Source organism: Oreochromis niloticus, linkage group LG5, assembly GCF_001858045.2.
Source record: "Oreochromis niloticus isolate F11D_XX linkage group LG5, O_niloticus_UMD_NMBU, whole genome shotgun sequence".
Lineage (NCBI taxonomy): Eukaryota > Metazoa > Chordata > Actinopteri > Cichliformes > Cichlidae > Oreochromis > Oreochromis niloticus.
Window position 1 is genome coordinate 22964872 of NC_031970.2, and position 127888 is coordinate 23092759.

At 39.9% G+C, this 127888-nt stretch overlaps 9 protein-coding genes across 19 annotated transcripts; 2 read left to right on the forward strand and 7 right to left on the reverse strand.

Annotated features, from left to right (window-relative positions):
* Positions 1-20430: 20430 nt before the first annotated feature.
* On the reverse strand, positions 20431-32719 carry eefsec (eukaryotic elongation factor, selenocysteine-tRNA-specific). Of its 2 annotated transcripts, XM_025907313.1 has the most exons (8): positions 32277-32712; positions 31957-32189; positions 29489-29696; positions 29118-29214; positions 27892-28056; positions 26065-26709; positions 24474-24630; positions 20431-21216 (listed from the first exon to the last, which is right to left on the reverse strand). In XM_025907313.1, the coding sequence occupies exons 3-8, from the start codon at positions 29674-29676 to the stop codon at positions 21035-21037; spliced, it is 1434 nt and encodes a 477-aa protein (XP_025763098.1). In that variant the 5' UTR covers positions 29677-29696; positions 31957-32189; positions 32277-32712; the 3' UTR covers positions 20431-21034. The 2 variants fall into 2 exon arrangements, with proteins under 2 accessions (XP_025763098.1, XP_003441341.1); XM_003441293.4 differs by having other exon boundaries at positions 31957-32719.
* A 300-nt stretch (positions 32720-33019) lies between these two features.
* ruvbl1 (RuvB-like AAA ATPase 1) lies at positions 33020-41256 on the forward strand. Its single transcript, XM_003441460.5, has 11 exons — positions 33020-33160; positions 37295-37381; positions 37487-37619; positions 38301-38452; positions 38811-38900; positions 39548-39697; positions 39815-39878; positions 39962-40160; positions 40258-40360; positions 40450-40541; positions 40904-41256. The coding sequence occupies exons 1-11, from the start codon at positions 33020-33022 to the stop codon at positions 41061-41063; spliced, it is 1371 nt and encodes a 456-aa protein (XP_003441508.1). The 3' UTR covers positions 41064-41256.
* Positions 41257-41348: 92 nt separating this feature from the next.
* On the reverse strand, positions 41349-42599 carry mustn1a (musculoskeletal, embryonic nuclear protein 1a). The gene is made up of 3 exons (XM_003441462.5): positions 42443-42599; positions 42214-42340; positions 41349-41856 (listed from the first exon to the last, which is right to left on the reverse strand). The coding sequence occupies exons 1-3, from the start codon at positions 42449-42451 to the stop codon at positions 41759-41761; spliced, it is 234 nt and encodes a 77-aa protein (XP_003441510.1). The 5' UTR covers positions 42452-42599; the 3' UTR covers positions 41349-41758.
* A 791-nt stretch (positions 42600-43390) lies between these two features.
* rft1 (RFT1 homolog) lies at positions 43391-47095 on the reverse strand. The gene is made up of 10 exons (XM_003441294.5): positions 46705-47095; positions 46530-46615; positions 46323-46445; positions 45955-46246; positions 45727-45861; positions 44842-45102; positions 44605-44749; positions 44408-44513; positions 44012-44261; positions 43391-43865 (listed from the first exon to the last, which is right to left on the reverse strand). Exons 1-10 carry the CDS (start codon positions 46765-46767, stop codon positions 43701-43703), a joined length of 1626 nt encoding a protein of 541 aa, XP_003441342.1. The 5' UTR covers positions 46768-47095; the 3' UTR covers positions 43391-43700.
* A 631-nt stretch (positions 47096-47726) lies between these two features.
* Positions 47727-63292, reverse strand: prkcda (protein kinase C, delta a). The gene is made up of 18 exons (XM_003441461.5): positions 63021-63292; positions 60397-60526; positions 60054-60253; positions 59906-59972; positions 59455-59611; positions 58471-58502; positions 57580-57665; positions 56857-56986; positions 56390-56490; positions 55305-55401; positions 55001-55131; positions 54529-54702; positions 54331-54422; positions 51190-51252; positions 50244-50382; positions 49936-50124; positions 48809-48937; positions 47727-48717 (listed from the first exon to the last, which is right to left on the reverse strand). Exons 2-18 carry the CDS (start codon positions 60503-60505, stop codon positions 48559-48561), a joined length of 2055 nt encoding a protein of 684 aa, XP_003441509.1. The 5' UTR covers positions 60506-60526; positions 63021-63292; the 3' UTR covers positions 47727-48558.
* Positions 63293-67760: 4468 nt separating this feature from the next.
* On the reverse strand, positions 67761-89664 carry fgd5b (FYVE, RhoGEF and PH domain containing 5b). Of its 2 annotated transcripts, none has more exons than XM_005469528.4 (21): positions 89387-89664; positions 85899-88458; positions 79594-79747; positions 79011-79069; positions 78873-78903; positions 78179-78330; positions 77825-77981; positions 76081-76171; positions 75920-75970; positions 75298-75356; positions 74293-74364; positions 73995-74063; positions 72289-72372; positions 72069-72148; positions 71766-71862; positions 71495-71632; positions 71205-71307; positions 69744-69880; positions 69544-69642; positions 69223-69377; positions 67761-68782 (listed from the first exon to the last, which is right to left on the reverse strand). In XM_005469528.4, exons 1-21 carry the CDS (start codon positions 89394-89396, stop codon positions 68746-68748), a joined length of 4395 nt encoding a protein of 1464 aa, XP_005469585.1. In that variant the 5' UTR covers positions 89397-89664; the 3' UTR covers positions 67761-68745. The 2 variants fall into 2 exon arrangements, with proteins under 2 accessions (XP_005469585.1, XP_003441343.2); XM_003441295.5 differs by having other exon boundaries at positions 69517-69642.
* Positions 89665-104984: 15320 nt separating this feature from the next.
* Positions 104985-111134, reverse strand: ccdc174 (coiled-coil domain containing 174). Its single transcript, XM_005469527.4, has 11 exons — positions 110982-111134; positions 110650-110757; positions 110455-110555; positions 110313-110371; positions 110079-110226; positions 108527-108622; positions 108272-108408; positions 107854-107948; positions 107319-107466; positions 107063-107215; positions 104985-105687 (listed from the first exon to the last, which is right to left on the reverse strand). Exons 1-11 carry the CDS (start codon positions 111021-111023, stop codon positions 105221-105223), a joined length of 1554 nt encoding a protein of 517 aa, XP_005469584.2. The 5' UTR covers positions 111024-111134; the 3' UTR covers positions 104985-105220.
* Positions 110113-114004, forward strand: ghrl (ghrelin/obestatin prepropeptide). 6 transcript variants are annotated; one of them, XM_025907316.1, is made up of 6 exons: positions 110113-110246; positions 110429-110590; positions 112672-112818; positions 113201-113278; positions 113364-113475; positions 113579-114004. In XM_025907316.1, the coding sequence occupies exons 3-6, from the start codon at positions 112705-112707 to the stop codon at positions 113596-113598; spliced, it is 324 nt and encodes a 107-aa protein (XP_025763101.1). In that variant the 5' UTR covers positions 110113-110246; positions 110429-110590; positions 112672-112704; the 3' UTR covers positions 113599-114004. The 6 variants fall into 6 exon arrangements, with proteins under 6 accessions (XP_025763101.1, XP_019214469.1, XP_003441511.1 ...); XM_019358924.2 differs by lacking the exon at positions 110429-110590 and having other exon boundaries at positions 110120-110246; XM_003441463.5 differs by lacking the exon at positions 110429-110590 and having other exon boundaries at positions 110137-110246; positions 112675-112818.
* A 675-nt stretch (positions 114005-114679) lies between these two features.
* Positions 114680-120320, reverse strand: tatdn2 (TatD DNase domain containing 2). 4 transcript variants are annotated; one of them, XM_019358926.2, is made up of 9 exons: positions 120063-120320; positions 119629-119683; positions 119427-119545; positions 118531-118840; positions 118001-118414; positions 116823-117818; positions 116572-116699; positions 116008-116191; positions 114680-115195 (listed from the first exon to the last, which is right to left on the reverse strand). In XM_019358926.2, the coding sequence occupies exons 4-9, from the start codon at positions 118828-118830 to the stop codon at positions 115055-115057; spliced, it is 2163 nt and encodes a 720-aa protein (XP_019214471.1). In that variant the 5' UTR covers positions 118831-118840; positions 119427-119545; positions 119629-119683; positions 120063-120320; the 3' UTR covers positions 114680-115054. The 4 variants fall into 4 exon arrangements, with proteins under 4 accessions (XP_019214471.1, XP_005469582.1, XP_003441345.1 ...); XM_005469525.4 differs by lacking the exon at positions 119427-119545 and having other exon boundaries at positions 120063-120319; XM_003441297.5 differs by lacking the exons at positions 119427-119545; positions 119629-119683 and having other exon boundaries at positions 120063-120317.
* Between the last annotated feature and the right edge of the window lie 7568 nt (positions 120321-127888).

Consider the following 127888-nt stretch of genomic DNA (forward strand, 5'->3'; position numbering starts at 1 on the left):
TGGAAAAACTGAAAAAGAGACCGTTCAGCTTCAAAGTTAAAGTTGCCCCTAAGGTGAAACCAACGTGTTTCAAAATGTGTAGCTTTTACTTTTAAGGTGAAAGTCTTTGCCTCCAGCTCGAATTGTACTCTTCACAATTTTAGTACCAGTTAGCCAGTAATTAGCAAGAGTTTGCAGACAAGTTGGTGTCTTTCATGTAAACTATGTGGCAACTGTGTCAATTTTCCAGTGGTTGCCAGGAGATCACTAAGTAGTTCTAGGTTAGTGATCAGAGATTACTGGGTTTTTAGGGTTGCGCAACTGGAGCCTGAGCTAGTCCTAGCCCCCCCCCCCTTCCCGTCCAGTCAGTTGCATTAAAACTTCAGTGCATCTGACAGAACAAAGAAATGTCAAGCACAATTAAAGAAACCTGTTGCTATTTGGTTGGTCACTTATTTTGTGTGATGTTTACAATAAATTACACATGTAGCTCAGAGAGACGTGACAAAGTTCAGTGAAGGCTTTTTTTTTTCAACAAAGATTTTCTTTTCAAGTGTCTGAAGTGAACGGGTGGAAGGTTGACAAACGGGGAGGAGGAGAGCATTTGCTAGACCTTCAAAAATCTCCTCTGAGGAAAATTAAAGCTGGGCCAGAAAGAGATCACAGGCTGCAATTACAACAGCGTGCTGCAGTGATGGAGGTGATAACGTGCACTCTGATGCAAACAGAAAGCTGGCAATTTGAACCTCAGCTCACCCCCGTCTCCCTTCACCTGGAGCCCAGAGCAGCTGAGCAGAAGACTTATTCAAAGGGAGTCTCCCCGAGGTCAGGCAAAGGTCATGTACAGGAAGGAGTTGGGAAGTGCACAGTGCAATCAGAACTTTTCATCTAAGACTAAGCCTGCTTCATTTTTTTTGTCTTTTCCATTTGTGTTGATTTTTCTGTATTTTTTGTGGCTGAGACTTCTTGGCAGAGGACTTTGGTGTAGTCGTGACCTGCACAGTAAGCCGACCCTGTTAAAAGAAAACTTTGCTGTATGAGGGCTACATCTGGGTGGCTTTACAACAAAATCAAAGAAGGCGGATTTAAACAATTTGAAAACACTTCTCTGGAAAATATAGACTTATTACTGGAGCCCCAAATCTGTGTGTAAAAAGATAAACAAAATTCAAAACTAATGAAACCTGAAGAGGGGAGGCAGACAGTCTGCTCTGCCGTCATGCTAACATTGCCTAGGGTTCATTTGCTCTCTGTGCTGCAAAACGTGCAACACTAAATGTAGATTAAATGTCTGATAAACATGTCATTTTTTAAAATGATTGCTATATATTTCAAATATATAACAATCATTTTAACATTTAAACATTTTTATAGCCTTCTTTTTATGTATCATGGGGTTTTTTTGTATTCTTTGTGTAGTTATTGGATATTATGTCTCCTTCTTTACTGCTGTTTTTTGCACATTTGCTCATTTACTCCACACCTTACAAATACCAGTATCATTGATCAGAATAAAGAGAAACTGCCAACATTAAAGTGTGCCACATACACATCCGTGATGAAAAGTACCCAGAAATCCACAAAGCATTGCTCCATAAATGGTCAAAAACACCACAGCCATGTATAAATACTATATACTATACCATTCATCAAAACACAATGCAAATGCAGCATGCATCCGTGTGCACATACATGCAAACACACATCCATGTGCACACAGTCACAATTTCACCTCCCTCTCACCCCTCTTCCCTGGGTGGGAGTCCATTTCCGTTTCTTGATACATAAATAAATAAAGGCGTGTATAGTGCCCCGGGACTGGAATGGAAAAGACAGTGTTAAAGCAAAAGAGCGAATGAAAAGAATAGCGGCAGACAGACAGTGGAGAAATTAGGAGGAGGGTGCGGAGGTATGGGGAAAGTTGTAATTGTTTCCCAGCTTAGGGAAGTTCAGTCCCGATGTGACTAGGCCAGACCAGGTCTCTCCCCACGGACCCCACCTCGCTTTTCTCCCAGACAGGAGAGGGAGGCCTCAATCAAACACATGAGCCACGGAACATGACCTGGCAAGTTCAGCAGGAAAAGAGGGGAGGAGGAGAGAGCTGGTGTGAATTGATTGAATTACACTTGGCCAAAAACACCATGTGCGGGGCTGAAAGTGGAGAGACTGACAGGCTGTGCTTAATAACAAGGGTATACACTGATGAAGAGTGCTGGTACGAATGCACCATTATGCACAAGTATCAGAGCCATTCTGCATATCTGTATGAATCCTGTGTACTAGCTGGAGTGTCTTAGAGAATTAAAGGGTACAAATGAGGTTAATTGAGTTTGTTTTGTTTGGTGCCAATCTCATGTAGAGTGAGAGAAATAAAGTTATGCCTATAGGCAACAGAATGAGAGGGACAGAAGGAAGTGAGCGAGATCTGCATTTTGTTTTGTAGGGATCACATATTCCTTCCCTTTGTCCCATCTCATCCCTCACTTTCCCATAGAGAAGAATAATAGCTCAGAGCAGCAAAAATAATTAAGCTCACAAATTTATTCATCTAATTTAAAATGGCCGTCTGCACTGAAGTAGGACGGGGTTTTCCTGCGCTAATTCTAGCTGTAAGTGTTTACTGTCATATCTCTCGCAGTCGTATCAGTGCAGGCAACAGAAACAAACTCCACCTGCCAATCATAAACAACCCGTGAGCTACAATAATTACACACTGAGCACCAGGAAAAAATGGTGTCCGTGTCACACAAAAAGACGGCACCACCAGCAGATCTAACACTAAAATTTAGGTTTGCCAAGAACATCGAAATTGCATTTAAATGTTTTGCTTTGAATTGTGGACACAAAAGAAAAAATTTAAAGTATTTTTCCACACTGTCAGTCCTGATCCACTTTACCAGATCTGGTATTTGTTGATACTAAATGATAGTGCTGTTGCCAAGATTTGATTGGTGCGGTATCTGTGTGAGTGGGAGCTAAAAATAGTTCCAGCAGATAAAAATTAAAGGAGGAACTTCTAGTCCCAGAACTTCCTGTGTCATAGGGTGTGACTGCAAAATAGCCCAGAATACAAAGGGCCCTGTGCTGTAGCCCCAAACTGTCATGCTTACAGATTTCCATTTTAGGGCCCAAGCCAATAGAAATAGTTCAGTTTTTAGATTTCATTTTGATTTCACACATCAATGTCACCTTCCCTGTGAGAAAAACCAAAACAACAATATATGTTCCTCAGTTCTGAAATATGATCAATGCTACATTTGCAAAAACTAAAATTAAAATAGCACTTTTTGTCTTGAAGTGCATGCAAATAATGATTTTAAAAATGTTGTTTGATTCCTTTTCATTGAGGAATTTTCAGGCAACAGCAATATTTTAAAAATACAAATGCAATCACGCAGCTCCAGAGCCACATGTGACTCTTTTTTAAATCTCCAGTGGCTTCAAAAAGAAAACTAGAATAATAGTTCTGAATAATAAAATGAAAATTGAATTTTTTCCTGCTTTTTTTATGCATGAATTTATATTGATCATTGCTTTAAGTGATTCTTAGCATTTTCCAACTGTAAAAATGTGCAGACAGTAATCTGAAATATTAAAAAACTGTTTTAATATAATAGCCTGGCACCTTATCCTCTCCATTTAAGTAAACCTATGCAGCATACTAGCATTTAGCATGGATGTATACACATAAATTGGTACACTGAGAATTTATCAGTGCCTGGACAGATTTACTGTCACCACCAATCCTGCTGGTTTGCTGATACTCTCCATCTGGGCTGAACACTGACCCTCATTCTCACAACTTTTAAATCTGTTATGGTGCTTTATGTTTTATTTATTATCAAATTTGGCTAAATTAAATAAAGAAGTATATAATTTAATTGTATCACTTCATAAAAACAACAAATAAAATGGTATTTGTTTTATAAAAATGCTAAATTAAAGCATCAACTAATCATAAATAGCCAAAGGAGAAGTTTGCACATTAATGAATAAAAGCTAATACTTAATAGGCTGTGTCACTTTCCCAGATAGGTTTTGTTGCTCCAAACAGACTGGATATTAAAGATTGCCAACCCTAGATTATGATGTTTGCAAATGTAATTGTCACTACCATCTAATATTAATATCACTGTTTGCACTTTTCTTTATATAGCTGCTTTGTTTCAGATTGTGTTTCCATGTGATTTGTGGAGTCACTCTATTTTCACTTTCATATTTTTGCATTTCTGGATTTTCCAGCGTGCTTTCTTTTTCCTTCTGCCCTCTTTGCAGTCTTTATCATGTGCGCTTTGTCGTTAGGAATGACCGTATGAAATGTTATCTCACATTTTTATGGTTGACAAGAGTATGCCGGTCAAGCTGCAAGTCCACCCGTCAGACCTGTTTCTACAGACAAGAGCCAACAGATAACATACTGACTTTTACACGTGGTGCATTTGATTATATTTGCATGGGGCCTGTTTTCATACTGGAACATCCAGACCACATGAAGCCTCCATTGTTTGCAACTAATGCGTAAAACACCTTAACATATTTTGTTGCAAAAGAGAAAGTCTACTCTATAGAGTTTTCCACTAGATAAGATCGCAGTGTAATAAGTTGCAAGTAAAATCCAAGATCCTCTAGGTTGACTGACCACTGAACGAAATATCTTGGCCTCAGAGTGTGTAATCAAGTGTGCAGAGAAACATTAAGAGACGGAGCGCACCAGCCTCATCTAAAACTGGGCCATTCAAGTATTTTTTGTCCTGTAATATTCTAGAAAATCCATTGAAGCAGTCATCTACAAAATCTCCAGCATCAGTGGGATATTGGGGTTTGAATGTAATTACTCTATGGCCACTTAGTTCAGGCTGTCACTGCTAAGGTCACATGAATAAGCCTCCATATTTGTCTCTAATCGAGCCACTAATCTGAAAGATCTAAGAGCCTGAATCAATCCTCCATTCTGCCTCTATTGATCTCATCTCCTCCGTCTACCAGTTTCACTCCAGCTTTTTCGTCTCCGTCTCCTTCCTCACTATGCTCTTTGCAGTAATGGATACTGAAAATGTCAGGCAGATTTAACATTTATTGCTTATTCAAAACGGCCACTAACCCACACACAATACCCTCCACCACATTTCTGCAAACATGCCAAGAGGGAAAAAAAAGGGGGGAGCAGTGCATCTCAGTGGGTGTAGTCATCGTTCAGGGGCTGTCACTCTTGCTGTTGCAGTAGCCATGAAATGATCTAGCTTAGCTAATGGCTGCCTCATCTGTCCAGCAGGCTTAATAATGGCTGTTCAAAGTCTGCTTCTCCAGGTGGGAGTTATGTCATTAATCCTTGATATTAGACATTAGACTAACCACAATAACCATATGGTCCGAACTAAGAGCAAGATACTGAAAGGTTTTCAAAGCCTTGAGGCCAGGGCCAATGGATCAAAGTAGCAGAAAACCTGATTGTAAATGTCTGCATGTGTCCGTCTTTCCTGTGTTAGCAATTACGTGCATGCCGATTTATGTGTGTACAGTCAGTTACTCTCATGTCCCTTCATACCTTGCCTGCAGTGTTTACACAGGCATCACAACTGAATAAAATTACCTGAGTGAAATGTTTCCATGTTATGACTAATGAAATTGTGTTTCTTCATTCATATTCATACAAATGAATGAGAAAGGTTTTTTTCCCCTAAGGGGGAAACACATCCATGGTACTCAGCAACATAAGGCAGCAGAAAGACACTGAACTGAGTAAGTGGAAACCAATTGCTGTAGTTTTGAGAAAGCTAATGTTTTCCCTTTTATACTGAGGGAGCGGTTCACAGACTCCTTTGCGAAAGCTTAGATCAGGTCGGTTTAGCCCCATTAAGCACCTTTACGTCTCTTGTAATACATTCAGAATGTAGTTTGGCACCTCATTGCTGAAACAAGCAGGCTCTTTCCAAATTTAAATAACAAAACCAAAAACACATCATCTAATCACAAAATTGACAGTTTACATATCATTGTGTTTATATATTATTAACCATTAAATTTGAATCTTCACAGATGCAAGTTACTCATGCCATGTGCACGAATCCACCCCCATTAATAAATGTTATAACCTGCTTGTTACAACTGCATGTGGCTAACAAGCCAGAGCCCATCCACTGATTTCCTCTGCAGAATCCTGTCATCCTTTAAAGCAGTACCTGTGGCTCGCAGTCATTCAATATTCATTTTCACCTTTGTCCTTCACATACAGTTTTCTCTGGATTCTCTGAACTTTCCCCAAATTATATGTGATTTTACATTAAAAACTTTTCTTCAGCTGTTGGATTGTTTGCTCTTTTTTAACCATTTTAGTAACCTGTTCCTAGATATCCTAATTAGCTGTGACATGTTCAGGTTTTTCTTTTCTTTTTAATAGCATTACCCAAATTTTCCAGTCTTTTTAGTCCATTTACCATGTTATCTCTGCTACATATATATATAGATAGATAGATAGATAGATAGATAGATAGATAGATAGATAGATAGATAGATAGATAGATAGATAGATAGATAGATAGATAGATAGATATAAATATACATATATATAAACAGAAAAAAGAAAAAGTGACAGCCACAACTTCTGTGAAGAGGTGGATTTCCCTTACGGTTGTTATGCAACTGTCATGTAAGTGAAATTATAGCTGTTGGACTATTAAAATATATGGCAAAAAAAGAAGAAGAAGAAAGAAAACCTGACCACTAAAAAGAGAGAGAAACAAAAATGATAAGAACATTTTGTCAAAACTGAGTCAAAACTGCATCCAGATGAGTTAACCAGCCAGATAACCTTTTCCATATGATATCATCCTGCCTCTAAATCCACAGAGGTTCTAAATGAGCCGCATATTTTGTTAAACAAACACTGGGATTACAGAGATTAATACACAAAGAGCAGACACTTACGATCACAGTTATGGGGAGCATTGGTATTTACATGAACTCAGGGGAGCTCATATCGCTGCTGCAAAAACATACACGGAAAAACAAAAGCGTACAGCGCGGCAGGGTAGGATGAATGTAGCGTCTAATCCCTAAAATACAAGACGAGGGCAGTGTTTCCAGGTTTTATTGCTCGTGCTTACTGAAAATACAGTCAGTAACAAACATTTGACAATAATGATTTTTTTTCAGCTTTTATTATTACATCAACAAACTTGGATGAGGGATTGTCAGATGATTTAAAGTTAAAACTGTTTGACATGTTGTGTTAAAAGTTTAGTTTTGCCTACAAACACCCGCTAACATTTTCATTCCTTATATAAAACTGTAGGCAATGCTAATGACAATTTTAAAGCTCCGGTTGCAATATAATGGGTTGTATGTTATACCTTCTGAATAACTTCTGAATATTAATTAAGGTAGTGTATGAGAACAGCAGTTTTCGAACCACAGCCCAAAAGTTTAAAACAATGGATATTTAAGAAAAGCAGAGCATCCTTAGTACCTAAAACTGGATTTATCTCTTTATTTATTGCATTAGGCTGAGCTTAACAACAAAGCAATTCCAGCAGGTTTCTGCTGAACAGGAGCAGAAAACATGTCCTCTTTGCTGTGGTTTGCTTTCGCTTTGTTTGAATGAGGGTCGAATTTGTTTTGGTGTCTCTGAGCTGCACATCAAAGTTGTGCACAGTGCATCAATGCTGGCCTTGTGCTGTGCTGATAAAACAGCCTAACTTCAACCACATCCCTCACTTGTCTACTATCGTCCTATCTCCTTAAAACCAGCCTGTACATGCACGCCGTGGCCTTGTTTTCAGGGGGGCAGAAGAACATGGCAGAGAAGGGATGGAAGTGGAAAACTACAGCTGAAAAGAAAAGACCCCTCTTAGACTGGTTATTAGCTGTAATGCCTTTGCTGTAACCCCTGTCTATGACTAGAAGACATCCTGTTACACATTTTAATTACTGTGAGAAAATCAGAAGCACTTTAGACACCAAACCCCTTTCAGATTTTGCTGAATAAATATTAAAACCCAATAATTGAGGCAGCATTTCCATTTATGAAATTTAACTCATGGGCCGGACTTCCAATGGGGGCGTTCCATCCTGTCCCCCACATCATTCCCAAACAGCCTGCCTGACTTTTGCACCCCATGCCAAATGCAGACAAGGAAAAGAGAAAGGAGAAAAATAAATAAATCTTCAGTTTTAATGGCTCATTTCCATGGGAAACTACCCTTAAGCCTTAGGCGTGACATCCACGAAGACACAACTTCAACCCCAACCCTTGTTAAATCTCACCATCCACAACCAGTCTGAACAGGAACAAGAGCCAGGAGTATGTCTAATCTGATTTTTCAGTTTGGTAGTGGCTGGGGAGGCAAAACCGCCAACCCAAACACGCTGAATACATGGTTACCAATGTGTTTGCGTGTGTTTGCGTGCTTGTTTGTTTGTGTGAATGGGCGCATCACCTGTGAGAATACACAAACTTAAGTCGTTGAAACATGCAAAACTCACAAATAAGAGGTAACAGTGGTGGTAAAATGTTGTATAACAATACAACGTCTAAATTACATTGTAAGTATATTTTAAATCTGTAATTAAATAATTTATAAACATCTTTTTCTTTTTTTAATTGCCCTGAAATTATTATAAATTATAAATATTTATTACAAAAACATATGAACATATATTGTGTTTTCCCTAAACCATTAATTAAATATTCTTATATTATTCTGTGATCTTTATCTGCAGAATGCTGTTGGTTATCTACTATCACTGAGCATCACTAGTACCTCTTATAGGAAACCAAGAGAGATGAAATTATATTTATACCAAAATCATGTGAGATGTACCATTAAATAAGAAACAAATTGTGGCGCATATTAAAAGTATAAAATGCAACAAATCTAAAATGTTAAAACACTGAACTAATATTGTTTAAAAGGACAAGTGTGGGTTCATCAGCAGCAGTATAGTATTGAACAGAGGATAAAATTATTGCATAAATTATTAACAAGATAACTTATGTATAAATGTATAGGATGTAAAAATGTAAGCTGAACATTAAAACACTACACCCTAATGGGTGATAAACTAAAATAAAATATAAAATACACACCCTGAATTCAAATTCTTTGCTGGATAATCAGCTTTTTTATGTTCTTCTTACTGTTGGTATTGCAGAATTTAATTGAAAAGCAGGCAGGGACTGGCCAACCTCCGCGTATGAAGAAAACTTTATTAGTAAATCATCATTTAAATGCATTTTGTAAACTACAACTTTATACTATAGTTGTATAGACGCTGTATAGACACTTATAGCAATCACAAATGCGAGTGCTATAGGTGTTACTGATTGTTACTTAATTACTTATAAGAATTAAAGATTCATTACTTATCAGAATGAATATTTATATAAGTATTTATTCTCCTGAGTTATTTAGTTATTTATTTAGTTACTTCACCTCAGTTATTTTTTTATGTAAATATCTAGTATTTCCTTTGGTAACGCTCACTAACTTTTCCTTAATACTTACGTCTCTTAGGGAGTTAATAAAGATTAATGAAAGTTTTAATGGTTAATCAATCAAAGAAAAAAGCAGGGAAATACATACAGTATCTACAACCGATAGATCACTTGCTAACTTGAATCTAGACTGATACTAATATATCTTAGAGAGTTGCAACACAGTAAATAGACCATTCGATCCTTCACGACACAGACGTGGAATCAGATGAAGAAACAAAAGAACGGGATATTTTGTTCTGCATTATCTGCCATATGTATCTCCCACTCACTGTCACCCTTGAATGGTCTGTGCCCCTGTCTGCATTGTCGCCACTGTGAAATGATGTTATGTACACACACCTGATGATTAATATGCAGCGATGAAGCATTGAAAAGAGCAACAGGGACAAAAAGAAACAGAGGAGAGAAAGGCCTGATGGGAATCTTTTCGGGACAGTAAACACTGCATAAATTAACCTATCAGTGCTCTCACAAGAAGAGATGTGAGCAGGAAACAAATGAACAAAGGGTTAGAATAAATTTACCACTATATACAGTTTTTCATACTATCAAGTTTCATCAAGGGACCATCAAGGGTCAAATCTGTCCTAAATTCATTCTGCAGCGTGACAATGGTGCCAAACATATAACTGGAGTGAAGCAGGAGTCCTGCAGCAGATGGTCATGATCCCACACAACCTCAATCTCAGTATCATGGGGATTACAAGAAGAGAGTCGCAGGAGTCTGAGACAGCCTAAATCCACAATGCCAAGTTCTCAAAGATTTACAGCAACAAGTAACTTGAAGGAAAAAAAAGCCACTGAAAACAAACTTTTTTCTTTTGCCAGCCATAAGTCAAAAGTTCAGTTTATTATCTCAAAATTAAAACTTTCTCAAACATCTGAGAAAATAACTCTTAGACTGAAATTTCAAATTATTATGTTGAAATTTAGAGACAAGAAGCCAAAAAATCATCTCAGCTCTGCCAGCCAAAAAGATTTTAGTTAAACCACAATAAGCTTCTCATAATGCACTGACTGTGTCTTCTTCACTCACCTCCTTTCTTATATTATGTGTTTATTCACCAATCTGCATTTAATCATTAGTTATTATTAATCTCTGGCTCTTTCCACAGTGTGTCTTTTGTCCTGTCATCCTCCCCTACCCCCAACAGGTCACGGCTTCTGCCCGAGGTTTCTTCCTGTTAAAAGGGACTTTTTTCCAGTCTACAAAGTCATTACGCATAAGGGGTCATCTGATAGTCTGGGTTTTCTCTGTATTATTGTAGGATCTTTACCTTACAATATAAAGCTCTTTGAGGTGACTGTTGATTTGGCTCTATATAAATGAACTGGTGTTTTTTGGGTTTTTTTCAAAGGACAATAACTAACAGTGTGGTGTGGCTTTTGGTTCTGCTGCAGGTGGTGAGGCAAAGTGATTCAGGGAGCAGTGCTAGTTGTTACTGCCACACCTGCTGTGAATTTGTTAACAAGTTTCTCTCTTTTTTATGCACTGAACTGAGGAGAGCTTCCTTGAATTACAGTTTGGACAAGCTCCAGTCTGTGTGTCTGTGGTGACCTAAACCCACAGGTAGCAAAGGTCTCTGCTACAGACAGATCACTCAAAATTTCCTTCTTCCTCTTCTGTTTCCACATTAAACTGTATTAAAAGGTTTTTGGATATATGTATTAAGATATATTGCTGCTGAGTCGTATGTGTATATTTTTTTGACAGTTTCAGTACCACAAGTCAAATATCCATGAGAAGACCGACACCTTTACTTCCAATATCATGAAAAAAGTAGGATAAGGGGCACTCTAAATATATGGGAACGTGATTTCAGGTTTAGCTGTACCTTTGAATGAAGAAGGTGATCACGTATATATGTGTATACGTGCGTAAGTGCTTGCTCAATGTCAATCAAGCTGGTTTCTAATTAAGAGTTGCTGTGCAAGGTGAGAGATAGTTGCTAGGGAAGGAAATCACTATCAGCCTCCAATTTTCATAAGAATGAGCTCATTTAATTAAACTGAACAGCTAATGAGAACCTATATCACAATAATAGACATTTTTACCAACTATGTAACAATTGAGCAGAAAAAGAAACCTCAGGGATGACATATAGGACAATAAAAAAAGAGCTGAAGCGAGACAAACAGAGTGAAAGGACGGGAGATTAACTGGTTCTGAGCAGAAAACAGATATCTGTTGTCTTTGAACCTGTAATGTTATTTTAATGCTGACAGAAGTTCAAAGAATCTGGAAGCTGAGATGTGAGTTAGACTTTGGAGCACAAAGGAACGAGGAGGAGAAAGAGAGTGAATAAATGTCGACTTGCATGTTGTCTGGTGTGTGTGTGTGTGTGTGTGTGTGTGTGTGTGTGTGTGAGAGAGAGAGAGAGAGAGAAGCATGGAGACAGATCTCAGATGAAAAGCAGAAAAAAGTCTCTTCCATTGTTGATTTTGTGATGGTGTGTGCATGTGCGTGTGTGCATGTGTGGTTCCTGAGTATGCACACACATACACACACACGTGCCTACAATAAATTCTCCATTTGAAGGTTAATTAACGCTTGGAGTGAAAGCTACAGTACTGCAAATCAAAGACAGTAAACAGTCTTCCAGCTGCCTTGGGGGATTATTAGAAAAATAAATGAAAGCTGCATAAAACAATTAAAATATTTGAAATGTGAACTTTGAGAGGCAGTTTTCTCTCGGCTTTCCTTTGATAACACAAAAATGATCAAGGACGAGTGAAATAAACTTAGATAGCCAGCGTATGAGTGTGCAGCTACACAAATCACACATACTGGAGGATACTATAGCCGCAAAGCAACAACAGTGGATAAAGAAATGTGTTTTGAGTAAAGTGGTTGTATAGAATATCATCTGTGAAGGTCAGTTCAAATGATCCTGAATAAACTACACGTCTCCTGCCCGCATCATAACAGAAAACAACAGGTAACTGCTACAGCTGGAGGAAAACACCAAAAAAAGGACGTAATGATATTATTTCTCCTTGAAAGAAGACGAAGAAGCAAAAAAAAGTTTGTGCACGTGATGCTCGGGAGCGGGAGGGCTGTATGTGTTTGATTTGGGGCTGTGCCGTGTGCATGTTAACGACCCCAATCTGGCAAACCAGAGGGATATGAGCTAATTAAGGAGGAAGACAACCGAAGGGGCATAACAGAGGGAAGAAATCAAATTAAAGGCAGGAGAGGATTAGTGAGAAAGGAAAAGTACTTTTTCTAGAGTTTAGCAAAAACATTTGGAAAGAGAGGGAATGAGAAAAACTGACAGAGGACGTAATAAAGACAGACAACGAGAGCATTGGGGAGTCATTTCTGACCACATTTGCATTAAATGAACCCCCCTGTCTGGTTTTTATATTTTCCATTTGTGTTACTGTCCATTTTTCTTGTCTTCTTGAACATTTCTCTCTATCTTTGTCTGTCTTTCTGTCTTTTCTGTGCTCTCGGAGGAGCCGACCCTGTCCCAGGCATGGAGCTTGTATCTGATGGGCAGAGAGCCACTGTTTTCATAAACACTGGTTTTGGAGGGCTAGCATACATACATAAACAGCAGCACCACAGGCTGCAGTGTCAGATCTCCTCTAAACTTCCGTCACTCACTCTGCTCTTCTAAAAGCCCCATCAGCCAGTGTTTGGGCCAGCCTGACAGTGTACTTTCAGATGGGTCCCAGACAGAACCAGAGCCATGTCTGGGTCCCCCTGAAGATACAAAACCCTTTTGCCCATCAGAACCCCAGAGTCAGTCCTGGATTAAGTCTATATACAAACTGGCGCATTATAGTACACACAGTATAGGCCTAAAGACCCAATAAATATTCTTTAATCTGATAACTTTGTGTTTGCCCAAGTAAGAAAGTCTTTTCGAGGTTTTTTTTCTTGGGTTTAAAGTAATGTTAATGTATTACTCTATGACGAACCACTAAATCTGTAAACAGCTTTTCACTGGCAGTTAAATAATGATTTGTGGTTTCCTTAAATTTAGATTTTGAGGTTCTTAAGTGTGTTTCTGGTTTTTCATTGCCTCCAAATCCCACGTAATGACAGTGCAGCAAAAGTCCACTTCAAATGCATTCAAATGGACAGTTTAAATACAAAAATATTTCATATTTGCTTTGTCCACAGTAGCAAGTACAGCAGTCCAGTAGAACTCTCCCTACTGCTGTTGTTGGAACACTTTCTCTCAATAAAGATTGTTTAAAGAGTAATTAAAGCTGCTACATAGTGTAATAAATCAAAAAGTATTTCCATGTGAAGCCAGAGACTGTACTCATGAAAAAACAGAAGAAGAAGAAGCTCCTACCTAACAGGCAGCTATGAGGGTTTTCTTTTTCAGTTTCTTTTTTTTTGCCATCCACTCTTTGCCAGAGCCTCATCAGAATTAGTCACAGTCAAAGGGCAGCTGTCAAAAAGCCATTTTTAAATATGGCAGACAGAGAGAAAAGGCTGGTGTATGCTACATTATACAAGAACTAAGCTGAAAATCAGTGGCAACAGATGTGCTGGAGTGATAAATCCAAATTTGAAATTTTTGCCAAATTATCGTCAATATGTTTGGAGGATTTCAGGAGACGTACAACAGTGAGTGTCGACAATCATCTGCAGAACATGGTGGAGGGTCTGTCATGGTTTTGAGCTGCGTTTCAGCTGGTGGTGTTGGAGATCTTTTCAAAGTTAATCGATGATCAAATTGACAATGTTCCCAACCACTACCAATATTAAAAGCATGCCAGTACAGAAAAATAAACATAATGCAACACTATCAGTCATGGATTGGCCTCCCCAGAGCCCGGACCTCAACATTATTGAAGCAACGTGGGATCATCTCGACAGGAAACAGGACAAAAGGCAGAAACATACAAAGAAGAGCTTTGAATGTCCTTCAAGAAGCCTGAAGAACCTTTCCCGAAGACTACTTAAAGAAATTACAAGATCTTGCCCGAGAGTTCAGTCCCTGTTGAAAAATGACGATGGCCAGATACTGATGTTCCAACAGGTTAAAACTGTACAAACTTATTTTTGCCTTATATACTTTATTTCCATGTCAGCACTACTACTTTCTGCATCTACTTTGCATTTTCCTATAAAATGTGAAGAAATTAGACATGACTCAAGACTCTTGCACACTACTTTATGTTGTTCCATATATGCAAATGTATTTATTTGCTTACCAGATACTTTGATGATAGATCCCTGAACATGAACAAGATACTGTTTGCCATTCACTAATGAATAAATTAGTTCAACATATTTTAGGCTCAGTGATTTCAGAAACAACATAAATTGCGTGACACATGAGGAATGAGTTAGGACTGGCTTCTTCTGCTTGGGACTATCATGTTTGGTGACTAATCGAAGCATAACATCTACCTCTGAGTTACATCAGGCCAGATGGACTCCCCTAAACTTCCCTGAAGACATTCCATTCAATTGTAAAACAAGCATGAAGATCCAAGAATAGCTGACATGTCTTTTACGTCTTTTACAAGGTTATGCAGAGTGCAAGTGACTTTTCACATGACCCTGCACATCACATGACCCCACCAGCAGCAATTTTACTGCTGGACCCCGAGTTTTAAACCTTCCTCCCTGCAGACCAAAGTCCCCTCGGCAGTAACAGAATGCTAGAATGGGAACAGCTTCAGGCTTTTCCTTCAGATTCATTACTATGTTGTTTTAACATAATTACTGGAAACCTACACAGGATCTCAAAGTAAAATCCTGCCAATAGTTACGATAGCTAAGGCTGTATACAGAGCTAACGGCATCACTGGTGACAATTATATGTTTTATGTTAGCATACATTTTTAAAAACGGAGGGTTAAGAGAGAAATGTATGATCAGTGATATTTAAGAAATAAAAGAAATTGTAATGATATTGTTACAGATGTCATTTTTCCATATTTAAAGACAACCTTTAGATTTTTGTTTACAAAGATCAATCAGCCAAACATGTGCTGTTAAAAATAGCAAATGCCCAGAAAAATCTAATTTAAATTTTATTGATCTTTTTGGTTTTTTTCTCCTTGTGAAGTACTGCACTCTTTCCTGGTCTGGCTACAGTTTGAATTCCTCTTTCCAACCACTTGCACATGCCCATTTGGATACAGACCAAACATTTAACTTTTAAGTGTAACTGATTGTACCCTCATGTCAGAGACCATGACTGGTCATCAAGTTAGCTCTTCGGATGGAACCCAAAGACCGAGCTGCTATTTTCAATTGAAGAACTTCTGAGTTGGTGGATCAGGTCAGAGGTGTGACCAGCAGGATCAGTAAGTGAGAGAAAATTTAGCAACTTAAATTGTGGCATGTGCCATTTTGCCACTGTTCACCCTCTTGTTCATATTTGCTTCTTTTGACGTTGTTATCCATAAAGTCAAATTTAAAGTTGAATGGTCTCCCTTTTTGACACAGTGGAGGAGCTCCAGCACTTGGCAGCTCGTCAGCAGTGGACTTCTAGATATACATCCTAAAATAACAGCCCACAGCAAGGTGCTGTGGTGGTTACCACTTTGAAGCCAGTCTGGGGCCTTTCTATGTGGAGCTTGCATATTCTCCCTGTGTCTGTGTGGGTTCTTTCTTGGTACTCTGGCTTCCATCCACAGACCAAAGACATGCATTTTAGGTTAATTGGTGATTCTAAACTGACCATGCGTGTGAATGTGAGCCTGAATGTTTGTCTGTCTCTCTGTGTTAGCATTGTGGACATTTGGCAACCTGCCCAAGATGTACACCCTGCCTCTCACCCTGTGCCAGCACACATGTGACCCTGAATTGGATAAGAAAAAGAAAATGCAACAACACTGAAAGAGATAGCAGTATTTCAAATCAGATTTAGCTTTTTTGGAGCAGGAATCACATCACACTTAATGTTTCCAAACATAAACTTTACAGAAATCCTTAATTAATAAACTACATAATGACAATGCTGTTTGTTAACTGCTTAAAGATTACCTGAGGCGTTTCTGAATTTCTTGTTACATGGTCCTTATTTACATGCATGCATTATCATTAAGCTAATACTGGCCATTGTACTGGATAGGGCAATTTATTAGTCTAGCAATAATTCTATGCATCCATGCTACGCTAATAAAAAATAAATAAACAGACCTGAAAACACTGCCTCTGCTCTTCACAGTAATCTCAATCAAAGCTGCAGGTATTTGTGTATATTTGTCTCTTGTCATTCCACTGTATGTGTGAAGGTGCATTGACATCTACAGACACACAGAAAGGTTCTTTTTCCCAAGGTGATGCTTCAGATGGCCTCTGACCTGGACTGCTGGACTCTGCTGAGCTCAGCTATAATGATCGACTGTTATTCTTCAGCCATCAGCCTCTGCCTTTCACTGACCGTCCCCTCATCCTGAGGTGAGATGAGGAAGGAGATGAGACGATGACAGCAGCGGTAAAAACAGACTGTGTGTGCATGTGTGTACGCCAGGGTGTGGAAACAGTACATCAATAGATTGCTTTATTGAGGTGCCAGCACTAATTTGCATGTTTTTTCTGTCTGTGTAAATGAGAGAGGAAGAGATATGCAAACAACTCGGTGATGATGGGAGAACAATGGTGGTTTTAAAAGCTTTTCTTTCATTATGGTGTTCTGCTTAGGCTTTAAAAAAGTTTTGTGGATAAATCAGCTAATGGGGCTCTTTAATGTGCAAAGGCTATAAAGAATTTGGTTTTAGAAGCTGGTTACATGAATAACAGCCTTTTTTAAAAACTTGCTGACACAATTAATGACTATAATGACTGTTAAAAACAAATTATGTGAAACAAACTTCTCTGGTAAAAAAAAACAAAACAAAAACTCAACACTACAAACTATTAATGAACATCACTGCAAATCCATGATGAAGGTTGTCCATAAGAAAAGAATGCTTTTATATTATACAATACCAGAATTGTAATCTCTCTATATGTTTATATGTATTTATATTATAACACATATGCAGTAGTCTGTATTTTACCTTTCCTTGACTCCTGAGACTAATACTACCAAAATGAATAAAACAGACGTGAAAGAGGAAAAGTGGAAAAAACAAAACAAACAAAACAGGGATGCCCAACTTTTATGAAAATTGAAAATAACTCTTTTTTGGGGGAGATGACATCCAAACTAATCCAGAGGTTAGCTGTAGCAGCAGCTCACAGCGCCAGTAGATTTATGACTGAAATGAAGGAGGCAGTCTGCACTCACCACTGCTGGTGCCTGCTGCTCCTCATATCTAAAGAACTGAGTCTTCAGGGAATTTTTATGTTTTATCTGTATTATTATAATTATTATTATATTATATATAATTTATCTGTATTAGTATTAGTTTTATGTTTGTTTTGTTGTTTTCTAAGTGGACACATCCCAAAAGTTCTTTTTTGCGAAGAAAAGCTGTCTGAGCTCTACTTCATTATTGTTTCGACACTCATCTGAGGGTGGGGCTGTAGACCAAATGTCAGTATCCCAAACCTTAGCACTTACTGTTTCTGGCTTCTAACCCTTACATTTTTACTTTTTATTTATTGAAAAGGCATTCAATATATCACATGTGCTAAAAGTAAATAAATAAATAAGCCATTATTATATTTCCACAGTTTGCATCATTTAAATATCTCTTTTGCCCATAAATCTAACCACAACTAAATTAGCTTTGAGATTAAGTGGCCACCATTTTGGTAACTTAAGTGAATTTCAGTCATGTTAAATTAATACTTGTGCAAGAGTACATGAACATCAAATAAAGTCAGATAAGGTATGTGTATTTGTGATTTTGGCATTGTTGAAGTCAGAAACATTTTTAAAATGAATTGCATTTTCACATTGTGCTCATCTGGTTACTGCAGACGTGCTTCAAACTGTTTTGGAAGTGAAAGAAACCTTGTGACTTTATATAGGTCTAATGTGCTTCTCTGATCACATCCATATTTTCCAAAAGCACGTGTCAAGAACAAAACACCTAGAAAGACTTACACAGCTGATGGGAGGATCGGAGATAAGCGGCGCAGGAAATGGAAAAGTCGACTGAAAGAGGCCGCGGAGGTATTAATTAAACACCGCTCATTTTAATCATAGCTAATTATATTTGCATGTGACGGTTCAGAGGAGTGATGAGGCCGAGGGTGATTCTATCTGTCTGTCTCATTAGTACGGTGCAGCTGTCTGATGGCAAAGAAAAGCTTCTGTTGTCAAATAAGCAGAAATAAATATAAAGATTCTTTAAAAAGCTATTTTAGGTTCATTTGTATGGTAAAAATAAATCAAAAAATAAAAATGTTTAAAAAAAACAAAGAATATCTGGAATTGCTTGCAAGGAAAATAAAATATAAAACAATGCAGAAGAATTAGTAATTTACCCTAGCCTCCCTGGATTAATTGTTAATTGATGATACAGCCGTTTACCAATCAAATAGTTGCTAATTAGTCTTTTCAAGCTCCTCTTGTCTTGAAATGCTTCTCTGCGGCCCTCCTCCTCTGCCTTGCCAATAATCTACTCTTCCTTCTTTTCTTTCTCCTACCCAGCTTGTTATCAGCGCTCATCAGCGAATGTTTTCCATCTATAAACAATCAGACGCTCAGACGTTGACCCTCGACTCCTGTCTGACCTGGAGGTCACCAGTAAAAAGGAAAGGGGTGTTGAAGGGAAAATGGTCATTGCTGTATTTCATCTCTTTGGAGGAAAACAGAAAAGGGGGGGAAGATTTAAAGAGAGCACATAACAGGATGTGTGGGAAAAGTGAGTCAAGAATATGAGGACATGTAGGCCACAATGTTGCAGGAATAAGTGTAACCCACTGACTCCCTCTGTCTCATCCATGCACAACAGGATTAGCATGCATGTTTAAAAAAAAAGGGTGGGTGTTCAGTGTGCTCGCTATCACATCTGTATTAATGAAACACAAGATCTTTATCAAGGTAATCACGATCACTTTTATCCACCATGTTTTTATTTTAATGCTTTTGTTGTTTAAGGACATTCTTATAAGAATGGAGATTATGACATATGGAAACAAACCAAACATGCACACTATTGTTTTGTTACGTTTAAGATCTTAAACTTGGGCAATGACACAAATATGTGCGCTGTCATGGTATGCCGGTTTAATTGTAACACTGGGGAAATATTTAGGATCCAAAAGGCTAATTTCCATGACAGCCTTATAATGAAGCCAGTAATAGAGAAAAAGGGGAGGGGGTTCTATAAAAACCAGAATGAAAGAGGGGGAGGTGGAGCAAGAAAGAGAAATTGGAGAGACCAGGAGTAAAAAGCGACAGATTTTTTTTTTCTGTCTGGTTTTCTATAAGAGGAACGAGAGGAGATAAGACTAAAAGGACTGTCACTCAGAGGAACAATCCTTCCAGTGTCCCCTCTTGCTCCTGCTGCTCCTCCTCCCTCCTTACCCCCCACCTCCCCTCTCTCTCCAATTTCCACAGATTCCTGCTGAGATAGAGTCGCTGTTCACAGGAACAGTTTGCTGACATCATCCGCTACATACCAAGCGTCCTGCACTCTCACAGCCCCGCCCAATAACACTGACAGGATGGACACGTACATACACACATACTCACGCACAAAGACGTGACCGTGGCTGCCCAGCAACTTCTCGACAACTGCTGATTAGCAGCAACACTGATGTCCCTTTTTTTAGAGTTTAAAGAAGTAAGACTATAAATCATGTGCAAACCATTTTTCTTTTCGTGTCTGGAGAGTCAGAATGCCTTCCTTCTTTTCAACTCAAACAGCATTTCTGATTGCTTGCATTAATACTTTACGATATATGTTGTGTAATTTATATATATTAGCACCTATAAATTTGGCAAAACTAATGTCATTTCTGCAACTTACACTCTGCTGGAGAATTATCAGTGTATAAGCAGTACAGTAGGGCTCGTATTGAGCCCCCAGTGTACTGCTTTATGGATAAATACTACAAAAAAACCAAAACAGTATTAACAGGAGTTTTGTTTTATTTCTCTGAGATCATCAATGAACAGAAATCAAATATCATACAAACTGCCACTGATCACCGATTAGTTAAAGATGCAGCCAAACCCACTGAGCACAGAAATGTGAGTGAACGTGAGTTTAGTATTTCTACAGTGCCAAAGTCTTTATGCCAACAAGTTCTCAGATTAAATTTAAAATAAAAAACAAAACACACACACACATACACAACAAAGAGAAAAGTTAGTTTCTAGTCAGAATGATTGATTCAATTCTGATTTTATCAATAAAGAAGAACAAAAGCCTTGATTTTTTTTTCAAAGATAAATCAAACGTATTGAAATCTGTTGAGCAGCTTTCACCCTTCTGATGGAGCAAACAGGATTAGATCCAGCTCGTTAAACTGAGATAAAACAATCACTGCTTCGCATGCGTTTAGCATTCCACAATCATTGCATTTCAGCAGACTGTCTCCATCTCCAGAAAAAAAAGAAAGGCAATGAGAGTTAACACAGCCTAGTAGTCACCTCTCTTTGTGCCAAGACTTCTCAAACAACTTCTATCTTACTCTCTGTCACCGGTGTTGCAACATGGCGTGTGCAGCAGAGGTCAAGACTGAACCATCTTTTTATGTGGATCAAAGACATATCGCTTGAAATGCAAGTGAATGCTAACAGGCTGAAAATCTGTTCTGGGCTCCTCTTCATTTGCAGTTCCACCTTTGCTCACACTCTTCCCTTTCTTCTTAGAGGTGGAGGAAAAAAGCTGCTTGGTTTCTGGTCGAAGACCCTCTGAAGAAAGACATCAACATCAAGGTCAACTCAAACTGAATTAAAAAACTGTATTTATGGAAACACAGAAAACTTTAAGATTGTTACCGTATACTGTCCGACAGTATGAACAGTAGTTGTGATGGCATATGTGATACATGATATGGATCTTTTCGGTTATGTGTGCAGTTGATGCTGTAACAATGTGCTGACCTCGAGATCAACTGATGCCTCCGTGCTCCTGATGTAACTAACGACAGTACGTAGAAAACCAGGTCACAGTTGCTCCTAGTTATAATCTACACAGTTCCACGTTGTGTCGCATCTATCTGTTAGCTTCTCAGTCATCACTTTCCTCTCATATTGGCCTTATTCTAATCCATACTAACCCATACAAATGCTCAGTTTATTGTTCGATGCCAGTTAGGCATGCAATGCAAGTCCTTCTCTATCATATCTTGTCGTCTGTCTGTATGTCTTTTCGAGGAAACAAACTGAATGCTTGTTTGCTTGCTGTCTTGCACACGGAAGGTAAGAAATAGTCTCGGTTCACTGTTTTACACGCTGGCTGTCTGACCTCACGTACAGCGGCGCCAGCATTCTTCTTGTTATCGTTATGCCAGCGTGAGGGTTGTTATGGTTGCAGCGCAGCCAGAAATTTCTTCTTGTTATCTTTGATCAGCTGAAAATGTCCCGTTCGCCACCACAAAACACGCCCTCCCACACCCTATCACTTGAGTTCAAGTGACACATGAGGATTGCTATTTTGTTTTCTGCCCACAAATGCTGCCAATGTCTTGGCATTTTCCCTGCACAGCAAAATTAAATTTTACAGGTACTAAAAAAACTTAAGGCATCTCTCAAAGCATGAGGATTTTTACTTAAAAAAATATTTGTCAGATGTGGTTCAAAATTAATAACCAAAAAGCATAAAATACTGATAAAAACTGTCTTTGGTGTGAAGATCACTTTGTTTTCTGTGGAGATAGGAAGTGAGTGAATCAATACAATGACAGCAACCTAATGTATTACACAGTTCTTTTGGGCTTTTTAGTGGAAAAGTACACAGGCTTGGAGAACATGTGCAGTGGCAAATATACTGACAGTTTTGTGTCAGTATATTTAGAAAAGTAGGGACAATCAGTAATACTCCAGTCACTACTACCTCTACTCTGTACAAGAAATCTGTGGATAAGCCTCTTAACCATTTCTAACATAACACACAATTATAGGAATATTCTCTTAGACTATATGCTCAGCTGAATGATATAAAATAATCATTAGTTGCAGCCCTATAAATAATGCAGGTATGAACAGCTGATTTGAACAGGAAATAATCTGTGGGTGAAGTCTGTGTAAAAGCAGGCACACACATTAGAAACAGACCTGTGCTGGCCACAGGAAAGCTCATAATATTTACAGGTATTAATAACTTGTGTATTAGAGTAAAAGCATTCCAATACTAGTTTGTTGGGGGGGGTTTTTGGGGGGTTTTTTTTTACACTGAGTGACAAAGAAACTACTTCGAAGTTCCAGCATATACAAACTGCTTTAACCTCCAAACAACTACATTTTCATCTTTTACTCCTGTTATAAACTTATAACATTTAAAAAATAAAATGTTTCCTATCATGAATTTGTTGGAATCTACATCTTCAACTTTTCATGTTTTTTTTTTCCTACAGGAGGTTAAATAAGGCACATGTGTTTCTATTTATGGCCCTTAAAATATATGTGTATTTTTAACATTATAAGGTTTGACTTAACTGTATTTTTCAGCTTCTAAACATTGCTCTTTAATATTTTGTGGTGTACCATGGGAGATTCAGAGATATCTAGAAGTACGTGCAGTTTGACAACTGAGCAACCAGAACAACCAGAGCAACCAGAGCTGGTTGAGGATATCTGGTTGATCGAGGAAAATTGTTGCTTTTGAGAATATCTGGACCATACATCCCACCTAAAGCCGAGAAAAGATTTAGTAGAACTGCGATGCTGAAACTCCTCATTGCATAAAAAATACTGAAAACCAGGATTCATCACTTTACATACATGTGTGTACATGCCGCATGCTGATGTTAAGTTTCTGAAGCATAAAGGGGGCATTAAGAGACTTCAAGTTTGTCTTGCTCCATCTCTCCTGTTGAACACATTAACAATCTGTTTAGACCAGTGTTTAAAATGATCAACTGCTAATCTCTCTTTTAGTCATACTAAAAGAGCGTAAAAGCAACCATAGCAACCTACCTTCTGTGCCTTTCATAGACTCTGGCTGGTCCTAATAGATTCCTAATAGGTTTTTACTGGCAATTTTTATCTGAATGATTTACTTTAACTAATTAACAAACTGGCTCATTTAAAATTGAATTTTTAGCATGGATGGTGGCGGTGGTGGTGGTGACCAGACAGTCTCACCACTTCAGAGGCTACTAACATCAGGAAGAGCACAGGTGAGGCTATCCAATATATTTTTACACACATTCAACATCACCCACAGAGATGTCAAGCTACATGCTATTTGTCATTGGCTTATCATACTTATTGATAAGAAATTTACTTGATTTTTCTTTAAACTGAGGGTGACTTAGTTACTAATGTTGTAATCATATCTTTTTGTTGGATTCCTGAATACTCCCAGCAGCCAGAGAACTTACTGTATTCCTGAAAGAGACCCGGTGCCCCGCTCAAGCTCACAGACTTTGGCTTTGCCAAGGAGACCACCTCACTGAATCTGTTTGAGTTTACTGTGTAAAGTATGTAAAGCCATTAAAAAAGTATTCTTATACAAAATATGACGGATTCACTTGAGGGTTAGAAGTACAACTGCTCAAACAGATCATAACCTATCATGACTTCTCTGTCTTATACCCCTGAATGTCTTATGTTATGTTCCTGCCTGAAGATGTGCGTGACAGTATATGTAGGACTTTTGATTATGCAGGAGTAAGGCAGCAAAAAGGATGTAGGTGAGGCTCTCTTTCTAGATATTTTTGTTTTCTCTTCCCTCCTGGTGTGGAGTCGTGGGTTTTGAGCAACAGAAGGTAAAATAAACACTGATCAGGCTTCCCCCGGAACACGTGCAATCCCCGGAGGAATCCTGGGAATGTGGCTCGGGATGTCAGGCCTACCACTTTTACCACATCCTGAAAACTGTCCGGTGAGTCCCAAAAATTCAAGGAAAGACAGAGAATTTGCTCCTGATGTGAGCACTGATGAAGGGGGAGAGACTGTTATGTGCAGCAGGAAACATCAGGGTAGTCGTTTCACTAAATCCTTACCTTGTATGCGAATCTTGAACTTCCCGCTCTGCCCAAACCCACCCTCAATGACACCAGTTTCTCCTGTGGACAAGGTGACCTTTAACCCCACAAAGAGCTGGAGGTTGGTCTCCTTCTTGAACAGGCTGCGGCCAATCACAGTGTAATCATCGGTTACCTGGGCACGAGAGAGCAACAATTATGCAAACAGTGTGCAAGGCAGGGTATGATCTAATAATTCATTTATTGCTCATCTTGTGTGATTTCATTCTGCCGTCACGAAGAGCTGATCTGTCCCACACCCTCTTCAATTGCACCGTTCAGCTGCATTCATCGAGTCCCGCGGCCTGGCTGTCTCGCACTCTCTTTTTCATGGTTGTGCACTTAATGGCATATTTGTTTTTATTTCTCGATTATCATCCATCACTAAGTCAATATAACCCGCTGCTAATCTGATAACGTGAGGGCACCGCTCTGTCTCCAACTCGCCCCCATCACCAGCTCGCCCTCATCACCAGCTCTTCCTTTCTCTTCTGCTTAACCCTCATTCATTCTTGAACATTTGACCCTGATGTATCGCAAGCGTGACTGATGAGCTGATAAAAAAAAAAATACAGTTGCTGTATATGTCGTTTGACAGACCGTCTGAACTGTGACTGTTCGAGTTCGTCATATCTCAACAATGCCACTAATGTGTTTTTACCAAAAGGACATTCTTTAAGTTTGAAGCATAACTGCTGCATTCTGGGAGACACACGAGCGACAACGTTAACGTCACACGACCACCATCTGACCTCGTGCACATGCTGTTCTGCTCCTGAGTTAGCGAGTGGAGCTGTCAACAGCCTGAGGTGCTAAAGCAGGAAACTAATTCACACACTTGACCCCTGACCTGAATCTGCCTTTCTATGAGGGAAACATGCAGAGAAGCTGAACTGTAACACACAGAATGACAACAGCTACTATCAAAATCACAGTTAGTGTGAACAAAAATGTAAATATAACTTGTTAAGTGTCTGAAAAACTGACAAATCCAAGTTAAGTCAGATGTTTGATGAAAACCACAGAGAGAGCGGCTCGGGATTCAGGACACAATGAAACAGCAATCACACAAATATGAAAATAAAGGTGGCGAGAGTATGTGACAGAGAGGAAGAGAATGAGAGCAAAAGGCACTCAGGCAGACAGAAGGGAAAGCTAGACTAATTCACAGTGGATGTGGATATTCGTGTGCCACTCAGGTGTGTCCAAACAGCGCCAGCCTCTGACAGCTAGACAGGACTAGTGGCGTCAGGCGGCCACCCACGCACACCTCTGTCACAGCACATGCTAAGGCATGCATACCCATCCCATGCCTCAAATATTGCTCACCAGAGCTGCATATGCATGCTTGTTTGTGTGTACGTGTCTGTTTATGAATATACAATAGGGGCTCTGTCTGAGAGACACGCTCCAGTGCCGCCAGCAATGAGAAACATCCAAAGATTCAGAGCAAGCAAAAGGAGCGCAAGGTGACAGAGAGGGCAGAGATGCAAGGAGAGGACTCCAAAGGCTGAAAGGTCACAACACTGATCATTTTAAATGAGAGACAAACTGCTGAGCGTGCACTCACCCTCTCCACCTGTCCCTCCTTGTGCTTGGTTTTGTAAATGCGCAGACGAGGTAGATCGGTCTCAGCGTAGTTTTTATCTTCAAACCCCTGCAGCAGACGGCCCTGGAAAGCCAGCCGGCATGCATTGGCGTGGATGTCTGTATCTAGCTTTGACCCAATTACTAGACAGAGAGAAGGGCACGTGACTGGCCGTTCAAACTCCAGTAGAGCCCACTGCTCTGGGTCAGGCCCCGAACTCCCCTCTTCCTGACCAGTTACATATTCATCCTGGTAGAAGTACTCCCTGTCAAAGGTGAACGGGGTTTCCAGTGAGCAGGGCTCTGATGGAGGCGGTTTAGAGTCTGGAGGGGGCTCTGAGGCACCCGCAGGTGGCAGCCCAAAGAAGGTCACCTTTGCCATGACTGTCTCGTGACCCACTGTGATGTGGAACTTGGCACGGGTGGACAGAGAGCCCTTGAAGTAGCCTATCTTCCTTACAGAGATGACAGCTGCAAAGAGCGTGCGCAAGGATTCTGGGGTGCACACCACACCACGCTCCAACAGTTTAGGGTCAAACTGGGTTACGCACACACCCACCCGATCCCCCTGCATGGCCCCAGACACGGGCTTCCGAAACATCTGCACCGACTTTATCTTCTTGGTCACCTGATGTCAGAGAGCATAGAGAAATAAATAACACAGCTCAAAACACATTTAAATACAAACAATAAAGTTTCCTCATGTAAACTTAATAACAGACTGAGATGTAACAGATACAAAGCTAAACAACTGCAAAACTGAGAAGGAGAAAGTATACTAAGGCTCTATAGTAAAGTTTACAGCTCAGAATTTAACTTCCTATAGCTTCCTTTTGAAAGAGAATAATGTTTTATGTTTCCTTTAACATTTTTATTTTTATCGATATTTTAATTTTAGAGGTAAAATTTGAAAAACAAACCCAGAATACATGTAGAGATTAAAAAGAAACGAAACATCAGTTATAATAGTTATCATTATCTCCTGTACTCTGATATTTAAAATACACGAAAACGCCCTTTAGCGGCATTTTATCAATAAAACATGCACACATGTAAACAAAAAGCTTGTATAAGTTACAGTTTAAAGTGCACTATTTGTCAGCATATTAGCTTTGATAAATGCAAAGACAAATAATTAAACTTGTTGGCTATTTAAAAAGGTCCCACTACAGTGTAAAATATTATACATGACTAATTTCTGAGAAAAGGACTTGAAGAGTGAAAATCATATTTGAATATATACAAAGATAAATAAGACACCAAATAGATGCCAAGCTTTGTTTTGTTACACAAAATACACATTTCCAAAAACAGGTGAACACATGGATGATTTAAAGGTGTCCAGATGAGTATATGTATATGTCACACCACACTTTCGATCCCTAGCTTGACACTCTATTGTGAATTTTATGGTTGTGTTTGTTGCCTATCACACAGACAAAATCACCCGTAAGCTGGATCAAGGCTCCTTAACAAGTGGCTATCAATTTAGCTATATGCTGCCTCCAAGAGGTGACCATGATGACTGCACGCAAGGCCACTGAGACATGCTCATAGTTTGCATCTGGTCTAAATTACCCAACTCCTGTGCTCCCAATCCACCCCCAGTCCCCCCATCCTTCCCTCGCACTAAACTGACACATCCTCTGATCCTAGCCGGCAAGCCGTCCCTTTTTCTGCCCACAGCCAACTCAACTTCTGAACTTCCGAAACTCTGCGGTTCCTTCGAATGCTTTTCCACTGCTCGGGAATGTTTCTTGCTTGTACATATCAGAAATTCCAAATTCGTACCCATTTTTTTGGAACACACCTTTAGCGCTGGGATTTCTACAGTGTCATTAATGGCCAGCGACCCCTGCAGGATGGTCCCAGTCATGACTGTTCCTTGACCACGGATAGAGAAACAATGATCCACAGCCATTAGGAGGTCACCTCCAGGGTCTCTCTTGGGTAGGTATGTCTGTTTCTTTAAAAGCTAGAAGGAGAAAGCACATATTCAATATAAAATACAAAAAAGAGACCACAATCGATTTGAAAAAATATCTCAAGGTCACGTCTATGGTTTCGGACACGTACAAGCATTAATGAGATCCATATCTTCTCTTCACTAATCCTGTTTTTGAAGCTCGGCCTCTTATGTTGACAGAGTTGATCCGACTCAGCAGTTTTTCACACTCCAGGAAAATGTACATAAACTCTCCAGAGTACCATCCTTAGGTTACGTTTTATTCAGCTTTATTGAATACTTGACTGAGTTTGACCAGTAAAATCAACCAATTGTTTATCTCTCTGCAGCTGATCGAAATCAGCGAGCAGCAAAGAAACTCCATGTTCCAGATGTGCCTGAAGTAATGTTTCCATTACAGTTTGACCACCAGAGAGCACAGAGCTTCTTTTCCAACTGTCAAATGTCGCTCTTATTGCATACGTTTGTCACGTTTGTCTCCTCGAAACAATGAGGAAAATAAAAAATACTAACAATAATGGTTTCAAAAGTATTTATAACTTAGATATGCATAAAAAAAGAATAGCCTAAAACATTATCATCACATTTTTATCTCATGGCAGAACTACAGACAAGTGTTGACAGCATTTAGTTACATTTGTTAGAATTTCTTTAGCTATGGCTCCTTGTGGATTATTTAATTTTCATGTACATCCCATGAGCCAGTGGTGACACTTAATGTGGCCCACAAGTATGTGATACTCAACCCAACAGTTCATGATATACTGCGCTTAATGAGACATAGGAAGCTTTACTTTTTCACTCACTTGACTGAATGAATGAATCAGCACAAAACAAAAACCTGTGAACACAAATCGCCAAACTCAGCAGACACATTCTAAATAATAACTAAAAGTGTTTCATGTATATTAACTCACTGAATTTGTAACTTTGAGAATGTGTGATTAAAGAAATACTTGCTGTGACTAACTCATTTTTAAGCACATCAATTAAGTAATCATACTAAATTACTGATCACTCATTTATTATTGACTAACTAGTAACAACAGAGTGGAACCAGTGTCTTTTACCTCTATTAACTGTGGCACTCCCTGTGGCTCCTCTGTGTCAGGAGCCTCCGGACCTCCTGGCTTTGCTGCTACGGCAATCACAGGACAATCCTTAAATCTGTCCGACAGAAAAACAACAAGGTGGAATCAAGTCATGCTTCAATGTTTTAGTTTTTGCTTTTTTTTTAAAGCATCACTGAAATATAAGCAGGCGGAGCAGACTAACTCTGGACACAGAGGGAGAGATATGAAGCGTAATAAATGAGGGAGCTGACATGAGGGTTAGTCCTGTGATTACTGCAAGTGCTTGGGATCCCCGTAACCCCACTGATGTGTGGCTCTACATTATGCAGCTGTGTAACCCAATTATTATTTTAGATATAATTGCAGACCTGGTGTTTTCCAGTGTTTTGTGGAGTCTCTTGGTCATTTTCTCAATGGCACTTTGTCTCTTGTTGGGTGGCAGTAGGTCAATCTTATTCAGGACAACAACCATGCGAGGGCAGGTGAGCTCTCCTATCAGCAGACACTCTGCAGTCTGAGTCTGCACCCCTTTCACCACATCCACCACCAGCATCATCAGGTCGATGATTTGGGCACCTAGAGGAGGCAGATGTCACAGAGGTCAAAGAAAAGTAGTGAGCTGAAGGGGAACAATGCAGTGCTTTGTGTTAAAGGCATTTCAGCTTTCCTGCTCTATAAAAAGATGCAAATGCTTAGAGGCTATGAAGCCGACAACAGCAATGCAAACAGGAATGGACACGGACACCCAAAAATAACAGGAGAAAAAGAGGAGAAATAAAGGGAGGGGGTGCACAGAGGCAAGGAGAGAATAAAAGGCTAGAGGGTTGAAACTGGAGCCGCGGCTCACTTGGTTGTCTTTCCTTTCCCTCTTTCTTTTCCTGATTTTGGCAATCTCTCTTTCCTGTGCTCCCCTCTTTTCTCTCCCTCTGTTTGGCTCCATCTCTTTCCTGTGCTCGCCCCACTTGGGACTAGAGGGGAAGTTTAATATAGACCCCAATCCACACACAATTTTCCTCCTCCATAATCTACAGCATGTGCCACCTAAATGGCTCTTGCATTTTTTTTCTTTTACAGTGCTGGTCACACAACACAGATGCATTTAGTGTTTAATGGGCTTCTAAAACAACCCTACTACATCTCCCACAGTTTACTTATATCAGTATGTTGAATGTTTTATTGTTCAGCAAATAAGAAAACAGGACTATTTGCTCTGAATGTCTGCAACTCCTAAAGTTGTTTCTCCCAATACTTCCAACCTTTAAACTCAACATACTTTCAAACAAGCTTTGAGAAAACACACAAACACACACAGACCCACTGAGACATGCTGGCAAAGAGAGGGCGCCCTCTGCTGGACAATAAAATTGAAGCTCAACTGTGGCGAGGATGTAGTTACTATCCTAATGTGGCCTGTTGACTGCACCCCTCACAAAGATCTGAAAAGAATGATCTATTGTGATTGATACAAACATAGTAGTCTGATAATGTACACCCTTACACCAAACACTATCAGTGTTTGCGCTACTGAGGGTATCCCAGACATTTTTTAATGTTTTTATGGGCATACTGTTAAACTTGTTTTGTACAAACTTGTTCATTCGTGACTGATCAGCACTAAATCTTATGATGTTCCAACACTTAGTTTTTCCAATTTTCATTTGATAGTTACATATAAACTTGGGTGATGTTGTGAGTGCCTGTAATCTACTCTGTTTCAGTCATAGTCAGTCAAATATGTGTAGTAGAATTTGTGAATTCTGAATATTTTTCCTGCATAAATGTCTTTTCTGTTCATCTGGACGTAGCGTTTTCAGTGGGAGAAACGTTTCATCACTCATTCAAGTGAATTCTTCAGTCTCAGCTGACTGCAGGTTTCCCCAACCTTATAAACAGTACATTTGCATAATGATTGAAACTAGCACCACTGAGGGAATGGGCTGGGAGGTCAGTTCCTTGATCAATAATATGCAAATTCTCATGACAACAACCACTGATCAAAGATCATTGCTCAAAGCCCACCGATCAATGACCATGAGTACCATTTACAGGGAGTTAGGGAATGGCTACAATTACAGCATTGTAAGATGGCAGAGATGTACCCTTAGGCCCCCTCCTCGATTCAGAGATGGTCTTTCCCTTTTCACGTAAAGGGCCTCCTTGACTCGCTCAAACCAGCGTTCCTCCCTGTCCAGGATGTGTACATCCTCATCATTGAAAGAGTGTCCACTGGCCTGTAGGTGTGAATTTACTGCGGAGTCCTGGCCTGATGAGGTGGCTTTTCTGTGTTGTGCCATCTGCTTAGCCAGAGGTTGTTTGGTTTCCCTGATGAATAAATCCTGGCAATCCTCCTGGCACTTAACAGTTTACACTATATTGCTCTGTTTGTGTCGGGGGACCGATCCTTGGGGTGGACCAAGGTGCAGCCACCGAGACGCGGTGTTTTAAAAAAAAAAAATCCGTCACTTGGATGAGTGACGAAACGTTTCTCCCACTGAAAACGCTACGTCCAGATGAACAGAATCAACTTTTGGGCATTTACTTACCTGGATGATTGAGCATGCATCAAGATGCCCTAAGGAAATTATGTGAAACTGAGGTTTATGATGGTATTTTATGTCTGTGGTCTCACATCCAAACTTTTTGTACCCAGATTCCTGCAAGTTATTTTATTGCCGAAGAAGACAGCATCAGCATGCAGTCACATACACACACAAAGTAGATTTAACTGACTGCATATTTACATTTTCTGTAAATATCGCGATAAAATAGTTGTCATTTCTTTTGATCATTCTGTATTTAAAATGGGAAATCGTGACCCTCCTACATCAGAGCTCACCTCCAATGATAGTCCGAATGAGAGAAGCGTGCCCCGGACAATCCACCAGGGTAAACTGGAGGCTGTCATATGGCTGCTTTCCCACGCTGTCCCGCAGGTGATCGGGAAGATCCACAGTGAAGGAGGAGAAGCCGAGGTCCAGAGTGATGCCTCTCTCGCGGGACTGCGGGTTCTTGTCGAAGGCGGCTGTGGACGCAGTGCTGCTCAGCGCCCTGGCAAGCGACGTCTTCCCGCTGTCGACATGTCCGAGCACGCCGACGTTGAAATTTAACGTTTTCGTGCGGGTGTCAGAAGATTCGGACATGTTGTTGAACTCTTACCTGGAGCGCGTATATTTCTGTACACTGGGAGAGACGCTTAACTCGGCTCCAAAAACAGACAAAAAGCGGGGCTAGTTTATGGCCACAGACTGCGCTTATTTAGCAAAGCCACAACACCTCAAGCAAAAAATATATGAATACTTTGTGGCTTACAGCGTGTGGTTTAGTAATAAATCTGACATAACTTTCGAGGAAACTGTTGAAAGTCTTCCCTAGTGTCAGTGTATTCTATCCTAGGGACAACACGTTAAGGGGGAACTGTTTTTTATTAGCAGACAAAAATCATAAAAGGAAAGTGATCACTCATAATAGCACTTTAATTACATCTTAATTTTGAAGTTATTAAAATCCGTCTACCTTTTTAATCCTGCATTTATATTGTATTTTAATTCATATATTTGCAAGTTTCAGACAGTTTCTACTACGACAAACCAACAGAAACACAAACGGAAATGGGAAACGACAAAAGGGCGGGCTCTGGAGTGTTAATGTGATTGACAGGCTCTAATCCAATGAATACTCGGGGATATTTGGCATAGCCCAATAGTTTACCACAGTTGTTAGATGGGCGGTACTTAAAGGTATCACTTCCGCTTATTTTCCCTAGTTACCCACATGGAAACAGATTTTCCTGTGTTTTGAGTTTCGGCGCCGATTGAGGCGGTATATCGTAGGAGAGATTTTATGTGTATTTAACGCATCTGGCAGACTTTACTCAATACATTTGCATAAATAACGCAAATATGAAGATCGAGGAGGTAAAAAGCACAACAAAAACGCAGAGGATCGCCTCACACAGTCACGTCAAAGGACTGGGGCTAGACGAGGCCGGTAATGCTAAACAGACAGCATGTGGACTCGTGGGCCAGGAGGCTGCAAGAGAGGTAATATTCGTGTTTCACGTCATTTGCTTTCTTTTTTCTTTTGGGGGAATATTATGTAAGAAGGGAATATTTACGAGGATAGTTGAGCGCTTTACAGGCACTACAGTACAAGCTAATCCTATTAGCATTGAGTGGGATCGCTTGTTAATCTGGATTAAAAGTATGAATTGTGAATTTATAATAACTGTTTTACTAACGGACAGCAGGGAGGTATCGGTTTTTGATGGATGTAGTAGAGAAAAACGGATCTGCTGTTGGGTACAGGTACAATAAGGGCAACCAGATGAACTACATTTATTTAAAGCCATTTTAAAATTCAAAGGTGGTTTAATATATCCCTTTTCTTAAGTGGAAAATTAAATAAGAGAATGATCTCGAACAGCAGTGAATTATGGGAGCTGATACAAATTTTAATGGGATACAAATTTTAATTTTTCATATTGGCCATTGTCAATATTTTGTATTTATCTTTTTATTTGCTATTTATTACCATTTTGTGCTGGTAATTTAAAAAAAAATCATCATTACTAATTAAAAAAAAGTGGTGTAAAGTCTAGGGTGTCACACTATATTTGAAAATGTACACCCACAAAATTCATGTAACACACCAATTCAATGATCAGTGGCCACTGACATTGGTAAGTAATATTTATTTGAATGTACAAACTGATATATTTGCAAGTTAGTGTGAGTTTTATTGAAAATTAAATATTGCAGGTTCATTGTTAACCCAGCAAAGCTTTTCACAAACTAAATAGCAAAGTTACGGTAAAGACTAGAGCAGGGATGTCAAACTCATTTTATGTTGTGGGCCACATACATCCATCTTTGATCTTAAGTGGGCTGGACCAGTGAAACTCTTTTCCATCTGTGTATAACTGCACATTTAATCTCTGAGATATCTTAACATAAGATAAAGATGCAATTTAAACAGCATGTCTCAGTTTTTCTTCATGATATAGACATTTTACTGTAGTAAATAGTAAAAGAAATCTGTCAACATGATTCTTTAGTCTTAAACTGAAAGAAATAAATGTCTAAAATTGCTGAAAAGGTTCTGGTAGTTCCCTGTTCAGACTGGCCTGCAACTATGAAACAGCATTTTTTTTTTTAAGTCACAAAAATTATTTTTAACTCAGGAATCACTGTGGAAAAAAGAGCCTTTTTAGAAAATAGTGAAGAAAAAAACCAGGAAATTTTCTGTCATTTAATTGCTTATCTGCTGCTTTGGTGTAATATGAATAGGGATGTCTTTAGCAGCAGGAAAAAGCTGTCAAACCTATGAAAATACAGTTAAAAAAATAATAATTTATTCCACCTTGCACATTTTCATCCAGTGGGCTGGATTGGAGTCTTTGCTTGGTTTATTTTGGCCCCCAGGCCATATGTTTGACACCCATAGACTAGAGCCTGATTCATTTATCAGCAGGGTAGGTTCATCAACAGTTATTAGCTGTTTGGTGGTCTGTTAGTACTGGCATTTATACTGCCTTAACAGTGAAAATAGGAAAAATATAAAGAGGACACTTGAGAACGACGTATCGACACTGCATAGTTTGTCCATCAGAGGGCACTCTGCAACTTCCCTGTTATTTGGAACATCACAGAAGCAACAACCAGAGCAGAGCTGGGCAGAGCGTAAACAAATTAATGAATTACTACAGTAACAAATGTTAGGCAAATCTGTTTATGTTTTATATTTCTGTCAAATAAAAAATCCGATATTAGAAAATTGACTTTTTAATTTCGTTCTTAAAAATCCTACATTGACCCCGCCCACATCTGATGTGTACTCTGCTACATGTGCTGCACCCAGTGCTGATGTTTTTGTAAAGAATGTAGGTAAAACATATCTATATGGCACATTTCGAGATGAAATGCTTTACCACAACAATCAACAAAGAACAATGCTGATATAAAAGCACAACAATAATTTCCACTAGGAAAAAGTAAGTCTATGCAAATAAGCTCTTTTAAAGTTTCATTAGAGTCCACAGATTTCAAATGTAATAGTAGTACATTCTCGATCCTTAATGCATTATTTCCTTTCATTTTCGGTCTTCAGAGTAGAACAGTGAGGTTTTGGCCAGAAGATCTCAATCACCTGCATGCTGTATATGGATGCAATCGTTTACTAATGAAAGCAGGCATTTGATCATGCAGAGCTCTGAAAATAATTGCAAAGATCTTAAGCTGAAGTCTGAACTTATGGGGATCCGGGGTGAAGACATCAAATAGGGTGTTACATCAGAATACTTGGAGGTAGCCTCGCAGCTGCTGGTTGGACTATTTGTAAGCGATCCAACAAATGAAGCCAATGTACAGTGAATTGCGGTGGTCCAGTCATTAGGAAACAAAAGAATGAATAATGATTTCCAATTCCGATTTAGACGTAATTTTACTGAGGCAGGCAATATTTAGTAGATGATAAAAGCAGGATCACAGGAAGGGAACGAGAACAATTAGCATTTCTTAAGTAATTGTGCAAGCTGTTATTTGCTGTTTTGATACAAATATACAATGCATTATTATTTCTCTGACAGTTAATGTGAGTGGCTACAGAGGATTGCACAGATTGTAAACTACAGGGTGGGCCATTTATATGGATACACCGTAATAAAATGGGAATGGTTGGTGATATTAAAGTCCTGTTTGTGGCACATTAGTGTATGTGAGGGGGCAAACTCCTCAAGATGGGTGGTGACCATGGTGGCCATTTAGACGTCGGCCATCTTGGATACAACTTTTGTTTTTTTTCAATAGGAATAGGGCCATGTGACACATCAAACTTATTGGTAATGTCACAAGAAAAACAATGGTGTGCTCGAATAACTCGATTATAAAGAGCAAAAAAAAATCCTTAGGGCAAATTGTTTTTGCTTCTATGCTTTGTGTTACTCACAGCTCTGTTGTTCTCAGTCATCGCCATAAAAAATGCCAGCATCTCACTCATATTTGCGACTAAAAATAGAGATGCAATAGAAACAAAGTAAGCCATTAAACCCACACAGCCCCCAGTTTTTAAACAAAAAAGCTCATAACACAACAGTAGCACTTTCAATCACAATCAGAAACCTGCAGCAAGGAGGGGTGAATCTAAAGAGGGGCATGGGGTGTATTAGGCCATTTATTTCAAGGCTTTCGTAACAGTGTTTTTCAGATTTAAATAACATAAAATGGTTTATTAATAAAACTGTGTTTTCTAATAAAAAACATATAAAAGCTTTTTTCTTCAGGCCTAAAAAATGTCCATGTGCCAGTAAACCTCTGCCAGTTTGCCAGTAAAACCACTGACTTGGTGCTGTTAGGGTGGACACTTAATTATTAATAGCATCTATATCATCATAACATCTCGTTTGCATCAAAGCTCAGGGCGACTTCAGAATGTTGATCTGCCCGCTTTTCTTCATTGCAGCGACGCCACACACCCTTAAAGGGATTACAGACAGACTCGCTCACTGACACACTAGCACACTTAAACACGCAGATGCACAAAAACACACATGAACACAAACCAGATCTACCTCATCCATGAGATACCCCATCGGAACTCTTTTTGCCTCCTACTAATGAGAGAAAGCCCCCTGTCCCCAAGAACACAGAGTAAAAGGGGGTTTTATTTAATGCCTTATTTTAGATTCCATGTAGATCTTATTTTATGACATTATTGTACTTTTTGACAGTTGTATGCAGTTAAACTTTTAAACATTCTACTTTCTAAAATGGAAACCAATGAGCATTTCATTTTAAAAGAGCCGTGGTTTTTTTTGTTTTGTTTTGTTTTTTTGTTTTTTCTCTTTTGAATATTTATTGTTGCTCATTAATAAGACAAAAGTATTTCTTGTCTGATTACTTGATTATTCAATGGAATACTTAATTACTAAATCGGATGTGAATTGCTAAATTCTTGTTCCACTGGGTGGGCTTTGAATGGAATTGTTTTTGTCAGCCACATTAAAGGAACTGACGTTTGTATCAGAGTGTGACTTTAGCCACAACAGATGTGTTGACTCGTGTGCTTTACAGTTCTCCAACAGGGTTGTATAACGCCTGGGTTCAGGAGTGGGGGTTCTGCTAGTAGTATTGCATTTAAGCCTGGCGCATGTGCATAATAGTCTAATTATTATTCTTCAGGCTTGTGGCATCATCGTTGAGCTGATCCGCTCAAAAAAGATGGCAGGGAGGGCCATTTTACTGGCAGGGCCACCTGGAACAGGAAAGGTAAGTGTGCTGTGTTCAGCAGTAAGGTTTAATTTAATATGGCAGATATCTCTGAAGCGTTTGTTAACCATGCCTCTTTATTTCTTCCTGCCTGCGCACCTTCAGACTGCCCTCGCCCTGGCTATGGCACAGGAGCTGGGAAACAAGGTACCATTCTGCCCCATGGTCGGCAGTGAGGTCTACTCATCTGAAATCAAGAAGACAGAAGTATTGATGGAGAATTTCAGGAGGGCGATTGGTGAGTGTTGGATAGATTTTTAACTCAGATTTTAGTTTTCTGTTGTCCAGGTTGTGGAGACCTGTTGGGCATTTAGTTTGTAGAAGTGAAAATGAGCTTACTATTACCAAATGCTTAATTGGTAAGAAAATAAGAAACTGACCAAATGATTTAATTAGATTTAATATTAAGATACACCTAAAGCATTTGGTCTTTTTAAAAATAATATTTTTTTTATGCGTCTCTTCTATTGTACTGGTGGGAAAAGATCAGGTCATACTAGCAGTGAGAAAGAAACCTGTTGAGTGGGCAGCAAATGGAGCCAAGGTGGAGGGAGACGTGGTCATTAGCACATTCACTCCACCCCTTGAACAGATTCTTCAGAGAGAGCAGGTTTCATTTGAACGTTGTCATCACCTTGTCAATAACAGCAACCTGATGGAACAGTCCCTGCCTTTAGAGCTGCTCTGTGCCCCACAACACTGAAGATCAGACACCTGTGTGCTGCATGTAACAGGAACAAGAGCATGATCACGTTACACTGAACGATGCCCAGGCATTTCACAGGACACACACACGTTTCTTTTCTGTAATAAAATACGTTGCTCGGCTTAGCTCATGCAGGAATATAAAGACCAGATTAGGTTGTGCATAAGTTTGTATGTGTGTAAATGTGTAACTGTAATGCTGCGCCATATTCAGGATTGCGCATCAAAGAAACAAAGGAGGTGTATGAAGGGGAGGTGACAGAGCTGACCCCGTGCGAGACCGAGAATCCCATGGGCGGCTACGGCAAAACCATCAGCCACGTCATCATCGGTCTGAAGACTGCCAAAGGCACAAAGCAGCTCAAGGTCAGACTGAGAGTTTTAATCTTTCTTAGTTTGTGTTTGTAGTTTTCCTTCTGTTGGAAACTCAGTTATATTGTGTGACCAAGCTGTATAGTAATGCAAATAAGGACCAATGCAAATAAGGACCAATGTTAAAGCACCAACAGTTACATATTGTCAATATATTAATGACTTCTGTTCAAATTTTGCTTTCAGTTTTTATTTTCTAACTGTGATTATAGTTTTATTAATCAGGTTAATGCTGCCAAGGGAAATTAGATTTCAAGTATAGTCTGATGTAATAAAAAAAAAAATAATGCTGACAGCCAAAGCTAGGCCAGCGTTTTGCTTTAAAACATTTAAAGTTGTTGTGTTTCCTTAGCTGGATCCCAGTATTTACGAGAGTCTACAGAAAGAGCGTGTGGAGGTGGGAGACGTCATCTACATCGAAGCTAACAGCGGAGCCGTGAAGGTAAACTATTTTACTTTTGTGCTTTTATGTTACATATGCAGTACATTTTGGTTGTTGGCAAAATCCATGCAAGAAACCGATCATGGCTGATTTTTAATTTACCAAATTGTGTATAGTTTACAGATGAAAATGTTTTTTCCAAAAAACTTCTTAGTCGGGTCAAAGTTGAGGGTTTTTCCATCTTGCTTGTCCTCTTCAACCCTTCATGGTGGCATGCTTTCATCTCTCTCCACCCTGCTGCATTTGTGTTGTACTCTGGAATGAGCCTCTCATTCCTGCGGCTCTTCATGTTCCATTTATCTCTCCATCTCCCACAGTGCCTCTTTACCAACAGTGGGGCTTGCGGCCTGTGCTGAAAGGCTGCAGCAGCGGTTCTTTTAATCAGTGCAGGTGGGCCAGAAGCACAGGTCGGCTCTAGTCAGAGGGTAAAGGAGGAGGGCTGGGCGACACATTTGTTACTGTTGAAAGCCACCTCATGACTTGCTTTCTGAACCTCTTTCATCCTTCAGCCACATGCCCTTGTTCTTGCAGTGGGCTGGCACTGAGTTCAGTCATACATCTGCTCTCCCTCCTGCAGTGTGGTACCTTTCCCTTCATTGTTGACTGCAGCAATGTGAGAAATCTTTTCTATTACTGTGTCTTTGCAGAGACAAGGCCGCTGTGACACCTTTGCAACAGAGTTTGACCTGGAGGCAGAGGAATATGTTCCGCTGCCCAAAGGTGACGTCCACAAAAAGAAGGAGATAGTCCAAGATGTCACACTGCACGACCTGGATGTTGCAAATGCTCGCCCCCAGGTACATAACTGCAATAATAAAGTAGCATCAGTTTGGAATAAACACATCTATATACATCCTAAAGTTGATTGTTTTTATATTGGCACTCTTTATAAATGGTTCATTGTTTCACCTCAGGGAGGCCAGGACATTCTCTCCATGATGGGACAACTGATGAAGCCCAAAAAGACAGAAATCACAGGTAGAGACGGTCTCACAGCTGACTCAGACTAAATCTCTCAAGGTGCCTTCAGTTCTTCACCCACTGCCACTTTCTCGCTGCAGATAAGTTGCGTGCTGAGATCAACAAGGTGGTGAACCGCTATATAGACCAAGGTATAGCTGAGCTTGTACCCGGCGTGCTGTTCGTGGATGAGGTGCACATGCTGGACATTGAATGCTTCACGTACCTCCATCGAGCACTGGAAAGCAGCATCGCCCCCATTGTTGTATTCGCTTCTAACAGGGGAAACTGTTTAATCAGGTGAGGAGTGTTTTATGGAGAGAAACACATTTTGTTTTTGTTTATTTTTAAGGCAAAACAAAACAGTTTCAGGATTTAACAAGTTTTTTTTGACCAGGGGGACGGAGGACATCAGTTCTCCACACGGCATTCCTCTGGACTTGCTGGACAGAGTCATGATCATTCGCACCATGTTGTACACACCACAGGAGATGAAGCAGGTAAGTCTGAAAACCAAATTCTGTGGATTATGTGATGTGCGACATCAAGCTGTCTGTGGATGCGTCACTAACGAGGCTGTGGTCTGCAGATCATCAAGATTCGGGCTCAGACCGAAGGAATCAGCATCAGCGAGGAGGCTCTTACACACCTGGCAGAGATTGGCACCAAGACCACCCTCAGGTACGACCAAACACTCTGGGTGTGGGTGTTATAATGAGATGCCTCAACTCAGTAAGAGGGTTAGGGTTTGCTCAACAAAATCTAAAAGTTCATGTGTACTCTTTCTATTTGTGACGTAATAAATTTGTTTAGCCAGAACTGTTGCCAAATATTTTTTTAAAAAAAACTTTGTTCAAAGGGATTAGAATAGCTCAGCTACGTCACTGAGACCAACATGTATAAAGTTTCGGATAAGAGTGTATACTGTAGTAATGCACTTGTAGGATTTGCACCCATTAAACTATCTTCTGCTATAAACAGGTTTCCTATAAATATGTGTATGTGAGTGTACTGAGTGTTTCCTGTTTCCTGTTTTGTCTTAGATATGCTGTACAGCTGCTGACGCCGGCCAGTCTGTTGGGCCGCGTTCAGGGAAAAGAAACCGTGGAGAGGGAGCAGGTAGAGGAGATCAATGAGCTGTTCTATGATGCCAAGTCTTCAGCAAAAATCCTCCAAGATCAGGATCACAAGTTTATGAAATAAAACTTGTGATCATTGTATTTCTCCATCCTAGTTTTACTTTAATGTTCATTTTTGCATTTTATCATCTTCACCCTTCACTGTAACTCGCACCAGTGTCCCTGCCTCGGCTTTCTTTAGTAGTTTTGTTCAGATGAATTTTTATTTGTTCCATTTGTCGATGGAAAGTTTTGAAATAAAAAAGGAAAAATGTAAATTTCCTTAGTTTTGGCTCTTATTTTTGGATTTTAGTAGTACAGTTTACTAGCATCTCACTGTGACAACAGACAGGCAAAAAGAGACAATTTGTATCTTTCAAGAGATTTTATTGCAAAGTAATTTCATCATTGCTGAATAAATCTGTCTTTCTGTTCATTATTATCATCATTATTATTATTATTATTAAGCTTTTTCTGAAGTGTACTGCATAGACTACTTTATACTCCCACTCTGAAACTTCTGGTGTAACAAAAAGTAATATCAAACAGATCAACAAATATCTGTCTTAAACACTGAAACTGAGTTCATCAGTTACGCACCCTTCTTAAAATTCAAGGGACTATCAATATAAATCTAGTGTCAAATTGTGTCAAAACAAAATACAGAAAAAATGACTTTAAACAAGATTTTTCTTGGGTTGAAGTAAGACTAGAAAACAGCTGATCCAAACACATGAACATGGAGCAGGTGTGATTCAGCCACGGTCAGGAAGTTTTCTCCTATTTCCTGATTGGCTGGCCTGAGCGAGTGTTGAAAGCAGTCTCAGCTCCTGACCTCGCTCTGCTGAACACAGAGGGCGCAACTTTCCCCATTTTCTCTGTGAAGAACAGGAAACAACAGTAGGATATCTCACTGTAAATGCAGCAGTAAAAAAGGATTATGTAAGACATAAATATTTGCTCTGTAAGTACAGTGTGTCCCACTCCGTGTCAGAGGGAACACTGTGACAGGAATCTCCCATTCCCATTCCATTACAACCCCTTTCTTTTCTTTTTCTTTTTTTTCTTCTCTGTATATGGAATGGAAACTTGAGCATCATGAGAAACGCCCCTCACATTAACTCACAGCTGTAACGTGGTCTTAGCTTAACCAAATACAGAAAGCAGAATTGAGTTTCTTTTGCTCTCGTCTGCCGGTTTAGTGTCAAATCATTTTGCCGCGTGCGTGTCCTTACCGCACTCCTCCATTACTTCCATTGTCTTGCTCTTCGGAGGCCCAGCAGCACCCAGCTTGTTCTTTGCTTCAGTCAGGTCTTCTTCTCTCACTTCAGGACGCTGCATTTGCTCATCTTCCTGATTAGGCTGAAAGGCAGTAAAGGGAAAGTATAACACATAGAGGTTACTGACAATCCCCGTGTCTGCAACAATTATGCCTTGCTTTGAAAACTCAAACACTGCTCTTACTTGAGACATGATTGTTGAGTAGCTGAAGATGGCCTGGAATAAATTCTCTTCTTTCTTTCAGCGGGCTCTCTTTCTCCAACAGGCCGAACCCAACACACACTCTCATATATATACAATCTAACAGTGAGTCAGTCTCCAGTGGGCAATAAATCTGTTCCTAACACACAATAAATGACGTAATGAGGAAACTGACTCCTCCTCTCGATCTCTCCCTCTGATTTTTCTCAGGGTCTGCTTCTTCCTTAGAAAATGAAACACTTCTACAACTTGTGGCATTACTTTTTGTCGAATAAATCGGAGATGTAGGAATTTTGCAAGCGCGTTTGGGCAGCTGCTTCCTAACAGCGCTGACAATAAACAAGCCACGCAAATTAAACTCAAAGTTTATAAGATGTGAATCACGAGATAAGTACTTGATTCTCTTAAGAGGAGACTTATTTTTTCCTGCTGTGAAAGAATGTCACCCCACCCACACATCCATCCATCCATCTTTGTGAAAATTGCTGGGGTGATGGGATAGGTTCATTTTCCATAATTACATCATTATTTAACCCCATGGAGACCCCATTCAGTGGAAATTAGTTTAGGGGCAAGAAAAGCAACTAAATGGCTGTCTGTTATCAGACAGGGAAACAATTACGAAGTAGCTGAGTTGACTTAAGCACTGAACTTCTTTTTCTAAAAAAAGAAAAAAAAAATACTAGTGCAAATCAAGTCTCAAGAACGTAAGTACTTCTCACAATATAAACAAAATATTTGGTCCAAGTAAGGTAGCAGAAGTCAAGCATTTAATTTAATTTTAGTAAACATGTTGTACTGCTTCTTAAATACAACTCTACTCCAATCAGTCAACACTGAGAGCGCCTGCCTTCGTTTGTGCACAACTGTTTCACCAAAACAGCTACAGAGGTAAGTGTGTAGGTAGGTGAGCGACACATAAACGCAGTATTTAAACCCAAACTTTTTTCCATTTAATTCCTGGAAAAACACCACAGATATAAATACAGCGGTCATGCTTTGTGTAAAACAATAGTTTTATTAAAATACATCCACTTTTTTTTAACCCACAATTAAATCCTGAAACATTCATAACATTTTTTTATATAAAACTCACAGATTCACACACGCTCATGACACATGTGAGGTCCTTTGAAAGAAAAAGTTGTTCCCCGGCTTTCCCATACTCAGTAACTGTCCCTCAGTTTGTAGTGGAAACAGATGTTTTCTTTGAGTCAGGTGTAACAGTTTTACGTCTAATTTAAGTGCGCTTCTTTCTGAATCGAGGCAGCAGCTGAGTGCTCACAAACTGAACAAGCTTAGTCTCTGTGAGAAGAACAGCTACGAGCACACCAAGCAGACATATTGCCCCCACGCCAATATGGATGAGCCTCAGAAGGAAGCCGCTGTCACAGCAGAAAAAAGCCTGGAGAAAAGAAAAGAAAAGAGATGCTCCAGTTAGGATCACAGACTTCTACAGAACAACAATAATAATAATAATAACAATAATAATAATAAGTATGTTTACTAAAAGTGCAGCTCAAAAGTTCCAGTTTCGAGAAAAAAACAAACCTCAGAAACTGCTGTGACAACTCCACTGACGCCTAACGCCAGCAGTATGGGAGGGGAGGGCAACAGGCCTCGCAGAGGTTTCCACCGACTCAACTGGAAGTACCGGTGTATGTAAAGCAGGCTGTGTAAGATACGGAGGCCCATATTGAGGCAGTTTGCTAGTATGAAGCCAACACTGCCAGCCCACCCTGTCAGTACGTATGACAGGAAGAGGAAGGAGACAGACAGAGCCAGCATGATGAAGTTGTACCTGAGAACATAAAGTCAGTGTTAAATGACAGTTTACATGCTATAAAATAACTGTGTGTGTACGTGTGTGTGTGTGTACGTGTGTGTGTGTGTGTGTGTACGTGTGTGTGTGTGTGTGTGTGTGTGTGTGTGTTTCTGCATTCTCACTTGTCAACCTCTTCTTGGCTCATGACAGCAAAAACAAAGCACTCTGTTACACCATTCACAGCAAGCAGGAGGACATAGCAGCTGTAGCATTGCAGTAAACTGGGCCCTAAAAAATAAAGAAATTGATTTTACAAATACCCAGCATAGCAAAATTTCATATACTGGTGTCTCCTGTCACCGGATTCTAGCTCACATACCTGACCCACTACTAAGCAGAGAGCCGCCATAAATATCCAGAGCCAGGTGAGAGTATGCATAACCAAACACTGTGATAATCAGACCAATCACCAGCACCAGTTTCAGCAGGCACTCCAGGACCTCTGCGACAATGGCAACTTCTTCCTGTAACAAAAACCAGCAAAAAGAGATCAAATCAACAATTCCAGCATAGCCGCTCACAAACATTTGTTTGAGATAACGTCCACAGTTCAGACCTGTTTCTGACTTTTGACATCGCGCCCTCTCTCCAGCACTTTGGCAAAGAATATGTAGAAGCTTTCTTCAATTGGCAAGAAGATGAAGCGCGCCACCATGGAGCCCAGATTGTTGACGATATCATAAACACCCTGGTCTCCAAAGCTGAGGACGTTCAAAAAGGTCATGACGTATCGCTCACCCTCGGTCAGGATCTGCTTCAGGAAGGACTGCTTGAAGAAGCTCCAAGTGAGCCGCGCTAGATTCCTGTCGACTAACGGCTTTAAACACAGAAAAAGGTTAAGAATGTCCGCCGTGAATAGTAACTAAAATATAATTAATTAATCATCTCAAATAATCAGATTTTTACAACATTTTCTGCTTGACTGTCTCAAATTTACGTAAAAACATTATAGTACAAAGCTTGGATATAAATCTTGATTGCTGTGAAATTTTTAGCTTTATATGCTAAATACTTTGCTAGATTTTTTTAATGGCCTATCCACCCTCTTTCAGGCCTGTTTTTTTCTGAGGCATCTAAGGCAGTGTAACCCAAACCTAACCTTAATGCCAGAACTTCCACAGGCAAGCAGGGATCAGGTAATCAGCATGCTGACTGCTGCAATGAAGGCTGCTGTCTATGATTTTGTAATATACATGAAAATGATACAATTTTCAGATTTATGAAAAGATATATATATATATATATATATATATATATATATATATATACATACATACATATATATCTAGATAGATAGATAGATAGATAGTACCATAAATTTAGCATGCAAATTTGGAGATGGTCGAGCAGAAGGCACACAGTGATTTGAGATGGAATGACTTAGTATGACTTTGATGGGATCAGTGATGAGTAATGCATAATGCCGTGCGAGGTCAAGTACCTCTCCATACTGTCTGCGGGGCAGCAAATCTTTAACACGGCGCAGTGGGAAACTATTTCTCGCTGCCTCTTTGGAACCCAGGAAATGAATGAAGTAAACAGCGTAACATAGGACCAGGATCCCTGTGTACACCAACTAGAAAAAGTGAACACAGCACAAAGTCATGAAAAGTTCAAACAAATATCTGCAGAAATAAAGCAGATATAAAGGCTTCAGCTGATTTCTTACATGAGCAGCAGAGAAGATGTAAAGGCCCCATTCACGGGAAAACACCACCAGCACCACAGTTATGCTGCACTTTGCGATCATTGCTAAGCTTTCAGCCACCACTTTCAATCGGACAAACATGTGAGCTTGAGCCAAGACCCACAAGGGTTCCGCCAGGAGCTCCTGCACCCCTGATAAGGCAAACAGCACCACAGCAGGACTGTAGTAAGGGACGGTGTGAGCATCTGGGACCTCCAGGAGCCAAAGCCACACACATGACAGCAGTACTGCCCATAACACACCAAGGGGTACTCTGAAAAATTAGAAATAACATGTGAGCATCAAAAACTGAAAATCAAAATGCCCATTTTACTATCTAATCAACTCACGTCATCCATAGGAGATTGATAACTGTTCTCCAGCTGTGGTTTTTACCCGATTGCCCGCTCAGACAGGCCCTCCGGAAAGCCTCTCTGGACAAAAACACTAATGTGGAATACAGCAGTGTAAGCCTGCATAATAAAGACATACATAAGGACACATGTTACAGCGGCTGGAGCCCGAAAACCATTGTGCTGTTTTCCTGCAAACTTTACCTGACATTGACAACCCCAATCAGCTCTTTGGACACAAACCGCAGCGTAAAGGCATTCAGGAGAAAGGTGAGCACACGGAACATTACCTGAGGACATGAAAACGGACAAATAAATGAATAAATAAATAAAAAATACTGCAAATGCTCAACGTACATCCACTACTCTGTTTATTTACCTGTAGCAACACATTATAGGACGCTAGAGTGGACACACTCTCCAGTATGTCCTGAGAGCTCATTTTGAACTTCCTTTGGCTCTGTGAAAACTGTATTCAGGTGTGTAGTTTACCAGGTGTCCGCTGCTTTCTACGAAGAAGAATCATAATGCTGCCATAGTGTGGGAACTCTTATCTCGACCGCATTACAAACCGATGGCACCAGACATTATTCCAGTAGAGCAACTATGAGCTGTCAGTTGTGCCCGGCAGTTAAAGCGGTGGATCGTACACCAATACTTCCGTACACATTTTACGCAAGCGCATTACGTAGTGACGTCACGCAACATTGCATTCACCCTACATTGCATTCACCCTAGTGCCACTAGATAGCGTAATAATGCTTGGGAAAAATCTATAGATGAAATCAAAATTAATGCTTAGGAATTTATTATGTCCTACAGGTCCACGTGGACCACGTGTTTCCGCCACTGAAAAATGCATTTCCGGTTAATATCTCTAAATTCAACTTTCTGACTCAAACCTGGGTTGTTGTTTTAGTGGCAGAAACAAGCATCCATAGGGTCTCAATATAGTCACTATATAAACCCATATATGCATTTCTGATAATAAATAAATAATAATAATTTAAAAGTTACAGGAAGATATGTCTAATATTTCCTGTCCAAATAAAAAGATTTCTTTACAACTATAAAAAAAAGATATTTTGTCTACTGATACTGATTCTTGTGTTGGTTTGTTTATGAATCAAATTTAATCAAAGGATAACGTTTTTTTTCGATGATCAAATCCAAAACGCTTTTAAGTAAAAATGCTTTAAAAGTCAGATTAAATATATATAAAGATTAAACTCAGAATGGATATCCACAAAGGCAAACACCCAACTTGTTTTTGACCCATGAATTCTTTCAATAATAAGGCTGCCTTGCTTTAGATCGCCTCCAATCCAGCTCCTGAAAGTCAATTTATTTAAAACCTTTTCTATTAAGTGCACTTCAAAATCACATAAAAGGGGCACAGACTTGGGAGTTGATGTTTTTTTAATCATATGGGAAATATGGAGACAGTAAAAAAAAAAAGTACATCCTTTGCAAACCAATATACATGTTAACAACAATATACATAAATATTATATACAGCGTTTAAGTGGCTCACCGATTAGTCATTTAACTACTCTTTTTGTACCCCTGGCTGCACTCATTGCACCTCCATCCACAAAACAGGACTTTTTTGTACAGCTGAAAACAGCTGTAGCGTTAAATTTTGATCATTACATGGCACTGTTTAGTCAACTTTACAACCACATGTTCTTCTCAGTCAAAGGCAAGAAGTCAGATGTTTGAAATTATAACATTGAATATTTAAGCCACAATGCTAAGATGGATGGGTTTTTCTTGGTCTCAAATCTCTAAACATGCAGTCACCTCATTCACAAATACGATCTATATCTGAAGCATGAAGTAAAATTAGTTCCTGTAGCCTTTTTCCTCCATTTCATATTTTCTATCCCCAGTGGAGCTGATTTTCAACATGAAAGGGAAACATGATGGCAGCAGATGGTAGCAATGACGTCAAGTGGAATGTAAGGATTTTTCAGACTCCCACTCCCACAGTATATTATTACTCACACAGGTCTTCACAACCTATACAAATAATAAGCATGCACATAAATGAAACATCCATATATATATATACAGTACACAGGCCCGTTTGTTGTTCGATACGTACCCAAGAATAGTTTGTGCTTAAAATAGGGTGAAACAAATACTGATTGTGAAACAGCTTGCTCATCTGCAAGCAGGCGAACTGTTCCATAAACATGAGGAGAGTAACATGAGTCTGACATGTATGACATCATTTTTCTAAAAGATGCTCCATCTTGGGGTTCATGAATGAAAACCCAGCAAATGCCGACTGGTCCATGGAATCTATGAAGTTCTTATCGCTGTAGGAAAGACGCGCCTTCTCGCTGAGGAACTCCCGGTCAAAGTTGCTGCAGTCATTCGGTGCTTTCTGGAAGTTTCCACAAACAAATCTCAGCAAAATGTAATCATAGCACAAGAGCCACAATTTTTAAATCCTCAGTGACATGTGTGTGACGTACCACTTTGGGTTTGAAGGGGGGCTCAACCTCTCTCATCTCCAACGCCTGCCAGTTAATGCTCTTGAAAAAGGGGTGTAATCGGATATTACCCACAATTCCTATCCTGCGAGTTGGGTCTCTCTCAAACAACTGCAGGGAAGGGAGGTCAGAAAGGTTGCATAAGGAACATATGTGATCATGTGTCTACGCGTTTAGCTAGAGTAGTGAACTCTCATAGTTATCTCATACAATCACAGTCTTACATACTTAAGTGTGCCTTAAGTCTAGGTTTAAGTAATAGAAATAATAAATACAGACAAAGGAAAGACATTTTTGGACCAATAGCAACTTCACTAAACGTCTATGTTACAATGTTTTAGCATTTAGTTTTCCATCCTTTAGTGTGCAGAACTGTCTTCTGAACTCTAACAGGTGTGCTTAATGTTCCCTCCACTCAAGAGCATCAACAAGCTAACTTTTTTACCATCATTTCCTACTCCATAGACAATCTAAGTTATTCAGGTCAGGACTCTGGGATGTCTTATAACTGGCAGAGTAACTGCAGGTGTACTAGACCATATTAACAATGGATGTGACAATTAGAACTTGTCCAAATACTTTTTGTTAATATTTGGAGGGCTTTTGGATGTTCCCTCAAAAGAGAGGCAGATTTCATTTCACTAAACCTCAAGCAAAGCTTCATTTCAGGCAGGCCACAAACGCAAGTCTTGGAACAATCCTGGCAGATTAGCTGCTCTCAGTATTAGCCCACACCAGCAGAGGACTAAGCTCAGTTACCCTAAAACCCTTTCAAATGGCTATTTCATATAGGGTATGAAATGTAAGCTGTTTTTTCTTGCCCACTGTTTCTGTGCATCTGCAAGCTGCTTTGAAACCCACCCCAGCTTCTTCTTTTCATGTTTTTGACTTGTTCAATGTCCAGTCTGTCGTCAGTGATACAAATACTAGTTTACCTAATACTTTGTGAAATAACCACATGAAACTCACTTGGATGAGTGACGAAACATTTCTCCCACTGAAAATGCTACTTCCAGATGAACAGAGTCAACTTTTTGGGACTCATGGACATTTACTGTCTGAACGCTTTTTGGGGCTATTATATTTAGTATTAAAGATATGATACAAACCCGCTCGAGCAGGTCTTTCGACTCCTTGCTGATCCATCGGGGATAATGGGGAGTGTCCATGCGAATGGACTCAAACAGCTCATCCTCATCATCTCCATGAAAAGGTGACTGACCAATCAGCATCTCATACAGCAACACCCCAAATGACCACCAGTCAACTGAGAATGAGTACTTCTGTCCCAGCAGGATCTAAAGTTAAACAGAAAATTATAAATAACAATTAAACCAGACAGGAATTTAAAAGCTTTGGTTTTAACTGCAGATTTGTTTATTTCAGCACAAGAGAGAATTTTGAAAGAAGACTGCACCTCTGGAGCGATGTAATCAGGGGTGCCGCAGAAAGTTGTGGCGCGATTGTCGCCAAATACATTCTCCTTGCACATACCAAAGTCAGCAATCTTTATGTGCCCGTCGCAGTCCAACATCACATTGTCTAACTTAAGATCCCTGAAAATGAATAAAAAGTAGCACCAAGTTAGGATATAAACATGAGCTATTGTGATGATAATGTTTTAGAAAACTATTTTGTGTTTGTCAGAACAGAATTTACCACATAATTAAGACCTTACAATAAAAGGTTATGCTTTAAATAAACTTTTAAGGGGATTAATGTTTGATTACAGATGAATTTGCCCTTTGGACTGTGAGATTTTTACACACTACTATTCACTACACAAAGCAGCAGTTTTGCAAAATGCATGCAGTAATTATACGCATTTCTTTAAGGATATTTAATTTTCACTATAATTATAGTTGATTTCAGTTAATTTCACTATAATAAAAAAACAAAATTATGCAGAGATATGAAAGGTCTTTGTGCAGTCGAGTGGTCTACTGTTTCTGTGTTCATTTACTAGAAATTTTGTAATAATTATCTTAGTTTTGTGTGGTCCTGAAATGTCAGGAGTCTGGTTTTCTCAGTGTAACAAATAAACACGTTTACATTTTCCTCTTCCTAAAATCTTTTTTTATTTTAAATCACATTTTTGGACTACATCCAAGTCCACAGTTTTCATAACAGCCCTTGCTCAATGCATGCCACACAGTAATAATTAAACTTTCAGGGGAAAAAAAAGTGTCGAAAATGCGTGGGATTACCTAACTAAACAAGTTTGGAGACTTTGCAAGTTCATTTTGTCATTAAACTTCCAACTGTAATCATTGGCGCATTAAAAAAACAACAAAATAATTTAAAGAAAACTGATTTTTAAGTGTATTTTATATTCATGTGAAATTCATATTCTGTGCTCTGACCTGTAGATGATGCCTTTGGAATGTAAAAACTGAAGACCACAAATGATCTCGGCAGAGTAGAACCTGGCAAGACAAAGGAGTCAGAGACAGAAATATCAGACACTCATCTCTGATGGAAAGCTACAGGCCTGCGCTGGAGCTATCTCAGTACATAGCTGGCAGCTTAACACTGGTGTAACTGCAGACTCATTTCAGTGTACACCTGAATTATTGAAGAGGACATTTGTATGGAGTAGAAGACAGGTGAATAACACTCTCATAATGTGAAACCCAAGAGCTGCTGCGAGCCGAATGATTAGCCTATCGCTGACCTGCTTCTCTTGTCATCTGTGTCGAGTGAAACAACCAGGTCCGGAGAGCACACAAAGCTGTCTCTCCAACCCAGTTCCTGCGCAGTGACACTAAATGACCTGCTGAACAGGACTGAATAGACTGTCAATATCTCTCACTTAAAATCATTAGAAATGCAGTTCTCATAGAATAGGAGTCAGACAGTGCAGGCATATGTACAAGAACGTCTCAACCTGGATCACCAAGAACAAAACAAAAACACACAGTTGTAAGAGGACACCTCGATATGCATGCAAGCTGAAGGAAAGTTGAAATGATGCATGAAACTAGTCTTTGTCAGGTTAGCAGCAGCCTTTGTGGTGGCAACGAGCTTAGCTGAGACTCTGCAGTTCAGTCAGTGCCAAAGGAAAAATGTTGCATAACCAGATCCAGCACATGCCTTATATTCTGTGACAGCCTGTTCAGCAATATACAACACTACAGTTTAGACACACTAATCTTGTGTGTCATCAAAGCTCAGTACCAAGTTTACAGAAATTATTCTATTGTAAAGAAGTCACCAGAAGATTATGTATATTGCAGGTACTAGACGACTTCCAGACTGGCATGGTGGTGGAAGTGCTGGTTGATGGAAGAATACTGCTTTGTCTTTTTCACAACAATAACGAGCATCCCTACAGAAATCAGAGGAAACGCCACAGGAGGAACAGCTAGATAAGAAAATGACAGAAAGGAGGGGATCAAAGCCGTCTCACCTCTACCAGTGCAGGAAATTATGTTAATCAGCATGAGATGGACAAGGTAATGAGCCTAATGAGTGTGCAGTTACGTTTTACAGAGACATAGCTACAGGGTATATTTCAGATCCCTTGATTACCATCAACCGCTTTCAGACAGTTCGGGTGAACAGGAATAAATCCAAGCATAATAAATAAAGATGTGGATGATTTGCCACTTTTATTAACAACAGATGGTGCCACCCTTGTCACATTACTGTGAAGGAACGCTTCTGCAGCCCACATATTTAACATGGGGCTACTTCCACACTATATACCCACAGACTTTTCACATGCCAGCTTGGCTGTTGTTTACATCGCGCTCTCCAGCAAACTGGCAACTCCGTATGACATCATCCACGCTTGCATTGAAACTACAGACTATGCATCCCAGTGATTTCTTGCCGTCCTGTGTTGTGTTGGGCTTGTGGGATTTTACAACTCGCTAGTATTAGAGCTGTTACAAAATAATTTCCCTGCAGAGAATATTAAAGTTCTTATTTTAATTCATCCATGCTCATTTTTTAACACTTTAAACTTGTATAAATGCCTCATCTACAAGCATCCTATTTGTGTGTGTGTGTGTGTGTGTGTGTGTGTGTGTTTAAACAACCACTCTGCTCCTGCATGGCTATAACAGGCAATGTTATAGTCATGGTGGAGGTATGCTGTTTGTCAGCAAGATAGCCAAAACTACCAAAGTGAACTTTAATGAATTAGTTTGATAAAGTAACGAGGTAAGAAAGGAGAACCGATAAAATTTGGTGTGTATCACCAAAATTGCAAAATTGGTAAATTACTTTTGTGCATTCTCTGTGTTTTCTAGTTTGCAAACATCTGCACTACATAAAGCAACAGCTCACAGCATGAGCTTGCTGCTGTTACTGACATTACCATTCAGCCTTCAAAAACAATGCATGCTTAACACCACAGACTGTAAGCATACATTTAAATTAAAGCAAATTTGTTTAATTAATTTACTGCTTTGTTGGGATTGACTTAAATTCAGTCTTATGAACTACAGAATTTGTGTTGTCTTGCTGTGGCATGTTTGTTTTAAGCATTAACATAAAAAAGATGCAAACACATAAAGGAATGAATTGTAGGGTAATAAAATAGCCCACTCTCTCTCTCACTCACTGAGGATTAATTACCCAGAGTGAATACAGTCACCGAGTGAGGAGAATTCTAGAGGATGCCAACAAAGGATCAGGTGTCAGTGTTTGCAAAGTACAAAATTACTCCTGTCATCTCAAAGGTACTGGACACAGCCGCTGATTTAACTACAGGAGATGCAAGATCAGTGACGAAGCACAACAGTTAGAAAGCAGAACATGAAGCACTTTTAGTGGTTTATAAGAAAAAATTATAGCAAATGCATTCAGTCTTAAAAAACGACTGTACACTTTTTGTATTTTTCTGCTACATACAGCCAAATTCTGTCAAAAGTCTTCAGCCAAAACATTATTTTACAAAAGATTTCTGCTTTCAGTGCGTGAGATTTATAACCAACTAAAAAGCAAGAATTCCATCAGTTCTAATCATCACATAACATGATCATTACTCTCATATTAATCTCTCTGAATCCTTAGCATTTGCTAAGAAATGTCAGCAGGTGTAATTTAATAAAAGTAAAAGTTTAGTTGGCAGTCGAGGTGCCACCAAATTTTGGATTCATAACGCTTTATTTCACCAGCTTGCGATTGTTGTTCTCTGGAGAGATTCCCATAGTGTGATGAGAAGTGGGTGGTAGTAACTGATATCTCCCCATACACAAACATTAAGAGCTGTTCACTCCTTACAAGGCCTGTCTTCTAAAGAACAGGAGCTAATAGATGCCAGCATTGCCCCAGTCCTTCAGACTTTATACATCATATAAAAGAAAACAAGACGCAGGCTAAAAAAGTGACAAGGAGACAATAAACATATGCTCATCTTTACAAGTATCTTCTGTAAGTGTGAGTCTCTGGGCAGCTAGACAAGCACGTGAGCACTGAGTAAGGATGGCAGGCATTGTGTTTCCACTGAGTAACATACAGTATGTCACGATGGCTGTGTGACAGGTGGAACTCACGTGGCTCTGTAGAGCTCAAAGCGCCCTTTTTCCTGAATGTGAAACATCAAGTCACCTCCATTCAGATACTCCATCACAAAGAACAGATGCTCCTAGAGAAACATTTCATTTTTTACTATTAAAGGCACAGCGATGTAATGTCATGTAACTACTGATGCAGAAGAAAATACAGTCATTAATGACATGGAGGGGAAGTACCTTGGTCTGAAAGGTGGAGTAAAGGTGTGTGAGGAAAGGGTTTTCCCAGGCTAAAGCCAAGACTCTTTTCTCTACCATCGTGCACTCCACATCATCATCCATAAGCACTACATCTTTCTTCAGAGCCTTCACAGCAAAATACTCTCCACGCCCCTTCAGCTCTGCCAGCAGGACCTACGAAAAGAAAGTAAGAAGAGAAGAGAAGAGAAGAGAAGAGAAGAGAAGAGAAGAGAAGAGAAGAGAAGAGAAGAAGAGAAGAGAAGTAAAGTATTTTAATTCGCTGGTTGATGAAACACCCCCAGTCTATGTAATAATTTCTATAAGAGAACTACAGCCTCCATTGTAATGATGAGAGCTGATAAGTGTTGACTTGAGTGTTGTTGGTTCACTTATTTGTATTCTCTCTTTTTCTCTCTAGTTTTTAAGACAGCAGTCTCACAGTTTGCTTCACACTGACGTCATTGCTCCGTACCTTGCCAAAACTGCCTTTTCCTAAGACTTTGTGGAAGATGAAGTTGTCCATGTTGATCTTGGTTAAGTGGGTAAGACGAGACGGTGCCCGTGGGATGGAACCTTCCCAAAGTTTGCCGTATGTCGACCCATCTAATGGACAAATACATTACCACACACAGAAATGACATATTTACACAATTATCTCAAACCTTTGCATATTTTCTGCAGTTTTTATTTGCATAGCATTTGCTATCAGTACAGAACTTTAACTTTCTGCTTGAATGGTTGGAGGAAAAAGCACCAACAAATAAAGGCTCACTCACCATTGATCTCAAGTCCAGCAAGTTTATTCACTTCGTCATAGATTCCAATATCGGGGAGATTAGGCAGATTTGGATCTGAACGGCGAGTGGATGATTTCTGATGGAAAAAAGGAAGAAAAATAAACACGTAAACAAAAAACAAACATGAAGAACTCAAAAAACTGTCCTAACAATGGTCGACTAACAGCTGTGGTACATTTGAGTCAAAAACTTGTTTGATTCTTCTCTCTTTAACTGTCTTCAAAACTAAATAGATTTTGGGTTGAACGACAGGCCTGTAAAGACAGAACAGAATGAGTCAGGCGTTTACCACAGAAGGGCAGAAGCTGCAGGAAAATTAGGTCAACACACACCAGTAATTTTGAGTTTCACATTCATAGTCAACCTTTTTTGCTAGTTAGATATTATTAATCAGCTTGTTATCGAGGCTTACAGGCTTTCCACTCCAGGTAAGAACCCTGAAGTGGAAAGTTTGGGTAAACAAAGAAAGTTGATAACTGTCATCATGACACCCATTATCTCTAAAACCAGTTTTAGGTTTTGTTGAGCCAGCGAACACAAGCATCTCTGTGTACTAGCAACATTTGCAAGCTAAGTGCCTAGATTTGATTTCAGATCTATTTGAATCTTCTCTATCCTTTCAAAACAAACATTTACACATTATGATAAATAATGTAAATACATTGATAATTTAAATAGTATTTCATTTCTTAAATGATCATAAAATATAGAGATGTAGTTATAAGGCTTAAGTATTAATTTTATTCAGAAAGTTTATAAAGTTACAAAGAAATTTGCTGCTAATATGTTTAGTAATATTTCTGGACAACATCCAAATAAGTTGCACCAAACAGAAAACAGAACAGCAACAATCAGTTTTTAAAGTAATCTTCTGCATAAATGTTATCAAGTGCTTATCTACATTTGTTAGTCATCATCATTCTGAGTCACAAAATCTCCAAGAGCAAAGTTGTGATAGTAGAATGAGACCTGAGTCACACTTCTTTCTCATTGTAATGTCATGCATCTTGATGTTGACTTGAATACCAAAAGACACAATCCACTGAATGACTTACTGAACTCACCTGACTGACTTGTGTGAGGGCTTCGGCTAGTAGTTTCTGATTGATACCACAAAGGTTGGCTACTTTGTCCTGACACTTGTGATGGACATTCATGGCGCAGTCTGCAAAGAGAAAAAACAAGTCTGCACTGAAAAAAATTATTCTTGGCCCCCATAAATATGAAGCAATAATTTTGAGTAAAATAAAAATGAAATATATAAAACTGAAGGGTTATTTATTAAAATAATCATTAAGGAAAATATGCTTAGGATAAACTAAATGGATTTCAATACGGTAAATTTCATTTAACCAGATCCATTAAATTTAATGTTTTACATTGTACTATGTAAAAAAATACACAGAAAATTTACTTTTAATTAAGTTACTTAAAGTCAGCATTTTAGGCGTAAATATTTTTTTAGTCTGTAGAGTAGAGAAGCACACTTTACACTCCTGTAACCATCCAGTCAATCATGTCTCTGCTGTACCTTCACACTTCAGGCCTTGCTTGACCAGACCCCATAGAAGGCTTCCACAGTGGTCACAGAAGGTGGGACTCATGTAGTTGTTGATCTTGAAACGATGCGGCATGTCGATTTTAAATCGCTCCTTCTGGAACTTTGGGCACAGAGAAGATTCATCATTGCTATGTATGACCAAAGGACTCAAGCTCACAGGCCTCTAACATCTAGCTTTCCTGCGCACCTTCCTCATCCTTTTTTTCTCCACTTGTCATCTTCTTCCCTCTCCTAACTTCAATGTGTCAAAAGTCACTACAGCACTGTGTAAAAAAAGTTTTCAGAGATTACTACTTATGGGCCAGATCTGTCCCTGCTAGTCGAATTTAAAGTATTTCCCTAAGACCACACCCTATCTGTTATTCCCACAATGTGTGGGGGTGCAGTGCTCATTCCTGTCTCTGCTATCTAGGTTAGCTGGACTTTGATTATCCCCTAATATTGATGGACATTGAAAGATGCTTCACTGGAAGTGGAAACTAACAGGTATGTGCCTTTGTGTTAAACCCTGACCCAACTATACGCTTTAATTTGACAAACCAATCATTGTTGATTTGCTAAGGAGGAATACATCAAAATCGTAAATCACAGAGGAAAAAAAGCCCACACTAAACTGACTATTGAGCACTAATTGGGACACATATGGGGAACACTAACAGTACATGGTGTACAGAAGAAATGTCTGTTACATACCACAGTATCCCGACTGTTGGCAGCAGTACCGGTACATCTGCCGATGATTTTGTCTATACATTTCTTGTGGATGGCTGCATTACATTCTGAGAAAAAGAAAAGATATAGCAGATTAATACTTTAGTTTATAAGCTGTACACACACATGCTTTCATAAACATGAAGCAGTGATTTTGAATAAAATTCAGGGAAAATATGTCAAATCAAATTTATTTATATAATTAATCTTGCAGGAAAATGGTAGTCCACTACATTTCTTTTGACCAGACTCCTTTAAATCTATCATTTTACCTTGTAAAAAAAATTACATGGATATATTTTAGCAATCAGCATTTTTTTGAGTGTATAACGGTAAAAGAAATGAATATATACCTATGAATAAGTAGACATTTTTTATGTTTAACATCTCAGCCATTCTCACTCCCGAGGTGTAATATACTGAAGTCAAGTCAAGTCCCGAGACGTTCCTGAGGAACGTGAAAGGTGACCTAACACGTTCTTATGCTACGCGCCTGGTTATAGGTGAATTCCAGTAGAATGACACTCCCGTTGTAATACACATTACAGCCATGTATTCCAGCCCTAACCATAAACTTATCCCTAACCTTAACCAGCACTTTAATGACATTAGATAGTGTTTTCTAAAGCAATTTAAGTAAAACGGACATACATGTGTAGATTCATTTCAAACAGTTCTCATGTTTTCTCATGTTTCCTCATTTTTCCAATCTCATAATATAGGGACGTGTTGGGTGCCGGAAGCATAATATACCGACGATTTGTCACCTAGCGTAAAATGTAACGCTTTGGGAGTGAGAACGTGTTGAACATCTATGTTGCTGTTTTAGCTATAACACAATGTATTGATATTTTTTTAATGAAGCACACTTACGTCTGCATTTATAGCCTTGCTTGTTGAGTCCCCTGTGTGAGACAAAGACAGGCTTTGTGAATGATTTCCCAGTTTATCACTCAAAAGCAATAAGGAACAGGTACAGTATTGCAGACACTTCCTAACTTGTAAATTCTATCTTAACTGTGTGGTAACTATGGTGATTAAGTCTCATTAAGGTTAAAACACTTCATAGGAACAGGCCCCAATTTGCTACTCTACCTAAGAATATTAAAGTAAATAACACAAGTAGCATAACCTCCCAAAAGCATAAGTCTCCTACCTTTACGGTAATCTTAGAGCTACACTAACAATCCCTCTTCCATCAAGTAGAGTGAGTAAGTACAGATGTGTGAGGAAAGGGTTAGTGGTAGTACTACTTATTTCTGAACTTATTTCTGAACTTGGTATGGTAACAAGGATGTATGGAGCTCAGTAAGATGGAAAAGTACATAAACACAATGTTGGAGTGTATATTTATCATTTCCTAAGATAAAGTGAAGTCAGATAAGATAGGACCCCTCCTAAATTTAGACTTTACTTCTGTAGAATCAATTTGGGAAAATAATGTTAGGCCTAAAATAGTACATTTCTGTAATGTGGCTTCAAAATGAAGTAGAGGATGTCATTTTGTGTATTTTTTTTTTTTGCACAAAATTAATGAAAATGTGCTTCAAATCAGATAACTGGACAAGTCTTCAAAGGAAAACATGAGCATTTTATATATAACATCAAGAAAATGGGTCATCAAAGTCTTGGGTCATGGTCTGGCAAACAAAAATAGATATTGAGAGGTTCTGCCAAACTATGTCAGGGGATTGTCCTCACTTTTTTTTAAAATTAGAGAGCTCATATTTTCAGGAACTGTTCATGTTAAAAATGTATAAAAATAAGTCTACTAATACTAAATATCAACAGGTTCCTGAACACTATATTCTCAATATCCTGTTATTATTTTGATGAAAGTTTTAGACGGGCACTGACCAGACAAATTCTCTGCACACAGAGCAGAAAGTGGGCTGTCTGAAGAAAGTTGCAATGAACTCATGGTTCTTGATGAAGTGTATCTTGGCCTGCTTTATGGCCCCACGTCTACGGTTTAGAGTAGGCGCTTCTTCCTCCTTCACAGGCTGCTTGCTCTCTTCCAAATAAAGAGAGAAAAACAGGTCAGTCATACACAACACTGTCACAGAAAAAGAGAGGTCATGTTACAGATTTGTTACAGACTGATAGCCTTATGATTGTAGTAGGAAATCACATGTGAAAGTGTGTAAGGACCAGATTAAATTAGCAGCTGAAAACCAAGTTAGATGACTGGTGTGGGTGAGGGTGATATCCTTCTAACTGTCTTTGAAGGGACTGCAAAACATACTTAAATAAAAAGAAGTGCATAGAAGAGAAAATAAAAAATATTTTCCATGTAATTTAATCTTACCTGCATCTGCATCCTCCAGAAAATACTGCACTGCCATCATCACTTTCCCTGAAGGATGGAGATCCACCTGAACACAAAATATAAGTTGAGTTAAACAGGATCCTGACATTTTGCTCTTGATGACAAAGGACAGTGTGTAATGACTTACCCAGAATTCAGCACGCCCGTTGGCTTTCTTGCAACGCTCAGCAAGGACAGACACACCGACAGAGACTTCAGCCAGCGGCTCCTCCGCTGTCTTCATCAGCAGTACCTCGAGCACACGACCTTCATAGATGTGTGCATCAAAAGTGGACTTCCAGGCTGGGTACATGGTGGGTTTACGCTGAACCAGGGTCTTCCCTCTTTCTGAGAAGCAGATGGGCAGATAGAGGAAGTAGAAAAAATATTTTTGGCATGTTTTCAATTTACACAAAATAAGATAACATAATTTGTGTTTGTTGTTTAAGCAGAAGTAGCAACTTCTGCAAAAGACAGAAAAATGATCTCACCAGTTGTCAAGGCTTCCTTCATCTTGATAGCACAGAAGGGCGGGTCAGTTAGAGGAGGCAGGATGCCCAGGTCGTACGAGTTAAAGGCAATCCTCAAGAAAGGAGCCATGGTGACAAGTACCAGGATCGCCTGTTCTCAGACAAGGACAAACACATTTTTATTACTGTTAAAGTGCATCATCACATCGTCTCAAAATATTGCAAAATGTCAAGCAATAGTGCTAGCTTCTATCTGAGCATTTTGACCCCAAACAAAATCAAAGACAGAAGATAAGATAAGCAGTCTTTTTACTGGTATTTGAGAATTTCCTGTCACTAAGCGAGACACCTGCAATGAGCAAAATTTGCCTATGACTGCACCACAAATTTGTATTTTGCTTTCTCTTGCTGCAAGGTTTACTCTGACTCTCTTTTTTACGGTGGACTGGCTATTACTCCAAATAACTGCTTGTTGGAAGCAAGTTACACACACATTTAGTACATGACCTGAATTTTATGTCATGTATATATTTTCCATATTTTTCCAAACTGAAGAGAAAAAAAATAATTCACTTTTTTACCTACAGATGAAATACCTGAATAACTGGATTTCTTTTGCATTAGAAGTGAAATGCCAGTGGTGACACATAATGAGTGATCAATGTCCCCCTTTGTGCTGGGTGCTTGTTACCTCACGCATGATTTGCTGCTTGCATAACCTCACAAGTGTTGCAGACAGTGGCACAACCTTTCGCTATAACAACCCAAACACCACTAGTTTCAGTATGTGCAATACATTAGGTAACACCCATTAACCCCTGTTAACTGTAACACCCATGGAGTCTTTAATTATTATTTTCTTATTGCCACTGATACACATTTAAAATGTGAGCACAACGTCACATTTGTTTGGTTCCTTATCACTATGTGTACAGTTTCTGACAGGTTGCAGCGGCAACACACGAGGTGTTTCCTAGCACTACAAAGTCAGAGCTAGTCTCAACATGTCACTGATCCAAATACAAGCATGCTGTGCTCCAAAGAAAGCCTAGCTGCTATCACAAGCCTGAAACTGTAACCGCCTACACTCAGCCTCAGAAAAGTAAGACGGAATAAAAGATGCAGGCAAGTAAAAAAGCATGCAACCATTTTCACTCACGTACTGCTGCTGGGAGCTGTGATGCCAGGGCTTTTGGGAGTTAATCAACAGCAGGCATGCTGTGTGTTTCAGGCCAATAGTGATTGATTTCCCAACCAGCTGTGAGCAGTTTCAAATTGTCCTGTCTAGTTACCTTCCCAGCATACTGTAACTGGTAAACATCCACTAGAAGCTTGTTATTCAGCTTTATGTTGTCTACTTCCTAATGTCTGACCAAACAAACAACACAATTACTGATTTCTGTTATTATTGCTTAATAATTGTATCAAAACCCATTACGCGTTGTTCATTCACAAAGGCAATGTGTTGAAATCATTACAAAAAATAAACCCCTGAGCACTGAAACATAATTTGATGACTGTACTCTCCTCTGAACCTTTGCTTAATTTAAAGTTCAATTAAAGTTTAATTTTCTTCCACACACAAGAATACTAACATCCCTTTTACTGACTGAAATGGTAACATAATACCTGATTCTGAGAGCCTGACTGTGTTTCATCGTGGTATGAAAAAGATGTAATTACCTCCTCATAAATACTTTTGAACCGCTCATGTGATCGCACAGAAAACCTAAACCATTGCTGAGGTTGACACAGGTCGTATTTAGATTTGAGTCTTGTGCATAATGAAAAACTAAACTCTGACGGTCACATTCACCAAGAATCAGTCAGTGCATCTGATTCTCTCTTTATTCTCTAAAGGATGTGGTCGATTGTCAGTTGGCTGAACGCAGATGTCACCTCACGTCTGACTCAGACAGCAGCTTGCAGCCAGATTGTCTTAATGACAAGTAAATAACCGTTCCTTCTCCCTTTTCTTCTTCTTTTCTTTACTCCGCCATCCTTGCTGTCCAGACCTGCTCACATTCCTCCTCATCCCCGGTGATATTCTGTCACTTAACGGATTCCACATAGGCAGAAATACCGACATACTGCATGCAGTTACTGGCAACCCGACTGTGTTAAGGCAGGGCCGCAGATGCTTGCAGATGTTCCAGCCTAAAGGGGCGGTGGGTATAGATCAGTAGGTCGCGATAATTCACCTGTCAGTGCCTTTTGTGACCCCGTGGCGTCACCAAGTGTGACGGGGTCACGGATTCCTGTGCACTGTTTCACTGAAGCAGCTCCAGTCGCTACTCGGAAAAGTTGTCAGGGGTTATTATTTTAACCAAAACAGCTCTGTAGTGCCAGCTGCCTTGTTGACTTTTCATAGAAATGAAATTAAAATGTCTGCCTAAACTTTCACTACGCTACAACAGCTAACGCTTTCAGCGAGGAAAAAAAAAACTGTAACTAGTTAGCCAGCCTTTAGCGTTACTCGCCTCACCCTCACAGTGAGGTTTTCCAAAGGATGAAAGAAGCAGACAAAGCGGTACTGTTTTTCGGTCTTTGAGCAACTTTCTGTAAAGTTTAGACGTAAAACCCGAACTCTACTACTAAAAAACCACTCGACTGAAGCCTGAAAATGATTGTAATGGCAGACTCACCTTGTCCTGCAAACCAGGCGGTTGTTCTCGACGAAAGTTGCTCTTTTTCTTCCTCTAGTGTTTTTTTTCTCTCTGTGATTCCGTCGATTGAGGAAGTGTGGCGCGCGCTCGCAGCGCAGAGGCTTTCTTTGCAAGCTGTGACGTTTACCTGGTATGCACACAAACACACACACACACACACTCACTCCCCCTCTCTCTCTTTCAGACACACACACAGACTCACACAGGGTAGTCTGTGAAGCGGTGGCGGGGCATTGTACACTTAGCTGCCCTCATTGAATTTAGGGCCGTGCCACTTACCATAATACTTTTTTTTCCTTTTATCTCCCCCCTCAGGGGTGGGAGTATTCCCTTAACACACACAAACACACGCACACACACAGATGCAGGCAAATACACACACAGTCTATCACTTTTCAGTCACGCGTGCCACTTGGCATGTAAGCCTGTTTGAAGTTAACGGGCGTGTTCATCACAGCAGACCTGTTGATCATATATGAGGCTATATGAGTTCTAAATATGAAAAAGCGACCCAACACATTATAACTGCATAAAGATCCGCATTGCTGGTGAGTATGCCCTAGATTACAGCCCGGTATGTGGGGGAAGAGTCTTTTTTTTTTTTCCACGTGAAGTGTTTGTGTGGCAGGGGGTGGGGTCACGTGGCTGGGACTGTAGGCTGCGGGGGTAGTTTTGAGGTTTGCGCTAGGTTTTGCTGGTGAGGAGGTGGCAGATTTGGCTCCGGCACCAAGAAGGATCTTTTCTTGTTCTAAACAGGCACTCCAGATTATCCACATTCTTTATTTGTTTCATGCCTGTGTTCACCCCCACACATGCACACATAGATCCAAATAATTGTATGTCAGCACAAGTAAGGGGGGGGGGGTTAAGCCCAACTTGGTATTCATCGTCATCTGATTAGAGGCAGCTATAGAACATACTGGCTGATTGAGGACCTAATTCCTCCAGGATGAGTCATAGTTCAATGACTGGGAGCAATAAGTAATTGCTGCTCTGTGTAAAAAAAAAAAAAAAAAACCTGGACAGGAGCATGCTGGCAGGGCACAGGTGTGCCGGTGTCCCCCCTCACTTCTCTGTGGATTTACATAACAAGCAGATTCTGACTCATGGTAGACACAGGAAGTCTGCAGCAGAGACTAGGTGTGTGCACTGAAGACTTCAATACTCACGGACTCTTCTGACTCTGACTGAGGCACCCTCAAAGCTCAAGAAACCCTGTTATCCTGTTCTTCTTCCAGTACACGCACGCACACATACACACACTATGATAATCCACCAGTGGGATTCATAGGCTGGAGAACAGGCGGATGTTAAATTGAGCCTGCAGAGATGGAAGAGAGCCTGATCATCTACATAGAAACTCCTTATGCATGCAGATGATGCATATGGTTATGTGGCTCTGTGGGCTAGGAGGCTAAGGAAGAGGCTTCGTCATTTGAAGCTGAGGTTGCGTTCATCGGTTTTAGTGTATACTAAATTGTGAGTTTATTATTTAAATGTTTATTATGGTCAACTACAGGTGTAAGACTTTTTTTTTTAAATGATTTTTGGGGTCAGGTTTTTCAAATCCGCTTCTTTTGTTGTTGTAAATAGAGGATCCATTTGAATTTTAAATTTAGAAAGTATTATTGTCTCTGTTTTTTTAAAATTCAGAAAATCAAATGTAAAAGAAACACATCATAAGTGCTGATTTAAGCAGCATAGCATCAGTTATAAAATAGGAAGAAAAAATGTGAGGGTGCCTGACAGCTGCAGATAAAGATTGTGTGTGATGAATCAGTTTTGTGCATAATGCTAGAAAGACACAGCAGCATCTCCTGATTGCTCTGTGGAAAGGACATTTAGAGCATTTCCATTTACAAGCATTAGGATAAACAGATCGTTTCCCATGTTTAAAGGATATGTGCGTAACATCACCTTTCTTGCTGTTGTGGTGGAAACTCCACCACAGTTTCCACCACAACTTGACGTTGTGAATTAACACAGTTAATGTTGTTAAATCTGTACAAAAACAAAGTGGAAAAGCAGCACTTCATCGTTTTTATGGAGGCTATGTAGAATAAAGCAGCGACTGCTTGAACTCTCTGTTGGTTGCAATTTTCTCCAGCTTACAAACTGTCTGTTACAGAGATGTCAGATTCATCCCGCCCAAATTTCATCAGCTGGGTTGGACCAGTGAAACTCTGCTTTCTGTCAGTGTAATGAATTTACCTACACATCTGCTCTCTGAGACATCTTAATATCAGAAAAATAAGTGAAATTTGACCTATGTCTCAGTTTTTCTGCATGATGCAGATATGGTACTTTAGTAAATGAAAGAAATCTGCCAGCACTACTCTTTGGGCTTAAATTTTAAGAAATAAAATTACTCATTGCTCAGCCATTTACATAGTAGATAGTGAAAAACAAGATTTTTTTCTGTCACTGGCATTTAATTGTTTGGAAAATTGTTGTAATATTTATTTTTAAAAAATACAAATAAAAGCACAAATTCAGTTCAGTGGAGTGTTGGCCCAGTCCTATTTGGGACTGGGCCAGCAGGCTCATGTTTGATTCCCATGGTCTTCTAAATAAACTCCAAACAAACTACAACTTGATGTTTTTACACCTGAAGTGTAGTGCAAAAATAAAATAGAGCCTTCACGTCTGGATGAAGGGCATGAGGGTAAAATATAGTGATGTTTGTTGACACGGTTATCTTTTCACTTCTGTATTTTCAACTAGAAATAAGATTCTTGTTAGTGAGCTCCATAGATTTGAAAGGCATTATTTGCTTGCTTTGAAAATCTATCTGTTCCCCAGTCATCACACTCTTTAACCTATCTGGCTTTTCCTTATTTTTATTAATTAAAATGCTTCAAATAAAAAACTTTTTTAAATGATCCAATTTAAATGGAAAGTGCTGAGTGTGATATCAATCTTCTAAATAACTCTCATTAACACAGCTCTAAAGCCTGGTCACCAAAAACATAGCTTTTTTTCTAAGTGTTTGGAGTTTGCAAAAGCCTCCCCTGAGATGTCATATCTCAAAGCCTTTTTATTGTTGGCTGCTGGTTCTGCTGACATATGTTTAATTATCTCTTTCTAAATGCTTTTGACACACTGATCACCAGAGAACAGAAGGCACAATGCAGACTACGCGTTTAGGCAGCAGGAATAATGTATCGGAGGTGCAGAGTGTGCCGAAGGCTGTGTGTTTCTCTCTGGTTTGTCCTTTTGAGGGAAAGCGGGCTATTTAAAGCTTTAGGGGAGGTGGAATAGGTGTAACATTGACTTGGCAGTGTAGGCTGCAAAGAGTTTGCAAAGTGGGACATAAGAGTGAGTCCCTCTATTCTTCCAGCCTCTCTGTATCTTTTCTTTTCTCCACTTCCTCTCCCCATCTCTGAGTGAGAACAAGAAACACAAGGTGCAAACCCAGAAATGTCAAGCCAATGTCAAGGGGACGGAGTCTTTCTTTTTACTAAACATCTAGCTCTTGCATAATAAACTCTTTTCCTTTCCCCTGAGGCAATGCTGCCCACACAGCGCTATGAAAGATGAGAAGCTATCCTGTTGTAGCTCACGACATCAACACAAACGCTGCATTCCCTTCTCAGACAAAGACTGGTGGTCCGAGCGTGTCAGTGTGAGTTTGTCGTTAAATAAAGTCGAGTGTGTGCTGTTGGTGCGTTGTGAGTAAAAAGCCACAGGTAAGGAAGCTCACCTCAGAATAGATTTCAGGCGGCTTCGTAGCATCAGTTGTTAATGGTAACAGACCACATATAACAGAGCTGCATCTGACCTTATCGAGTAGGCTGTGTGTACGATTGATTATTTGCTTCACTCTGCATTGCTCCCGCCTGCAGCAATGTGGAAGTAAGACCGGATTATGACACTATTCCTGCCTCACTGAAAAAGACACGTCAAGCACGCAAAAGGCTTTTTTTTGTGCTTCTTAACTAGCACATAAATAATCATTATAAGTGCCATTGGATATACCTGCTTTAGCCATATATGCCCTTTGACTTGCAATGAGTTCCTGTTTTCAGAAGAAAAAAAAAGTTAAGGGGAAGTATTTTAAATACAAGCACGCTAAATTTGCATTTGGAAGCTGACAGAGAAGTTCTACATTTAGGTAAACTAGGTTTGTAGCCTGCTTTCCTTGTGGCAACTGCTATGCAACGTAGGCAGAGAAGTCCCAACTGAAGATATGTGATGAAAGCAAACAGAGTAGGGAGAAAGCAGAACTGGGGCTAGAGAGGAAGAACACAGTGATGAATGATCTGTCCTTTATGTAGGACGAGGTGTCTGCAACTTTTCAGTAGCCCCAGAAAGCAAACTTTCTGCCTGATATTATTCTGGGTCAGGAAGCCTCAAGGGTAGATGAGAAGCAGAACAGGCCTGGCCTGTCTTTGGCCCAACAGCACGCTGGTCTGTGTATTGCTTAGTCCCACTGTGTCTTCCCGAGAAGCTCTGCATGTGAGCTGAAAAACTGACCAGCTTGGTCTCAGAACAAGCGTCACATGGACTATGTGTCAGCCCAGGCACCTTTAGGTTTATTTAGAAGCTGCTGCATGTTGCATTTTTCCTATTTTAATCTAAAGTATGTGTTGTAAACCACAAGCAAGGACACGGTAACAGAAAATCAATGACAGCCTGCCACCTGCTTTAAAATATAGTCCCCCTGCCATCTAGAGGACATGAGCAGAATGAAGAGAAAGCACAGACAATGACTCTTTCTATCATCATATAGTATCTTTTACTTTGTTTTAAAATTACTGTCTTGTAAATAAACATAAGAAAACATTTAGTACAGTACAAAGTCCAAAACACTGATTATGTAGATCAGTGCAATCAGTGATTTATGTTTCAGTCCACGTCTGCAGATCCGCTCCAGCTCGATGAGTCTTATACAAACATGGATTTATAATATACTTATTATAGGGATTTAAAATATTAAAGACATAGTTTTCCACATTTTTCCAGTAGCTAGTATATTAAGTACAGTAGTTGAACCTTTTGGTCCCAATAATGAATGTACACTCATTTGTACAATCATTTCTTTTTCAAATCAGTGCAAAAGGCATAGAAACTACTCATTCATCATCTCCACAATACAGTACATGGCAAAGCAATAGACACTATTATACATCTAAAGTTACTCCTTATTTGATGCAGCCTGTGCTTCAGAGCATATTTATGGAGATCCAGTGCAAGAACACATGTTGAACATAAGGCATAAATAATGCACGTTTGACTAAAGATGAGGCCATTTCTGAGTTATGCTGACAGGTGTTATAATCGCTTCAGCTTCTTCTGAAATATTCAACATATCCAAAATATTGTTAATAATAAAACTTGGAAATAATCGACAGCATTTCACCACAAGTGATGCTGATCAGCTGCTGGGGGAAATACAGGTCACATCATTTTAATGTTCCACACTGTCAGGTATCTGGGCCAATGCAACTCGTGGTTCTCAGCATCACACCTGCTGTACCAGCAGGCAGGGGACACTTGGAGGTTGACAAAGTAGGTGATCATGTCCCTTCTCAAAGAACACAATGTCTTCTTTTCTTCAGTCCAGCTGGCAAGTTATAACTTGTAGACCTGCAGTAATAAAACAGCGTTTGTTCCTCTTCACTGTGGTTTCACAGTCAGAAGTTTTTTGAGGGGCACAAGTGTGTAGAAAGAGAAAGGCAGCAGACTTTTCTTTCAGCTTATTCTATAAAACTGTGGCTTCCTCCATGGCGTTTGCCCATCTGCACAAGGAAAAGATTTTAGATCAGAAAAGAGTCATTTTAGTCTGCACCATCTAACAATCACCAGGGCTATCGGGTTGCTACGTTATTCACTGAGCTAATTTTATGTCTTATATCTCAGTTTTTAATATTACTCTATCTTGGCCAAGAATGGTAGCTTTTCTGTTTTCTCCCCAAATTTGGTGCTATTCATGCTTAAATTGAGTTGAAGAATTGCTGTAGATGGTCTGTGGGTTAAGGTCAAGTTGTTCCCAGAAAGCAACAACCCGTCAACGCGAAGCCATCATTTAGTTATTTTTACTGGCAAAGACACTGTGAGTTCGCAAGATCAACACCGACATCCATAGCATTACGCTTGTTGTGTTTCAAACTGAGTCAGGCTAAGAGCTGCGAGCCTCTTTCCATTTTATGATGGGCTATCAGGTAAATGTGCTTCTCACCTCTGGGCTGTGTTGTTATCTTCAGCTTTGAAAGTGTAGTACAAAGTGTTTTTGTGGTACAGCTGGAAGACATTGGCCTCTTCATCTGCCCTCTGCTTGTCAGGCAGCCTCACTGTGAAACCCAACAGAGGTAAACTCTCTGACGCTACCTTCTCCTGCAGATGGAAGATAAATCAGAGGAAACTAAACAGGTTATAACATACAACACTTTGTTATTAAACCTCGCTGCTGCAGTCTGCATAGGTGTAAAATATGTGTGGCTTAGGTTAAAGGGGAGTGCATATTTCCCCTCACCTCTTGGGCTCTGTAGGTGTAAAGCACCTTGTCTTTTAGGAGGAACCACAGTCTTTTCCAGTTCCTTTTGCTCTTCTTGCTTCGCTGTAGACTGCCACTGATTGAGCCTTCCTCTGACACTGTCACCTGTGTAACAATGGCAGTTTTACTTAATAAAATGGCATAGCTGTCACCTCATGAACAGCGATTCATTAACCTTCATAATGCATAGACTCTGTTGAATTTACCTGTGCGAAGGATGCAGTGCCTTTCCGATGTCTCCAAATATTGGGAGGATGAATGTTCTGGAACACGGTGGAGAGCGGACGACTGGAGCGGTTTGACCGAGGGCTAGTCTGCCCTGACATCACAGCGGCGTCTCCACCTGTGGAGAGACCCACACTCTTTCAACCAGCGTCAAGGACAGCTGCTAAATTACAACCCAATCAAATGAGAACTCACAGCAGAGGCATATTTGTCGTGATTATGAAGACATGCACGAATAACAATGAAAACTGCACAGTAAGAACTGTGTGAATTCAAGAAATTTACTAATGCGATGATAACACAAGCACTAACACAAGCATGGTAACTGTACCGTGGTGCAGCAGACAGCAAAAAAGCTGTTGTACCTAATAGCAGCCCAGGAGTTTCTTCTTTAATTTAGATTGTTTATTTTATTTTCCAATAGTACAACTTCCTGTCTTTTACGGATATACATTTCAAAGGTCCTGAGCTTCATTTCTTTATATTTTGCTTCCAGACTTTCAGAGGAGCTAGACTTTCTTGATTTTTTTGTTTTTTTAGTGGTTTTGAGCGGTAGTTCTCCGGGCTTTCTGACAGTCTTTCAAAGTTCTTTGAACGTTGGCAGCTTTTTACTCAGTCCCATCCACGTTCTTGACCATTTTTGAGAGAATTTGTTTTATTTGTTTGTTTGTTTGTTTAGCCACTTAATACTGACCTATGACTCATTTAAGCATAAAAAGACACCTAACTGAAGGGATGAACCAGCAGTTTTAAATAATATTATAAGGTACATATTTCCCTGTTTGGTTGCACACGTTTCACTAAATCAATGCATCTATTTCAGATCTTCTGGCAAAATATAAAGAAAGGAGGGGCGACTCAAGACTCTTGCCCAGTATTGTACCTTTGGTAAAATAAACATTTTAATCTTCCAGCTCTGTTTGACTCCACTCACACTCAACCCAAGCATAAAGTTAACTAATCAAAAGGACCTGCATGTACAGGTAAAGACAAAAGAGATGGGTGTCAAACATATGGCTCAGTGCCCCAAAGCGGCCTGCCAAAGCCTCCAATCCGAACCGTCACATTTTCCATTGATTTTCTACTTTTAACTGTATTTTTGTAAGTTTTACAGCCCCATTCATACTACACCACAGTAATCAAGTAATAGGTGAACATTTAAATGAAAGAAATGTTTCACATTATTCACTATCTACAATAGAAAGTATTAAAGTACATTTCAATTTAATTATTTCTTTGTTGAAATAGTACTTCTTTTTCTTATATATAGATAACTGAGGGATTTAATGTGTGATTAAACTTCTTTATACTTAAAAAAAGGGGAGCTTCACTGTTTTAACCCACTTTGAGGTCAAAGTCGGCTGCATGTGACTCATGATGTAAACTGAGTTTGAAATTCTTAATATATGATATTCAAATGTATTTGAGCACATTTTTCTCACCTCTCTTCTTTAGCTCATTGTAACAGTGATCGCACACTTTGGCCATGCGATCTTTCATGTATTTCAGAGGGTATCTGTTCCTGGAGCAGCTCCGACAAACAATCTGTGACACAAATATACGAAGGAACCACAAAACACATTAAAACAAGCTCTAACGACGATTAACACTTGTGAAAGCTACAGTTTGCTGCATCCTGTCTAAACTGCAGATTTTAAACTATCTTAAAGCTCAGTGATTTGTATGGGTATGCATCAGTGTTTTGTAAGTGTTTTATTTGTATAAGGCTCACCCGTCCACAGCCATGGCAGTGGTGTCTGCGAAGAGTGAGACTAAAATCCGAGGTGCAGTTCATGCACATCATCACTTGTGAGACAGGAACGAGTGTGGGAGCCTTCTCTCCTAGAGTCAGCCGGAGGCGATCTCTGGCCTGGCACACACACACACAGATATATCAGTCTCATTGTGGTTGGTGCGGTTAAGCATGACTGAAGAAATATCAGTGAAGTATTAACACAGACGATTCTAAATGAATTGCCTGTTTGGAAGCAGGGTTTGCTCACCTCTCCAGAGCAGCTGCTGAATGTCACAGAGCCTCTCATATGCTCAGTCACAGCACGATTAAGAGTATAAAACCAGTCCTCTCTTTCAAAAAAGGAACTGCAAAATATACACAAAAGCTCAAAACAAGCTATGTTGTTTCAATTCAACTAGACAACTAATGTAATAGTATCCACTTTCATCTCTTTAGTTTCAAAGGTTTTAGACTTCTTTGGTGGCAAAATCATTGTTTTGTTTTTTTCACCACCATCAGTACCACAGATATTATCAATCATTTTAACAGGATGCTCTATATTGTGACCCACCTTGCAGACAAAGTGATGGAGATGTCTGTTGCCTCTATCTTCAGTGCATTTTGGACATTTTCAATAATGGGTTTACTGACCTGAGCAATCATTCAAGATCAGACATCCAGACATGAAGAAAAAAAGCAGAAGAAATTCAAACACATTCTCGAAATATCCATGTACTTTTATGGATGTAAGCTGGGGATTGAGCATTACTGACTCTAATCTTAAGACTGACCTTCAGCCCAGTGAGGGGCAAAGTGTTTTTCAGTCTATATTTCCCATCCTGCTGAGGGTAGGTGTAAAGAAGCACGTCATTCATCTGACAACAGGCAGACATGAGACACATTTAGTGAGTGCAGATGAAAGGCTTTGTTAGAAGCATAAAAACAATAATCAGCAGTTAAAACAGTCAGCTGAGCAGTTCATCGTTCTTGTATATGCAGCTTTTCTCCAGTAGGCGTCACTCTAGGGTAATGCAAAACTTGACCACCCTGTTCATTTTAAAAAAACAGCATTTTTTTCCTTTTTAATTATCAGCAGTTTTCTTGCACAAAGTAAAAACAGTCACATTGTATTTGAATGCTTACAAACAATAATTTCTCATGCATGAAAACACAATCAGACCCTCTTCTAAAAGAAACCAATAATCGATTTTTACTTCTTTAGGAACTTATCGGTTAATTTAAATAATGGTAAATAAAACTGTGCAGTCACTCTCTATGTAGACTGTGTCTCATGTGTCATGTCCCCTGTATGTTTGACCTCCAATGAGAACACCAACGTACATGCATAGTTTGACAGTAGAAGATCATTTTTAGATTCATCTCCTAATAGGGAAAGTTTGCCTGAGCTTCCAATGTGTTTTTTTTATGAAATAATATCCAGCAGTTTGAAATACCAAATTTTAGAATTTTTCAATGAGGAAATCCAGGATTAAAGTTGTGAGACAACCAATAAAAATATGCAGATTATTATTTCATGTCTGCAGGGGATCTGTGAATTGATAACTCCTACTTATAAATGTTTATGATTATACATATGTGAGATACTTGAGACAACAGATATCAAAGTCGGTGTCAAATTGCATCATTAAAGTTTTTATTATTTTTCCAGTACATAATTTTATTTACTGTCCCTCTGCATTTTAGTACCGTCTTTGAGGAAACTGCCAGCTCCTGCAGTCTTGTTTTATTATGCTCTCCCCAACATTAATCCCAATAAGCTTGGAAATAAAAGTTATGCTGTGATGATTATCAATATTCCTCCAGAAGAGACATTTACGAGGGTTTTTTTAGTGTCGGACTCAGACCACAAATTTCAAAAACACCACAGGAGGGAAAAACAATCCACCTCGGTCATGCTCTATGGATAATTTGCGAAGGCGTTTAATTTCCCAGCCTCTCTTGATTGCAGTATTTTATATTTTATATCTTTGTATTGATTTTTCAAACTGAATTTTTAGAATAAATAAACAGAGCGATTGTATTAAGGTGGTTACTAAGTTTATGCTTTCTACTTCATCAATGACATCCTTCTCTACTCCTTTATCATCTTATCGCATGAACTTAATAAGGATCAACTGAAGGAGCGAAACGCATGCTAGTCTAATATTTACCAAACACAATTAGCCTTGTAAAGCTTTACATGGATCGCTCAGTTTTTAAGGCGCTCTTGTTGACCTTCCCTGTGCTGTCAGTAAAGAACTGGCTCAGGAAGCCAGCATTCAGAAACATCCTGTCAGGAAACCCTGCTCTTAATAGCTCAGTCTGGACATGGAAATAGACCAGACAGAAAATGCCTCACTCTACATTTTACACCTTTAATAAAAATAAGAAGTTCTAATTAAGCAAATGGCACACATATCTTAAAAAATTAGTACAATAAGAGACTGGTGCATGAGTCTTTAATACCAATGTCCTGCAAACAGGAAGCAACATTTACCAAAAACAGATGGCGGGGCTGTCGACTCTTCCTGCTGACCTTCATCAGCGTGCCCTCCTTCACAAAAATCTGACGTTTAAAAAAACAAACAAACCATGATTTAATCAAATCAAGCATTTCACAACTCATCAAATCCTGACACAAAGAGGGCATCTGCGGTAATTAATGTTATTTTAGACCAGGCGGTGTGGGGATTCCCAGCTGAATGATTGTGTAAAGGGCAGCAAGGAGTGGTGCAACACAGACAGGGTGGGCTGGCAAGCTTTAAGCAGAAACAATACTGTTATCAGACACATACCCTGCCAGGCTGAAGCAAGTCCCGCTGGCCACGCACACTGTACTCTATGTTGACCAGACGCAACAAGTTCTCCTGAGAGACAGAAAGAAAAGGAGAGGGGTGAGACGCCAAAATAAGAGATGGATGGATGAAAGGGCATTATCGTCATTTTCCTGACAACATCAAGATATTTTTATATTTTGTCTGACTCCACAGTGGAGCTATCTCTTAAATCAGACAAACATACCATATATTTTTCGCTTTACACCATGCCCAATCAAAAATGTCACTATGCCAGACATGTGACTCCAACTACACATTTGTAGTTGGATGCTGATTTGAGTCTCTACTTATGACTATGAATGTTTGATTCAAGATTTCACTCTCAGAGTGCAGCTAAAGCTTTTAAAAGTGGGGAAGAGTGCGCCAAGTTTCCTGTCAGTACATCCAGCAGTAGTTGCACTTTCAGGTATTTTCAGATGGTTCACAAAGGCTAAAAGGATAAAGTAGATGTAGATTAGAAGAAAGAAACAAACATATACTACACAAAGTGTTTTATTTCTTTCGTTTGGGATTTCCTGAAATTTTAGCTTATTTGCTCCTGACTGAAAATATCAGATTTTTCCTTCCAAAAGCTGGAAAGGTTGGGAACCACCAAATATGTCTCAATTCAGTGTGGCTGCAAAGATGTCTTCATGACAATAAGAAAGGATTAAATGATATTTGTTCATATTCTAACATGAGAAAGAGGAGAGCTGTTTAAACAGTGTAATTTTGATGATATCTTGGGTTGAATGCATTATTAAATGTGTGCATTTAATAATGCATTCACATTGAAAAGTGACACCATTAATAAGGGAGCAGTGAACTTTCCTTCTCAACTAGGTCTATAAACCAGTATCATTGATTGTACTCCTGCATTAATTTTGCATTTGTGTGTGTGTGCTCTTAATAAGATTTTTTTAAAAGTGTAATTCTGCATCACAGGTGGTGTTGTGTGTAGAAGAGTTAACGTGTGACCCTTACCCCGTGTTTTAGGCTGTCATTCACTTGATCTGCGATGTCAGACATGATTACTACGGCAGCTGAGTAAAACAAACACAGACAGAGGGATCAGGGTAGAGACGTCAGAGAGGATTGTTTGGTTTCTTTCTGCAATATCATAAAGTTAAGGTGTTACTACTATTGTGACTTGGCATAAATAAAGCTAAACTGGATTTATTTCATTTCAGTCATGACCACAGTCACATTAAAGGTTTGTATAACTGATGAGATCTTTCTTTTTTTCCTTGCTTCTGTGTGCAAAGTGATTAAGTCAGGAGTCTGGAAGTGTCTGCATGTTTGGACTAGGTGGCTCCCTTATGGGAGATACAGCAAGAGATAGTGTTGCTTCAACGTGCCTTCTCATGAATTACACATTACTGTCTTCAGGCAGAAAATACTTTGAATGACTCCTCGGTGGGTTACCACCAAAAACAAAGAAATCTAAATTGGCTCTCTCATGGCCATTTCTACATGCCAAATGAGCACGAATAAATTCTTTCTAAACACACAGCCACAAACAGAAGCCTCCTGTGAGTAGGAGAGAGCGTGAACTTTGCAGCCTCTGTGCACACTGCTGCCTGCTCTTGTGATATGTTTACTGTACCCTGAGTGTCTTCATATTCCTTGGAATCTGGAGAGAGATTGTTCAAGTAATCTGCAAGAGAAAGAAAAGAAATGAATTCCTCCAACAACGTTGAGTAAGATATATTATCTAAATACTGTAGGAGGGACGCTTTGTCCTGGTTTAATTAAATTTTGGCTCACCTGTGAGGAGCATTCGATACTGAGCCACACGCACGATGACCCGCAGAAGCTGATGTTTAAAGGAGGCATTTTCCCCAGCTGGATTTTTCTCCTGAGACACATACATATTTTTTATTTCCCTTAATCACAACTGCCCTTAAGGGCCACGTTTACTGCAGAAGCTCACATGAACACAAGTCAAACAATGCCAGACTGATTAAAAAGGCAAGGAATGAAACTGTCTACAAAAAAGAGGACAGCTGTATCGACACACAGGCTATACAACATCACAGGAGCTTTGAGGAGAAACAGTCATATTTTAAATGTGAACAAGGGCCAATAACCCAAACTTCCTGTCAGCACAGCAGTTTGTGAGTTTGGGTGTGTGCCTGAACTTGTATTTAGTTATTTCATACAGACACAGATAGCTACAAAAATGCAAATCTTCATTAGTCATTAGAAAGACTTGGTTCAATGCTACTGTTAAGAATGGGGCTCAGCAAGTACTGAAGGTATTTGCCCAGTAAATAAATGTAATGGACAGTGTAACATATTTCTATCTATAGTATTTTTGTGATCATTTGAGTTTTTCACTTTTTTAATTCATAGTGATAAAAAACAACTATTCTGTCAGCAGCCTCTTGTTTTAAAGGGTAGACAAAGAAGCTCACTGCGCTGGCATTAATGCACAAAGTAGAATCTAAGGACTTTTAAACACCAGTGCTCTTAAATTAGACAGAGAAAACTGCCCAGCTCTGCAAACTTTTACTGCCAACTCCTCTCCTTAGTGGTCTGTAAAATGGACGGAAAATATTGAAAATTCCTCTGTCCATAAATAAAACACATGTACACTGTGCCACTCGACGTTGATCTACAATTAACTGGCGTTATTAAAAAACATAATACTTTGTGTAGCCAAACCCCGAGGAGAAAAAACAGCAAGAACAAACTTGAGACTGACCTGCTCTGAACTCTAAATAACATGCGACTGAGAATAAAACTGCAGCTATTTAAGAAATGCTTATAATGCTTTTTTGTTGGACATATCGTTTTTCATACTCCAAACTTATCAGCTTAAAGGCTTTCCTATCTGTTGGTCTCTGGTTAGACAAACACATTCCTGTGTCTGCTTGTTTAATTGAGGCTAATTATAACTGTAGCCTTGGAGCTAAAATTAGTTGCTAATTAATTTGTGCCTGTGTTGGGAAAGTTTAAAAAGACATTGGTAAATTTTAAGAAAGATTTGGTGATTAAATTGTGATTCTGAAAGATTTTTTAATGTCTTTATTTGTCCTTTGGGTGCCATAACTGCTCCTTTTTTGGCAGATGAATGTAGCTGCTGCTTGAAATAAAATGATGACTTCTATCTACTTAGTGTCTGACTTTTCAAAGCCTTATGTCTCTATTTCCTCTCTCTCTGTCATACACACATGTACACACACATATATGTATATAGAAATCCATAACTACTTAGACAAGTATCCTACATTTAGCCATCACTAACTCTGTTTTTTTTTTTGTTTTGAACATACAATAACAGTACAAGTTTTCTACTTGACTTCTTGACTATCTAATAATGTCCTTATAGTAAGAAAATGCAATCATAGCTGTGCAGCTTTCACCAAGCACAGCAAAGACCATTTGATTCTCTAAAACACCTTTTCATTTTGTTTTCTTTTATTTATAGCTCATTTTAACAATATGCCATTTTGAATTTGGTGCTACCTTTCACAAGTCAGTTAAAAGAGCCTGCCATAGGTCGTACCTCAAAACGTTGAACAATCTCCGCAAAGGCGGGCGACGTTCGGCAGCTGTCCTCCAGTAAACTCATGCTCCGATCGTAGTGGCCGATGTAGGTGGTAAAGACCAAAAACTCTGCTTTCCTGCTCAGGAATATATCTGCAATCGTTTGGCTGTCCTCCCTGAATGAACAAACAGAGGTGAGATCATGACAGACAAGTACCCACTGCCCTTAGATTGCTTTCTGAGCAACACAATAGAGGAAGAAAAAGGGTGGAAAGGATTTTTTTTCAGTTGTAGCTTGATGTGTTTTCATAGATGTGTGTGTGTGTTGAAGTATTTCCTATTTAACAGTAATGTATGCTGCCCCATCGCTCACCAGTGTTGGATTCGATTCTCTAGCTCAGCAAGGATCGTGCGGTGCAGGGTGTAAACATCAGGAAGCTCATTAAGAATCTCTCGAAGTCTCTCATCATCCAGCGCAGGTTCCCCTTGATCTCCTACTGTCGACCGAACGGCCTCGCGAAAGTCCTGGCACATGGATGAGTGTGGAGGAATTAACTTTATGTCACAGGTTAGGTTAAAATATTACTTCCAGTTTCCCTAAAGCACGCAGTTAGCCTCCAACAATCCGTCCCTTTCTCCACCATAGACTAACTCTCTCACAGCAGGGAGAGCATAAGCTAATATATCAAGGAATCTCATCATCTCTTCAAGCACTGGAGTGGTTTAGGTCACTGGCTATGCCCTATACTGTAGCAGGAAGCAAAATGAAAAAAACGTGGTTTGCTCCTGTCTCATTTTCACAGCAGAGGTGCTCCACACTGTTTCAGCAGAGCTACAAAGAGGACAGCAGAAGAAAAGTGTACTTGTGTTAAATGAGTGTGGTGAAAATGAGCTTGTGAATCAGTAATTATGGTCCGAACACACAGCAAAGCAAACGCAGGAATAAAGGTATTAAATATAAACCTGAGCTGTAATGTTACCCATACTGCATATCTGGATGCATACAGGAGATGTAGAGTGGGTTGGTTAATTGGAAAAGGATACATATATATATAGACTTCACTTACTTCCTGGAGCACCTTGAGGGCCTTAACATGTCTGTGGGTAGATAAATAAAGCCACAATTCAGCAGGATAGTACTGGGAACGAGACTGCTTTTAGCAGATATGTTTAATAAGAAATAATATGTTAAATAGGAAACTTACGTTCTCTCTGAATCCACCAGCTCTTTGACGATGTAAAAGGCTCTGGATCGACCGTCAGGCTGTAAACAATCATATTATTTACTTGGAATAAGCCTCACGTTGGGAGAAGCTAAAGCATTCTGGCACAGGTTCAAATGTAGCTGGCTCACCACTCCACATCATCTCCAAGCAGCAATCAAATTCTAAATAATGAGGACAGCCCTGTAGTAGCCCATTAACCTCCATTAACCTGCATTAAAATGTTGGCACTGGAGGGCATTTTTGCAGTTGGCCAAGGTGAAAAAAATCAGTTTACTTTGTGTTATGTTACTCCCTTCTTACAATACATCTTCATTTCTACCAGTCCTTTGGAAGAAAGGTGACTTCTCTGTAAAAATGATGTCAAAACAATAAAATAATTAAGTTTTATTTCTACGGATGGAGGGTTTTCTAAATAAGAGTAGGTGAATAAAAGGCTTAGTGAATGGGGGCTTCTAAGCTAAGTATATTATGGACAAGATATTCAACATTTTGTTGCAGAAATCTGTTATTCTACCTATAAAAACTTTTTTTCTCCCCTCAGCATGCATGTAAGGAACCCAACCTGTCTGTCATAGTTGTTTTCTGTCACTCCCTCTTCCTCCTCAGAGGTGCGTCCTTGGTCTTCTTCACCCATTGTCTTTCTCCCATCTTCACCCACTGGATTAACCTGTGGACCAGCTGCCAACACACACACGTTGTATGCTTCTGTATAGGCACTGTGGGAAGCAACAAAAAAAAGGGGTGGCTGGTGTGAAACAAGGCAGCGTGCTGGATATACAGTCCAAAAAATGCTACAGAGTATATGCACACTCCTAACAATAATGACGAAAATTCATGTATCATTTTATTGGTCTCTTTTGCACTGAATTTGGTTAAATCGAAGTTAAAATTTCAAAAAGATGTTTAATAACATCGCTGTTGTTGTGTTGTTGGCTTATTTTTATGAGGCTGTACCTCATTTGGTTTCTGGCTCATAACACTGATGTAACAGCCTCATAACTACTCTACCTAATTTACAGTTTTGATTTGTTGAGAGCAAAAATATTTTCAAATCACACTTTTGCCTGGTAAAAAGGATAATTAGACTTATTTCATCTCAAATTCTCCCAAGTCTGGTGTCACAGGCCTCATAGTGTTACTGACTAAATTAAGTAAATGTGGGGTATTATTTAAGATGGGCAACAGTCCAGAACGTAAGGGGTTTTATGAAGATATGGAGAGCAGAACTTTAGCACCTTAACGTAAATACTGAATACAAGGACACAGAGCTAACGCCGAAAGAAAATAATATTGGCCTGGGAGCATCGTAAAGCACACAAAATACGACATTTTAACCTATTTAATCCACAGAAAAGTGATTGCTGTGACCAAAACATTCCAGCTGTCTCTGCTTTTTGGCTTACAAGAAGTCTGGCTAAACTTACCTACCTTCAGGATCCGTAATTGTTTTCATCATTAATCAACAAAAGTCAAAATATATGGGGAAATATAGTGCTTGTTCCTTCTTATTCCTTTAAACATTTGTGACTCATAATATATCCACACACACTCTTTTTATAGACACTGGTTCAAATGCTCAATAATGTAAATATCCAATCAGCCAATCACATGGAAGCAACAGAGTGCATGTAGACATAATCAAGATGACCTGCTAAGGTTCAAACTGAGCATCAGAATGAGGAAGAAAAATGATTTAAGTGACTTTGAATGTTTGGGTTTTTTGGTGTCTGTTAGACAGGCTAGTCTGAGTATTTTAGACACTGCTGATCTACTGGGGTTTTCCTGCCCAGCTGACTTTTGCATTTACGAAGAATGGTCCAAAAAAGGAGAAAATATCCACTGAATTGCAAAAATGCATTTTGATGCTAGAGGTCAGAGGTCAGACTGCTTAAAGCTGATAGGACATCTACAGTAACTCAAAAAACACTTGTTATGAGGAAGTTATGCAGAAAAGCATCTCTGAATGCATGAAATCATCAAACCTTGAAGGTGATGGGTTACAGCACCAGAAGACCACACGAGGTGACACTCCTGTCAGCTAAGAACAGGAAACTGAGGCTACAATTCACACGGGCTCACCAAAATATTGTTTGGTCTGATTTCTGCTGTAAGCTGCTGCTGAAAGCATGGATCCAACCTATCTCACATCAACAGTTCAGGCTGATGGTGATGGTGTAATGATGTGGGGGATAGTTTCTGGGCCCCTTTAGCATCAACTGAGTATCGTTTAAAAAGCACAGCCTTCCTGAGTATTCCTTAAACTTCAAAGTTAATTCCCTACATTCAAATAGCCTCCACAGTCACCAAATCTCAGTCCAATAGAGCACCTTTGTGTTTTGGTAGATCTAAAGACACCCGTCACGGATGTGCATCTGTCAAATCTCCAGCACCTCTGTGACGCTGTCAATGTCAATATGAACCAAAATCTCCAGCACCTTGTTGATTCTGTGCCACAAAGAATTAAAGCAGTTCTGAAGCTAAATGGGAAATCAACCTTGTACTAGCATAATGTACCTAATAAAGTGTCTGGTGAGTGTATATTGCATCCCCTTGGTTGAAAACCACTACTCTAGCCTTAAAATGTGTCATTTCATTTGTTCCCCCACACTTTGACCAAGTGATTCTATAATATGAGCTTCATTCATGTGAGAATAAATCAGATGAATTTTATTTAACCATTCAAATCATCTTTATGCTTCACATTGAAATATCACTATAATAAACATAGTCAGCGTTAGAATTAAATGTGAATAGATAAAACATTGCAGGTCTGCAAAAGCCAATAAACTGATTCTGAAAGGCCCGCGGTGACAACTGTACCCGATCAGGGACGCATGTTGGTATTTTATGCTATGAGATTTCCTTCTGCAGGGAGCCCAAATGAATATGCTAATGTGTGCCGCTCAGCGGGGAATGTAAGCTATGCAAATAACAACACATCCTTAAAGTTACAGTGGTGATGCAGTAGTCCTCTACGTGACCAGATAATTGCTTTGCCAATCTTCCTGCCATGTTTCACTCCAAGCACCGGTGGATTAAATCCCACTGAGATGCAAATTAGCTACATATGAACAACATATGTGAGCAGTTCAGATCTCTGCATCACACACATTAGAGCTGCATGGCCCATTACTGTTTACTAGATCAAACTTTGAATGAGATACCACAAAACTACACGGACAGTCTCTATATTAGGCTTTTATATCACTGCCAAAGAAACTGCCTCCGTCTCTTCACCCACTCCTGCCACAATGTATGACGTCTCAAGGCGAAATGTGCAGCGATAAATTACAGGAGATAAAAAAATATTGTTTCTATCTTTTTCCTCAAGCTAGGTTTCCAATGAAAGCTGAATGGAGAAAAGACACCAATTATCTCCAAACTATCTGTTAATATGGTTCCTTCAGGCTATTGCAAAATTAACAGCCTCAGCGTCTAACTCTACTGTCCATTTGGAGAACTGTGATTATGCTGGCTTTATTCTCTAGAAGCTGAAACACAGTGCAGAAATCATATTCATGCCACTGTTTGTTTAGGATTAACATTAAAAGGTCAATTAAGCAATTAATTAGTCGTGCATAAAGATAATTTTTTAAAAATCAGCAAATAATTTAAAAAAACAACTGATTCATTAATTATTTTAAAAAGTTTTATTTCAATCCATAAAATGAAAAAATCTTGTTACTGTAGCTTCTTAAATTTGACAACTTTGCTGATTTATTGAGGTTGTAGCTATTCACTGTTTACGTAGTATTTACGGAGGAGTTTTGTTTAATACTTTTTTTTTTCCTGTTTTCCTTTGACAAATAAGGCTTAATTGGATTAAGTACATTATTAGTGCTGTTATTTTTAAAATCGTAGTTGTTTTGAAAGGGAACCTACATGTCTGACCCTACTAGACAGATACAAAGTCAGCAGGAACTGGAAGGGTTTATGGGTTTGTTATAAACCCCCTTTGTACGAATTGAAAGGGTGATGATTCTTTAAAAGTATATATTGTTTCAAGCTTCAGTGTTAAACTTTAAGCATTAAATACATAGCTGACCATTTTTTCCCAAAATAATTTTTCTCTTGAAACAATTTTAACGTTACATGAGTCTCTAATGAGCCTCACGTTAATTTGCCTTTTCCAGTTAATTTGCTTTTTATGCACCTTGACCCTGCAATTCTATCATTGTTATTAATTATTAATTTACATCTTAGGACTAGCATCATTATTATTATTATAACACTATTAGCGTTAATTTTGTAACCCTTCCTCTTTCCCAGGTATGATTCTTCTTCTGTCTCCAAACAATCAAGATGGTGATGATTACACTGTCACACCAGGGGAGCAACCTCTGGGACTGAAATATGAAGTCAGCACAGAAGTGGCAAAAACTGCAGTTCCTCAAGACGACGCTTAAAGCTTTCTGCAGAAGACAGTCAGCCCCTACAGGCTCACACTTTAAAATGTCCAATGTTACAGGACAGGAAAACACATTTACAGCCTGGTACTAAAAACAGTTTCAGCATCTATGGATAGGCAGCTGGAGCCAATTGGGCAGGCCTCACCCTAGTTCAAGTCATTAAACTGGACCTCCCAACTGTGTGTGCATTTGTGTGTGTCCTGTTTGTGCTGTTTGAGCACTTTTAATGTGTTATCTGACTGATATTCAGCTTTATTGTTAGATAGACCATTGCAGAAGTCTGTGCTTAATTAGCTGGTATTACCTGGTACAGCTTATGAAAGTAGCTTGCTCACCATGCTGGCTATAGTGATAACTTATACCATCATTTATCCATATAAGGGAATGTCTGGCTCCAAATAACACAGCAGACAAAAATGCTAATGTTGAAGCTTCAAAATGCAGAATTTATAACCACTAGTTATACAGTCAGGGTGGCTATGTCTTTTATACTGTCTATGTACCAAACACGAGACTTCACAACAGGAAGTCATGGAGGTATCATTTAAATAAAGTCTGTTTTTTAAATTTATTTGTTGGGTTTCAGCCTTTACTTTGATAGAACAGTGGTGAGAAGACACTGGGAGAAAGACCAGGGCAGAAGACATGCAGTAAATGGCTGCGGAGCATAATCCAACCTAGGCCTCTACATTAGGCTTATGGCATTTGGGCCACTTGCTCAAATCAGTGAGCTAAACCAGTGTTTGTAACCATGACAAGAGAAAGCAGCAAATGCTCTGGTTTTTGTGTTTGTGTACGTGAGTTACCTGCCTTGTCTTTGCTTGAAATGTATCCCTTTGGTCATTTTCACATTTATTTCTTTTTTTATTTGTCATTATTTTTAAAATATTTTGCATTTTTTGGCCAAAATAAAGATCCTTGATGAAGCCACCTTGGGCTCTTTAATATTGTCTTGGGCATTTTCACAGTTCTCAAATGTGTAGTAGATCAACAGGTTAATTTGCTGTATTAACTCACGCTACAATACTATGGGGAGCCAGTGTGTGCACATGCAAGTGGGCACAGTGTCCATATGAAAAAGCTGGAATTTAAACAAGTCCCTAAATAATAGTATCCACGTGTAGTTTAAGGCACCAGAAAAAAAGTTTGCCCAAACCAGAGTAATAATGATATGCTCAGCCATACAGCATGTTCACATGTTCATCATCAACTCAAGGCGTGTGCAGGTTGATTTATTGATTTAAAACATAAAATATTTAAGTTTATAGGCTGTAAAGACTTCTTGTGAGGAAAATATATGAAAGGATGAAGACATCAAGCTGTTCAGTGACGACTAAGAGTCGGAAGTACACCTGTATGTTTTCCAGTGGTTGATTTTAGGAGTTAATTTGCACAGAAATGATATAGAGTATAAAATACAATGGTCTGTGTCAAACCACACTGTGTCAGCCTCTTCAGCAGAATTAGTGTATTAGAAGCCCTGCTGTACAGCTTTGTTTGCACATATAGTATAACCTAAATGGTGAACATGAGGAGAGGGAAGCTCTTTGGTGAACAACTGCTGACTACAGAACACACTGAGATTGTATCGCTGCCTGTTGTTCCTGAATGGCTAGAGACGAGCAATGACTCCAAAAGACTGACTATTAATCATCGTGGACAGCCTGTATGATATGGGCACAGCTAACAGGAATGTGGGGGTGGGGGGCAAGGGGGAGGTGGGTTAAAGTCAGAGCCGCCTGGCTGATCATACCAACAAACAGCATCCCAGTAGGGACACAAGAGGCTCTGCCTACAACATCAGCCCAAAAGGACCCCATTTTTAGCACCTAAAGGGATGATTTATGAATGAAAACAGCCCGTTTTCAATTACATCTTAAGCCACTACCCCTACACCAGCATTTCCTCTTCTCCCACTCAACAAGCCATGACAAGACATAGAGTTTAGTCTTACTGCAAGGTAAGAGGTAAGCTTCCTCTTTACATACCTGCAGGGATCATAGCATCAGGGGGGTCTCTATATAACAAATAATTGTAATTCCAAGGACATTATTAAAGTGACCATGAAGTAATAAAAAAATGGTAGTGGCAGGAATCACTAATATAATGCACAATTGCCATGCATTTTAGCTGTTTGGCTTCTTGGTCTTCTAGTAAGACACTCAACTGCTTTGGTGCTGATGGATTTATTGCAAAAACTCTGGGATTGACAGACATGAAAATTGTTGCTGAGATTCATAATCTCCAGACGGTGAATCCAGTCTGGAGCCCTAACTTAGATAACATGTCTTTCTTCTGATAGCATCAACACGTCATATTTGAATTGCATAAAACCATGTGATGTTTAGTGGTAATAAGCAATTATCAAGCTAACATTTTAAACCAACATTGTTATTGTTTTTAGCAATGTCATCGTTTTATTCAAGGCAATGCTACAAGCTTTGGTTCATTTACATACCTTTCTGTTTCCTGTTCAAGTGACTGAGTTTTTTTCTCAAACCCGGGGAGGCTGCTCATGTCCACATAACCATCTGTCTCATTGGCAGCAGACAGCACTCGACTGGGACGGACAAAGAAGTCTGTGAGAGGTATCTGCCGAACAGGCCTCCGCTGCGGCACCTGAAGGTTCTCGTAGTCTGAACTGATGGCAGGAACATTCTCGTAGTCAGAGGTATCTGTGTTGGGGACGGAGATGGACCGAGGCTTGGTCAGGGGGAGAGGAGTGAAAGGCACACGAGAACGATCCTCGAAGGACTCCACCCGGACAACGCTGCGATTGAGGAAGGCCACAGTGTTCCCTTTCCTTCTGCTTTCCTTGTAGAACAGAAAGGGAGAGCCCGGCTCAGGTGAAACTTGTAGTTTGCTGACTGAGCGTGAGTTCAGCTGCGGAGAGCTGTTTATGCTGCTTCTATCTAAATCCAGCAGTCTGCTGGGCGTACGGTGGCTGGACTCTGCTGAGGGCTTAAAGAACGATGGTTTGACATCGACCGCGGGCTTGTTTTCTGTCTTCCGCCTAAATTTAAGCATAAGAAAGCGCTTAAGGGAGGACTTCTTTTTCCTGTTTTTCTCTGATGAGTCTCCTTCAATGAGAAGGGAAGGAGAACTCTTTGTAATGGGCCTCTTAGTGATGTAGGCCAGCTCAAATGGAGGAGGGATATCCACTGCAGATGTAGGTGTGGATAGGGCACTGGATGAGAGAGGGGAGCGCCTGGAGAAGCTTTCAGATGAACAAAGGGCACCTCTCTGTCTAGGAGATCCTTCCCTGTAGACACACAGAGATGAGTCTTGCCCCTCCATGGACAGGGAACGGGGGTACAGGGACAAATAATGGGGTTTTGAGTAACTTTTGTGCCGTGTTGAGTTTAACATGGGGCTGCTGCTCATTGCAGGTTGTCCAAATCCACTCGTGTAGGGCTTCTGAAGAAACTGCACTCCCATGTCCTCCACTTTATTAGTAATGCGGTGTGACAAAGAGTGGGATCGAATCCCAGTCACTTTCCTATCAAAGAGAAAACCATTTTCCGCATACAAACTTTTCCCTGGCTCTTCGTATAGATGCTCATCACTGATGTCCTGCTCGGTGTCAGTGGTGTCATCCAGAAAGGGCGCAATGTGGCCCTCCGAGTCATCGTCTTCTCTGAAGACGTCAGAGTCGTTTGGGGACAGGAGCTGGCTTCCTGAGCATGAAGAGGTCAGTGAGGTATCGGCGTCTGTTGGCACTGAGATGGATACCTGCCTGAACCTCGGCTGGAAGTACAATTGATTTAATACGTCTCCCACTGCATGAGAATTATGCTCTTCAGTTTTGACAGGCATCCTTTTCGGACATATCCTTACCTTGTTTTCATGAGTGTTGTTAATGTAATCCTGAGAACCCAAACACTCCGTTTGTATATTTTCGGCTGTTTCCTCATATTTCCTGGCTGATACTCCATGGCTGTTTAAAGAAGAAACAGTACTTTGTGTGAGTGCACTCTCCAGTGGTCCACAAGTTTTGTCTTTCCTTGGCATCAAGTCTCGGTTTATAATGTCCTCCGAAGAGATGTAAAACGGCTCATAACCTGGATCACCTTCTAAGCCAGTGTGTCTCTTAGCTGCACCAGAGATCTGTTTCTGGTCGTCAGGAGTGAAGCCATAAAATTGGGTGTCCCCTTGGTTTTCACCTTTTTCTTTAATCTTAGGGCTACACCTCAGCTTTAGGATGTTACAAGTGAAACCACAGTCAGAGACTGGTTCTACTTTCTCTTCATCTTCTGCTAGAAAAACACACTTGTCATCAGCCTCAGTTGTGGTTTCTTCACCCAGGACATCAGGTTCATCTGTACAAGACTCAGTTAGATCGTCTGCTGTATTTGCATCCTCTTCAATTTGGCGCTGCTTCTTGTTCAGGTCTCGACTTTCAGCAGAATAACAGCCTGCCTCCTCATCGATGCTGTTAACAGAAAAGTCTCCCACAGAGATGCCATCTGTGTCGGCCAGCGCCTCACCTGCATCGCAACCTTCAGCATCCATGTCCTCCGTCACGTCTGTGTCAATCATCTCCACTGCCTCTTCCGAGTCAGCCGTGGGTCTAGCATCACTGATCCAAAGTGTTTCCAGGGAATCAGGTTCCTCTGTCACAGCACTGTCAGTTAATCTCCAGTCCTCATCCATCTTCAGAATCATATCTTCATCTTTTTCCTCCTCTGTCACATCTCTGTCCTCCAGCCCATGTGACCCCGATGGTGAATCTGTTTGTGGTGATTTGAGGATGTAGGTGTTAAATTGTTCCTCCGTTGGCAATGTGTCTATAATTGCTTTGTTTAGACCATTCTCTGTCTTGTGCTCCTCATCAGCCTCACCATCTGAGGTTACCAGGCTGCCATTACTGCATCCTCCCTGACTGCCATTTACCTCTGATGTGACTTTAGGTTTTGGGGCTATAGAAGGTTTAGGACCCCTGGCTGCAGACAGAAGGGGGGACAGCTTGGCGTGACAAACAAATCTTGGCTTGGGAGCAACAGAGGGCTTGGTGCAGTCTGAAAGAACAACAGGAAAAGGAAACTGTAAGATTATGTGCTTTAAAATAGATTGCAGGTCATTTGCATTGTTTCACTGTGACCTAAAACTGATTAAAGATTCACAAATGATAAAACTTTGAACCGTGTGTAAGAGTCATATTTAGCTGTGCACATTTTCTTCACAAAATGTGTAGAATATTTCTTTGTAAAAATATATATTTCCATACATGAAACTGACAGTACAAACTTTTCAGAAATACACCAAGATAGCTCCTCCAATTGGTACAGCTTGGTGGTGTAAGATTATAATAAAAGATGCTAAATTAGTAATGTATACTTTGATATTCTTCAAGAAAGAATTGAAGGGAATTCCCTGATTCACTTCCTGTGATTCAAGTGAGAGACACTCCTGTCAGGCTGCCTGCACTGCTTTAAGAACAATGGGTTACTTTACATGTCGCAAAGGACAGTGCTAATAAATCAGCACATGTACTTCATGTGTATTCAATACATGAATTACATCAATACATTATGCAATGCACAATATCAATTTAAAGGAAGGGTGTTAAATTAAATAGGCAATTATGGCAGTTGCCTATAAATAGAAAACATGCAGTTAAAGCTTAATTTGAAGTTTTCAAACCCCAAGCGAGCTTCGTTTTTGCTAAAGCGCTCTCTTTTCTTCTATATAACCAACACCATACTTCCCTGTAAAATCAAGAAACACTGGGTAAAGGCACACTTTGATTTGCTCCATATCCTGTTGCTACCGCTGGAGTCATTCATTTACGAAGAAAGGAGTCGCAGTGATATATATACATATATCTTTAAAAAAAAAAAAAAGATGAATCTGTAAGATATAAGTAACAGTAAACTTCGTATGTCTTCTAATTTTCTAAAAATATCGAAAGTGAAGCAGTTCGTGGCTCGAAGCAAATCGTCTCACCTGTGTTCATTTTTGGAAAGCGAGTATCTCCAACATCTCGTCCGCAAAATCAGCCAGGACACAAAAAGTAATAAAAATGGAGCAAACAGCAAACTCTGTTGAATAGTCCAAGCAGAGAGTGAGTGAGTGTGCCTCAACGCAGCCCTGCCTTCTGGGAGGGAAACGCTGCCCAGCTGATCGCTCGCTGGTGCGTCCTGGTGCGCGCCGGACGCGATTGGAAACTGGAATAAACCGCACTTGAGGAGAATCCCTGCACAGCAGCAGGTCCAGTCAAGTGTTGGAAATGTTACAGTCCGCCTACAAATGAAATTCAGCGATGATTGGTACTTTACTGTAATCAGTAAATATAACAGGGATGAGATTAAACGGAGTAATGTGGATGTTTTACGTAGACAGTCACTCAATTTATGTAAAACAAACATAATTTAACGCCTGTTCACGAGGTTGACTACACACAAAAACGACAATTCTGGGAAAATCCCATAAAAGCAAAAAATGCAACATTTTGTTCCAGTGTATTTTTATATAAATATATTTATATATATATATATTGGTTATCATCATATACTTTCTTATAGTTTCTATTTTTAGCAGTTACAAAGTAACCAAATGTTAAACATTATCACGAGATAATAAAACATACAAGAAAGTCATGGCTTACAACTTATGCGCGGTTTTTTAAAGTTGTTGTGAAACTGAGTGGTTGACTTATTAGTGTCAAATCAGAGCAATCACTGGATAATATTCTCATAGAACAGTTTTTCTTAGCAGCATAAAATATATTTGAAATTTCAGAACAGCTCTCTTGCATTGATAAACCGGCTTTGTTTCCCTGCACGCCCATCTGTCCGTCTGATTGCTGTACAACAGGCTCCTTTTTTTGCACAACAGGAAGCTGCTCTCCCATGTTTCCTGCACAGCCCAACTTCACATCCTTAGCAGCCTATGGACATCATTTAACCCCTCAGTGCATTTTACTGTGACTCACCGGTGGTGAAGTAAGGGGAGTTATTTTTACTAATCAATTGTAGTCAGCTGGTGAAGATTTATAACACCAAAAATATGTGTGTGTTACAGCAGCAAACAGCAGGGTTAGGGGAGTGGCTCAGTGGGGGATAAGTCCAGCATGTGAAAATGGGGGGAGTCAAGTACCAGCTGTTTTGACTCAAAAACACATATTTCACATCAAACAGAAAACAGCAAATGGATTGATCTCTTTTTCTTTTTTTAAATATCCTTTTTTTCATATCACAAAACATGAGTGAAATTAGATTACAAAATGCTAGAAAGGCTAATCCAGGGCAAATAATATGCAGTAGGCTTTGTGTCTAAAACATTTATAAGGGACATTTCATTGGCTGTTATCCCATTGTGTATATTTAGTGGGTTACAAGTGAGCGGAGAGTTTATGTGGCCACATAAGGATGAATAGCCTCATATTTGATATTCTTCTGCATCACACTTTAAGATCAAAAATCAGTCCCCCGACAATGCCAGTCAATCTTGCATGCATTAAGCTATAGAAAATATCATCTCTGATAACCTCACAATAGATGGTTTATCACAGCCCAACATAAAGCCTGAGATGCTCTGACGAAGAAACACAAAACTAGGCTGATTTCAAACAGTTGCTTAAATGAAAAGCACTGCAAATGTGCTGCTCTATGTGAGGCCGTGAATAGTCCTATCAGTAAGAGAGTGTTAGACTCATTAAAAAACATCATGTGGTTCCACCTTTGACCCTGTTTTTGTTGGTGCAATAATTGTGTTTTCATATTGAGTCAATAAAGGGGGGAAGGTGAGCTCTAGCACCAAACAGTAATGACAGATCCGCTAAGAAAAACATGTTGAGGATGAGTGGGTGTTCTCACACACACACATACACACAAACACGAGCGCACACAATAAAATAGGGTAAGGCTGGTGATGCTATTGTCAGTCTAAAGTACAGAGCCGAACAAACAATGAGTTAATTTGTCCCTCAGTACTTTGCAACTTCCCCAGCCTGTCGGCGTCTGGCTGTTTTCCAAAACAGCTGGGCACAGCAAGTTTTTTTTTAAACAAAAATTGAGGATAAAGAAGAAAAAAAGGTGTGAATTTAGGTATGATTGTCCCAGGATCATTTACACTCTGCGCTGATACACTATTGTGCTCTAGTGCAAACTCTGTCACTAAAGTACCTTCAATAAAAGTTCACGCCACTCAAAGAAAGGCACCTTGGAAATTTAAGTTTTTGGAGAAGGAAAAAAGAACTTTCTGGGTTTTTAAAAAAGAAGGTGAAAAATTAAAGCATATCTTTGAATAAAGGAAATATTTCATCATAGGATAAAGGTGATTACTCGGAACAACTTTATATTGATTTGCAGTTAATCTCTCCTCTAAGAAGACAAGCCAGCAAAATACCCAAACACAGTATGACAAAGCCATTGTCGGGTTTCCGAGCAGCGTGCCCCCACCACTGGGTGTGCCCATTGTTACATTCATCACTGCAATAGTACATATATATGACAGATAATAAGAAATCACTAAAGAACAATGAGTACATAACCTGATAGAGATTGAGGCTACACATGCATCCTGCAGTCATGTTATGTTGAAAATACACAATAACAACTAATGGATGAGAAAAGCAGTTTGCTTACAGTGAGGATGGAGATGAACTCGGGGGTTCATCTCCATCTGTGTGTCTCCTGTTTGTGTCAGACAAGAAAAGAGTGCGTCTGCTCCTCTCTCCTGCTCTGAGGTAAAACAATAAGGCCGAGGCTTAAAAAAGGAACTCCATCTTGATCTACTCCTTCCTGTCACTGTTTTCAAGCCTTTCAGTGAAACTAGAACACACAGGGTGTAGTCAACAAACGTAAAGGATAATTCCAGTTATTTTCAACCAGGGCCTCATTGTCCTACTTTTTATCAGCACTGAGAGGTTACTTGAGAGAAAAATGTCTCTTTCCTTTACTTTAATTTGTGTCTCCAGTTGTGCAGAAATCCCACAAAATTACTTTTTTTTTGTCTCATTTTTGGATCGAGTACCTCATAATGTATAAGAATGACAGGAGGTATATCAAATATGAACAAAAAACAAAAATTTTAGAAGAATTAGAGGGACAAACTAAAATCAGAAGGCAAGTAGGTGGCTAGTATAATATCCATGCTGATGGATAACTAACAGGTAAACTTTATTTTTGGACATCCAGTGAAAAATAAAGGCGCATGTTCAGTGTCCTTGAAAAGTTTTGTTGACTTTTCTCTCTTTGGCAACACTGAATCCAGTAAACTGACAGGGTCCAATAGGATGCAGGAACAAACTTTTGTGTCATGGCGGTCTAATTTTAGCTTCCCTTCACATCATGACGAGGAAGAAAACACAGCTGGAAGGTTGTTTTTGTTCTTCTGTGAGAACTTTCATACAATAGTGTACAAGAAGTATACAATAGGGATAGTTTTTTACAAAGGAAAACTGTGAACATAAGGTTGTTGATGCAAATTTTTAAAATTATCATTTCAAAAAAACCAAAGAAAAAATTAACTTAATTAAAACTCTGTCTTGAATATTTTGTGTGTGTCCTGTAGTAAAATGTCAGTGTGTGTTTGCACGCAGAGGCCAAGTCACTGAACTTCAGTAATAGCTCAGTGAAAACAAATATACTGGTCCAAAAAAATTAAAGGAACACTTTTTAATCACAGTAAAGCATCAAGTCAGTTAAACTTCTGGGATGTTGATCTGGTCAGTTAAGTAGCAGAGGGGGGGTCATTAATCAGTTTTAGCTGCTTTGGTGTTAATGAAATTAACAACAGGGGAACTAGAAGGGCAACAATTAGACAATTCCCTAAAAAATGTTTTATAGTTGGAGGCCACTGCCATTTTTTTCCTGCTCATATTTTCTGACTGTTTTTTCACTGGTTTTGCATTTGGCTAGGGTCAGTGTCACTGCTGGTGACATGAGGTGATACCTTGCGCCTACAGAGGTTGCTCCAGGATGGCACATCAATATATGCCATTGCCAGAAGGTTTGCTGTGTCTCCCAGCACAGTCTCAAGAGCATGGAGGAGACAGTTTCTCTAGGAAAGCTGGGCAAGGCTGTAAAATCTGCTCCTTTGTGCAAGAAGGAACAGGATTGGGACTGCCAGAGCTGCAAAATGAGCTCCAGCAGATCACTGGTGTGAATGTCTCTGACCAAACAATCAGAAAAAGAAGGCCCAACAACCCCTAGTGGGCTCTGTGCCCACTGCCCCATGGAGCTCAATTAGCATTTGCCATAGAATACCAGAACTGGCAGGCCACCACTGGCACTCTTTGCTTTTCAGAGATTAGAGCAGGTTCGCCGCATGTGGCAAGAGTTTGCAGGCAGGTCCTGAAGGATGACAGAATTGATACCATTGATTGGCCCCCACACTCACCTGACCTAAATCCAGTAGGACACCTCTGGGACAATATATTTCATTCATCTGATACTGCCAGGTTGTACCTCAGACTGTTCAGGAGCTCAGTGATGCTTCCCACACCTGGGAGGAGACTGGTCAGTTTCATTTTTAATAAAACAATATGGCATCCTTTCATTTCTAACATATTACCCATATCAGTGTAGATATCCAGAGTTTTTTCCCACTGAGATCTGATGGGTTTGCAAAGTGTTCCTTTAATTATTTAAGCGTTGTATTTCCAGAAGATTTGCAACAAAGTGAGAAAATAAGAGAACGAAAGTTCAATGTTTCACACTAAATCAGATAACATCAGGCGTTTTGTTGGACTAAATCTGCCTGTGTCTATATTAGAGGGATACAGAGTATCTCATTTGCTTAATGTACAGAAAGAAATGTGGATATTTCCAGAAATGCACCATGTTCTCTGCCCTGTGTCTTAGCAAACAAACAGAAGAAATAAAATCAAAGTCCTTAAAGCAATGCAATAAGCAAAATAAATATATTAACTAATTAATTAAATGATGGTCTCATGTGGGAGTGAAACTCATGAAAAGTCTCATGGGTTATGCCTCTCCCATGTTTCCCCCTTGAATACATAAATTTCCTAAGAGTTTGATGTGGTTTAATTCTATGAGTAATTCATCTTTAGGAAATAAGGATACATTTAACATTTGCCCAGGTGGACATGGCGCCTTGTGTATCTGCTACATCAACTGACATCCTCTGAATTCAATTCAATTCAATTTTGTTTATATAGCGCCAAATCACAACAACAGTCGCCTCAAGGCGCTTTACATTGTAAAGTAGACCCTACAGTAATACATACAGAGAAAAACCCAACAATCATATGACCCCCTATTAGCAAGCACTTTGGCGACAGTGGGAAGGAAAAACTCCCTTTTAACAGGCAGAAACCTCCAGCAGAACCAGGCTCAGGAAGGGGCGGGGCCATCTACTGCGACCGGTTGGGGATAGAGAAGGAAGACAGGATAAAGACATGCTGTGGAAGAGAGCCAGAGATTAATAACAAGTGTGATTTCTGAATGAATACTATATGTACTTATTCATATATCGGCTCTGCTGCATTGCATTAACTGAGACAACATGCATTAAGCAGGTGCATTAGCAGGTGCACTGACACCATCGTCTTGCCTTCTTTGAATTTGTGGAATACGTCTGAGTCACAGACTCCATTTCACAACTTGTAAGCATGAAATCCCTTTAATGTACCTGATTTGGGTGTTTCATTTCCAGTTTGTTTAATACATACTGAAATGTGTAAAAATGTGCTTTTTTGCCTGACAAAGCTAACTGACTCCTGGCTGTGGCCTCGTATTTACCACAGAGATGCATTTGTGAAAGCTCAAAATTCTCAAATAAATACAACAGTATTGACCAGAATGCTGATCTATGCCTGCTGAACATTTTAGTTTACTTTGGTTTCGTAAACTGTTGTTTGCGCTTAATTAATAATGAAGTGAAATCCAGCAGGAAAGAGGCTGTTTTACAGAGGTAGCATTAATTCTCTGCTGAAGGACACATTGAGATGCAAGCAGCCCCTTAACAGCTCCTGGATCTAACAATCAATACTGGGCATGTGACTCTGGAGCTAGCAAGAGTGACATCTTTGCTGCCAAGAAACACTGCCTCCGTTCTTTACAGCATCTAATTTAGGGAAGGTCACTGACTGTCATAGATCACCATCAAATTCAACTCAGTAGTCTGAGTTTTCAGCTGCCACTTCTACTTTCCACATGTCACAAAACCTTCAAATGAGGTCACATGGCCCCCTTTTTTGTTAAGGTGAATATTGCATGTAGTGTATTGTAACATGCGCTTATAGCATTGTTTCTTTAGAAGTGTTGATGAAGCCTGTGTCTCACGTAGGAGGGGCAAAAAGTTGTCTAGCCAGCTAGCATCAGGTGATGTTTGTTGTTTATGTCTTGATGTAATTAGTATGAGATGTTTGGTCAGAGGCTCAAGAAGTTGTAAAAGTTCACAAAATACTGCAGCTGGTGTGACAGTTGCAGTTAAAACACACTGATATGCGCAATATGTTTATGGAGCTTTATGCAAAAGGAGGACTTTTTTTTTTTCTTCAAATAACCAGCAGGTGCTGACTCGTCTGGTGGCAAACGTAAAAGTTACAAATAATCAGAAAGTGACTGACTAAAGGTAAGATCTCAACAAACATGTTCCATGAAATGTAATCATTACTTTCAAGTCTTTTTTAATCTTTTTTTTCTTTTAATTTAAAAATTTTAGGTCCTACTTGAAGTAAATAAAGCAGTTTTTGTTTTAGAGCTTGGCTCCCACCTGGCAGACCTTCTGCACATATACACCGAACAAAGGTCTGTGACCCCCAAATTATAGAATGAGTTGCTCCTCCACTTTAAATCACATTTAAAAACACACACCAGAGTTAATATTAGTTAGTCGAGATAATTTTATTCCATTTTTTTGTTTGTTTAGTCTTTTTAGCTTTATTTATTGCATATTTTATTGTCTATTTTATTTCTATTTTATACCAACTGGTTGTCCCTACCCATCCCTCACTCTTAACATCTGGTTTTAGAACCTATAATGGCAGAAAAGTAGGTGATGCTAGGGTGACAATATCCATCTTTCATGTATAGGTAATGACCAAATAATAGTTTACCAGTACCCAAATCCAAACACAGCACATTATCAACTGAAAAGACATTAAGACAAAAACTGTCAGCACCATTATTCGACTATATTACACACAAATTGAATTTCCACGTTCATACAATCAAATACCCATAATTTCATAATCTAAAATAAATCCATAAATATAATATACATACTATTTTTGCCATTTTAGGGGAAAAGTAAATAATAAATTGTTAAAACAATAGCAAACATGGTAATATAAGAACTTTAGCAGCGCTTTAAAAAGGAGTTAGATTGCAAAAAGAAACTGTATAACCACAACATGAAGCAGCGGAGCTCTGAAGTGTATCGTAAACACAAATGTCAAATGCTACTTGCAGGACTATTTGCTGCATCTGTTAACTGCAGGTAGAAAGCTTGCTGGGTGGTTTAGAGCAGCAGGAGAATGAGTAGACTGGCAATGAGTCCCCAGTCCCTTTCCTTCCTATTCACTCCTTTTTTTCTCCCCTTTCACATGAGCAGAATTTATGAGGCCATTACGGGTGTGCATGCAGTGTCAACAGTGCCCAACTAATATCTTTATCCACCATCGTGAGGAGTGGGTGGTGTGTGTGTGTGTGTGTGTGTGTGTGTGTGTGTGTGTGTGGGAGAGTTGACAGGCGACACATACACTGCCCAGGAGACAAACTACCTCCAAGCTCACAGCTCAGCTCAGCCCAGAAGTACTGTATGCACTTGATGCATTTTACACTCCTCAGCATCTCAGACACATTAGCTTGCTTCTATAAGGAAACAACTTCAGTAATGAATTCAGCACAAACCTTTTCTTTTAACAGAGGAAAAGTGAAAAGTGCTCAAAATCCCAGAGAATCAGGAGCAATGCAACAATACAAGTGAAGACATAAACGTACAGAAACACATTCAGCCATCAGTTTTACTGTAGACTCAAATCAGGTACACTCACTACTGTGTATACTGTTATTATATACAGTTATCTGTGTCTAATATTTAAACTTGTTTAATGATAGGAACATTCAAGTGTGACAAACATACAAAAAAAAAGAAAATCAGGAAGGAGGCAAACACTTTTTCACATCACTTTAAAATAAATATAGCATTATACTGCTTAATCATGTATAACTGCATAAAATACACTTTTTCTGCATTTTCTGACTTACCTACAGAGTCTGTGGCTCTGAGCTTCTCACAGAGTGGATCTACTCAGGAAGCATGTCTCAAATTGTCACAAATATTACTATTAATTTAGAAAAAACGCCATTATTTAGCAGTTTTCAGTGAGTTTTACCAAAACTTACTCAAGGAGGACTATGTATGTCTGTTAATATTCACCACAGTGATAAACTAAAAAAACCCGCATCCCTGTTCGTCTTAAACATGTCACCCATCAGTGTTTAAAAGGTTTCTGTGCCTTTATATTACTCATATACACTATACTCAAAGTCTTGGGTTCTTGTGTTGGACTTGATTCATTCATCAAACCTTAAACAAACAAACATAAGCATATTAATGAAAAGATTAAATCTGTTTCTCCCAGTCGTTTTGTTTTGTGGTCCCTCATACAGCACTCAAATGCTGCCGGTACACTGATGGATTAGAATTAATTGTCTAATTATGTTATACACAATGTAATAGCAACCAGGGACATTTATATGTACAATTAATTTTTTCATTATTACTTTTGGGTAACAATAAGTGTTTGCTTAACCAAGTAGGACTGTGAATGCAGTTTGTTGACTTGTTAGAAGTAGTTATGGCATTTTTTTGGATACTAATACTGACTGCACTTTAGTCAGCTGATGCAACCGTGAGTCTCTTAACCATACGTCTCACAAAGCAGCAGTATCAGGACCGAGTGGTTGCATTGGCAGTGAAACTGAAAAATTCTAATTGATATCACCCCCATGTTAACAACGTGTGATCAGAGGAGGCAGGAGGTGTTATTTAACAACATAAATTCAGCTGCCCCAAGTCGTGATGTGATCTGCAGCCAAACACTGTCATTACAGACTCCACGGCCCTTTTGTCCCCTCTTTCTCTGATCCATCTGCTGCTGGGGAGACACTGCAGCAGGCCTGCCATCAAGCTCACTGGCACCAGTCTGTTTTACATGTGGCTGTTTGACACAGCGCAGCAGGAGCACATTACGGCCTTGTGGCAAGAGGGGCTCAGTAGCCGTGGCAGCATTAGCTATCATTATGCTCACCAACTCATTACAGCTCACCGTGGGGTGATGCTGACAGAGGGACCCGGGCCTCCATCTGAAGCACATCCTCTCATGGTGTGGAGGTGGCAATACACATAAGTGTAAGACTGTTCACTGATGAACCATTAAGGAAGCCTACAGCAGCAAAACAGTGCTCCCGTTGAGCAGTGTGGGATGTCGAGCTAATAATGTGATTTAATTGTCTGCTCCGTGCACAAATTTAATTTTTTTTCTTTGTTGTTGTTGTATTTATGTTTTAATGGAGCTCTTTTTTTAAATTAATTATGTTTAGATTATGTTGCTCATTGAAGATTTTTTTTAAACAATGTTCTAATGACACATTTTATTTGGGTGCCATTGCTGTTCATTTTTATCAAGCAGTGGGGCAGCATGAGTTTCACCCATTTCACCCATTTCTGCTGTAGCGAGAAGAAGTAGCAACAGTGGTAAAACAAAAGCATGAAGCCCTTTCTGATGAGTGTTTTCTTCTTTCTATCTCTCTATTTCTGTTCCCCTGCAACTTTTCAATTAATTTCTATCATGTGGCATTTCTAGGAGGACTCTGGAATCAAATAAGTTGAAGCTCCTGCAGCGCTCCACAGCTGAGATAAGCACACACAAGAACGCCGCGGATCCCAAAGCAGGAATCATGGATTGTTGAAAGGAAATGAAACCAAGCTGCTGTCCTTCTTTACAGAAGGTGAAATTAATTTTAGAGGCATAAAAATGCTTACGTGTCAGAAATGAAACATAATAAGCTCTAATGAATTTTAGATTTTCCACCAGTCTCTCTTTCAGGATTGCTGGACCTCACAAAAAGGCCCCCCTATTGTTTTATGACTCCAGTGAAAATCCAACTTTAAGTAACTTTGCTCAGTGAGCACATGCACACAGACACACACACACCGATGTGTGCTTATGTGCTTAACCTGCTCTCTGCATATCTTTAAAACTTTAATCTGATTTTTAAGTCAAATGTTTAGAAACTTCAGTTTATGTAAAGGAAAATCTCGAATGCTCGACACATTCTTTTGCAATGTTTTGCATATAACAATTTCAGTAATCTGTCGCTGTCTCCAAATGTCTCTGTTGGTTTTAAATTGCACGTCATTAATCAATAAACTTAATCCCTTATTACCGTTAAAGGAAACCCTGCTATTTCCTTTCTTATCAATACATTAAACCTTAAAAACAAACCTCTTGATGAAAAAAACTTCTTGATGAAGGTTTAGTTTTATTACCAAACCTCCATCCAGCTCAGTGAACTTGCAGTTATCTGTCCTGTGTTTGATTGCTTTTCCATTTTGAGAGTTCAGTCCCCTGTTGTGCTGTTGATACTCTGCATCATAAAACTACCCAGAGGATTAAAAACATCCCAAAGACCGGTGTGTCATCTAAGCTCACAGCTCGCCTGGGCCTAACTGAAGTAATGCCGGTACAGTGTGTACAGATTTTTGGAAAGACCTGTGTAACGTTGTAGTGTAAGCTAAGCCGTGAGATTTCAGGAAGTATATAGCTCATGGCCAAGAATTAAGTAAATAATAATTACACAAAGAGTTTGCCTTCAGACAGAGGCAGGCCAGCTGTTTCCCTTTTTCCCAGTGAACAAGCGGCTGTAGCTGCACTTCTGATTTTTGTGTCTCCAATGCAAAGCAAAAAAAATCTAATTTGATCAATTTGATTAATTACAGACTTGAGGACACAGAAAATGTTTGCCTCAATATGCTATGAAGCATTTATTTCTTAAGACATGTGGACTAAACACAATCAGGATCAGCTCCAAACTATACAAACTTTAATACAAAGAGTCAGTGTGAAACCTCTGCACTGCTCTAGTTTATCTGAACCTCTCTGGAGCACCAAGAGAGGATTTATTTGAACTCCCAGTGCCAGTAGTTTGATGTTGCAGGTAGAAGGGATAAACGCTGCAGCTCACTGGCCTGGTTTGCTTTTTATGTCAGTGTAAGTGCATTAACAGGGGGACAGACCTTCTCCTCCCACCTCTCTGGATCAGGGCCCTGCAGAGATTAGATCATCAGCTCGAGTCTAGAGGGCATCGCTGAGAAAGTGGTGCACATCACCCCCAGTTTGCAACCTTCAGCACTGAGTGGCTTCATAGTTGCATCAACACATGTGTGGCTGCTGGCGAAACTTAATGCTTTCGATTTACCCCCAAAGAATTATTAGGAAAAAAACATCAAAGTGCATTGTAAGTATCGTCAATGTGCAGATCATTTATTGTCCATTAAGATAATGGCTGATTGCCATTTTTGCTCACCCAGAGCAGAATTAAAGTGCAACACAGAAATACAGAAATGATTTCTCAGTGTGGTTGATCCTTGAGAGAAAGGCAGATCTGTCAGCAGGACACACCTTCATGTCCCTAATAGGTGATTAGATTCATGAAAGTGATGAGTCAACAAGTCAAATCTTGTTGAGTCTCCGTAAAACTGCACACAAAAGGCACTGACTTACTTCTTGGCTCCACTCAGTTGAGGCTGTATGGTCAGATTAGTCATGGTCAGTGTTCAAAGCCACTCACTTTGGACAACGATGACTGAAACTGAGAAATATTGACCTTGATTTTGAAATTTGATGACTTCTTTTGCCTTTAGAGATATCTTAAAGATTTGACAAGGTGTTAGAAACATTCCTCAGAGATTTTTGGTCCACATTGACATGATGGCGTCACACGGTTTCTGCAGATATGACAGCTGCACATCCATAATGCAAATTTCCTGTTACACCAGAACCCAAAGGTGCTGCACTGGATTGAGATCTGGAGACTGTGGAAGCCATTTGAGTTCAGGGAACTCATTGACATGTTCAGGAAGTCAGTTGGAGATGATCTGAGCTCTGTGACATGGTGTGCTATCCTGCTGGAAGCAGCCACCAGAAGATGACTATGGTAATAAAGGGAAGGACGTGGTCAGCAACAGTAATGGGGTGGCTGTGGTGTTTATGCAATATTTAGCTGTATTAAGGGGCCCAAAACTGTATCAGTAAAGCATTCCCAATACTATTTCACTCCTGAACTCTGATACAGACAGATCTTTATCGGTTTCTTCAACCCAAATTCTGGCCCAGTCGATACTAATCTGGTCAGGCAATGCTTTGCCACTCTTCTGTTGTCCAGTTTTAGTGAGCTTGTGTGAATTGTAGCCTCAGGTTCTTGTTCTTAGCTGACAGGAGTGGCACTCGGTGTGCTCTTTTTCTGCTTCAGCCCATCTGCTTCAAAGTTTGATGTCTTGTGCTCTCCTGCATACCTCGGTTGTGACGAGTGGTTATTTTAGTTGCTGTTGCCTTCATTCAGTCTGGCCATTCTCTGACCTCTGGCATTAGCAAGGCGTTTTCACGCAGGGAACTGGTGCTCACTGGACATTTTCTCTTTTTCCCAATCAGCCTCTTTAAAGCCTTGAAACCGTTGTGTGGGAAAATCCCAGAAGACCAGGAGTTTCTGACATGTCTGGAACCAGCAATCACAGTCAATTAAAGTCATCATTCAAAGTCACTTAAGTCTAATTTCTTCCCCATTCTGAGGCTCTGTTTGAATTTCAGCAGCTTGTCTTGACTGTGTCTAGTTTTTAGCATGTGAGTAACTGTATCAACAAGCAGTTTAATGAGTGTACCTAATACAATGGCCAGTCAGTGTAAGCTTTAGATGACATGCAAACAAAAACAGAATGAAAATCACTGTTTTCTAGTTTGTTTGTTTTTTTCATTTCACAAGCAACTGTTTTGGCAATAAACAGACTGTACAAAGATTAGACATGTCACTATTGTTATTACCTTAATTATGTTTATATAAAGTGAGTGATAATCCTTTTATCAGCACACTAATTTGCATACAATGCACCTGAAACATGATGCTGGTGTTCAGCAATTTACATGTATTAAGATCTACATATTACTCTTAGTGTTTTATCATGCTAACATTTGCTGAACACACAGTGGAAGCCGAGGCTGATTAAATGTCATTAGTTTGCATAAATCTGGTCATAAACCAAAGTACTGGACAAATTTAAACTTGGTCAGTTGTTGGGGGATTTCACTAAAAACCACAAATATCACCTTTATGGTGGCTGTAAAGAAAAACCCAGAACATTTTTAATATCCTGGGAAAAATCAGTCTGTGGTAATCAGTCCAATACCTGCTGAGATATTTCAGTCTGGACCAAAAAAGTGAACCAGCTGAGCGATACCATTAAAAGGAACCATGTGGGAGGAAAGAAATTATTATTTTGCTCTTATACTCACTATATGACTTTTAGTCTGTGAGGTCCTGTTACTATAGAAACATATTGTCACCCCACAGGCAGAAAATTTACCTGGCACCAGTTTAGCTTCAACAGTGCATCATGCTTCACAGAGATACACACACAAATACATCTACCTACCAGTGACACAGTGCGTCAGCTGTCTGAGAGTGCATGGACTCAACGTGAGACTAGAGTAACAAAAAGAGGAAAAAAACATCATGTTTAAGGTTACAATTGGGTCAAAAATCTACCTCAACAGGAAGATAAACCGATTCTGTGTTGGAGAGATCAACAAAACACACAATGCGCCAAACTAACATTCTCGTTAGAGAGGAAACAAGGGAGGGAGAACCCAGGCCAAATATCTAACTGGAAGGCTAATAGGGTGATGAGGGTCAAGTGGTAAATCAGGCTTTTTATTAATCCCTTGAATAGCTCCCTGGTGAGGAGGTGTGTTGTGATTTTTCTGTGGAGCTGCACAGGGTCAGAGGTCAGAATGAGAAAGCTGATAACCGTCTGTGTTATGTTTCAGCACATAACACAGCAATCAACATTATCCCACGGCAGAAGTGCTGTCCTTTGTAACGTAATGCTGCATGTCTGAATCTCTGTTATAGGGTAATTTTAGATGCTTTTATGTAACAGCCTGCATTCAGCCCGCATTCAGAGTCAATCAGCATGATTAAAGCTAGTTTTGAGTCACTCCCATAACAGTGATGTGAGGTTATTTAGCTGAGCAGTTGTTATATTGGGCTCTGCTAAATTCTCTCCAAAGATGATACGATGGTCTGGATTTAGACATGTACACATGATCAAGAAGACTTGCTAAAGTTCAACCCGAGCATCAGAATGAAGAAAAAAGGTGATTTAAAGTTGTTGGTGCCACACAGGCTGGTCTGAGTATTTCAGAAACTGCTCCTCTTCTGGGATTTTCCCACACAACCATCTCAAGGGTTTACAGAGAACGGTGTGAAAAAAAGAAAATATCCAGTGAGTGGTAGTTCTCAGTGAGAAAACGTTGTGTTGATGCCAGAGGTCAGAGGAGAAAGGTCAGACTACTTCAAGCTCATAGGAACAAAATAGTAACCTAAATAAACTGTTTTCATACCCAAGGTATGAACGCACATATCAAATATTAGAGATGGGCTACAGCAGCAGAAGACCACTCCTGTCAAATAAGAACAGGAAACTGAGGCTAATATTCACACAGGCTCACCATAACTGCACCTTTATTCAAGCATTTTTTTCCAAGAGAAGATTGGAAAAAAAAAAGTTTCCCGGTTTGGATTGGCAAAGGAATAAATCAAGGCATCTGAAGATACTATGCCGAAGCCAGTTTTGAGACAAAGCATAAGAATTTCATTAATAAATACTCAGTAAACAAACAACTAACAAAGGTTACTGCAGCTCTTAAAGAAATAGTGAAAAAATCAATGCACCGTCACTTGAACTTCACATGAAAGTGTATGTGGTACCATCTGGTGGATATTTATATACTGCAACTAAATTATGCACTCCCAGATTCCAAACAGCTCCGTGAGCCAACTGACATTAAACACAAATATGAAAAATTTATGAACCCCTTGGAAGGATTTAGCAGGATTTTTACTTTGACTACTCATAAAAGAACAGTTGATCTTCATCTAAGCAAAAACCCACAAATGGTTTTAACTTTATTTATTCTTTCAAATGTCTTAAAGAAGCTGAGCAGTCAATCGCTGCGATAAGTATGCTTGTAGAACTTCCTTTGACGGAAACAACCCTGTCATATTTTTTGGTTTAGCCATTTATGAGACCTGCACAATGACAATTCATTTTTGATCATTCCTCTCCAGAAAACAGTCTAACTTCAGTATTTCAGGTCAAGGCAGAAGATCTCGGCTGGCTTCAGGTCACTGGTCTAAGCCCGACCTCTGACCCTGAAGTAACAAGGCATTGCATGACATCCCCTCAATCATTCTTTGTAGCTGGATTAAAGTTTTGATATCCATGTGCAGTGCTTGAGCTGAAATTAATAATTTTTCCCATCAGTGACCAAAATACACACAAACACAAATGATACACTCTTGATATTTATTAAATATCTAAACTCCAAAAAGCTGAGATATTGACATTTTATTGTTCGTGATTTACTCTATAAACAAAGAGCGAGAAAAAAAAGAGCAGTGTTTAAACTCACAATATGACCCAACTACACATCAAGCAGTATTTAGACCTCAGGTAGAGTTCCTGTAGAAGGACAACATGTCATCCAGACTTTGAGGAGGGCCCTGGTGGAGTTGCTGGGTTTGGCTGTCACCTGCAGGTTGCGCCTGGCTCTGCACCTGAGGTGGATACTGGGGTGGATATTGGTGTGGGAACGGTGGTGGAAATGGAGGAAGGAGGTGAGGTGGGCTTGCAAACTGAGGAGTAGGTGGAGGAGGAAATGGAGGATAAAATACCGGGGGAGGGGATACTGGGGATGAAAGGGGGAGCCGACAGCGACGAGCTGTCTGAGGGCGGTGGCTGCGCAGACGGGGGAGGGTTTGGTTGAGGTTCAGGAGGTGAAGATGCAGTTTTAGACTGAGGTTGTGGTTCTGCTTTGGTCTCTGAGATTCCTCCTGGAGCTCTTGCCCACTTGAAGGACATGTTGGATTTATTCTCCTCATTTTTATACTTTCCTGGTTTCAGCCTCTTGTCATCTGCAAAGTATGCAGACGGAGGTGCAAATTCAGAATCCCGCTCCTCCCGACGCCGACTTTTCCACTCAGTAAACATGAACTCTGAAAGGAAACAAAGACAAAAGCTAATGTTAGGGAGGTTACATTCCAGAAAACAGAGGTGCCTTGATCCTTAAAACTCCACCTAAAAGTGACATAAAGCCAATCTGTAAATCTATTATTGGATGGTGCTGAATTTATTAGAAGAACTAGCTGGGCTTTGATCCAAACAGCCAAGCAAATATGAATGGAATTTCCAGAAAATTGGCAGAAAAAGGATGCAAATAAATAACTACTTCCATCCACTTGTGCTGTGCTAATAATAGAAGGTGGATACTTCAGGATGAACAGCTGGTGGTAGTCATTTTTATAGAGCACAGCTCAGTTGGAGTTATAGACAGCTGTAGAATTGCCTTTCCCTGATATTAAAGGTGATTATCAGCCCTGGTTCAAAGAGCAAAGGTGCACTAACATATTGCATAAAAATGCAACAACAGTTTTCATCAATAATGACCAAATACGCAAATGTGCAATTTTAGTTTAGTGTGAAAATGACCGCAGAGGACCCGACTGTGATAGCACACAGCAGTCAGTCACCTCTGACATTTACTGGCACCTGACCTGACTTGCCTTCACCACCTGCTCATAGACTGCATTAAGTGAATAAAAGCTCTTCCCCAGCACAGTCATTATGAGTCCTTTTCATAATGCAGATCAAGGCAAAGGAAATACAAGCACTGACCACTGTGGGGTTCTGGCTCTTCTCTGTGCATCAAATTTCGTGAGGTGCTTGGCGTCACCGTTGTTGACTGAATGTGGGTGTGCAGAGGGCAGAGTATGAGGCTGACCACACATTTCCGCGTGGTCTGTTATCTATAACAGGAACGCTGACTGCTGGTTTTTGGCATACAAATATCTTCAGCTTTTGTGCATTTGAACTGTTTTTAGCAGTTTTATAAATGAGACTCTCTGAAGTTTTCATCTGCAAACATAGTTGATCTGCTTTGTATTTGCAATCATTTCCACAAATTAAAAAAATACACATGTCAACATTACTACAGCCTAAAGCAGTTCGAGCTCATCAAATGGAAAACCAAATAGCCTTTTTATTGGAGTACTGTTTAACATACTATAACTATTAGTTGGGGACTTGAACTTAGGGTTTTTCACACCACACATTTTGATTTGTTACAGAAGGACAAACAAGTGTTACTAATAATATCAATGATGTCTCTGAGTCAAGGGTCCCAGTTAAATCATGACAGTGACCCAGCATGCATGACACAGAAACCGCTGCATCGAAATAATGAATTAACTTCCTCATCTACAGAAAAGAACACATCCTATTTAACGTGTTATCTAGCTGAAACATACAGCACGTTTATTATATTCATAACATGAAAGTGTCTATTTTTTATTTTTTTTAAATGAGACTGACCTTTGCCTCTGTCCCACTCTCTGACATGAGGGACTCCTGGTTTGGTGTCTCTCCTCTCCTGGATCTCCACTTCCACCTTCTTGAGTATGCTGACCTCTGGGCACTCCTCTGGTTGTGGGGAGGTCCCTGTTGTTTCAAATTCCTCTTCCTCTCCTGAAACCAAGAATTCATAACAGTCCCTCACTAGCATTCATGTGATCATTGAACTGAAGCCTGCAAACAAATGTTATACACAAACAGCCATGCAGATCCTAACCTTCATTCTCCTCTTCTTTTTCCTCTTCCTCTGTACCATCCAGCTTGGCCTTCTTCATCTTCCTCTGCCTTACCTTGGCTAGACGAGCCTGTAGGATGGCCTGCCTCCTCTCCTTCAGTCGTTCTCTCTTTGTGCGCTGATCTGTAGTCTGCAGGACAGAACAGGTGGAATAAAACACTTATTAGATTATAAAGTAATAAATGATTCCTGGTGATTCCACAATCTAAATATTTTTATTACATTATACATTTTCAGTGTTGTAACCTGTTAAGTAATTCCTTTATTAATTCTCTCCGTTGTTATCAAATTATCTCTTTCTCTTGTATGTACAATTTTGCACTTCCTCACATAACAAGGCCTTCAATATGGGCCTGTGGTGCTTTTATCAATGTTGTTTTTTTTTTTATTATTCTTTATGCTGCTGCTGTAACACAGTCATTCCCCTGGGATGAATAGAATATCTATATGTCTATCCCTCTATCTGAAACCATAATGCTGTCCTGGTCCGGCATTTTACATCTGTTTAATAGCTCACCTGATCTCTGAGCATGTCCAGAGTTTCTCTCTGTTTTTGCCGCTGCTCCTGATCCTGAGAGAATGCGTAGTACCCCACACCAAGGTCCCGAGCCTCTGAGATAAGAACAACAACAGTAAGACAACAGTTTCAAACCAGCAAACCAAACTTCCTCTGTTTCAAAGTGTAGCGTAGCATAAAAAAGATTCAGTCCATAAATTCTTTTGGTATTTATTATTTGCCAAAGAATTCAGTGGCGATTAAGCAACACCCAGAAAGATCTATATTCAAACACTCAAACTCATCATTAACTCTATAGCCAACTATGAGGAAAGATGACACAGGCTCAATCCTAATCTGTACCCACAAACAAATCGCCTTGTAGCTGACTGAGTTAAAGACCACGTAAGGGCTCAAAGCTCTTTGCTGTGACACTAACCCTGTTGTCTGATATCCTCATAGTGAATCGGTCCAACAGGCCTTTTCATTGCCTCCTCTTCCTCCCTCTCCCACTCCTGCCTCTGCAGCTCTCGTCGCATGTCTTCTGAGAGTAATGTCTTGTCTGATGAAGCTTTTCTACAGGGACCAGGCATATCCAAAACAGTTAGTTTCAAATATTTCATTAACATCTTTGAAGAAAAAAAAAAGATCACACAAATCTTTAAAAAAAAAATTACAATAAATAAATAATTACCCTTTCCCTTGAAGGTCTTGGTCCATTTTCTTAAAGCCTGGCAGGTCTTTCTTCATGCACCGCCGAGATCGTCCCAAAGCATCCACAAAGTCCACCCTGCAGAGAAGAAAAATAGTTGTTTTTTGTTTTTGTTTTTTAAATATTGTGACAAATAACACATGCCCATGTGTTTATCTGTAATGTCAAAAAGCAGTGATAGAGTCTGATCACTCCTTCTATATTTGCAGGGCAATTTTTGCTCGCAGAGCATAGTGGCTGATACAACCTTTGTGGCTTCTCAATCATCCAGTTCATGGTAGACTAGAAAACTTTTTTTTAAAAAATGCAACTGAACTAAGTTTGTGAAGACGTCTCAGCTCTTATACAAGAGGCTTCTTCTGTTCTAAAAACAAAAGATGGCAAGCCCCAGGTATCTAACCCCTAATGGTGGTTTTCCCCTTTGGACGTGGTCTGGTTGCTTTTTTTCCAAGCTTTCTAGACATCTAGAAAACCATGGGATCACTGTTTGTTAACTTTCCAGGATTGTATTTTTGAAAGTAGTTTACAAACACTTGTGACGCATGTGCTGCAGATGGGGCTGTGGGAATGGTAAACAATGCAGCAGAAGCCACTCTCATCTAAATCATTGAATTCAGGTGTTCCAATCACTTATATGGCCACAGGTGTATAAAATCAAGCACCTCTGCAAGCAAACGCTTGTCACTCTCAGGAGCTCCTTACCACCTGTGCAACAGGTTCAATTGTGAAATTTACTCGCTACTAAATATTCAACACTCAGCTGTTACACAGTGGAAGTGATTGGGAACAGCAGCAACTTGGCCATGAAAGGGTAGACCATGTAAATTCACAGAGCAGGGTCAGTGGATGTTGAGGCGTACATTGTGCAGAGGTCGCCAACTTTCTGCAGAGTCAATCACTACAGACCTCCAAACTTCATGTGGCATTCAGATTAGCTCAAGAACAGTGTGTAGCAAGCGTCTGATGCAGTGGTGTGAAGCACGCTGCCACTGGATTCTAGAGCAGTGGTTTCGGCTTCTTAGTTCCAGTGAAAGGAACTCTTAATGCTTCTGCATACGAGACATTTTTGACAACTTCATTCTTTCGACATTGTGGAAACAGTTTGGGGATCGGCCCTTCCTATTCCAACATGACTGAGCACCACTGCACAAAGCAAGGTCCATAAAGACTTGGATGAGCAAGTTTGGAGTGGAAGAATTTGACTGCCCTGCACAGAGCCCTGACTATGAGCCAAGCCTTCTCATTAAACATTACTGTCTGACCTCACAAATGTGCTTCTGAAAGAATGGTCAAAAATTCCCATAAACTCACTCCTAAACCTGTGGAAAGCTAAAAGAAATGACGCTAAGCATGGGCCAGTATTATCTTAAACCCTATGGATTAAGAAAGGAATGTCACTCAAGACAGACCAGTGAATATTTTTGGCAATATAATGTATTAGCAAATACTGGAAAACATATAAGCCTAATATTGATATATTTATATGGTGCCAGCAGAAGTTGAATATTGATGAATGCAATCAATGTGAAGTTACCATTCTTCATCCGGATTCTCAGGAGGAGGGACGGGTGACGAGCTGAGTCGTTCCTCATCCTCTTTCTCCTTCTGGGCAAGTGTTTCTCTCTTTTTGTCAATAATCTTCTGGGTGAAGTCAACAAGGAACAGCCCTTCTGTCTCTTCATCTGATGAGTTACACAACAAGGTAAATACAAAGTAAGCACACTTTGACGCTGTTGTAGCAGACATAAGGCACAAACCGTTCACCAACCTGGAAAGTCTCCTTTAGTCATCTGTTCGTAGAGTCTCGCCTTCTCCTCCAACTTACGCCTGTTGTGAGAGTAAAAAAAAGACGTGAGACGTTTTGGTCTCCCTCCTGTTATACAGAAGAACTTCAACAGTACTGAACTGACCTTGCTGTATCGATGGTGCTCCGCTCCTCCTCCAGCTGCTCTGCATCTTTAGCAGCTCTTGCTGAAACACCAGCATTCTGTTTGCTCCAGATGTTTGGCTTCTGCAGAGGAACATGTGGAGAAGAAAATTAGAAACGTGAGTCTGTCATTGCACACCAGGATAAAAAAAAAGTTCTGAAATCACTCGTGCTGTACCTTATCTTTTGATTTTTCTTTGACTCCTGCTCCAGAAGTTTCTTGTCCAAGTTTCTCCCGTTTGAACTGCTCCTGTTTCCTGTACAGCTCCGCTTTAAGGTCCACTAGCTGCACGAAACAAAACCGAAATTTAAGATTTAGCTGTTCATTCTCTAAAGAAAAAACCTCTTACAAACATTATATATTTCTTCTAAATACAGTCCATGCTCGTTGTATGTGCTGCTAGCAACCCTGACAGTAAGTTAGCTATGTTTATCCGTATAATTAAGCTCAAACATCTGCAGCTGCTGTCAAATAAATATTTGAAGAGCTGCTTGTAACATTCAACTCACCGATGAAGCAGTCACGTCTAAAGGTTTCTTTTTTTTATCCATTTTTTCCCTCCACCTTAATCTCCAGTTTGTTGCTGTTAGCAGTCCGACTTCTTCGTTGGTGTTTCTGTTGCTACCAAACTGTCGCTTTACAGCCAACTAGTGGCGTCTCTCCGACACTGCACGCATTTCCGCTTCAAACGTTCAGTCTTACTTTCACCTTTTTTGTTGAAAAGTAACTATAAATTGAGCTGACTATTGTCTAGTCTAGATAAAGGAAAACAGATTTTATGAGGAAGAAAAAAAGTCGTGCAGTGGGAGTCTAGTTTTCTTTTTCTTTTTCTTTTTTTTTGCTCTATTGGTGATCATGTGCATTTGTGTGCGAGATAGTTATGAAAACTGCTTTAATTGTAACATGGCTATTGGCACAAGGTTTAGAACAATTTCAATATCTATATGAGGACAAAAGTGTCTGCACCTTTGTGGGGTAGAAGCTTTTTTGGATAAACTTACCATTTCCTGAAAATTAAACACTGAACACATTACAAAAGTGTTCTTTCGCAGTGATATTGAGAGTTTTCATCAAAAGATTGGTACAGTGCGTTCCTAAAGGCATGGACATGGTCAGCAACAATACTCAGGTAAGCTGTGGAAATTAAAGAATGATCACTTGGTATTGAGGGGGAAAAGCGTACACCAAAAATATCCCCTACAGACTGATCTGCTTTTATGAGACAGGATGGACACATCCATTCATACGGTTTGTTTATTTCCTGACCATCGTAATGTCACAGCCTCATTTCTTCTGCTGTATAGAAGCTGATAAGATAATTGTTCTGAGTAATTGGACACGCGTACCTAACAAAGTATTGAGTAACCATATGGTAGGCGTGATGCCTAAATAGGAAAAATATTAAATACAGATTACTTTCCTAAATCAAAGAAATGTAATTACACTTCTTGGAGTGTAGTAGCTCATTCAGCTGTCTGACTTATGCGAGTTTTTCCATTTCATATAAATTGTCCTTCATACTGTGTCTTATGCATGATGCTTGAGGCTTCATGTATTGCGTCACTCAGTAGGCTGTTGATTTAAAAACTAAAAACCGTTTTTGAACCATCACAGTTACACTGAAGGCACAATTACACAACACAAACATGTGAATGTCAATGAAAATCCTTGTAAATGGAATGCCACATGGCTGTGTCAATATCCGCTCCAGTTACTTTGGTTTATTTGTTTATTTCAGAGATATTAAAGAAGCATTCATTTCAGCTGAGCACTGATGTAATGATAACACTATGCTGATATAAATTTAGTGCCCTGTCTAATCAAACATTAGATTATTGCTAGCTTTACTACAGCTCTTGCCTGAGAGAGTGCTGCTGTAGAAGTCTGTGACTGCAATACTATTCTGTCCATAGCCCACTGATAAGATGTCCATCAGACCTCGTATCAGATCACAACACAGAAATGCCTACTTTGCTATCAGATTAAACATTTGAGGAGTCTTATGTTACCAAGATATGATCAAACAACATCCTGTTACTGTTGTGTTCAGTGTTTTTTTTAAACCAGTATGAAGGAGGATGAAAGGTATATAATGGTATGAAGACGGACGGAAAACAAAGAAAGTTAGATCCATATCAGAATCAGATGAAAAGCATCAGAGCTGGTTTTGAATAGACAGCATCATCATACTGTGTGCAGCAGATCCAGCAGTGGAGACGTTTTTCTTCAACCATGCTTCTGAAAAGAAACACCTGCCTGTTGGCTTTTCTCTTGTGTTCCTTGACCTTGTGGTGCAAGTCAACCAGTGCGGGCTCCAGCTTCCTCAGCCCATCACAGAAACCTCAGGTGAGATACTTTCTGTCCTGATTTATCAAATATTTTTTTTAAAACAACATTTTTATAAAATCTTTATGAAAACTTCACTCAGTTTTGGTTTCTTTTTGACACTTGTAATACACTATAAATATTTCATGCTTCATTTTTTTTGTTTTCAGCCTTTGAGTTTAAACTTATTATCACCCATCATAACCACCAAAGCTTTAAAATGGACTAAAAATTAAAACCCTACCAGCTATTTGGACTGTGAACTCACCAACCAAACAGTGACATTATTCTACATTGTACCTCACCCATGCCATTTGAATTAGGGAGGTTTTCTTATGTTAATTAAACCTCTTAAGTGGAAATTATTTCATAACAATGATGAGATGTCATTTTTAAATCACAGAACAAAGTGAAGTCCTCCAGAATTGGTCGCCAAGCCATGGAGGAGCCAAATCAAGCCAATGAGGACAAAACCATCACAGTGAGTTGGGAAAAATACAAAACAGATACAGCCCATCTCCCAGCAGTCAATCCTGCAGCTTTGTGTTTTTTTCTCTTCTGACCAGCTAAGTGCGCCCTTTGAAATTGGCGTCACTTTAAGAGCAGAAGACTTGGCGGACTACATTGTAGAGCTGCAGGAGATCGTGCAACGCCTGCTGGGAAACACAGAAACAGCAGGTTGTCCCTTCTTTCTGGTTTATACATTTAAAAAAGTGTTTCCTTTAAATATTACAAAACATATATATACATATATATATATATATATATTCTTTTTCCCCAGAGAGACCATCTCCTCGTTGAAGATCAGAGACTGTGTCAGTGTTTTCCATTATTAGCTTTAGTTATCTAAGTTATTAGACTGTGGTTAAATAACATGAAATACAAGATAAATGAATGATGCCTAAAACATTAAAATGCTTACTATGTGACCCTGTGTGTAAAATGGAACACATCAATCAGCCAAATAGCATTTCCTGGAGATTTCAGCCTCTTCAGATTATGTTCATCATCAAGGGGTTGGTTCAGCTGTCATTATGAATTTCACAGGGTGCAGCTGCAGGAAAAATGTCTCCCAAACACCCAAACGTTTAACTCACACTCTGACATTTTGCATTCATTATTAAAATTCCTGTGTCAGCAGAGAAATACGATCTAATGTTAGTCTGTCTCTTTAGGATTCGAGTATGCCTTATACAATAAAGCATCAATCAACCTTTTGTCTCACTGTATTATATTTAATGAGTCTTTAAATCAGAAGGTCTGTGATGCAACAGCTCATCCGGTTCATGACTCACAGGTTACCTGATGGGTGAATAACAATAAGTTTTCTTGGTGGTAATTAGCTGCACTGCAAAAACTAACAATTAATGAGCTAAAAATATTAAATAGATACAGATGCTTAGGATGCAAACACTTGAGTAAAGATTTAACTGGTACCTTTAAAGCTACAATCAAAAGTCTAAATGTCTTAAAAACACAAAAAGGAAGGAGGATGTTGAAGAACATCTTGTCCAAACCTCAGTGACAGAGTTTGCTCTGACCTTTTTAAAGCCTCTATAATAAGAACTGTGCTTAAAAAAAACTGGCAGGATGAACACATATCTGTTCACTCTCGATATTGTTTCTTTATTTCACACACTAACCTTTACGCAGATAATGGTTTTCAAGATTTAAAAACAGAAAAAAAAAAGAAAAGAGCACTCAGACAAATGTGTGTGACGAGCAGGGCGTCATTAAAGTGGAGTAATGGACCGCTCCCGCAGCCCCTCTCCTTTCCTCAATGCAGAATCGGCTTTGTTCAGTGTACACATTTGCTCCACTGTAAAAGACGATGCTTTCCTGTGCGCTAATTTAACAAAACATGTCTCAGAGAAAAAAGAAGCACTATTATAAAGACTTTTAATGCATCTCTACTGCATCACACCAAGGCAGCCAAACGTCCAGACAAACCAAACAAGCGAGCAATGTAAAACTACAGAAACACAGAAAAAAAACAACACAAAAACTGCTTACAAATTAATCTGTAATAACAATGGCATAAAAAATATTCAGATAAACAATTATACACTTGGATCTCTGTTAGACAAGAGATATTTTAATTCCAGTCAGGCTCGTCTCCTTTTTCTCTTTCAGGTTGTTTAAAATGAGATTTCTTCTCCACATGTCAACATCCATATATGGAGAACTGACAAATATAAAACAAAAACAGGAAACGTCTCTCTTCTTTCTTGCCAGTTTGCAGTGTTTTCTCTGAAGGTCATATACCATACAGCTGCGTGGTGTTGTTTCGGATGGTGTCAAGGACAGTGGCCATGTTTTCCCCCTTCAGTAGGCTCAGCTCCCGCAGAGTATGGATGCCCATTCCAGGATGGGAAAACTGGCAGACACCTTTCCCAACCTGTTAAAGAGTATGACATTCAAAAAGGTCAACATGGAGTCTCTTAATAAATAATACCTCGAATATAACAACTGGGTATTTGCTTTAAATACTGATAATAGTTTTAGACTCAATAGAAATAGAAATATGTGCCCAGTTTCACTCCACTCTTGGAGGGAAAAGTTTAGTTTCAGATCAACAAGAGGTCAAGCAGTCAAGGAACACAAGAGAAAAGCCAACAGGCAGGTGTTTCTTTTCAGAAGCATGGTGGAATAAAAACGTCTCCACTGCTGGATCTGCTGCACACAGTATGATGATGCTGTCTATTAAAAATCAGAGCTGATATGGATCTAACTTTCTTTGTTTTCCCAAGACTGTCTTCATACCATTATATACCTTTCATCCTCCTTCATGCCGGCTTAACAAAAAAAAAACCCAAAAAACAAAACAAAACAAAAAAAAAAAAACACTGAACAACAGTAACAGGATCTTTTGTGATCATATCTTGGTAACATAAAGCTGTTCAAATGTTTAATCTGATAGCAAAGTGGGCATTTCTGTGTTGTGATCTCAGACCAAACTCTCTGAGAACTGACCACTTGTTGAGTCTGTGCCACAAAGAATTAAAGATCTTCTGAAGGCATAAGCAGGTTTACCCAGTACTAGCATGGTGTACCTAATAAACTGTATGATATACCTGTAGTTTGTTCAATAATACATTTCTAATATTTTGAAATTGAAAAAAAAATGTAAAAAAAAATGCAGAAACCTTTTCTTTCATTAATGACACAAGATGTGTGTTTTGGATTTCCCGAGCCTCTATCTACACATACCTGTCTTGGCAGGAAATATGGCGCATCTGTCTCCAACACAATGCGATTCAGAGGGATCTGGGAAACGGCATTTCGGACCTCTGTAGCCTTCGAGTAGGTGATTAGGGCTGTGAATCCCACATACAAATTGGGGAATTCTGCCAGGAAGGGCTCAATCACTGGATAACTGTTTGTAAAACAGTGCCTGGAAAGCACAACGTAATTCAAATTAAAATTCAGATTAAAGGCACTAAGATTTAAACTCCAAAGGTCTTTAGAGTTTAAAAATCCTCAGGTTGTCAGTTCTGATGTGGAAATGAGCAGAATAGCTGTTATGTTTCAGACATATTAAATAATTCACTTTATGACCGTTTTCTGTTCTTCTTCATCACCATCGAAAAATGACAACTATTACGAGACAATTACAAAAAGGCTAGTCAAAAATAAAGTGCAAGCACTTATCTTATTTCTCTAAACTGAAACATTTTAATTTCTTACAAAAAAACATAATGCAATTAATTTTAAGAAGAAGCTATAAAAAAGGAAAAACTGAGTTTAAAGGGTTTTCCTCCACACACAACACACCTGTGAATTTTGTACTCCCTGGGAACACACTTCTTCATGATTGTCAGCAGGTCGTCATCTGCATCCCTGCAGTGGATCACCAGAGGTTTCTTCATGGCCACGGCCAAACGCAGCTGCCGCTCAAACACCTTCACAGAGAAGCACAGAAACAAAGCAAAGACCACGACATTCTTATTTTCAATATCCAGGCATACGCTGCTGAAGAAAAACAGAGTCTCAAATTAGAAAATCCATTTCAGATTTTACCTTACCTCTTTCTGCGTTGACGTGTCAGTAGAGTTTTTGTAGGAGTAGTCCAAGCCCATCTCACCAAAGGCCACGGCTTTTGGATGCTTCATCGCCGTCAGTATATTGCGCTCTTGAATACTCGAGTAGTTTTTGGCAAAATGCGGGTGGCACCCAAATGCCCCCCATACCATGTCTTCAGCCAGCAGACCTTCCCACAGCGCCTCTTTCACCATGATATCTGGGTTGCAGAAGTTTGTAATACAGCCTTGAAACTCTCCAGTAAAGCTACTCTGGTACAGCCTTCGAAAGCTGCTGAACGTCCCGCAGAAGCCAAGTTTTCCATAGAGCATGTCTAGATGGCAATGCGTGTCTATGAAGCCAGCTTCACTGTTCCAGCAGGGGTAGCTGGTCCATAAAGGTTCAGCCCCCAAGGACAGTCTTCTAGGAGTCCAAGTATGAGATAAGGAGTAACCAGGGTAACGCATGCGGGAAACACCGTCCGACTGCCTGCGTGAGGCTGTGGGGTCGAAGCACAGCTTTGATGCTCCCATATTTAAGTGTCGGGGCAGAGCAAAGGGATCTGATGAACGTCCCCTAATAATGGATGAGCAAATATTGTCAGCCTCAACTGCGGATGCATTTAAAACGCTTACGTGCGGTGAGTGGCGCTGCTTCAGTGAGACAAAAACTTTCCTCTGTGGTGATGAGAAAGGCACCTCCATGTCCTTAGCAGCTGCCTCGAGGGCCCCAGTGGTTTCATTAGAGGGTGTAAACGTAAAAGTGGGAGTTAAACCTCCCTCACTATCGACTAAAGTTTGATGTTGATCACAGCTCTGGTCAGATGAGAAACAAGATGAAGAATCTGGTATGTACTCTAGTGCAGGGAGGGCGGAGTCATGGTCCTCAGGTTCCAGTTCATCGTCTGGAGCAAATGGTCCGTCTTGGAAGGTCTTCTCCAGAGAAACAGAGTCCTCACTAACAAACATCCTGGGCAAATCCTCTCCTTCAACCACAAAACGCTGAAAAACAAAATCTTGATTCAGCGCAATGATAATTTTATGGTATGATACATTTAAAAAGATTTTAAAATAAAAACTGAAGCTGCTTTAGAATTCAAAAGAATCAATAACAACCGATGCACAACTAAAACATAACAAGAAGAAATGCTATATTACTTTTATTACGAGTTGTAGTTGCTTACCCTTCCATCTGTCTTTGGCTCTGAAGCATCACCTTTGACGTCCGAGTCTTCCAACACCTGAAGGGTGGGCCACTGATCATCTTTGCTGCCGCCTCGGTTCTCAGGTGCACTGTCATACTGGTTCCAGGAGCTGTTAATATCCACAACGGTTGTCTCAAGGTAGGCTGGACTGGGAAGTTCAGTCTGCAGAGGTGAAGACAAGCTGTTCGTGTCAGTTTTGATGATTTTAGTAGTGCTGCACGTTGTTTTTGTGTTTCCGAGGGCTGCCATCAGTGCCTTCCTGCAGATAGCCTTTAATCCCTCCTCAGGTGTCCGGTCTTTTTTCTTCAAGATAAAAGAGTGGGATGGAGATGGTGAAGCTTTCTGGCTGTTTCTGGACTCTAGCTGTGCGGCTGAGGTGTTCATAGGTTTGTCCTGTGCCAAATTAACCACAAACAGATAATGTATTCACTGGAACCAAGCAACTTGTGAGACTCAAGATAGATTAAAAACATTCAATCTAACATTATAATCCAATGGCAAAGGTTTACCTTTAAAGTTTTAAATGTTTCACTGTTTTTCCTGGAAAGCTTCCGCAGCTTAAGTTTGCCTAAAGAGGGCAGACTTTCAGAGAGCACCTCGGCTTTTCTCTTGGGAGTATCCAGACTCAGTGCTCCAAGCCGCGCAGATCCTGGAGAATCACTGCAGGGCAAAGTTTCTGAATCTTCATTTTGCGTTATGGTCCGGCAAGGCGGTGTGACTAAGCCAGCGTTTCCACCCTGACGATGTGCTGGTGAAGTGACTGTAGTTCGGAGCCAGCTGAAGGCCACCTTCTTTCTTCTGCTGTCCATGTCTAAGATCCTGATCCAAAACGCAGTTAGAAAAGGAATGAACACATCTGGATAAGCTTCTAGATATGGATGACCACGGACTGGCTCTCATGCAATCATGATCATTTTATTAGCTTCTAATGGCTTTTGTCAAAATGGTCTTTAACTTCTGATAACCATAAACGCAGATATCTGGTGACATTTTTTTACTCTACATAAAACTGGATTACCTGGTTAAGAGAATTTCTTAAAAATTCATTCCACAGGAATCACATATCTCCAATCTTACCAGCTCGTTTTATCAGTGTTACCATGTTCTTCCTGGCAGTTCAAAACAAGGACACCACATGCAGCAGTGGAGCTTCTGCACTGAATGTCATGCAAGCCTTTTTATACTCTTATTTGACTTAATGAAGCTCTCCTGTTGTAGTGAAAACCTTTTTTGGTCTGCATATAGAAATCTGATTAGCAATTAAAAAGGAGATGGATTAAGACCTGGCCCTGTAAGCGGAATCATTAATGGCAGTAAATCTATAAGAACATAGGAATATTAACCCCTCGGGGCTGATATTTCCCTGCTCGAACCACAACTCTAAGTGGTAATATGCACTACTAACCTGGAAAACGCTCCGGAAAGCGTGGGTGTCTTACTTTATCATCTGACCTCTTTTTTTTTTTTTTCCAGAGCATTACCAAAAATAATCTGGCCTCAAATAAGTATCTCCATCTCAAAGTTCTGCAGAATGAGTAGCCATTAATCCATTAGTTCACCTCGTCAAACCCGTCCCTGTTTATTAATGAATTTACTTGCATGGTTACCTGTGGGTCTATTATATCTGTTTGTAAGTGCAGCGCTGGGCTCCGCTGGTTGCACCTGGAGGCAATTTTAGGTGATAAAATTATTAACGGGATAAACAGTAAAACACAGCTTTAATAACCTAAGTATATACAGTAGTTTTTGTGTATTTTTTTAAGCTGTGGGACTAAATTAACCGTGTGAAAGGACTCCGCAGGGAAAAAAAGGGCCTTGAGGGTAAAACTTTGGCAATAACTGTATGCTAGCTAGCAGCTTGACTGCCACAAAACTCCCGGTCACGAATGTTTGCCAACAATATTCATTAGTTCACCTCAGAATGTTTAACCAATCCAACTAGTTAAATCAACATCACTACAATTACTTTACATTTATAAAAAGTTAATCTAGCTAAGCTGCTTGTTTTAAGTAGCACTGCCTGATGTTGAGGAGCTGTTACCTGGTAGGTCTCCACGGTAGAAACGTCAATTAAAGCGTCAACCGGCAGCTTAAACGGCTCCTACAGAGAACGGTCTGTAAACAAAAGTACTGAAACGTTTCACTGTCTTCTCTTATTATTATTGGATTGAGTTAAACCATGAAAGGTTTGTTATAAAATTAACCGCTAGGTGGCGATAAGAGCGCACATTTAAAAGTTCCTTTGCGCTTTTGTCACGCAATCGTGTTAGATCTCGCGAGAATTGTTTACACCGGCTAAAGCAGCAATTTACAAATGACGTTTCTCTATATTTTGCTTCCAGTGAGCCAGCCTTTCTTGTTTACTTTAATAATTATTTAAAGCAGTAGACCAGTCTTCAGTCCAGTCTTTGTACTTTGTACCGACAAATTTTTGTTCTCTTTGTGAAGCTTCCAGGCTTGATGTTTTGTGTCTGCTACTGAAGAAATTACTCTATAACTCAAAATTTCAAGTTGTTATCTCAAACTTTTGAACAGGGCATCGCGAAAATATCGAGGAAATAACTCAAAAATGACAAAATTACTTTTGAGTTTGAGTTATGTCTAAATTTTGAGATAATTTTGAGCCTTTTTGGGGTTCTGTTTTTGGTTTTTATCAGTAGCAGCTTCCATGTATGATCTATTCACACATAAAAAAAAAACAAAAAAAAAACATGCCTATCTTCAGGAATTTGTAGGCGAGTGTTGTCCTGCGCAAAAAGTTCACTTTCCTAAAGTAATGGGCCAAATTAAAGTAAACCAAGGTTTATTTTTGTGACACAATTAATTCAACATTTTTAATTTTCTTTTATTCATTTAAACCTTTCAAAAATGTAAAACAAGCTCTAAAGAGTGTGTGCAAAAATCAGCTGTATGCTATATATTCACTTAGAGGCATTTCTGAATAAATGAATGGAAACTAAAGACAAAGTCACCCATAAAAAAGACAAATACAGCATTTAGAGCACAGGGGAATAAAAAATTTTCACTCTACTTGTGAAGGTGATGAGAGGTGAGGCTTAACTTATTTAATTTAAATTTTCAATTAACATTATTACTTATGCCAAAAAAATGCAGATGTTTTGCTAAGAGAACTTGACCAGACTATATATCAAGTCTCTTTTATAAATAAAGTTGTGTAATTTGCCGTACCTCATTACTTGTGCAGAAACAAGTAAGAAGGTTAAGCAAATTTCCAGAAGTATGTGCATTTCTGATAATGCTTCTTTACAGATTTTCAAGTAAGTGCAAGCTCAGCTTTTCAAACTAATCTGGGCATCTTTAGTAGAGGTCTGGGGAACTGTTTCTTCAAACTTTTGGTAATCCCAGAAAGGTTTTATATGCACCAAAGCTGCATCCTTTACCTAGAGGAATGAAAAGAAAAAGATTTCAGTGTGTAAAGTCATGTATCATTGTCCTTTCTTATAACAGCATCCCATGCATGAACATCAAAGAATGATCTCTTATACAATTATCTGCTGTGGTGCAACAGATTTTGATTGTGAGAATCACTTGATTCATTTTATGGTCTGCCATCAAAAATTAGATTCACAATAGAACATAAAATTATTCTATTGTGACCATTAAATTGCGAAGACTTTGAGTAGCTCATCATCTTACTTAATATCATCAAAAGATTCAGGGAATCTAGAGAAATTTTTGTGCACAATGGACACAGCAAAAAAAAAGAAAAAAAAGGAAAAGAAAAGAAAAATCAAATGCCCATAAATGAGCATGATCCATAGATGAGCCTGTCTTCTCTCGGGTAAAGCTCATGTAAAAAGGGACTGAGTCATGTCCTCTGGAATAAAGAGGAGGGGGAGCATGCAGCTTGTTATCAGCACTCAGTTCAAAAACCTGCATCTCTGATGGTATGAGGTTGCATTAGTGCCTATGGAATTTGCAAATCTGAAAAGGCACAATAAATGCAGAAACCCAGATGATGTCTTTTTCAAGAAAGGCCTTTCATATTTCAGCAAGATAATGCTAAACCATATACTGTATCTACTACAACACCATGGCACCACAGTAGAACATTTAAACATTTAATGCATCATGAAACGAAAAATATAAGAAAGAAGACCCAGAATTGCTGTGAAGCTAGAATCCTGTGTCAGAAAGGCTTAGGACAACATTGCTCCCCCAAACGTTCAACAGCTGGTCTCCTCTGCTCCCAGATATTCACAGGCTGTTGTGAGGGAGAGGAGCTGACCCTACACAGTGGCAAACACAGCCCTGTGTTGACTTTTTTGGGACATGTTGCTGTCATCAAATTCAAAATAAGCAAATATTTATCTTAAAATGTAAATTTCTGTAAATTTTTCACAGTTTAAACATTTGATATGTTTTCTATGTTCTTTGTGGGTCAAATATGAGTTTATGGGATTTGCAAGTCACTGCATTCTGTCTTTATTTACATTTTACACAGCGTCACAACTTTTTTGGAACTCAGGTTGTCAGTATCACATTAGATAATCCAGCAACACCTGCATGAAAGTTGCAATAAGCAGATTATTGTACGTGTGATATTTTTCTTCAGTCTCTACTAACATGTTGGACTCTTCTCCACAAGCCAGTAGCAGAAGCCCGTCCTAGCACGCTCATTGAACACATTCCTGTACTGGGGCATGTTTCGAGGTGAAACACTGTTTTTTTTTAATGTGCCTAGAGTGAAAAAACATAAACAAAATAAAGATTCAGCAGTAAGGCCGATACCAACTCTGATGTGACACCTGCTATATGCTCACAAGAGGGAGGGAAGAGAATCATTACCTGCACCTTCGTCCTGAGTCAGAGGAGGTAACGGGCTGCCGGTGGTGCGGTTTAGAGCAGAATTACCTCCATGTGACGGAGCCACTTAAATATATTATAAAATCAAAAACAAATTGGAAATTAGAGACATTTTTCTTGAAAAGGCCAGTTTCTTTTACTTGATTATTCTCACAAACCTGATTCTTTTAACAAGGATGGTGGAAGTGACGCAAAATAAACTGGTACCTATGTGGGAATAACCATGACACCAACTCACAGTAATTTATGATTTAGTAATCTGTCTGTGGCTCTGCAGGTAGGCAGGATTTCTTGTCTTTTTCCTCTTACCTTTGTTTTCATTTTGCTCCAGTGATCTGTCTGCAGGTGTGGGAAGACAACTGGGTGACTCCTCGGCCAAAATGTTTTGCTGGCGGAGAAAATGCAAAGGATGATGAGCTCTGGATCCAAGATAAAATTATTTGCAGTTGTGAGAGACACAGAGAAAAGCTGAGGTCTTACAGCTCTCGCCTGAAACGACCCAAATGCTGTTTGTTTTTCTTTTCCCCCGCCTGCATGCTCCTGATACACGGCGCCCAGCTCAACTCGTTTCACACGCACAAAAAGATGTGTTGTGTTACTTTGTCACTTAGCAACATGTCTGGCAACAGTGCCCCTGCTGAGCAAACAGAAGCACGTTATGATTTCAGGTTGTGATCTGTTCCTGAAAGAGGGCATCCACATGTAGACTGTGAGTGAGACGCTACAGAAGTTCAGCAACGTGAGGTTATTCGAGTTATTATATTACACGTGAAGTCTGAGCAGTGTCATTGCTATCATGATAAAATATTCAAGTGTTAATTTAAAAAAAAATGCCATATCAGAATCAGAATCAGAATCGTGTTTATTGGCCAAGTATATGTGCAGACAAATACAAGGAATTTGGTTCCGGTAGATGGTGGCTCTCAAGCACAGCAATGTAAATCTCTCTCTCTCACACACACACACACATGTCTATATGTACATTACACATGCATACACATACATACACAAAGCTGTGTAAACCAACTATAAGTAGCTAATCTAAACTTATATACATAAAATACAGAAATGAAATGAGGTGGAATGAATACTACAGAATGTACATAAGGTGCAGTTGCAGTCTGGGAGTGGGAGCAGTGTGACAGGTCAACTGTTTAGAAGGGAGATGGCGAGGGGAAAGAAACTGTTCCTGTGTCGGGTGGTCCTGGTCTGCAGGCTTCTGTACCGTCTGCCAGAGGGCAGCAGATCAAAAAGTCTGTGTCCAGGGTGTGAGGGGTCTGTGATGATTTTCCCTGCCCGTTTCCTGGTTCTTGAGAGGTACAGATCCTGGATGGAGGGCAGGGGGGCACCGATGATCCTTTCTGCTGCCCGTACAGTCCGCTGCAGTCTGCTCCTGTCCTGTTTAGTGGCTGCACCATACCAGACTGTGATGGAGGAGCACAGGACAGACTCAATGACTGCAGTGTAGAACTGGATCAGCAGCTCCTGTGGAAGACTGTACTTCCCCAGTTGTCTCAGCAAGTACATCCTCTGCTGGGTCTTTTTGAGGATGGAGTTGACGTTGGTCTCCCACTTCAGGTCCTGGGAGATGGTGGTACCCAGGAACTTGAAGATCTTCACAGTCGACACAGGGCTGTCTGATATGGTAAGGGGGGACAGAGTTGAGGGATGTCTCCTGAAGTCCACTGTCATCTCTACAGTTTTAAGAGTGTTCAGCTCCAGATTGTGCTGACTGCACCAGAGTACCAGCCGCTCAACTTCCTGCCGGTATGCAGACTCATCACCATCCTGAATGAGGCCAATGACAGTGGTGTCATCTGCAAACTTTAGGAGTTTAACAGCCGAGTTCTTGGAGGTGCAGTCATTAGTGTAGAGGGAGGGACCTGGCAGACGTCTTCATCTCTATATATAACACTTCGTTGTCCTGTTCACTGGTACCATCCTGTTTTAAAGCAGCAACCATTGTTCCCATCCCAAAGCAGTTAAATGTCTCATGTCTGAACGATTTCAGACCTGTGGCACTCACTCCCATTCCCGCTAAGTGTCTGGAGAGACTGGTTATTAAACATATTAGAGCTGCTTGTCCACCACCTCTGGACTCGCACCAGTTTGCATATAGGAAGAATCGGTCAACCGAGGATGCGATCGCCATAGTGCTGCACACATTATTGGAGCACTTGGAAAACAGGAACACCTATGCACGGCTCCTCTTTGTAGATTACAGCTCGGCTTTTAATACCATCCGGCCATACAGACTCCGTCCCAAACTTCATCAACTGGGTCTTAACTCCTCTCTGTGCAACTGGATTACAGACTTCCTTACTAACCGTAGACAGAGTGTCAGAGTGGGTAAGAACACCTCTTCTACCCTTGTGGTCAACACCGGTGCCCCTCAGGGGTGTGTCCTGAGCCCTCTGTTATACACTCTCTTTACTTATGACTGCATTTCCTCCTGTGCGTCCAATCTCATAGTTAAGTTTGCCGATGACACTACAGTGCTCGGACTTATATCTGACAATGATGAGACAAATTACAGGACAGAGGTGCAACAACTAGAGTCATGGTGCCACGACAATAACTTGGTCTTAAATGCCAAAAAGACCAAGGAGATCATTGTGGACTTCCGGAGGAAGGGTCACAGCAACCATCTGCCTCTCTTTATTGGCGGTGGGGAGGTGGAGAGGGTGAGCAGTTTTAAATTCTTGGGGGTAACTGTGACCGAGGACCTGTCTTGGGGCAACCATACTACTTTAGCTGTACGGAAGGCCCAACAGCGCCTCTACTACCTGAGGAGACTGCGGAGTGCACACATTCCCAGACCTCTGATGCTGAACTTTTATAATTGTGCCATCAGCAGCGTTCTGATGTATGGATTGCTAGTGTGGTTCCCCAGCTGCACTAAGGCCGATCAGCAAGCACTACAGCGGGTGGTGGAAGAGGCTGGCAGAATTATTGCAACAACCCTGCCAGAGATTAGTAATATCTTCCGCACTCGCTGTCTGAGGAGGGTGCACAGTATCCTGCGGGACCAATATCATCCTGCGCGCCACCTTTTCCACCTGCTGCCCTCTGGGAGAAGGTACAGGTCCATACAGGCCAGAACATCCAGATTGGCCAACAGCCTGTATCCACAGGCTGTGAGGCTTCTGAACTCTTTGCCCCCTCTCTCTCACGGACAATAACCATATCTAACTTCTAAATATTGCTTGTCATGTTGTATGTTGTTGCTGGGGACTGTTTTATTGCACTGGAGTTATATTTACACTTATTATTATTTTTATTCACGGGTGTACGGAAGCTCCAAACGCAATTTCATTGTTTTCTGACAATGACAATAAATATTTGAATTGAATTGAATTGAACAGTAGTGGTGAGAGGACACATCCTTGAGGGGCACCAGTACTGAGGGACCGAGTTTCAGAGGTGATCTCCCCCAGCCTCACTTGCTGCTTCCTGTCTGTCAGGAAGCTGGTGATCCACTGACAGGTAGCTGGAGACACGCTGAGCTGGGAGAGTGTGGAGGAGAGAAGTTCAGGCACGATGGTGTTAAAAGCCGAACTAAAGTCCACAAACAGGATCCTGGCATAAGTTCCCGGGCGGTCGAGGTGTTGCAGGATGTAATGCAGCCCCATATTCACTGCATCATCCACCGACCTGTTTGCCCGGTAGGCAAATTGCAGAGGGTCCAGCTGGTGGCCTGTAATGTCCTTCAGATGGGCTAACACCAGTCGTTCGAAGGATTTCATGACCACAGACGTCAAGGCGACAGGTCTGTAGTCATTCAGTCCTGTGATGGTGGGTTTCTTGGGAACAGGGATGATGGTGGAGCGTTTGAAGCAGGATGGAACTTCACGCAGCTCCAGGGATCTGTTGAAGATGCGCGTAAAGATGGGAGCCAGCTGTTCAGCACAGGTCTTGAGGCAGGAGGGTGAGACACCGTCTGGTCCGGGGGCTTTCCTGGGCTTCTGTTTCTGAAATAGTCGGCTCACATCCTCAGTGTGGATTCTGAGTTTCAGGGAGGAGGAAAAGGGGGTGAGAGGTGTGATGGAGGTTGTTGAGTCTGGATTAGGGAGGGTGGTGGTGGTCGTTGGGTCTGGATTGGGGAGGGTGGGGGTGGTCGTTGAGACTGGGTTGGGGAGGGTGGTGGTGGTCGTTGGGTCTGGATTGGGGAGGGTGGGGGTGGTCGTTGAGACTGGAATGGGGAGGGTGAGGGTGAAGGGGGGAGAGGTGGAAGGTGTGTTGGGGGTCAGTGTCTGAAGCAGTGTCTCTGGGGAGGGGAGGGTGAGGCGTGGGAGTCTGTCCGTCTCAAACCTGCAGTAGAAAGTGTTTAACTCGTTGGCCAGGTCTTTGTTTGCTTCAGCAGTGGGTGGGGGGCGTCTGTAGCTGGTGATTTCCTGCAGGCCCCTCCACACTGACGCAGGGTCGTTGGCTGAGAGCCGTTCTTCCAGCTTCTGGGAGTAGATCCTTTTAGCTGCTTTGATCTCCTTGGTCAGTGTGTTCCTGGACTGCTTGTACAGGGCCCTGTCACCACTTCTGTAGGCGTCCTCCTTGGCCTTACGAAGATGTTGGAGTTTAGGAGTGAACCATGGTTTATTGTTGTTGTATGTGCAAAAGGTCTTTGTTGGCACACACACGTCTTCACAAAAACTGATGTATGATGTCACAGTGTCTGTGAGCTCATCCAGGTTATCAGATGCAGCTTCAAAAACAGTCCAATCAGTGCAGTCAAAACAGTCCTGCAGTTCCTGCTTTGCTGCATTAGTCCACTTCTTCACAGTTTTGACTGTGAAGAAGTAAATTAATATAACATATAAATGGATACATTTTTGTATTATTAACTAGAAGAGCAACAAATTAAAGACACTAATACATGTAACTCAGTGATATCCTGGTCGTTACTTTATTTATTTATTAACTTCCCAGAGAGGAAAGGGGACATGTAGGACTGCACACAGAGGAGGTTACGTTGTTTGAGATGTCCTTGAGATGCTTATTAGATGTTTAGTTGTTTTGTTTTTGATACAGGATTGCAGAAACTGC

What these genes read in the sequence shown, in the direction of transcription:
- eefsec (XM_003441293.4), bottom strand. Translation starts at nt 32,260, where the DNA reads ATGTCCGAATCTTCTGACACCCGCACGAAAACGTTAAATTTCAACGTC. An exon ending in GAGTGCCACAGTTAATAGAG is followed by an intron (nt 28,057 to 29,117) that starts GTAAAAGACACT and finishes TTCTCCTTCTAG; the next exon opens with CTTTTAAAGAAACAGACATA. An exon ending in AGGAGGGACAGGTGGAGAGG is followed by an intron (nt 24,631 to 26,064) that starts GTGAGTGCACGC and finishes TCTCGTGCCCAG; the next exon opens with GTAACCGATGATTACACTGT.
- ruvbl1 (XM_003441460.5), top strand. Translation starts at nt 33,020, where the DNA reads ATGAAGATCGAGGAGGTAAAAAGCACAACAAAAACGCAGAGGATCGCC. An exon ending in GGCCACCTGGAACAGGAAAG is followed by an intron (nt 37,382 to 37,486) that starts GTAAGTGTGCTG and finishes GCGCACCTTCAG; the next exon opens with ACTGCCCTCGCCCTGGCTAT. An exon ending in TTGCAAATGCTCGCCCCCAG is followed by an intron (nt 39,698 to 39,814) that starts GTACATAACTGC and finishes GTTTCACCTCAG; the next exon opens with GGAGGCCAGGACATTCTCTC.
- mustn1a (XM_003441462.5), bottom strand. An exon ending in GGAAGTAATGGAGGAGTGCG is followed by an intron (nt 41,857 to 42,213) that starts GTAAGGACACGC and finishes TGTTCTTCACAG; the next exon opens with AGAAAATGGGGAAAGTTGCG.
- rft1 (XM_003441294.5), bottom strand. Translation starts at nt 46,767, where the DNA reads ATGAGCTCTCAGGACATACTGGAGAGTGTGTCCACTCTAGCGTCCTAT. An exon ending in ATTGGGGTTGTCAATGTCAG is followed by an intron (nt 46,446 to 46,529) that starts GTAAAGTTTGCA and finishes TTTATTATGCAG; the next exon opens with GCTTACACTGCTGTATTCCA. An exon ending in TTGTCACAGCAGTTTCTGAG is followed by an intron (nt 43,866 to 44,011) that starts GTTTGTTTTTTT and finishes TCTTTTCTCCAG; the next exon opens with GCTTTTTTCTGCTGTGACAG.
- prkcda (XM_003441461.5), bottom strand. Translation starts at nt 60,505, where the DNA reads ATGGCTCCTTTCTTGAGGATTGCCTTTAACTCGTACGACCTGGGCATC. An exon ending in GCAAGGCTATAAATGCAGAC is followed by an intron (nt 57,666 to 58,470) that starts GTAAGTGTGCTT and finishes TCTTTTTCTCAG; the next exon opens with AATGTAATGCAGCCATCCAC. An exon ending in GCAAGGCCTGAAGTGTGAAG is followed by an intron (nt 56,491 to 56,856) that starts GTACAGCAGAGA and finishes TTCTCTTTGCAG; the next exon opens with ACTGCGCCATGAATGTCCAT.
- fgd5b (XM_003441295.5), bottom strand. An exon ending in ACTTGCTTCAGCCTGGCAGG is followed by an intron (nt 74,064 to 74,292) that starts GTATGTGTCTGA and finishes TTTAAACGTCAG; the next exon opens with ATTTTTGTGAAGGAGGGCAC. An exon ending in ACTGCCATGGCTGTGGACGG is followed by an intron (nt 71,308 to 71,494) that starts GTGAGCCTTATA and finishes TTTGTGTCACAG; the next exon opens with ATTGTTTGTCGGAGCTGCTC.
- ccdc174 (XM_005469527.4), bottom strand. Translation starts at nt 111,023, where the DNA reads ATGGATAAAAAAAAGAAACCTTTAGACGTGACTGCTTCATCG. An exon ending in AAGAAAAATCAAAAGATAAG is followed by an intron (nt 110,556 to 110,649) that starts GTACAGCACGAG and finishes GTTCCTCTGCAG; the next exon opens with AAGCCAAACATCTGGAGCAA. An exon ending in AGCACCATCGATACAGCAAG is followed by an intron (nt 110,372 to 110,454) that starts GTCAGTTCAGTA and finishes CTCTCACAACAG; the next exon opens with GCGTAAGTTGGAGGAGAAGG.
- ghrl (XM_025907314.1), top strand. Translation starts at nt 111,575, where the DNA reads ATGGACATGGTCAGCAACAATACTCAG. An exon ending in TGGTCAGCAACAATACTCAG is followed by an intron (nt 111,602 to 112,671) that starts GTAAGCTGTGGA and finishes TACTGTGTGCAG; the next exon opens with CAGATCCAGCAGTGGAGACG. An exon ending in GCCCATCACAGAAACCTCAG is followed by an intron (nt 112,819 to 113,200) that starts GTGAGATACTTT and finishes TTTAAATCACAG; the next exon opens with AACAAAGTGAAGTCCTCCAG.
- tatdn2 (XM_019358926.2), bottom strand. Translation starts at nt 118,830, where the DNA reads ATGGACAGCAGAAGAAAGAAGGTGGCCTTCAGCTGGCTCCGAACTACA. An exon ending in ACACGTCAACGCAGAAAGAG is followed by an intron (nt 116,700 to 116,822) that starts GTAAGGTAAAAT and finishes TTCTCTGTGAAG; the next exon opens with GTGTTTGAGCGGCAGCTGCG. An exon ending in AGGGAGTACAAAATTCACAG is followed by an intron (nt 116,192 to 116,571) that starts GTGTGTTGTGTG and finishes TGTGCTTTCCAG; the next exon opens with GCACTGTTTTACAAACAGTT.